This window comes from Enhydra lutris, unplaced genomic scaffold, assembly GCF_002288905.1.
Source record: "Enhydra lutris kenyoni isolate GAN:26980312 unplaced genomic scaffold, ASM228890v2 scaffoldscaffold4, whole genome shotgun sequence".
Taxonomy (NCBI): domain Eukaryota; kingdom Metazoa; phylum Chordata; class Mammalia; order Carnivora; family Mustelidae; genus Enhydra; species Enhydra lutris.
Window position 1 is genome coordinate 48,866,692 of NW_019154088.1, and position 144,179 is coordinate 49,010,870.

At 41.1% G+C, this 144,179-nt stretch overlaps 1 protein-coding gene across 6 annotated transcripts; it reads left to right on the plus strand.

Annotated features, from left to right (window-relative positions):
* The first annotated feature begins 3,420 nt into the window (after nucleotides 1-3,420).
* LOC111159618 (G protein subunit gamma 2) lies at nucleotides 3,421-116,538 on the plus strand. Of its 6 annotated transcripts, XM_022522157.1 has the most exons (5): nucleotides 3,421-3,503; nucleotides 20,441-20,482; nucleotides 76,127-76,216; nucleotides 93,885-94,000; nucleotides 115,570-116,538. In XM_022522157.1, exons 3-5 carry the CDS (start codon nucleotides 76,171-76,173, stop codon nucleotides 115,696-115,698), a joined length of 291 nt encoding a protein of 96 aa, XP_022377865.1. In that variant the 5' UTR covers nucleotides 3,421-3,503; nucleotides 20,441-20,482; nucleotides 76,127-76,170; the 3' UTR covers nucleotides 115,699-116,538. The 6 variants fall into 6 exon arrangements, with proteins under 6 accessions (XP_022377865.1, XP_022377882.1, XP_022377874.1 ...); XM_022522174.1 differs by lacking the exon at nucleotides 76,127-76,216; XM_022522166.1 differs by lacking the exons at nucleotides 3,421-3,503; nucleotides 20,441-20,482 and adding an exon at nucleotides 73,191-73,211.
* Nucleotides 116,539-144,179: the final 27,641 nt, after the last annotated feature.

Consider the following 144,179-nt stretch of genomic DNA (forward strand, 5'->3'; position numbering starts at 1 on the left):
CGTTCTACAAGGTCTTGGGTGCCAGGCAGAGGAATTAAGATGTGTCCTGTAGGCAACAGGAAGGGGAGCTATGACAAAGTACGGTAGTACAGTGACAGTATCAACTGCTCATGTTAGCACTGTACTTCAAGTGGACATAGCTTAGAGACTGGAGGTAGAAGGATAAAGTCCAGAGTCTTGCAGTCATATAGGGGAAAGCGAAGCATTTATGTAATAAGGCCGTGACAAGGAAAGAGAGAGGAGGGATGGGTCAAAAGGATAGTTTGGTGGTGGGAACAAAAGGATAAGGAAACTTGAATTGGACACAGGGTAACCGAGACAAATCGTTCTGATGGTGTTCCTATATTCCTTCTGTGGGCAACTGGTCTGTATGCCTCATTACATGAAATGGAGACTATGGAAGGGGGAATATGCTTTGGTTGGGGCAATATATAAAATTTGGGGAAGGTTAACTTCAAAGGACATTCAGCTAGAGCATGCTGTAATACAGGAGAGATATCAGGCCAAAACGATGGCCTCTTTATGACCATCAACCTCTTCTACGTGGTGGACACAAGAAATACAAGGTATCAATGACTACCAATAGGGCCATTGATGAAAGTTGAACTGTTCTACAGGTTTTGTGTTATGCATTGATAAAATGCATTGAGGATAGGCTCATATTTAGTTACTAACGGCACGAATGGTTAATGGTGAGATGTAATGATATCTCCTAAGAAATGAACACTTTGGAGACTTAGTGTGTACTTACCACGCTTGTGTTAAGAGATCTGAACAGGATTAATCTTCTCTCTTGCCCAAGCTACACCTGCATATTTTTCTTTCTTCTTTAGAAAAAGAGGCAGTTAGGACCAGTTGAAAGCAATGGGTTTAATGACAGAAAGAGAAAGATCTTAAAATCTTGGTTTCAGCTGTGAACGGAGGTTGTTTGGAAGTTCACAGCAATGGCCAGGTGAACCTGCTAAGAGTTTTCTAAGGGCCAGAGGTGGAAGAGCTAGTCAGAAGGCAGCAGGCCAAATTCCTGGTAGATTTCATTGTCTGAAAGTGATTTTCCTATATAGAATACCACTATATAGGAACCACTCTCTACTGGTTGAGAGAGTGTGTGAGAAGGAGAGAAAGAGAGAGAGAGAAAGGATTAAAAAAAGAGACAGAACTGTTTGAATCCAGAGTTACCACCAAAATCCCCTAGTCTAAAATTAACCAGAGATTTGTTTCCATAATCTTTCCAGTCATTAATAATTGCGATTCTCATTTTTTTGTTGTTTAAAGATTTTATTTATTTATTTGACAGGGAGAGAGAAAGAGATTACAAGTAGGTAGAGAGCCAGGCAGAGAGAGAGAGGGGGAAGGCAGGCTCCCTGCTGAGCAGAGGGCCTGCTGAGGGGCTCCATCCCAGGACCCTGAGATCATGACCTGATCTGAAGGCAGGGGCTTAACCGCTGAGTGAACCAGGTGCCCTGATTCTCAATTTTTTTTTAAGCCTTGCATCATATATACTGTATTTAAATTTTTCTTTAAAAGCTCCTGGTAACCTTTGATATGAAGATTTGTGATTTGGAGGAAATTCATGTCTGATTTCCATTGGGTTGCAGGACACAGTGGGAATCTATATGTCCATTCTTTCCCCCTCCTACAATTCTGTTTGCTGGTGATTCAAAAGTAGTTCTTTATTTTTAATCTTTAAACAATCCATTTTGTAATTTTCTGATGTTAGTGAGTTGACATACGGGTCCTTTTTGATCAAAGATTTCCAGAAAGAAAAGCAAACTCTGTTCACGGATCATTCAATCAAAACACAGGGTAAACTAGGACTGTCTGAGACCATATCATAGAAATTAAATTCTGTACCTTCCATGTTAATGTGCTGTGCTCTCAAGGTGGGTTAGGAAGACCTGCTGGAGGATTACGGCAAGACTGGATTAAAAAAGGTGGAGCTGGGGATTAACTCCGTTGGTTAGGGAGGATTAGCTTTTGGTGCACTGAAAACTAGAGAGAGTTTTCTTAACAGCACTGCAGGGATACTGGAAGGATTTTCCCATGCCCCCAGGCCATGTTTAATCTGTAGTTTCCCCCAAAGCAGCTTGTATTAATACTGAGGCTGAATAAATTGTCACCAAGATCATGGGGGTATAGTGGTGAATGTACTAACTTTGGGGAATCCAGAAACCAAGGAAAGGTCCTGATGTGACCGCTGATGGTCAAAATCCCATGCTGTCTCTGAGCTCCCACATCCTCTAAGAATAATAGGAGCTAATACGTACTGAATGCTTTCTAAATCCCAGGAACTATGAGCATTTTGTATACATCTCTTTAATCCTCACAGTCTCCTGTGGGCTGGGACTATAATCCTCTCTATTTTGTAGGTGAGGAAGTGAAAGACCACAGAAGTTAGTTTCCCCAAGTTCATATGGTCAGTATGACCGCTTGGATTCCAATCCTGGTAGACAGACTCCCTTACCCTGAACATTACACCATGTCCTAAAATGAGGGAAAAGGATTAGAGGATGGTCAGGGTCCGTAGAGCCCTACCAGTGTGAGTCTGTGAGTGTGTAGGTAGGGGGCAGAGGCAGAGATCTCTTTCTAGGCTGGGAATACACACCATTCAGATCTAGCCCATTCCCTCACACCACTGAGAATCTTTTGGGAATATGTCTTCACTGCTAGGCTACAGGTAGCAGTGTGGGACTTGGTTTGGCTCCGGTGCCCCACAAGGATGCTTAATCAGGGCCATTCCTTTCTGAGCATGTGGGTTAAGATCTCAGTGGTAGTGGGACCTTGGAGAAATGAAGCTGCCGGAATGTTGGCCACAGAGCAAAATGCTGCAGCACGAAGCTGCAAGCTGCAGGCTCCCAGCCGGCTGCCTTGAGAGGGGACCACGTAAGACAGGAGCAGCCATTGAGGCTGGTGCTGGATTTCAGGGCCAGAAGCTGGCCAGCGGCTGTGGGCCCCCCCAAACCAGCAGCAGCAGCACCATCACAGCTGGCCAGTGCAGGCTAAGCAGCCGGCTGCAGGAGGGGAAGCCGGGGGACGGACAGGCAGTGGCTGGAAGCTGTCGTGGAGGTGAGGGGAATGAGAAGGGGGAAGGAAGGAAGGAACAGAGGCACCAGAGGGACTTGGAACAAAGGGGGAGCGGGGTTTTGGTCACACTAGTGTGAGCAGCGCAGGAGGAGGCGAAAGCGCGAGCTGGAGTGAGAGGGAAAGAAGCAAGGGCGAAAAGCTACCCAGAAGAGGAGGAAGTGGGAGATGCGCCGCTTCCTGTAGAAAGCACGATGACTGAAGACAAAGCTGGGTGGGGACTAGTCCCTGGGCTGCAGGCGCCGCTGCTACACACGCACAGCGCACAGCGGCGGCCGCTCCGTGGCAGCTCCTACTACTGCTGGGCTGGGCGGCGCGGGGCGGGCTGCGCGGGGCGGGCTGGGCGGGCTGCTCCGGGGCTCGCCTGCACACTTCGGCTCCCACACAGGAGACCGGCCGCTCTCCGACCAGCCGCGGGCGCCAAGGTAAAGGGGACGCTTTTCCGCTTGGTCCTTTTTCAGCGAGAAAAGGACCACCGCCTACGGTTTTTCGGGGCAGATTTCTGAGGGAAGATAGGGACTTGGCTTCAGGATTGGGGGAAAAGGATTAGGATGGGTTCTTTTAGAAGGGCTTTTGAGAATGATCAAATTTGTAGCACATTCGCCTTGAAAAAAATCATTGGTGTCTAGCTTTAGTGATTCGTCAGGAAAGCACGCTACATGCAAGGAGCCCTTTGCATAGTTCTCTTGGAAGAAAAGCAGGGATCAGTTGAAAGGAATTGGGGCTCTGAAGCTGTGGGCTCATCATCTGAGCGTGGCAGTCCCCTCATTTTGAGGGCGTAAATGGTGGAAAATGTTGGTTGCATTATCTTTCTTACATATTTCACCGAGGTGTCTTCTGTTTTGCAGTATAATGACTGATTTTAGTCTTTTTCTTTCTGTTCTTTCTTCCTTCTTCTTCTTCTTCTTCTTTTTTTTTTTTTTTGTTTGTTTGTTGTTAAATCCTTTTGTACTCAGGATTTGCCAACAAAGACTGGAATAGCGTATGCGAGGGGCAATATTTACCATTTAAAAAAAAGGTGTCTTCCTCCCTGGGCTCTGTGCAGCTGCTTTAAGGGTAGCCTCAGAAACCGCTCCCATTTGCCAGTAGGTCTCCTCCTAAAGTTGCATCTTTTCTCAAAGGAGCTTGGTGGGTTTAACTTGTCCAGAATCAGATATGTATGGATTTGATGTTTCTATGGATTTTATTCATCTGTAGGTCAAGACACATATTAACTTCAGTGAGGGACAAAATGTGGAAGTGGAGCAGGGTTATTTCTTTACCTCTATACGCTGTAAGCAGAGCCAAGATAGTAAAATCAGAATGCAATTTTGTTCTTTGCTTATCTTGAGCCATGGGTCCTGTTAATGAGAGCCCATAACCATGACTTGTTCAGATTTATGAATGATACGTGAAAGTCCAATAAATAGGTCTAACAGACTGGAAAATGACATTGTGAGATTTCTTTGGCAGGATATGGAGGAGGAAGAGTTTAAGACCCTAGTGAAGCATGATTTAAGAAATTAAGCTTTGTCTCCAATGGAAAGTGTGGGTGAGCAATAAATGGTCATTGATAAAAGGTTTTTTTTTTTTTTCTTGAATTTTTGGAATGAAAGGATTAGAGGATTTTCAAAGGAAAGAAGGAATTGCTTATAGTGGAGTAAAAAATAGTAAAAAGGTCATATTTAGACACTCAGATTCTTAAAATACAGTTTTAAAATCCTACATATGCCATTGAGAGTGAATATGCTTCCTCCTTTATCACCATTCTCAATTATGAAGAGCTGTAAGCCCTCTTTTTTAATGCCATCTTTCTGAAATCGATTTGGTGTCTCAAAATTTGTGGTGTAGCAGCACGTTTTCAGAGATAAGAATTCTTAGTCACTAAAAAAAATGTCACTTTTTTGAGCTTACTTATTAAACTTGTACTGTGCCTAAGGGGCAAAATATCGCTGGTGTGGAAACCATGGAGTTTCCTTGCGGATTCATTGAATTTAATCAAACCTGTAGGCGAGATAAGTCATTCCCTTTCTTTCACAGTTGCACCTCCCATTTCCCTCCTAAAGAATAAAATATGTAAAGATAATCTTCCACGGAGGAGATGGAGGGTAGATCTTGGATCCAGAATGCCCCTAATCAGAGTTCCATGATCAAGCCGCCTGTCATTAAATGAAGTAGAAAGTTGGGAATCTAGGCTGTATGAGGATGGGGCTCCCCCCTTGGTCCTTACTCGTCTACGGGCTGGATATTCAGTAGATCGTGCTAACACCCTGCTTTGTTTGGGGATGTGTACACAGTCTGTGTTATTCTCCTCTGTGTGTTTCACAAGAGTGAGAAAATGAAACCTTGGCCCTTAGGCACAGGGGAGTCAAAAGGACCCCTCATTCTCTTTCACAAAACAGCTGAGAGTTGCCTATTTTCTGCACCACACAAAACATTTCCTTAATTGTTGAATTCCATCTTGAAGCACAACATTAGTGAGTAACAGCTGATCAGTAACTGTGATGGTAGAAGGTTTAGGAAAAAGATAAAAATGCTTCAGTGCTATAAAATGAGACTCCTTCCACTTGTTCTGGCCATATGGAATATTGAAAGACATAATGCTTTTGCTCAGAGTATTCCGGGGTCTTTGGGGGAGTCGACCTACACTGAAATTTTAATCATATGGTTTTTTTTTTCTGCCATATGGCCAATGGCTGAGTGGAAACATGACTCCCATTATTTTGTGGCCAGCCCTGGGCCTCATATGGTAGGCACGGAGTGAATGTATTTGGTTGACGGACTTTTTTAGCTCACTTCAGAAGGCAGGTCTAACTTTTAAGTATAAAAACTCTATCATCAAAGCAGAAAGCCAGTTCAAAAAGACAGCTGTGGGTAAAATAAAAGAACATCGGGGAGTGAAAAGAACATGGGCTTTGAGAGTCAGGCAGATCTGCCTTTGAATCCTACCGCTGGTTTTTACTATTTGACCCAGTACGTTAACGTATAAACTTTAGTTTCTTCGTTGTAAAGACAAGCGAATAGTGCATAATCAAGGTTTGATTTTTGTTTGTGTTGTGGTGTTTTGGTTTTGCTTTTGTGTGTGACTATGTGAGTGCCTGGTACCTAGTAGGTACTCAGATGTCAATTTTCCTTCCCTGATGGCATAAGGAGAAGTTAGCATGTTGTCCGCCTTTGCTACCACCGCCAAGGTTCCAGGAGACATTTTTTTTTTCTTTATTGGGGTAAAATATGTATAACATAAAATTTCCCATTTTAACTATTTTTAAATAAATCTTCTGTGGCATGAAGTATATTGATATTGTTGTATAACCATTACCACTTATCCACCTGTAGATCTTTTTCATTTTCTCAAACTGAAACTATTCCCACTAAACAATAACTCCCCATTTCCTTCTCCCCACAACCCCTAGCAACCGCCATTCTACTCTCTGTCTCTAGGTACCTCATACATGTGGAATCCTGTAGTATCTATCTTCTCCGGCCTGGCTTCATTCACTTAACCGTAATGTCTTCAGAGTTCATACATGTTATAGCAGGTGTCAGAATTTCCTTCTTTTTTGGGGCTGGATAATATTCCATTGTGTGTATATGCAATGTGTTGTTTATTCATTCATCTGTTGGACACCAGGGTTGCTTGCACGTTTTAGCCGTTATAAATAATGCTGCTGTGATCATGGGTGTACAATTATCTGTCTGAGTCCCTGCCTTGACTCTTTTTGGGTACCCAGAATTGAATTGCTGGATCAAATTGTAATTCTACTTAATTTTTTGAGGAATGACCATACTGTTTTCCACAGTAGCCGTACCGTTTTACAATCCTATAGCAGTGCACTGGAGTTCCGGTTTCTCCTCACCCTCACCAACACTTGTTATTTCTTAGGGACTTTTGTTTTTCTTGATAGTAGCCATACTAAGGGGTATGAATTGGTATTTCTTTGTGTTTGACATTTGCATTTCCCTAAGGATTAGATGTTGAACATCTTTTCATAGGCCTAGTGGCCATTTGTAAATTTTCTTTAGAGAAATGTTTACTCAAATCCTTGGCTCATTTTTTAATTGGGTTGTTTTCAAGGAGACATTTTAAAATGGATGCATCTTAACACAGTGTGTCCTAAAGATCCTGATTATAATATTTGAATTTCATCTTCTGCATATACCAGTATTATCCCTGCCCAAATAAAATACTTCTCTCAGAAGTAACTTTTAAAATCAAAAGGAAAAAGTAAGAAAATCTTCATAGCTCCTGATAATTGGTGATATCAAGAACCTGATAGTGAAATCCAGTCCCTTATTGTAGACGGTCACACTAGTGACACTTCTGGTCACATGTGGCATTGTCCTTCCAGCGTCTTTCTAGTTTCTTCTCATCAGCTGGATGAGAAAGAAATACTCAATAGTTGGCAGTGTCAGGAAAAGGGAAGAGCATCTGAAGTGCTAAATTGTTTTCCAGCTCTTTATAATGGAGAGGATTAACCTATGGAGAAGGGGCTATAATCGTTAAATAACAATAGATTTCTGAGAGAGGTTTCTACTAATGTAATGGGATTCTAATCTGAATTTCACTTTTGAAAATGGAGAATCCTTCTGGGTTTCATTTCTCACTACACATTTCACCCCTGATTCTGAAACTGGTGAGGCAGTATATGGCCAGGGCTGAGGGGAGTTGGACAGGAAGATGAAGGGGGACTCTGTTAAGAGAAACAATATCTGGGATTTATGGTGTTGGTTAGAGGTTGACCTTGAATGGTTTGAAGAGCTCCTGAATGATCATATGTGAAATTCTTGTAATGCACTCTTTGTGTGTGTTGGTTGGTTGAATAATGAACCCCATTTTGTTTACTTTGCAAATCTGTTTTTTCTACAATTACTGGGTTTACTAGATCCAGGTGGAGAAGGGAATTACAGAATTATGTTAAGAATTAATCCCTGGCCTGTGACCTCATGGAATGGTACAACTGAAAAAGACCTGGGGATGAGCTTGGCATGTATCAAACTCTCCATGGTGGATAATAGAAGTGGCCCAGAATTTAAGTTACCTTTTTAGAGTTGCACAGATGATTAATACCTTGCGTCCCAATTCAATCTCCATTTCACCTCCCTCCGTGTTAGGTCAAATGGACAGAGAAAGTCTTTACACTTTGTCATTTTTAAAATTTTAAGACAAAATTATTTTCTTTAAAAAGAAGACCATAATGTTTAAATTTAACATTCTATATAAGTATGCAGTTTCTGCATTCAAATTTATTTCAGTGTAAAGATGGCACAGTGGAATTTGAGATTCAGATTTTCAGGTAAGAGCATTAGAGATGTATAATGTTCCCCCAGCCTCTTACGTTAAAGAAAATAAGTTGTATTTAACGGGAGTCATTGTTCAGACAATCCCTAGGGGACTTCATTAAACATTAAAAAGAGGGAGCTCAATCTTAAATTCTGGTGATAACATGTTTCTTAGAAATGGTACCACTGTATGCCAAGGTTTGAGATATGACAGGATCAGCTCTTTTATCTCTTGGCAAATATATGTAAACAGTCAAGCTCTTACTGGAGAGGCTTGGGAAAACCAGTCCCTTGACCCCTTCCTCCCTGTTTCTTTGGCCTTTATTTGTCTCCCTGCAAGCCTGGTTGTCAGGGTCAGACCTTCCCACCAATCCTCTCCTCAAGCACCTGGCATTCAGAGCTAATAAAGAAGCTCTAGAGCTGGGTTCTACTGCAACATCAGCAGGGCCATTGCTATTCTTCAAAACTCCTTTTCTTCTTTTTTTGAATTTCATATTTTACTATCCCCTATGCATTTTCAGTAAATCCATTAAGCCCAAGTCCTACCTTTATTTATTACAGGTGACCTTGCTTTTGTTTGTCTGAGAAGGCATATATTACAAGCTTCCTCAGCCTCATTACTTACCATCTTAAAATTTCTCTGTGTCTCCGTTTATTCTCTTTCCCTGTTGTCCTAGGTCAAATTAACACAGCCTTTTGCTCAAGCCATGAGTAAACTCTACTTGCACTCTCTTTTCCATTTCCTTTTACATTTAGGGGACTATGTTCTGATAGTAATTCTATTCCTTTCCTACGTATTTGGTTCCTTCCCTTTATTGGCCCTTTCCTCTTTGCCTGCAGGTGTGATTAGTTCACACATATAAATTTAAAATTAAACCTGCCGCCAATAAAGCTTCCCCTTGACTTTTATAACCTCTACTAACTTATTCTCTCTCTAACCTTAGGGGAAGAAAAATAGTTTTCCCACTACCCTTCTAAGTTCTCATCTGGGAACCCTGTAACAAAAGGAAGATTAAAAAGAGAAAAGCACACAGGTTTATTAACATGTTATACCTCATGTATAACCAGGGAAAAGTGAGTAACTCTCAGCGGTGGCTTAGAATTCAGGCTGAAATACCATCTTCAGCTAAAGACAGAGGAGGAGAAGTGGAGGAGGCCAGTTATGGGAAGGTGACCAGGTAAAGTATGGTAAATAAGAGTAAGATTTTTTTATGCACTCTTAAATTCATGCCTATCTACTGACTAGAGTCTAGTGATTTAGTCATCCTTTCCTTTCAGGTAGGAGAGAGAGTCACCCTTATAAGTGGAGATTTCCTTTATAAATGTAAATTTCCCTCACACAAGCAGTAACTTCTAGTCTGTTTTCAGAATTTCTCCTGTGTCTGCTGTTTCCCAAAATAACCTGCTCAAAATAATCCTTATGTCAAGGAGGCATATTTTGGGGTGGCACATTCTGTCACCCTTCATAGTTCTCTGGAGGCTCCTAACTTCCCCACTGACTCCCAGGTTCTATTCCCTAAATATGTTTGTTCTCAAGATTTGAATTTTCTGCCCCTTAATTTCTCCCTCTCCCTTTATCAAATCTTTTCTATGATTTCTGTCATTATCACCATGCAGGTCAGTTCTAAATCTGATCCTTCATCATGATCACTCATCTGCTTTCTAAACTTGTACATCAAGCACCCTACAAACATTCAAGCCACTGAAAATGAAACTTAAATGTCCAAATCTGTGCTACCATTGCCTTTCCCCACTCAAAACCAGCTCTTACCTGATTCCCTGACTATTAGTGACACCCCATTCTCTCAGTCCGTCATTTATAAAATCTCAATTTCGGTGTTTCTCAAAACACAGTCCAAGTTATAGCCAATCCCATAGCTTTTTGCACTGTCATTGGGAGCATATCTTGACACTATCTACTCTTTTCCATGTTGATAACTGGTGTCTTAGTTCAGGCCCTCCTAACCTCCAGCTAGGCTGGAGTTTGTGTTCTTGCCTCTCCCTAGAAAAACTTTTCTACTTCCTCTTCCACACTTCACCCCACAGTCTTACTTCTCTGAATAGCCAAATTCCATTTGTTCTGTAGATGCTACTTCTTCCATGAAGCCTTCCTGCATTTCTTCTCTACCCTCCCCAGTAAGAAACAATCTGTACTTCCCCTGAAATCTTTTGTTCTTTCTTCACAGCAGTTAGCACATTCTAGTGTGTATAATGGCAGTCTGCATTTTTTCCCCTTCTGCCAGCTCTTTGAGGACAGTGGCCACACCCAGTTCTATCTTTGTCACAAGTACAGTTTTATGGGGTTTTTTTGTTTGTTTGTTTGTTTTAAAGATTTTATTTATTTATTTGACAGAGATCACAAGTAGGCAGAGAAGCAGGCAGAGAGAGAGAGAGGGGGAAGCAGCCTCCTTGCTAAGCAGGGAGCCCAATGCAGGGCTCGATCCCAGGACCCTGAGATCATGACCTGAACCAAAGGCAAAGGCTTTAACCCACTGAGCCACCCAGGCACCCCTGTTTATTTATTTATTTATTTTTCCAAGATTTTATTTATTTATTTGACAGACAGAGATCACAAGTAGGCAGAGAGGCAGGCAGAGAGAGAAGGGGAAGCAGGCTCCCCGCTGAACAGAGAGCCCGATGTGGGGCTTGATCCCAGGACCCTGAGATCAGGACCTGAGCCGAAGGCAGAGGCTTTAACCCACTGAGCCACTCAGGCTCCCCACCTGTTTATTTGTTTTTAATTTCAGATTTATTGTGGTATAATTGACAAACAAAATGGTAAGATATTTAAAATGTACAATGTGACCATTTGGTACATGTATACATTGTGAAGAGATCCTCACTATTGAGTTAATTAACACACCCCTCACTTCACATATCTGTTATTTTGTGCATGTGTCTGTGTGTGTGTGTGAATATTTAAGTTCACAAATGTAGTTTGTTTATAATTCGTTTATTTAGTGAACTTTCTTTTGTCACTTATTTTTGTCACTAGGATAGATATCTAGGAGCTCTCTAGGAGCTCAGAAACTACAGGGGAAGCAGGCAAATGCTGACATAATTACACTCCAGTTGGTCAGCGTGTCCACAAGTCTTAACTGCATGTCTGCAGTGTGCCACGTGTCCTGCAAGGGGCTGGGGAGACTTGGATGAACAAAACAGGCCAGTTCTTTGTTTTCTTGGAACTCACATTCTAGTGTTGGGAGAGATCCAGTAAACATATAAACAAATGGCTTTTAGATCTGGCTGCATATTCAATATTACTGAGGGGTACTTTGGAAAAAAAAAAAAGTACCCAGGTCCCAACCTCAGCCCAGGCTGATTAGATCATAGCCAGGTGTGGACCCCATCAACAGAAACATGTTCTAATACAAGAAAATATGTGGTAGTGAGAAGTGTGGAGATGGATGAAGATAGAAACAGGTTGAATGATGGAGATTGTGCGTATGATGGTGGTGGTGATGGGAATGTGTAATCCCTGAAGACCTCTCTGAGGAAGCAACATTTGAATTGAGACACGTGGTGAGGAGAACACCATGTGAGGATCTGGGGAGAGAGGGTTCCCAGGCAGGTGCAGGTGCCTTCCTGATGTAAGGATGTGGTGAAGTCCCAGAGGAAATGTTCTTTTCATCTACGTGTATAATAATCTATGAAATAGTTCTTTCCTCTCCAGAAAGCAGCTTTTGCATTAAACTAGGCAGACTCCAAATGCAGCACACTTGGTGGCTCTGTTGAGTACTTGGTCTGGATTAAATTTTATTCAGATCAAATCGATTTACACAGTCAGGAAGACTGCTTTGTTTAATTATATTTTTCTACACTACAGTCGGCACTGCAGGGCTTGTTATCTGAATTAAATGCCAACATTATTGTTTAAAATAACCTTAGGAATTTGGTATTATCTCTTAGATGAACAAAGTAGAGAAAGCAATGATTTCTGCCCTTAATTCTGTTTGGGGGAACCAAGGAAAACCTTGCAGAGCAGTCATTCAAACCACACAGAGTCAAGCGCTTGCTCATGGTTGAACGAGCAAAGCTCAACACCTTTCAGCAATCAAGTTGAGAACTGGCATTTGCCTGGCATGCTGTTTGTGCTGCTGTGTGCTGAGTACTTTATGTACATTACTGTTTGCCATGAGTTTTAAAAATCACCCTATGAGATGGGAAGAGTGTTTTTCTATTAGGGCACTTTTGGCTGCTGGTAAAGGAACACCATACCAAAATGGCATAAACAATGGAATTTCCCTCAAGAGGTCCTGAAGGAAAGGTAACCCCAGAGTTATTTACAACTGGGCACTGTTCTTAGCAACCTGCATTCTTTCCTTCCCCCTGTTCTGACATCTTCAGCAGGTGGGTGCACTCTCTTAGGCTTCTCCCCTCTCCATGCTGAGGTGGCTGCTTTCAGACTAGCGGCTGGATTTCAGTATCTAGAGGCACAGTGAAGGGACTCATTTCTTTTCACGTACCTCTTATTAGTGTGACAGAAAAGCTGTCTCCAGCCGAATTCCCCTCACAGTGCACATGCCTTATCTCGAGAGACTAGGCAGATGGAACCGCTGTGACTAGCTCACGTGAGAGCTTCCTCCTGAGGCGGTGGGGGGGTGGTGAGGTGGGGAGGGCAGCCTTCCTCTCTGGAGAGCACAGCCACCAGATCCCAGAGAAAAGGTCTGGTTCTGTTAGCAAAGAAGAGGGAGTTAATGATTATCAGGTAGGCCATGGTGTCATGGAGTTCGATACCATTATTACTCCCGGTTTATAAGTGAAGATATGAAGGCTCAAAAAGGTTAAATAACATCAAGATCACACAACTTGGACAGTGTTTCCATGCATTTCCCATTGAAAAACACAAAGAACTTTTTTTTTTTCATGGTGGTGATCTAGGTAGATTGGAGAACGAATCCTGAAAGAAAATACAAAATGGCTAATGCGAGACTTAGTAAAGAATGGCCTTCTAAACATATCATTCCAGAAGAAAATACATCAGGTCCTATGAAGCAATAAGAATATCATTTAATGTAGACAACAATTAATTTAGTCTTGCATTATCTCCATTGTGAACACACACACACACACACACACACACACACACACACAAAATTTAGTTTTCCTGACTGGTCAGTGAAATCAATTTGATGTGAATAAAATCCACTCTGGGCCAGGACAGGAGCTAGAGAGGTTAAGGGCTCTGTGTATGGCGCCTATTAGACTTAAATGAAAGCTTGTTTTCTCTCGAGAGGTGTGTATTTTGTTGATTACAGCACCTGTACAAGAAGAATGACTCATCTCTGGAATTCCTGATTATGAGTTATTTCGAAAATTGGTTTTCACTTTCCAACTCTGGAGGCAGCAGTCACTTCCATCACTGTTGTCTCTTCTTCATGATTCCTACTTTCCACGGAGGTGGTGGGTGTATTTGAGAGGCCCCATATATGAGGCAGCCATAGTGGAAAGGGAGAATTTTGAAGTGGAATTGCTGACATTACAGTGTTTTGACTGCCTGTCTTGAGGTGTGCTTTCTTTGCCTCCTCATCAGGGCAAACTAAGGATTAATAGTAGGAGTACCTTTTCTGTAATAAATGATGGAGTGCTTCCTACTCATATTTGCATTTTTAAACAAGAGAGTAAAGTTAATTTCTAGGCTTTGCCAATAGAACTCTGTTTAAGAAGGGTGTTTTTCTGATCTGTACAGAAATGAGAAAAATTGTGAAAAAAATTTAATAGGAAAAATAATCTATAATTTTAGAGTCTCTTTGGAGAATTGAGCTGGTCCTTTGCTTTTATTAAAAAAAATCTCATAGGGGCACCTGGGTGGCTCAGTGGGTTGAGCCTCTGCCTTCAGCTCGGGTCATGGTCTCAGGGTCCTGGGATTGAGTCCCGCATCGGGCTCTCTGCTCGGTGGGGAGCCTGCTTCCTCCTCTCTCTCTCTTTCTCTCTCTCTCTGCCTGCCTCTCTGCCTACTTGTGATCTCTCTGTCAAAAAAATAAATAAAATCTTTAAAAAAAAAATCTAAAAAAAAAACTTATAAAAAATCTCATAAATGATTGTTGTATTTAGGGAACATTGCTGTGGATGGACATTAAAGTGGTTTCACTAAGAAAAAAAAACTTGCTATTGAACAGCCCCTAGATTTTAATTAAAATAATATAAAAGGTAGAGTGAAAATTTCTCGGTAAAAAAAAAATTACTTGTTTTTTACTGTGCCTTAATCCTCAAATATAGGCTTAATACACAGGCAAGCACAGTAGTTAAAGAACACCAGTTTGGAATCAGAACCTCTTGAGCAAGTTACTTTCTATGCCCCTGGTTTCATCACCTATAAAATGGGAAATAATAATGACAATACCTACCTCACAAAATTGTCAGGAGAAAATAATATTAAAATGTTTATGTAGCATAGTGCATGACATATAGTAACTATTTAGAAGTGTAGCTGTTCAATTATTATTGTTACCACAGAGCTGGAGTAGAGCATCTTTAATCTATCAATGGGATTCCTATCAAATTCTAGCAGAAGTGATTGTTGGCCCAACATGAGTCACAGGTACAAAGAACTTGGAGTAAGGAATCACCCGAGGTGGCCTTTTTCTCTGGGGTAGACGGTTGTCGATGTTTTAACTTTGGTGTCTACTCAACCTTGCACTGTTTGTCCAGTAATTTATGCCCTCAGTCATAAATATTTCCCGTTTTCCTTCTGGATTCATGATAGGCTTACTTTACACTTCTCTGTCCACATTAGTTAAGTGTAGCCACATCTCTTGTATTAGCCAGTAAAATGAGGGTAGAAGTGCTCTTTACCACTTCCAGGAAGAAGCTTCTGAGAACCAGGATGCCATTGCTGTCCTGGGCAATTGGCAGTGGTAGAAGCACAGAAATGGGGGCTGCACTCTTAAGCCTGGGTCTTGGGGTAAAGACAATATGGGGGGGGTCCTGTCCACTGACCTGTGATGCGCATGTAGTGAGAGTGAGAAATAAACTTTGGTTCTACACCAAGATTTTGGGGTTGTTTGTTACCATACAGTATAATCTAGCCTATCCTGACAGATTCATTCTGGTTATCCCTTCAACCTCTAGAGGAAAAGTATATTATTGGTAACAGTACATAAAATATGTAGCCATTGGGAAACCGTAATTTCTAACAACTATTGTGTGTGTGTGTGTGTGTGTGTGTGTGTGTGTTATGTGTTGTGTTCTATGTAAGCATCAGGAGATAGAGTTTTAAGTTAAACAGATTTAAAATTTTCCATTTACATTTCTTTTAAAGTAAGGTTTATATCCAATTCATGTGGAGGAAAACTGACCTAACAAAATTACCAACCTATTTTTTTTTTTTTTTTTTTTTTAAGAGCGAGTCAACCATCTTGCCCAAGTCAGGACTCTTGAGTTCTAGGCTCAATGCTGTCATTGGAAAATGGTCCCTTTCATTGAGAGCTTACCTAGAATGATGCCTTATGAAGCAAAGAATCTTTCCAAGATAACAGACTAAGCCACACCCATGGCCTTTGTCTCTGAAAAGAAAATGGTCTAGGATTCCTAAGCCCTGTGGCCCTGTTCCAGTTATAAACAATGACACTTGCTACATAGAAGGTCTTAAATAATTCGTATTGTATAAATGAATGGAAACAGTCCCAAGTTTTTCCAAATGTCTCGACTCTTTCATGTTTGCACTTTTAAAGATTTATTTATTTATTAGAGAGCATGTGTGCATGCCTGTGTGCAGGGTGGAGGGGCAGAGGGAGAGAGAGAATCCCACACGGATTCCACACTGAGGGGCTCCAGTTCACGACCCATGAGATCATGACCTGAGCCAAAACCAAGAGTGGGACCCTTAGCTAACTGTACCACCCAGGCACCCCCATGTTTAATGTTTTTATTTTGGACATTGGTTTAAAAACATCTTGGTACTAAAACTTACCTGTCTTCTTTTGTAACACTTCGCATGTGGCTGACCGTGTGCCCACAGATTTAGGCTATTTTATTTGATATTTTTCACTGCCGCTTTTATTTCACTTGATTATTTCATTTGGGTCTCTAAAACATTATGAAATACCTTAATTATTTAAATTAGGGACAGATTAATTATCTCCAGTGTACAAACTCAAATTAATTTCATTATTAACCCAAGTTTTAAATTGATTAATCTTGGAGCGGTTAAGGAACCAAGTGGGGTTTTTTTGTCATCCTCAAGGAGAAGGGCATATTTGATTTGATGAATCTCTCTCCATCACAGCAGTTATGCTAATAGGAGCAAGAAATTTGCAAGAAAACTTTGAATAGCTTTTATAAACCACCCAGAAATCGGTGTGTCTGGGGCTTCTGGGAGAACAATCTGTGAGTCATTTTAAAAAACAAACACACTCATAATCACAGTGCATGTTGTTACCATGGTAATTAGGCCTGTTGAGTTGGCTTGCTTATGTTCCTGTCAAGAGAAGTGGGGGAGAGGAACTGAGAATTCAGAGCTTGGACTATGAGCTTCTATTTGCCTGTTGCAAGAGAGAGTTTAGGGGGTTCTTGAAAATGTACTGGCATAGTCATCCTAAGAGGGAAGTGAGGAAACTCTGGCATCCTGCCTTTGTTATTGAATATAAGTTAGCCATATTAGTGTCGGGTGTTGTGATTCACAGGAGAGAAAAGGACCATTTGGTGTTCTCTTGGGGAGAAGGCAGGGGAAGTAGGTGCTTTATCTGATGTATAATTATATATAAGTCTCTAAGGTCTACCTAGGGAAGTGTCTTGTGTGTAGGTCCACAGGGCTCTAATGATCTTCTAAAAGGCACCAGATACCACTGGCAAAATGTTATAGTGGATTAAAGGATCTGTTATAAAGTGTGTTATTCTAGGGGCACCTGGGTGGCTCAGTGGGTTAAGCCTCTGCCTTTGGCTCAGCTCATGGTCTCAGGGTCCTGGGATCGAGCCCTGTATCAGGCTCTCTGCTCGGCAGGGAGCCTGCTCCCCCCACCCCCCACCTCTCTGCCTACTTGTGATCTCTCTCTGTCAAATAACTAAATAAATTCTTCAAAAAAAAAAATAAAGTGTGTTATTCTATTATGGGTAGACACTGGTTTCAGAGCTGATCCCCAAGGAGACGAGGTTTCTTTTCTCTAATTTATGGAGTAGATGTGACTTTTTTATCTTGGACAGTCCTCTTATAATACAGGCCCAGATGAGGGAAGTTCTGTGAGCTCTGACAGATCGGTCACCATTCCAGAAGAAAGTAAAATCAAAATACAATGTTTGTTTGAGGGGGTTACCTGGGTGGCTCAGTCGTTAAGTGTCATCATTCGGCTCAGGTCATGATCCCAGAGTCCTGGGATTGAGCCTCGGATCGGGCTCCCTGCTCAGTGGAGAGTCTGCTTCTCCCTCTTCCACTCTCCCTGCTTGTGTTCCCTCCCTCTCTCTGTGTCAAATAAGTAAAATCTAAAAAAAAAAAAAAAAGTTTGTTTGAGGATAATCAACAGAGTTATTGGGCCACTGGACTTAAACAGTAGGAGTGAGTCATTATGATTCTATCTGAGGGACAAACAATAGCCTTAAATTAAAGATATGAGTTAGTGCACATGAAGCTGTTTTTAAATGTTTCTAACTTTACTTTAAGAGGTCTAGGTATCCTCTTCAATGGAAAATTTTAATATGTTGACTAGAGTTTTATTTTTTTGAGAGTAGTCCTCGAGCAGATATTAAAGCAGATTTTATTTAAAGCTAAAGAACTTTTCTGTATTAAAACTATTTTTCAGAAGCCTTGAAATAAAGTGCCATGAAGTGTGATGAAAAGGTCATACAAACTCAGGGAGTTGGTATGTGATTTATGCCCTTGAGAAGATATAATAACTACTTCTTGAAATTGTAGATTTCATTTTTTCTCTCATATATGGACAGAAGGCAGTGTTGCTCGAACTCTATTCTCTGCTATCTTAATTTTCTTAAAATTACTAAACCATGCTTAACTTGAATTTTTTTTTCTGGTAAAGTAATTCATGGTGATTATTGAAAATTTGGAAAATACTTCAATTATAAAGAAATGGTCCCCTCTGTTGATTAGGTTGGTTGAACTGCATGTAACAGAGGCTTGATTTCACCGTGGGATGACAGAAGTTCTTTCTCTTTCACTTAATAACCCAGAGGTGGGTGGGTCCGGGGCTGGAAACATAGCTCTGTTCCCCAGGATCATCCAGGGACCTAGGCTTTTTCTATCATGTTAGTCTATCGTTTGAACCTGTTTCTCTTGCTTTTTGATCTGAAATGGCTTGCCCTAAGGATTCACTTATGACCACCAGGAAGGGAGAACGTTGGAAAGGCGAGGGCATGGCCCAAAAGTTGCACAAATCATTTTTGCAGCGGTCCCACTGAACTTTGTCTCATAGCCACACACTTTGAAGAAATGGAGGCTGGGAAAAGTAGATATCCTTGACACGTAGGATTCGTACCTTAAAAATCTATTATAAACCTAGAAGAGCAGAGCAGATACTGGCCATATCTAGCAATTTCTGCTACTTCCATTATCCCTATAGGATAGAAGGAGCAATATGCTGTTTACATTTTGATGTACCTTCTTCCAATCATTTTCCAGATTGATTATAACATTTTCCAGAAAGATTATAACATTTACTAGAAGATATTATTTGTGATATATTAGAAGAATATTATATGTGAAAATATAAAGTGTATTTGAAAAATATATCTTAGAAAATATACTGAGGTCACACTATATATACTTTTGTATTTTTTCACATTACTTTATATCGTGTGTATTTTTCCTCATCATTTAAAGTTTTGTGTCTATTGTTTCAAAGGTCCATTATGTAGAGTTTTTGTTTTACTTAATAAATTATATTACTTGTATTTAGGCTAGTTCTAACACCTTGGCAAAAATTCTTTGTCTACCTTTTGGATTTTTTTTTTTTAAATAAAGACAAGGAGTGCTATCACTAAGACAATGATTGAGAATGTATTTGAGGATCTTGATGAAAGAGTCAAACTATTTCCCTGGGAGGCTGCTAGCACCAATAATGCTGGGTCCCGAGCCCCCTTGAACAGGCTTCTTTTGCAAGTCCCACTAATCATTGTTATCCCTAGGGTTCATTCTCTGGAAACAGATTGGTTTTGGCCCTTGGCTTTTTTCTTTGCTTTCATTAATCATGAGATAATGCTTTCCTAATAACTTTGGCTCATTTTAAAAATATGATCCCTTCGGGTCATCTGGGAATTTAATTGATTGGGCTGAGACTCCAGCACACCTGGCAGTCTGAAGTCACAGGAGATCTTTATAGACATGGATATTCATTTGGTTCTAGGACCCAAAGTGAATTTCACTCAACATTCTCCAAAATCACGTGGCCAGGGGTGTCCGTGTCTCTGCTTCTAAACAACCTACACAATGTTAGACACTAAAGATGCTTTTATAATTCCCAAGTTGTCCAGATCTACCCTCTAAAAGGGCTGGACACACACAAGTGGAAATCCAGCTCTGTTCATAGCTCCTAGAACAAGAACATGTTCTGCCTCTGCCCCTTTGGTCCTGTTGGGAGCAAATCAGGTTAGTTCAGGGAAGAAAACTTCTTCTTAGTCATCTAACTCAGGCATCTCTGTCACCAAGAACTCTGGTTCCCTTAGGTTCCAAGCCTACTTTATGTTTCATGTTTTCTGACAGGCCAGGGAAGTTCACAAAGAGATTTTTTTTTTCCACATCTGCTTCTTATTTATTTATTTATTTGACAGACAGAGATCACAGTAGGCAGAGAGGCAGGTAGAGAGAGAAACAGAGGAGGAAGCAGGCTCCCTGCTGAGCAAAGAGCCCGATGTGGGGCTCGATCCCAGGACCCTGTGATCATGACCTGAGCCGAAGGCAGAGGCCTTAACCGACTGAGCCACCCAGGCGCCCCACATCTGCTTCTTAAAAGAAAAAGAGTTAACACAGTGTTTGTGTCCTGGCTTAGAAATGTAAGCCTCTGAGACCCTCTGCCCTTAGAGCTATTCAGCTATTACCACCAAACTCTATTTACAGAAACACTCATTTGCTTATTCAGCTCTTATGTATCATGTTATTTTTCCTTTTTATTAAGGAAAAAACAAGAAACATTCATTTTCCTCTCTGCTTTCTCAACAGCCCAGATCTGCCAGTGAGCCTCAGGCTTTGGGAACTGAAGAGGTAAGAATTAAGGAATATTTTCTCCCGGGATCTTCTTGAATCCAACCAGAACTTGAAACAGAAAAAAATATCCTAACTGATCCTGTAGACGAATGCATTTAACGTGTGATGTTTATCAATAAGAAATATGCATAGAGGCTTTCGCAAAATTAGCAGGACTTCAGGATTTAAGAAAAAAGCAGCTACCCTTGATAATAGTTAAAATCAGATGTCTTGCTCAGATTTTCCCATTTTCTTCTAAAAACCTGAGTTGGAGAGCCTTGAGGTCACAGCCTGAAAATGTATTCCTATGGCACCAAACCTGATTGATCTGTTGCGGCTATTGAAGACATACCCTGTGCAAGACAGACATCATAGTAGATTAGATCAGAGAAGGGTAAGCCCTGTTCTTAACAGATTGGTTATAGACATTGTCACGGCTTTTCCAGCAGCAACAAACAATAACAAAAGGTCAATCTGATGCTGTAGGGCTTTCTTCTTAAAGAAGCTGACTTGGCTTTTGAAAAGAGCTAAAGCCATCTGAATCTGGTTGTAGACTTGAAAGGTCCTCACATTGCCCAGACAGGTGATAATGTGTTTGCCCTCCCTGACCTATAGTCAGCGACGTGGATTTTCCTCCTATTTTAAAATTTAACCTCATTAGGAAAAATTTCAAGCTTTTTCCAAAATAGAATAATATCATGGGCTTCCACATCCCCATCACTCAATTTTCACAACTGTCAACTCATGGCCAGTATTTTTCATTTATCCCACACCTATTTCTCTTCTTTCCCCCACTGGACTATACATCAGTTGTTTGAATTTGGTTGTTGGATTTTTAATTGTTTATTTACATAACTATTTAGTGATTACAGAAGAGTGCTAATAAAAAATCCTACCTCCCTATAACCTGATTTAATTACTAGCTAGTCTTTCATCATGTATTTATTCAGCAAGTTTTGAGTATTTGCTAGTATTAGAAATTTAGAATCTCTGGTGTAGATGGGCACCTGGGTGGCCCAGGCAGTTGAGCATCCAACTATTGGTTTCTGCTCAGGTTATGATCTCATGGGTTGTGAGATCGAGACCTGAGTCGGGCTTCACACTTAGCAGGGAGTCTGCTTGAAGCTTCTCTCCCTTTGCCCCTCCCCCCCATTCTCTCTCTCTCTCAAGTAAATAAGTAAATCTTTAGGGGGAAAAAAAAAAGGAACCTCTGGTCTAGAGCTTATTAGAAGAAAGGCCTGTGTGAGTGTGCTTTAAATACCATATATAGCTACCCCATAGTGAGGTTCTTTTGGATTTAAGTACTTAGTATCTTACAAATGAGTAAGGAGCCATCCTTATATTCTACCAAATATAGTAATCCCCCTTTGTTTGTGGGGGATATGTTCCAAGACCCCCCAGTGGATGCCTGAAATTGCACGAGTACTGAACTGTATGTATTCTGTGCTTCCTCATACACACACACACACACACACACACACACACATATATGATAAGTTTAATTATAAATTAGGCACAGTAAGAGATGAACAACAGTAATGAAATAGAACATTTATAGCAATATATTATATTAAAAGTTATGTGACTGTGGTCTTTCAAAATATCTTACTGTATTGTGCTCACCCTTCTTGTGATGACACGTGATGATACAATGCCTACATGGGAGAGGAAATGAAGAGAATGACATAGGCATTGTGGCGAAACATTAGGCTGGGGATCACCTGCTTCCTCGCAGGTGACCAAGGGCCACTGAAACTGCAGAAAGTTAAACCTCGGATGAGTGGGGACTACTATATCACTAATAATGAAGATGGTTTTATATAAGTATTTGATGTTCTCTGTCTGATGTTTGTGTTGATTTCTTTCATGCTAATGAATGGACTTAAATTACCTGGACAGTCCAGGCAGACTTGCTCCGTGGGAGTTGCTGGCAGGTTGAATGGGACAATTCTTCCTTGTACTCTTCGGTATTCCTGTTCTTGGCTCACAAAAGGCCGATGGCATCGTCCAGTCATTGTGATATCCAGAGCATCCTAAGGAGACATTGAGGACTACTGTGTCTTTGCACACAACTTTAGAGGGGTTGTCATTTTCCATTCTCTAGCATTTTTGCTCCATGCAAAATTACAGATTTCACTTGTGCTCAGTGGTTCCTTATACAAGTGGTCATGTGCTAACAAACTAAAGAAAGAAACAAAACGAAGTAGACATGTAAAGAAAAATGGTGTTTTGTGCTACTGGAGGGATTTTGAGCAAATTTGCTCTAGTACCAAATCTGTTTTTTTAAGTCTATATAGAGAATTAAATTAAACACTGGGTAAGAAATGGTCAAATATTGGGGTTTAGAGCAAAATACTACTAAAGCATCATGAAAATTGAAAAGCAGCAGTGATGAAGGATATATTCTTGTTTGCTGACGTAACAAATTATCACAAACTTGGTGGCTCAAAAGCAATAAAAATTACTGTTCTGTAGGTTTGGTTCTGGAGGGATCTCACTGGGCTTAAAGCAAAGTATAATAGAGCTCCCTTTCCTTCTGCAGGCTCTAGGAGAGAATTCTAGAGTTTACCTTCCTCTGTCTTCCAAGCCAATAGCATTGCCTCTCTGTCTTCTACTCTATCTACATCTCTCTCTTTTTTTTTTTAAAGATTTTATTTATTTATTTGACAGAGAGAGATCACAAGTAGGCAGAGAGGCAGGCAGAGAGAAAGGAAGGGAAGCAGGCTTCCTGCTGAGCAGCGAGCCCGATGTGGGACTCGATCCCAGGACCCTGGGATCATGACCTGAGCCGAAGGCAGCGGCTTAACCCACTGAGCCACCCAGGCGCTCCCCTATCTACATCTCTTAACTCTGAACTCTTCTTTGATTTTAAGTCCCCATGTGATAAGATTTGGCCCACCTGCATAATCTGGGATACTCTTCCCTTCTGAAAGTCCTTAATTCAAAGTCCCTTTTCCCTTGTGAATGTTACACATTCACAGGTTCCAGAGATTAGGACATGGACTTATTTGGGGGCTATTCTGTCTGCTACAAAGTGGAAGAGATTAGTTGTTCAGAAAAGCAGAAAGGCCTCAGGTACCAGAGGTAGGAGTGTCTAACATTTCATTGTGAGGGGTGAAACAGGGTTAGGGTTCCCAGATTGCTGAAGCAAGTTCCTGTCTTGACTCTGTAAATCCTGTTTATAGATATAGGCCCTGAAGGCTTTTGCTTTTCTTGGAGTATCTGGCATTGGATCTGGTGGACAGGTTGAAGTCCCACAGCTTCTTTCTTGGCCAGACCTTTCGGTACTATGGGTGTGGCCTCTGGAGAGCATGCTGATTTTGGAGTTCTTCTAACTCTGGGGTGTTTGCCCACAATGCACAGGTTCCAAGGTCTTTGAATAGTACCAAAGAAATGGGAGATTTTTATTTCATGCTGTTATGTCTGCCTGTCATATTATGCTATATTTATTAGGCTCTAAAATGTAGAAATTGGAGGAAAAAATAACATAATATCTTAGAACCTCACTGTAGTGGTATTTATTATAGCTAATTTCAAAGTATGGTTTAATTTCCATCATATATCAGGTAGGTCATCCCCACAAAGTAAGAAACCATTTCTTGCCTCATGAGTGAAATAGACCACTGGGTTATTTTTTGAAAATCATCTCTGGAGTAGAATGTTGCTGGAAATTTTTGCTGGAGATTTTCAGCTATTTTTGTAGCAAATCCCCTCTCTATCCACGTTTAGACATTCCAACAATGCAGATCTGAAGACCAAACCTAGGACTAGCAATAAGCAACAAACCATCCTGATTTGTCCAAGACTGGAGGTTTACAGGGACACAGAACTTTTGGTGCTAAAACTGGGCTAGTCCTGGGCAAATTGGGACCGCTGGTCACTGCACCAGATGTCTAACAAATGGCTCTAGTGGAAAGTAGCTGTCATGTTCATGAACTGTTAAAAGAGAAAAATTTTTTTAAAGATTTTGTTTTGAGGGCCCCTGACTGGCTCAGTCGGAAGAGCAAGAGACTCTTGATCTCAGGGTTGTGAGTTTGAGACCCGTGTTAGGTGTAGAGACCAATTTTTAAAAAAAATTAGATTAAATAAATAACTAAATAAAGATTTTATTTTAAAAGTAATCTCTACACACATTGTGGGGTTCAAACTTAAAATCCTGAGACCAGGAAAGTAACTCACTCCACCGACTAAGCCAAGCGGGTACCCCAAAATAGAAATTTTGATTGACCTAGGTAATGACAACAACCCCCAAGGTTTGGGTTGAAGATAGAAGTGACTCCTACTCTTAGAAAGTCTGTATCCACATATACATGTTTGCCCAAACCAACTTAAAAAAAAAAAAAAAAAAGACAAACCCAAAAAACACTGTCAGATTCAGCACTAAGAAGAACCTGTGACATTTAGGAAGTGTTACATTTCATGCCCTACCCTTTCAGTTCTCCAGTGTTATCAGCACCTTCCTACAAGATGCCTTCCATGAATACATCTTTTAATAACTTTGTCACTGAAGTGACCACAGTATCTCACCACATCTTTTTCTCAGCGTGTCAGCATGTTTGGAAATGATAAAAACTGAAGTTTGCCAAAGCAGTGCAGGTCTCTCTCTCTCTTAGTTTGAATCCAGTCTTTTGTATTATGAAATGGAACTTTCCCACCTAAGAGGCAGCATAGACTGTCCAGAAAGAGGTAAGAATTAGGAAGATGATGTTGAAAGCCTGAGGGGAAGGGATTGGAATGGATCCTGTCTTGGCATGTTACGCAGCTCAAGAACTTGGTGCTTCCTGACCTTCCACATGGAGAGTGTGAGCTGCTTGCCCAGATCTAAGTAGCTGCATCTGGGTAAAGACTTGTTCAGTCCTTCCTCCTTGTTTCCATCATACACTGCCCTGTGTTAGCCACAGCAAGCCAGGCCAAGAAAACGGGAATACTGAAGGTCCTAGGGTCTCACTTTTTACATTTCTGTGACCTTTATTTGGATATTTTTGTTCTTTAAGCCACTGGGACAAAGAGGACTGCAAGAACAATGAATTAGCTTCCCCAGAACAGACTTTTTTGACTTCCAGAAGCTGACACTCTTTTTTCTTTCTTTCTTCTTCTTCTTTTTAAATGTATTTAATTGTTCCCTATCTTCCAAACTGCCCTAGTTGGTAGGTATAAGGAATTCTTCAATAACCAGCACTCCCCCACCCTCCACCACTTTCTTTTTCCACGATAGATTGAGCTCTCTCAAATCATGGAGGTCGGTCTGGGTTTCTGACAAGGAGAGGTCTTAGATAGAACTGTGGTTTATTTGGGTATCTTCCTCAACCCCTTATTTGGGTTCCTTCCTTCTAGGGCAACCAATCCTGATTTCATTTTGTTAGGACTAGCATCATTTCAGCTTTAGACCGCTGCTGTTTTTTGGTGAATCAAACAAGTTCCAGAAGAAATGAAAGTGTACCCAATCAGTAATGCTGTCATTTAAACCCAGATTCTTTTATTCTTTGCCAGCGAGAAATTAGAGAGTAAATAAATAAGAGGTCCGAATGACTACTCTGGGTGCATGGTTCCTTTGGGGGTAATAGAAATGTCTTGGAACTAGAGAGAGGTGATGACTGCACAGCATTTTGGATGTACCAAGTGCTGTTGAACTGTACACTTTAAAATGGTTAATGGTTAATTTTCTGTTATGTGAATTTTACTTAAAAACAAAACAAAACAAAACTGATTGGATTTCAAGCGGGGTGGGGGGGGCGGGGAAGACTGCTTCTCCCTCTCTTTAAATTCTGGAAGAAGTCTGAACCATTTTAATGCACTCGTGTTAAGTTTCTAGACCAAAATTATTGTTCTATCCTGTCTCATTACTCAGAGAAGATATTTAGACATAAAAGTGTCTGCAAGGCAGCACTGATGAAGAAATGCTCCAGGGGGTGAAGGAGGGACATCTCTGAGAGTTAAGACACTAGTTATTCATTAAGATGTATAGTTTTTGTTACTAGATTATAGACTGGCCTATACTTGGCAAAGCTGCTCACAATAAAAATTTGTTTTCTAAGTTGAACCATTTAAAACACTGGACAGTCTTCTGATGTTCATGGGATAGACGTTGTGTCAACTAGGGTGGACAATTTTTTAATATCCTGTCGTTGCAGACTGCAGTTGGATATGATCAAATGGAAAGAGCCCAGATGTGATAACTTTAATGAAATGTGAGCAAGGTAACAAATTTCAGATACAGAAATTCCTTTTATTAAAACATCTCCTATGACATTCCCGGGAGCTGTCACGTGACCCAAGTCTCATGGGGACTTGTTTTAAGGGATGCTTACATAAGGGCTCACACAATCCTTGGTTTAATTATGAAGCTTTAACATTTTTTAATTCCTTCTAGATTCAGAGGCAACCATTTTGATCTTTCTGCAGAGAGGTAACTAGGCAACCAGTAACAGGACCTAGCCAATACACAGCATCTGAACTTCATAGCCATTGCATCATTTAAAAAAATACCATTTAAGTCCGTCTTTTAGCTCTGGCCTATGCTGCCGTGTAACCTTTCATTTCTTAGAAAATATCATGCAAACCCCCAAATGTAAAAGAGAATGGTTTCTAGAAGCCCAGTGGCCTCTGAAGTTCATAGGCAAGTGTGCCTATAAGAACAGCAGTAACAGAATTGTGAGGTAGCTGCATGTGCTGTGCTTTATAGTTGGGAATTAAGAAGGTCGCTTTCATGTTTGGTGTGTGAAGGTGTAAGAGTTTAAAATCCTATCCTCAGCAGGTGGCCATGAATATTCCTCACCGTATGATTAATGGAAAACATGTACAGTCACAGAGATGAAAGCTGGCTTTTATTCTAATGACGTTGATTTTTACTTTGCTAGAAGGGTAGTCACTAGAAATACCTCATTTGATCAATAAATAAGAACTCACTGAAAGCTTTTTCTGTGTCAGACCCTATACTAGGTGTATACTGTCATCCTTTTCTGTGATAACCATGGTTTTAATTTAGTTTTGTGTTATGAAAGGCATAGGATAGAAAGGAATAGATAATATTCAAGCAGTCGAGACAAACACAAATGAAAACTAGAAGTTTCTTTCCAAACACTAATTTCTAGCCCCACCCCCTGGAGGCTACCACTGTTAAGAGTCTCTTGTGCGTCTTCCAGAAATGTTCATTTTTTTGGTTAATCTGTATGGGAAAGGTGAGTTTGATAAGTGCCACTAAAACCATCTGTTAGTAAGCTGCTCTTCTGGACTTAGTCTTTTAATTTGGAGATGCTCCTTTCTGAGTCTTTCTTCTTCTTCTCAGAACTTCTTTCTGAGTCGTGCATTTTGAAAACTGAAAAAATATCAGCACCAAAGCGATGCCAGTAGAGCATAGTGGGAGGGAGGTCTACACTGAAGGATGTTTCTGTGTAATTTTAGCCTCCCTTAAATTTACATTTACAACTTTAGTAATAAGCTTTCAGGTAGTTCTTTATAATTTTCAGAGTCCTCTGGAGTACATTATCTCCCTTGATTATGTTGATGACCCCGTGACCATTCTCAGAGGATAAGTAAGTTGTCCATGAGCACAGCTGACAAGGGAAAGGATCAGGACTTGAACCTGAGTCTATTCTAAGTTATATCCTTGTGCCAGACTACACTGATAACTGTTAGGAACGGAGAGACCCACAACCCCTTGGTGGCTCCTGCATGACTGGGCTATGCTGTAAAGTGGATGGCTGCTGGACTTGCGCTCGATCTGGTTATGGCGTCATTCTGACTCTGCCCCGGGACAATGTATTTAATGCAGTACATACAAATTAGGGTGGCTGGCTCACTGCTCACAGTTTCTTCACTGACTCTGGCTATTCCTGTTTTGTTTGTTTGTTTGGGTAATACTGGCCACAAGGGTGGGGACTTGGCCCAAGCTGGGGAAGCCACAGTATTTCACACCCAGACCACAGAAGGTGGTTCAAAGGGTGGACGTGACCCAGCGGGGGCCCGTAGGTTCTTCCTCTGGAATATTCCAATGCAAGTGGAGGGTGAGGTCTCATCCTTCCTCATCTCAGGCCAGTAAGACTCACATAAGGCCATGTTTGAGTCTGCTGAAAAAAAGAAGTATGATGCCCAGAAAGGAAGCAAATGAGAGGGACAGATAAAGGGAAAGGAGAGCACTCACTAACAGTCGGAGACCATGAATTCGGTTGATGTGAGTCAATACATTTCCATTTCCATTTTTTACTTAAGCTAATTCAAGCTGCTACAAAGAGTTCTGAATGATATCTCCAGGTCTGTTTTCTCACCCGTAAAATGGGAGTTATAATATTTCCCCTAACTATGTTGGAACTGCTGTAAAGATTAGTTGAGATAATGAGTTGGAAAACACTGTAAAGTGTAAAATGCTGTACAAATGCAAAGCCGTATTATTCATTGATACGTTGCATTGACTTAGGGAAAATCAAAAGCATGAATTTACTACTCATTTGGAAAATAAGTAGTGAGAACATTATAAGAGCCATCTGGTGTTATGCAAAATTAAATGGAAGCTGCCAGAGTCCTCCCCAATTCTTTTTTTTTTTTTTTTTAATCTTCTCTCGGATACTCTTTGAGTTCTTATAGGCACTCATAATGAATACAAAGATAGAGCTTACCTTGCTGGCTCAAGTTAGTTCAGTGAGTTTCTCTCCTTCATCTGTGGCTGTAATCTTTAGCAAACATGAACACACACACACACACACACACACACACACACACACACACACTCAAACCAAACAAAAATAAAGTCCCATATTAAATAACAACAACAACAACAATAGTTAGCTCTTTTTTACTTAAAAGATTTGTGCTATGTGACATTTTGCCTTCATTACCGAAAAATCAAAGAAAATCAGCCTTAAAGTAGTTATGTAGTTATTCTAGTTATAGAATTTTCTTCATTTGGGAATAATACAGTCGGGTTAATTCTGGAGACTGGAGATTAGTTGTTTTGGGCTTAGATGGGATCAGATCCATCTTTTTTCCTTAATGGACTTATATCTTTGATATAGGCTTTCAGTAATCAAAATCTGTTTGAGATTATAATTTATGTCTGACATGGAAGCATCACTTCACTTTTATAGCATTTTTACTATATATGATAATACCTCTCAATGAAGGAAAACAGATGGTACCTCTGAAATCTGCTCTCTTTCCTAGATTTGCCATTTAGGCAGTTTTTATTGTAGCAAACATCTCTTTTTCGTATTGATCGTTAGACTTCCCCAGAAGTGGTTTAAAGTCTCAATCTAAGTAATGTATGCAGAGATGTTGAAGGCGCCATGGAAATATGATTTGTAAGCATGAAGAAGGATGATGGAGTAACCTGAAAATGTTTTACGTCTCTCACATTTTAAAATCCAAGAAATGCCTCCGCCGCCTTTCCTGTGCTCGTAAATCTTGTGAATATGTCTTTGTGTTACATGACTGCTGGTGCAATAAGTTTGAATCAGTGCTGTTTGAGCTCTCCATGCCACATCTCACCTAGCTATTGTTTATTTTTGCCTGGGCTTGGTATCAACCCCACGAATGTCAGTGTTTTCATATAAATCGAAGACTTGGAGTTAAGTTCATTTTCTGAATAAGGCATACTCTTAGCCCTCAGAAAATGTCTGTTATACTGGAAACATTTGGCATCCTCAAATTGGTTAATTTTAGGAGAACTTAATAAAGAGAATATTTGCGAGGACATGGGCAGAGTTTAGGGAAAGTGCACTTCTCTTGGGCTCCTTTACTATCATGGGACTGAAAGGATGAGGGTGGGGAGGAGTGGCCTCCTGAGAGAAGCTGCAGCCTCCAGGAAAGGGGTGGAGCCAGATTATAATGACTCTGGAGACAGGGATCCCAGAAAACCTATAAGCTGAAATGATCCTTTCTCCCTCTGAACTGCTTATGGTCCCCATTGGCCAAACCCAACTGGAAGACAAAGAACAAAGAAATCTGCTGAGTTCATCCAGTTTAGTTTCCTGAGTCATAGAGCTTGGCAGAATGGGATGGAGATGGGTCTGAAGGGGCAAATGGAAAATATCTAGCATAGGGAACCTTCATTATGAAAGTCTTGCATGAAAGAAATGGCATTCCTTCCTCCCCCCAGTTTAGCTATCTTACCAAAACAATTGTTTTAACCAACTTGCATTTTTTTTTCCATTAATTTTACTTACTCCAGGGTATAGCCCATGATCAGAGGGGGCCAAGCACAATGGTAGCATTTGGACAAACTTCAGCTGTGAATGTACATGGTAGGGTGATCTGGAGGTTGTACAGAGGTGAGGAAGTGACTCTGGTGCTTGTTCCATACAGAGAGGGGATGGCAACCTCAACCTAGAGCCCAAGTTTAGTGCTAGGGGTGGCCAAAAGCAGATAGACACCTCACAGCCACTTTGACTCATCCACGTTCTTGGACCTCCCATATTCAAAAGTGGAACCTATAGTCCCAGTGAAGTACAATGCTCAGCTAGTGAGTTGAGTGGCTAGCTTTGTTTTGTCCAGCTTGCTTTTAATCTCAGATGAATCATTGTCACTTCTTTGACCCAGGGACCAGGATTACTTCCTTGACCTAATCCAGATTAACTACTCTGATCCACTGAAAATGAATAAATCAACTGACTCGGACAAATCCCCATAATTGGAGAGGTATTTTTGGGAGCATACCATGATAGGCAAGAGGAAACAAATTTGGAACACCACAATAAAGCATGAACCTCTTCTGTGGGCCAGAAAATTCCCTGACTGGGGAAGTGCTGGGACCCAGGGATTCCAGAAAAAAGAGTTGGGTCTATAATAGGAACAGTGACTGGCAGTGTGGTATAGAGAAAAGAAGGTGGGTTTGGGGGTTAAGAGTAAGAGATCTCAGTTTAATACTGATGGCTGCCACCATGGCAAATTATTGAACTCTCAATCTCAAGTTCCTTTGTGCATAAAATGAAAATAATTTGACTTGTTGCAAAATTAATTAAAACCACATATGCAAACAAAGGCAGTTTTTTTTAACACAGTAGTCATTCAGATACTTTTTTGGGAGTATACTCACTTTTTTAAAAAGTTTTTTTACAGCTTTATTGAGATATTACTGACATACAGTAAATGGTACATATTTAAAGTTAATGAGTTTTGAATGAAGACACCCGTGAAACCATTACCACAATCAAGATAATGAGCATTTCCATTCCAGAGTTTCCTCATACCCAATAACTGTCTTTCCTTCCCATGCCCATCTCCAGGCAGTCACTGATCTGCCTTCTGTCACCCTAGAAGAGTTTACATTTTCTAGTATTTTACATAAATGCAATCATTTTATGTATTTTTTCTGGCTTTTGCTCAGCATGATGGCAGGAGACACATCCTGGTTGTAAGGATCAGGAATTTGTTTCTATTAATATGGAGTAGTATTCTGTTGGATTGGTGTGCCACCTTTTGCTCACCCACTGGGGGTCATGTTTTATTTCCTTTTCCCTTCTTCTTTCTTCATTAATACTATAAGAAAAAACTTTCACATATTCCATGTAACCATGGTTGACCTTTTCATTGATATCTTTTGGGAGTAGGGTGGCTACTACAGTTGGGTATAAATGCAGATAGAACAATAATTGTGTTTATTAATCCCTAGTTTAAGTTGATTCTGAACTGAAGCTCAGTTCCTTCTGCTTCCTCGGCTTTCTTTTGCTCTTTCACAGAAATGAGCAACCTGGAGCATACAGCCCAAATGTCCATCAACTGATCCCTGGATGAAATTGCAGTGTATCTATGCAATGGAATATTATGTGCATAAAAAAAGACTGAAGTATAGATTCATGCTTACAGTGTGGATAAACCTTGCAAACATTATGCTAAGTAAATGAAACCAGACACAACAGGCAACGTGTTATATGGTTCCATTTATTGAAATCTCCAGAATAGTCAAATCCATAGAGACAGAAAGTAGATTAGTGGCTAAAGGGCCTGGGGTGGTGGAAGGGGAAATGGGGAGTGACTGCTAATGGGTATGGGTTTTTTTGGGGGGGGATGATGACAAAAATGTTCTCGAATAATAGTGGTGATAGATGCATAACTGTGAATATTCTAAAAGTTACTGTGCTGTATACTTTAAAAGAGTGAATTATACAGTGTGTATTATATTTCAATGAAGCTGTTATTTTAAAAAAAGCAGTCTGTAGAACTTCTCGGAGAAAAAAATTCAACAGCAGCCATTAATTTAATTTTCCCCTTTTTAAATAAATTTGCTAGCGGAAAACTCAAGGCTATTTTCCTTATTGGTCATGCTGCACCTGCATTTCCAGGTCTTGAGCACCACGTGGAACTTTCTAGCATTAGGAAGTAAAAATGTCATGTCTGTACAGAAGTCATATTTTGGAGGTGGCTCAGTATCCTACTGTTTTGGTTTACTTGATATGATAAGGGGCCTAGGGCTACATTGACTTTTTTGTCTTTTCCTTTCCTTTTAAAAATAACATGTATTCAGTTTGTCTAATCACTTTTTCCTTTGGCCTCTGTTAACTAGATGCAGGATATCCTGTCAATAAAGTGTCTTAGCTAAATCAGAGTATTCACCAAGCTCCCAACAGCAGTAGACAGAATAGAGTGAGTAAAGTCGAAGTCCAAATATTCAGAATAATCCTCGGGAGGGAAAAGAAGCCGGTAGCTCAGAGTTTGTAGTGATTCAATCAGAGCTGTAACTTTGATTTCAAGCAGCTCTAGAGGATGGGAATCAAGACAGATTTCCTCCCTTTCTAATTGCTTTCCTTTACCTGGTGAAACACCGCCTTATTTAGAATACCCTTAGCTGCCCCACTGCTGTGAATCAGGACTAACACCATAATGTCTGGAAATAGAGCTCCACGTGGTCTGCTCTCAATAAATCAGTGTTTCCTGGGTACTCGCAATTTGTAGTGGATAAAAGTCATTTTTATCCTGGGGGCGCCTGGGTGGCTCAGTGGGTTAAAGCCTCTGCCTTTGGCTCAGGTCATGATCCCAGTGTCCTGGGATCGAGCCCTGCATAGGGCTCTCTCCTCAGCGGGGAGCCTGCTTCCTCCTCTTTCTCTGCCTGCCTCTCTGCCTACTTGTGATCTGTCAAATAAATTAAAAAAAAAAAAAACTAAAAAAAAAAGTCATTTTTATCCTACTCTTGGCAATCTTTTTTTTTTTTTTTTAAGATTTTATTTATTTGACAGAGAGAGAGAGAGAAGGCACAAGCAGGGGAAACAGCAGAGGGAGAGGGAGAAGCAGGCTCTCTGTGGAGTGGGGAGCCCCATACAGGACTCGACCCCAGGCCCCAGGGATCATGACCTGAGCTGAAGGCAGACACTTAACCAACTGAGCCACCCAAGGGCCCCTACTCTTAGCAATCTTTATAGCCATAGTTTGAGTATTGGTGTCATATGGTTTAAATCATAACATGAATAAAATATGAACCCAGGGTGAAAGTAAAACCCATGGAACTCTACTCAGCAATGTTGCCTTTGTTTTTTGCTATAACTTAGCAAAGGAAGTTTTCCCAAGGTGACATGCTGTTTATCTGGGATTTTCTGTGATATTCTGTCCAACCTCTGGTGCACTACAAAAAAATTGCGTAAGAGAAATTTCTGTTTTACCTTGATCCTGGAAGAGGTGGCTCCCAGGGATGTCCATTTATGGAGTATATCCATCCATTCTAGAAATATATATTGGGTTATATTCTATATATCCTTTCTAGAAGTATATATATATATAGGGATAGATTATATCTCTTCATTCTAGAAATATGTCCATTCATGTATGTATTAAGCATCTATAATGCAAAATATGCCAGGAAGATGTTTAAGTGACTTCTCCAGTAGTAGGACAGGTTTTGTAGGCGTAAGCAGACATTGACCTAGATTCTTTCTCTGTGGGTGTTCACGTGTGCCTGAGTGAAAGATACCATACGTCAGAAGAATGCATTCACATACACACACACTAAACACTATTAATATAACATGCACACATACGTTTCCCCATCTCCCCCCCTCCCTACCAGCTTTATTGCTAAGTATCACTTTTAAAGACTCCCATTTTCCCATCATTGTTCCTTTCCTTTCTCCCCATTCCTAGAAAGCCGTGTTCTGAACTTTTTATCATTCCCCTGCCCCCCCCCCTTTTTTAAATTGTTTAGTGTTGCCTGTTCCTGAAATGGATTCATGCTTTTTCTCTCATTTGGAATTTATTCAAGATTATATTTTAAGATTCATGCGGGTAGATAGCTATAGTTATTTTTTACCACTCTCAAGTATTAATTAGTGTATCGATACCGTTCTTGCACTGTGTGACATATACATACTTGATCCATTCTACCAGGAGTTTTCTAGGACATGTGCATTGGAGGTCAGTTGCTAGGTCATAGAATATGCAGTGTTCAACTGTATTAGGTAATGCCATATTGTTTTAAAGTGGTTATAGCAATTTATTCTTCAGTAGTAGTATAAAAGTGCTTTTGTTGCTCCCTTTGTCGATACTTAATGTTCTCTGAGTTTTCGTTTTTACTAGTCTTGTTGCAAATGTATTCTGAAATTCTTTGTTTTAAATAACAAAGAATTGGTTTGCAAAAAATTGGGTGGGGGTTTTGCTTTGAACTACCTTGGTGAAAGAGACAAGGAAATAAATTGCTTTTTGTTTGCTACATTTGATAAAGTTAAACAGACCATTACTATAGGGGCACCTGGGTGGCTCAGTTGGAGTGTGTCCCTCAGGTTCAGGTCATGATCCCAGGCCCTGGGATCGAGCCCCACATGTAGGATGCCCTGCTCAATGGGGAGTTTGCTTCTTCCTCTCCTTTTACCCCCCCACCTCCCTGCTCATGCTCTCTTGCTCTCTCTCTCTCTCTCAAATGAATAAGTTTAAAAAAAAAAAAAAAAAAGAAAAAGAAAGCCCATTGCTATAGATTTTGCCCCTAGATATAGGTGTTCAAGTAATATCCAGCTTAAGTATCTTATTTCTTTGCTGTTTTTTCTTTAACTTTTTTCTTTATTTGATATTTTTAATTTGCAAGTTTAACAGGTAAAATAGTGCAAAGATGTATCAAGCGTTGTTTATTCACCCTTTGCTTCCTTATCTCCTCCCTTCTCCAGATAACCAGTGTCAATGCCCCGGGCTGTATCCTTTCACATTTTTTTCATGCTCATACATATGTAATAATCATATGTTAGATTGTGACCTATGAAATTGCCATTTTATTAGATCAAAAGCAGTTATATATCAGCGATATTTGTATAGCTCCATCACACACACATATCAGTAATTTTCTACAGTGAAATAATGCACACGTGCATACTGTGTTTTAAGATTTTTCCAATGTGGGGTGCCTGGGTGGCTCAGAGGGTTAAAGCCTCTGCCTTCGGCTCAGGTCATGATCCCAGGGTCCTGGGATCGAGCCCCACATCGGGCTCTCTCCTTGGCGGGGAGCTTGCTTCCTCCTCTCTCTCTCTGCCTACTTGTGATCTCTCTCTGTCGAATAAATAAATAAAACCTTTAAAAAAAAAAAGATTTCTCCAATGTAATTATTACCATCAACTATGTTTTTACATGATAAATGTCACATTCACGCAACTCATTGGTGTGGATCTGACGCACTCATGTTAGTGAGTGTGTAGTGTTCACTGCACCGTCCCCCATGGACAGAAATTAACCTTGTCTCCTTTGGTTGTGGTTCTATTTCCCTGGACGAATATGTCTTTATACATCAGTGCTTCACTCTGGTTGAATCCCAGGGCAGAGGTATGGGGAGGAGTGTTGTTGAGTCAAAGGGGATATAGATCTCAAATTTTAAAATGCGTTACCAGATTTCTTTCCAAAAGAGTTTACAGTTCAGGCTCCTGCTAGCAAGTATGAGACTGCTTGTTTCCTACATTCTGGTGACCACTGGGTATTATTCCTCTACTGAGTGAAGAATGCTATTCTATCTTAATTGATATCCCTTGAATTTTGGTGAGGTTGAGCATATTTTCATATGCTTTTATAGCTCTTTTGCATTTCTTCTGTGAATTTTTATTTCTTATCTTTTGCCCATGTTTCTATAAAGGTATCTGATTCCTCAGTTTGTAGGGGGCTTTTTGTTTATTAGTGATGGTAAGACTTTGCTCTTTATGTTGTAGTTACTTATTTCTTGGTCTCCCATTTGCCTTTGACTTTTTTTTTTTAAGATTTTATTCATTTATTTGACAGAGAGATGCTGCGAGAGAGGAAACACAAGCAGGGGGAGTGGGAGAGAGAGAAGCAGGCTTCCTGCTGAGCAGGGAGCCCGATGCGGGGCTTGATCCCAGGACCCTGGGATCATGACCTGAGGTGAAGGCAGAGGCTTACCGACTGAGCCACCCAGGCGCCCCATCATTTGCCTTTGATTTTGTTTATATCTCTTTTGCCATTCAAAAAGTATTTTTTAGGGGCATCTGGGGGGCTCAGTGGGTTAAAGCCTCTGCCTTCGGCTCAGGTCATGATCTCAGGGTCCTGGGATCGAGCCCCACATCGGGCTCTCTGCTCAGCGGGGAGCCTGCTTCCCTTCCTCTCTCTTTCTGCCTGCCTCTCTGCCTACTTGTGATCTCTGTCAAATAAATAAAATCTTTAAAAAAAAAAGTATTTTTTATATTTAGTCATGTGTATGCATATTTTTCTTTACAGTTTCTTATTTTGCTTAGGGAGGTTTCCTTTATCTAAGATAATATAAATATTCTCCTAACTCTTCTTCTTCTAATACTTTTACTGATTTATTTTTATATGCATATATTAAATCCATCTGGAATATATTTTGTATATGGTGTCAGGTAGGAATATAACTTTATGTTCTTTCAAATGCATATCCAGTCTGATGACACATTTATTCTAAAGATTTTATTTATTTATTTGACAGAGATCACAAGTAAGCAGAGAGGCAGGCAGAGAGAGAGAGGGAAGCAGGCTCCCTGCTGAGCAGAAAGCCCGATGTGGGACTCGATCCCAAGACCCTGAGATCATTACCTGAGCCAAAGGCAAAGGCTTAACCCACTGAGCTACCCAGGTTCCAGCCAACACCATTTATTTTAAAAATGCTGTTTTCTCTACTGAATTTCAATGGCACTGTAGCCCTATATTGTTTCATATATGCTTATATCAATTTCTGTATCTTGCCTTAGAGTTCTTGGGTCAATCTCTTACTCCTGCGTCAATATGATACTATCTTGATTTCAGTAGTTTTGTTTTAGGTTGTAATATATAGAAAAGCAACCAAGTCCCATTTCACTCTTCTTTTTCAATATTTCTTGGTGTTATTTGTTTTTTTTTTTCCATATAAACTTTAAGTTCATTTTGTTACAGTCTAAAAAGGGGCTAAAAACCATTGGAGATTCTGATTAAAACTGCATCATATATTAATCTGGAAAGGATCAACTTTTTTTATATTCTTTTTTTCCCCATGTCTCTCCATTCCAAGTCTTGTTTTATATCTTTCAAAAATATTTTGTAATGGTTTTCAAATAGATACTGAACTTCAAAAAAAAAATGTGTTCCTCGATATATAAGAGTTTTTGTTTCTTTTAGAATTGATAATTTGGTTAAATGGCTAGATGTAAGATAAATATAAAAATACATAGCTTTTTTTCTCTTAGTACTAAAACTTGTTCTTAGACTAAAATACAGAGGAGTTCCTAATTCCAGTCCCCAGGAATAGATGTGATAAGCTGACTTAAAGAATAGTAAAGAAGAGCTTTGTGCTACTTGATATCATTCCAGCGTTGCTACTATGGCACAGCATTATTGTAGATGAAAGCAGCTCTCTAAGCTTTGTGTGGTTAAGCATGTTGTTTCTTCATTTGGCTCTGGATTAGCCAAGACTTTCTTAAAAGTAGGATCTTAACAAAGGAGACTAATTATTTACATTTCAGTTTTCTTTGAAACATAACTTTATCTGTTGAACAGAGGCTCATAAAGACAAAATCTTAAGTATAAGGTAGATGAGGAATATTACTTATTGTAAGAATTTTATCCTCAGTTTAAAAAACACCTACAGTACTCCTGTATTTACTTTTAAAGAATAGAATTAACAAGTAGAGATTTTTTTTGCCCCTTAGAAACCAATGGCTTAAGTAGCAGTATAAACAGCCTTCTTCATAGTAAACTTATTAAAATGCCAATGAAAATGTCTCAAAAATCTTCAATAAAATAACCTCAGTATCCAAAACATTAAAAAAAAAAGTGAAAAAGAATTTTCAAAATAACCTAACTAATTTTTAAAATGTTGGAATGCCAAAGAACAAAATCATGAAAGAATAGAAAAAAATTAACTTTGAAATTGTCTGGTAGAGAACAACCAAAATAGTCTCAGTTGGAATTCAAGAAATGACTTAAATATACTCTATATGATAATAAAGAAGATAGAAAATCATGAGACAAACGCCATGTAGTAAAAATTGGAATAACAGTAAGGACATTTCTAGAAGTAGTAAAGCGTTTACATAGAGAACTTCCAAATAGTTAATTAGGCAAGTATGCTTATTAGCTAGAGATTCAAATCCAACATTAGACGGCTTACGTAAATATGTATAAATAATGGCAGACCACAATGACTCATGGCTAGAATTGAGCACGGTGTTTTAACTTAAAAATAATAGAGTCAGTACTTAAGCTAATAGAAGAAATACATTTTAAAGAATCAACAATTGAAGGTGAGACGTGTTTCCAGAATTGATCCAAGGCTTAGCCTAGACATGGATGTTAACATCTAGAGAAAAATAACAAGACATTACTTCTAACTTTTTCAAACTTCAGTGAGGAAGAAATCTTACAACATCTGGAAGAAAGGCCAGATAATATTCAAAATACTGATTTCAGAAGTAGCTGCAATTGAGACCATAAACTCCCCAGGGAAATGAAACATCTGCAGTTCCTTTTATGGAAAAAAATTATCCAGGCAAGATGTCATTCATTTGGGAAAGCTAAAGAAAGATTTTCACATATCCCACCAACCCTAAATAGTCACTGACCTTGTGCTTTGGGTCCTAAATAGGAATTTCTTCATATTGTGGCTGTCTTATCAACTCTGAGTATGAGAGACAAGAAACCCTAAGTAGAAAGGATCAATAATTCTGACCACAGGCCCACTGCAGAGTAAGACTGTGATAGAAAACTTTTTTTTTTTTTAAGATTTTATTTATTTGACAGACAGAGATCACAAGTAGGCAGAGAGGCAGGCAGAGAGAGAGGGAAGCAGGCTCCCCGCTGAGCAGAGAGCCTGACTCGGGGCTCGATCTCAGGACCCTGGGACCATGACCTGAGCCGAAAGCAGAGGCTTTAACCCACTGAGCCACCCAGGTGCTCCTGTGATAGAAAACTTAAAGGGAACTAATATTTAGAGAGTATCTACTGTGTATCAGTTTCTTTATGTCACGTCATTTTATTTAATCTTCACACCTCTGGTGGGATGATCCCCTTGTTCCAGATGAGAAAACAGTCTTGGATTAAATAACTTGCTTTGTTAAGTAGTAGTCAGAATTTGAATACATGTCTTTCTGACACACAAGAAAAATAGAAGTTTCAGAATAACAGTCCAAAGACAGAACAAAATAAGATGGAGAAGGGCTTTAGCCCATAGCTCAAATGTTCTCAGAAAAAGAAGCCTAGGAATTTTGGGCTTTCCATGACTATAATTAGAAGTTAACAGAAAAATCAATTTGATGATTGTCATGATTGTGTGCATGTGTGTGTGTTAGCGTACAGATCTGGCTTAAGTAGAAATAGTTTTATTCACTGCTTTCTTCCCAACATATTTCAAAAGAGATGGGAGTGTATATACAGTGTTTGGTTAATACCAGTGGCATGTATTAAGCAAAAATTAAAAAATAGCAAAAATAAGGGGAAATAATGACAGGTGATGGTCCAGATATAACAATCCTAACAGATATAACTTATCCCACGTGAAAAAGATGCACTCAGAAGTTCATATATTAAAATATAAGGTTGGACTGTGATACATTAATTAAACAATAAGGAAATTGAGAATAGTGATATCTGAGTACTAGTATCACAACAAAATAGCTAAAGGGGAAAAGTGTTAGAAACAAAAGGAACAAGCAAATAATGTTGACATGCACAAGTAATGGTATTAGGTTGGGGTCTGCTTTGGGTGGCATTCCAAGAGTGAAGGTTAATTTACCATGGAGCATATTCCAAAAGCCCTGAGAGCCAGGGAAGAGCTTTGGCCTCTTGAAATTTAGGAATAAATGTTGTATACCTCCTGGTTTACTAACACGGAGTAGAGTTAGACAGTCAGGCTTTATCTCGACTCAGATATAGTGGAGTCAAACCATTCATTCACTTACAGCTAGGAAATATAGGAGTTTCCTTGGTTTGACTATCTTGGAGACAAAGATGCTTCCTAAGGTCAGCCAACTGTAAAAGAGATTGCTCCAAAGCTAACGGGAATGGAACTGGATTTGGAGGCAGCATTGCTGCAGTGCACAATTCCAGGGAGAATAAGTCTGTGATGCAAAAGGGGTGATGTTAGAATTAAGAGGTTATACAGTTGGAACCAAGTTTCCAGTTGAATCCATACTCTATGGTAACTTCAAGGAGAGATGTATTGGGAAGGTTGATGAAAAAGTTAGTTCCTAGGTGGGGGAATTCGTGATCAACTTTGCTTTCTAGGGACATAAGGCTATCTGTACTGTTTCCTGTCTTTCCCTGAGTAGATTCCCAAATAGTTTGGGATCCCTTCTTACCCGGTTTCGAGACAACAGAGAACTCCTTTGGTGAAAAGCTAGTTGGAAGTGAACTTGGCCACGTAGACAGAGCATGTAATTGACTTCACTATGAGGCCAGAGTCCCATAAGATTATAACAGCTGCATGTCCCACAATGTGTTGAAGGAATAGGGTTTTAAAGGAAGGTCGTGGGAAATATCTGCATAATAGCAACATTCTTTTCAAGTTCCACTTTGAAATGAAGCTATTGGGAGACAAGCCAATATGAAGGGGCTCTATCAGCAGAGAGACCCTCTGACTGTGGATTTAAGACTCTTTATCTCTTCTCTACAAGGTTCTTGCTCTCTGGGTATTGTTTTTCATCTATTGTATTTTCCATCTATGGCTTGGACTTCTCAAGTAAATTGTCTCTGTCCTGTGGTTACATATGTTAGAGACCACAGATTCTAGTTTACAGATCTCATGTTCTGAAAACTTTGGAATGGTATTATTCTAACCATTTCCCTCATGCTGCCTTTGAAGCTAATATTATTGCTTATAAATGATTGTGAAGTATTTAAATTATACAGGAAAGGACAGAGCATTTACTTTTTTTTTCTTAGTGGTTCTTTCGAATGGCTTGCATAGTGAATTTTAAGGGACTGTTGCCCCTGCGTTTAGGTTTTGCTGGGTCTCCCATAGCTGTGCATTAAAGTAGATATATAGAAAGAACACCACAAGCTTGGCCGAGAGAAAAGATTGCCCTCATAGTTCTTTCCTTGCTCCCTTATCCCCACTTAATAAAAGTGAAAAAATGCAGTAAAGTAACATGAAACAAAGCTAAAAAGATCACTCATTAAAACAAGAAAGAGAAAATTGTCAAAATAATAGTGAGCAAAAGCCCCATGGAACAAACAAAATAGCCACAGAGGACAAAGGAAAGTTCTTTGTCTGAATTAAAAATAACTACAAATGGTAGGATATGCATTGAATACAAATGTGGGTTTCACTGCAGAGCCCGCCAGCTCTGTAACTGCACAGCCCCTGAGATGGGGTGCCTTTGCCACGTTAGGGAACAGCTTCCCAGACAAGTGCTACCAAGTCACTGTCTCCTGCCTTCTTGGGTAGTTGACTAGAGTAGTTAGACATCGTCAGCCTTGCCTTCAATTTTCCTGCCTCTGAACCATGAGGATTCGGTGGAAATAATACAGGTAGGGTGGTCCAGGCCAGTATTTAATAAAGACCTAAGTTTCGGTTATATTTCTCCTTCAGCAGGAATGAGAGATGGGAAAGAAATGGAAGGAAGGCTATTTGTAATAAAAAATCTCCATCTCTGATAGTACCTCCTTAACGTTCTGGAAACCCATGTCTATCTGGAATTGACCTTCAAGGACTTGTGTCCCAGCTTGTTTGAGACTCTCGCCTGTCTCTGCAGCATACCTCTGGTTCTGATGCCTTGCTGACAAGTAAGAGTTTGCTTCTGGGCTCTTTGGGGGAACTCAGTGGTTTTCCCTGTCCCAGACCATTTCTGCCCATCTGCTCTTGCAGGGGCCTTGCCTCCGCCAAGATCGAACCATTCTGGGGCAGAGCCCACAGACCCTGAAGGAGTCCCTTCCCTGGGACTCAGGCCATCCCCAGCCCAGGTCTTCGTCGGAACTGACGCAAGAATGGTGCCAACAGTAAGGCAGAATTGTGATTTACATCAAAATTAAGGGTAGAAAAAGGAAAATAAACATCGTGGGTTTTTTGAGGTTTCATCTTTTTTAAATTGTGGTAGAATACACATAACATACAGTTGACCATCTCAGCAATTTTCAAGTGTACAGTTGAGTGGTATTAAGCACATTCTCATTGTGTTGCCATCACCACTAACGATCTCCAAAACTCTTTTCATCTTGTAACACTGAAACTCTGTCCCGATTAAACAATAATGTCCCATTCCTCCTTCTCCCCAGCCCCTGGCAATCACCATTCTACTTTCTGTCTCTATGAATTTGACTACTCTAGGTACTTATGTAATATTTATAGACAGAATTTGTTTTTTTGTGACTGGCTTATTTCACTTAGCTGAATGTCTTCGAGTTTCATTCATGTGTCAGAATTTCCTTTCTTTTGAAGGCTGAAAAATAATATTCCACATTTTGTTTATCTGTTCATCTACAGATGGACCCTTAGTTTGCTTCCAGCTCTTGGCTATTAGGAATAATGCTGCTATGAACATGGAAGTACCACTAGATCTTCAAGACCTGGCTTTCGATTCCTTTGGGTATATACCCAGAAGTGGACTTGCTAGATCATATGGTAGTTAAGTTTTTTATTACCGGGGAGCCACCATACTCTTTTCCACAGCAGCTGAACCATTTTATATTCCCACCAACAGGATAGGAGGGTTCTCTTTTCCCCACCTCCTCGCCAATACTTGTTATCTCTTGTCTTTTTGGTAATAGCCATTCTAACAGATGTGAAATGATATCTCCTGGTTTCGATTTGCATTTTTCTGATTATTGAGCATTGTGTCATATGCTTATTGACCATTTGTCTTCTTTGGAGAAAAGTCTGTTCAAGTTCTTTGCCTATTTTTTTAGTCAGGTTTTTAAGAATTAAGTTTTAGGCATTTTTTTAATATATTCTGGATATTAACCCATTATATGATTTGCAGATATTTTCTCCCATTCAGTGGGTTGCCTTTTCATTCTGTTGATTGTGTTCTTATTTGCACATTTTTATCTTTGATGTAGTCTAACCTGCTTGTTTTTCTTCTTCTGATGCCTGTGGAAAACAATTTTTTTTCCCTCAGACACATAGGAAGTTATAAAATGTATTCTCTACTTGAACACATGGGAAGTTTCAGTAAGAACTAGGAAATCAGAAATCATGCCAGCGGTCACATTTTATGAATATAGTACACCTAACTCCAAAACAGTTCTAAGGGAAGTTCTATATATGAAATAATTAAGTTGTAGATGAGCAGCACCAAGGAAAAAATGTATCACTTTCAGGATTGCTTCATTCTTCATTTCTTTCATCACTCAAGTAAAGAAAAGTGCTAACTGGATAGAGAAGAGAAGGGGTCTGCAGTGTTTTAGGATAGGTAGATGCAAAAGGGCAGAGATATTTTGGAGAAATTGCAAATGGACAGTAATTAGCACATGCTGATTTATTAATTTCTTATATTGGTATCGCCAGTTGAGAGTATAAAGCCCCAAACCACAGTTACTGAGCAGCAGAGCTGGGATGGGAACCAAAAGCTTATTTTTTCCTACCCTATCACCAAGTGAACGAATTGTTAAGTAATTATTAACTAATAGTTAAGAATTTCAGTTGAAATGTTAACAGGACACTTGGTTAGAGTATAACAAAATTATTCCAAAACTAATTGGTAAAAATTAACTTTCAAACCATCAAAGAAAAAGAAATAAGGATGATTCAATATGTATTATAGTGTCTGATAATTCAAAATAGTGTGATATAGAATTAGAAATGGAAATAGATTATTGTGACAGGGTAGAGACCTCAAGAATAAGCCTTCATACACTCAGGTTTTAATATATAATATGCTGAGCTTAAACAGTTGTCAGGAAAAAGCAAATCATCATTTTATTAAGGCTGAGATGAGTATAAATCCACATTTAGAAAAAGTAATAGACCAGGGTCTCCTACTAGCTAGTATTAGTTTTGTTTGTCCAGAGGTGTATATGTGAGTGTGTGTGTGTGTGTGTGTGTGTGTGTGTGTGTGTGTCTGGATTCGGTGCTCCCATGTTGGCACATCTAGGCTACAGTTTGCCAAGGACTCTACCATTCCTTGTAATTCTCATCTTGTCACAGTTACGTTTCTGTGCCTACCTGGCCCCTCAGCCATTTAAGCTATGGCTTCTGATGTGTTCTCACTCTAGTTGAGTGTTTCTCACCTAGAATCATGTAATTGATCAAACATCAGAATCACAGGGAGGTCTTGTTAAAACACAGATTGCTGGGCACACCCCCAGAGTTTCTAATTCAGGAGCCCCGAGATAAGGCCCAAGAATGTGCATTTCTAACAAGTCCCCACATACAGTGTAGTCCCTGGACTTGGGATAAGTGCATAAATTGGAAGTGAGCATTTAGAGACTTTTCGACTTTTAAAAGGAACTTCTGTATTACAGAGTCATTTGGATTCTATTGAATCTAGTAATAAAATATGGGTCTATATTTTCTGTGACCTTTAAAATTTCACTTTTGCGGAAATGTATTTTCACTGAATTTTACAAAAGCCTTGGTCCACAGGTCTTGGAAATGTAAAAACCAACAAATGAACAAACATGTCCACAGCCACAGGTTATCTGAGAAGCACAGTTACCAGAGTTCTGACCAGCTGGCATTTCCCTTGGTGCTGTCACATGGTCTGGGGTAGGCCACAGCCTGGGGGCCAGAAACTTGATCTAGTAGGAGAACCAGAGTTGACTAAAGTCACAGCGCAGACGCACGCTGTCCGTTCCACAAAGTACTGGAATGTAAAACCACATGCCAATGACAGTTTATTAATCTGCAGAAACTGCAGCTAGATGGGTTACTCATATTGGCCTGACCCGTGAATCATTTCCCTGCCTGAGAGACCAACTTATAGTCCAGAGGTTACTCAGTGAGCATGAACATGGCAGAAAAAAAGGGCTAGATAAATGGTCTCTGTGTTAGTGACATCAGGCTTTTTGCCTACTGAAGACACAGAGATACACCTGCCAAGTGGACCTCACATCCCCCCGGTCAGTGCTTCGATAGATGGACGTTTACTCATGAGACTTCTGTTGCTGAGCCACCAACTTTCCCTTCCTAACTGACAGGTGATGAAATTAATTTAGTCAAGTTACTGTCGTCAACCTAGCCAGCCGTGTCTGGAAGTAATTCTGTCTCTTTGATGATGTCTTTGCCCATCTTCACCGCAACCTATTAGGTTATGAGTGTCAGAGTCAATTTTGAAAAAGTTGAGAACATGAATCTCATACACATACATAATGACTACGTATCAAGGATTTAATTAATTCATGAAAGGAAACAATGAACGAAAAACCTGATTTGAAGACTACAAGAAGTGTATATGGTCAATGGAGAAAGGAGTGCCATCACCGAGTTCCATACCAAACTGGCTAATCCTCTATTGAGCAATACAGGCATAAGTCTGGGGGTCAGTTTCCCAATTAAATAATTTGTATTTCTACCAGAAAGAAAAATCATTTGTAATTTATCAGTCTCCTCTCAGTGACTCTCTAGCTTTTGTAGAGTCTGGGTCCTAATCAGCAGTAAATCAAAAAACCATCCTTCTCTGAAGGGTCAGATGAAGCTGGGGAAGCTTGTTAGACCATGCTCTTGTATCATTTTGAAAGGGCACATGAATCTTTCTGCTTTATTTCTGAGTTTTGGAAAAAAGGTTTGTAGCAGATTTAGTAGTTTTACTCTTGGAGAACAATCTGATTGCTTATTCGCAAGTGCTGTGGAAGAGGGTAAGCTGTTCTGAGGGCCGAGCAGAGGGAAGCTTTTCAGTCCCTTAACTATCACCTTTCTGAGCTCTTCCCAGCCAGAGAGACTTGGCCTCAAAGGAATTTGGATCTACTGTTTGTCTAATTGCCAGAAAGAGTAGCTCAGTACTCATAATTGGATAAAAGTGATGGTGTAAATTTGCCCAGAGGCATTTAAATGCTCTCATCAAGTTTGACTGTGGGTTTTGTTTATTTAGATTAGATATTTGCTATGCATGCAAATTTCAAATGTGGAGCATTGAAGGATGATTCGAGTGTGTTCCCCTGTTCCCAGCAGGTTGACTACCTCAGGTGTTTAGGAATGCTTAGGATGTATTATCTAAGCAGATGTCAGATCTATAGGAATTACATTTCTCAATAGTCATTTCATATGAAAGTCTTATCTTGGGTTAGCCAGGCCTAATAATCAGCCGGCACATAGAAGTAGAGCTGCACTGGGTGTTAAAACACTGAAATGTTTTCTTATCGGTTGGTGAAGAGAAATGATCTCTCCATTGAGATTTTGAAGTATCTAATGATGTCTTCCATCAGTGGCCATGGAGGTGGCAGTGGACCTCGGAGGAGCACGGCGCAGGTACTCAGGGCCCCAGCAGCCACTGAGTGGTTTGGGAGGCAAGGATGGAGGGGTGTGCAGCACCCTCCTCCTGGCCTGGGGATGTCCAGAGTTGGTAAGGGTGGCAAAGTGGGCACAGGCCCTCTGGGGAGCACTGGCATCCAGGTATACAGCAGTTGTGAAAAGCCTTCAGCATGTCCAGCTGGAACAAAGATCCTGGAGATCTAATGGCAGTTAATACAATGGTGAAGTCATTGACATGGTTCTTATGTGATTTGAACAGGTGCATTATAAAAATCAACAAGTGGTTTGGAAATTTCTAGAATGTTTTGGTGAATTATTTCCCCCATAATATATCATTTATGAATATTTAAGTATATAGTTAATTTAACAAATAGAGGAATGTTAAATATATTTTGTTAAATATTTTGGCTTATTACATTACATCTTAATATTTTATTTTGCCAGTTGTTAAATATTTATTGAATAGGACTTTTATTTCTGCCTATATAGAAATTAAAGTTATTCAATCAAATCATCAAAACTAAGGAGGGGTGCCTTGGTGGCTCAGTTGGTTGGGTGTCTGCCTTCGGCTCAGTTCATGATCCCAGGGTTCTGGGATTAAGTCCTACATCGGGCTCTCTGCTCATTACCCCTTCTTCCTCTCTCCCTCTCCCCACCATTCCCCACTGCTTGTACTCTCTCTCTCTCTCTCACTCACTGTCAAATAAATAAATAAAATCTTTTTTTAAAAAAACCTTAAAAAATGAAATGGGAAGATTTTGTTAATAGGTGAAAATTTATTGTCTAAATTTAAATAAATAAGGTGCTTATTCAAAACTAAAATGATGACACAAGCCTCCAATAGGCAGACAGTTGAATGTTAGCAGGCAGTTTGTATAAAAGTAAAAATAGGCAGAAGGGAAGTTCCCTAAGCGTAGGGACAGTGTTTGACACAGGCCTGGTCTCCTGGTAGGGATTTGGTAAATGCTAATTGACTAAGTGAGTGACTGAATCAATATATGAAAAAGCTTTTCATCCTCACCAGTAATTAAGTAAATGCAACTAAAACATTCATGAGATATAATTTCACACATACTAATTTAGGAAATTAAAAAAATAAAATCAGTGGTAGAGAACCACTGGGGAAACGGGAAAACTTGTCACCACTTTTCTGAAAGAACCTAATTAATTTATTACTAGCAATCAGGGCTGCTTACTTTCTTTATCCATTGGGGATTTATCCTTAGGAAACAATGTTAAAGGAAATGAAAACTTTCTTTAAAAACATTTATAGTAGCGATGTTTCTAATAGCAAAAATTGGAACCAATCAAAATATCCAGCAGCTCAGTGAAGTAGTGTGCTATCCTTTGAAATGATACACATGAACGATACATAGAGAAGTTTAGAAAAGATGTTAACTAATATGCGTGGTCTGCTTGCAGCCATGTTTGAAAACCACACAACATCTATCTGTGGAAAGAAAATCTCAGGGTCAATGGAGAGAATCTAGATGAAAAGCTGTCGGGGTGTAGTTCGCATTAAGCTGCATTTGCTTATGAATAAACAAGAAATGTTAAAAATTTACCTCCCTTACAGATTGCCAATTGAGGATGTCACTAAAGATCATCGTTAGAACATTAATATTTAAGCCCAAATGTATTTTCTGAAGGTTATTTTCTCCCTGCAATTTACATTGCTCTTCAAAGATTTATGATACCTCAATTCAAATGAGGGTGTGTAGTAACCATGGTCAAAAGCAGTTCCTGGTATCCAGGAAGATTTTTGTGAACAAAGTATAGTCAATCCTCATCATTCCAGATTCCATATTTGTGAATTTGCCCAATCACTGAAATTTATTTGTAACCCCCCAGTCAGTCCTCCTGACACTTTGTGATAATTTGCTGGCATAAACAGAGTGAAAATACTGAGTTGCTCAACACACATTTGCCCAGTTAAAGTCAAACCAAAGCAACGTTCTGCCTTTTTGTTTTAGCTCTCATACTGGAAATAAGTGTTTTTTCCATGGACTGTTTAGTGCGATGTTTTTCATATGATTGCGTCTTTTTTGTTGTTGATGGTGATTTTACTGTTTAAAATAGCCCCCAAGCATTGTGTTCAAGTGCTCTCATTCCCAACTGCAGAAACGCTATGTGTGAGGTGACTTTTGGAGAAAATATGTATGCTAGATAAGCCTTGTTTGGGCATGAGTTATAGTGCTGTTGCTCAGTGTTCAGTGTTAATGCATCAATAATAGAGTGTCTCTCTATTATTATATCTCAAGCCCTCAAGTGCAGGGCTTGAACTCATGACCCTGAGATCAAGACCTGAGCTGAGATCAAGAGTTGGACACTTAACCAACTGAGCTACCCATGTACCCCTTTAAAGTGTCTTTAAAAAATTATAATAAAATATCTTAAATAAGGTATCTTTGAACAGAAATACACATAAAACAAGGTCATATATTAATCATTTGACCAAATATTGTGACCAGAGGCTCCAAGGAACATAGCCCTGCATTTCCCTTGGATGCAATGCTAATTAACATTTGCTAATTCAGTGTTTGTGGTAACTTCATAGAACATAACTACCATGAATAATGAGAATTGACTGTGGTTTTAGTGGGAGCTTAAACTTAGTGTTCACAGCTGGTCCAATATCATCAAACAAATCTTGGGCAAGGCAGAAAATGACATCTGTTTTTAGTTTATGGTAAATTGTTTTACTCTGGTAGTGAACATACATGGTTCTAGACCTCAGTGACTTCCAATCCCTTTTTCCCTCTAAGATCAACAAGAATATTGTTATTTGAGTAGTGTAGACCTGCATAATAAATCCCAAGAAGATGGCAGGAACCTTAGTAGATAGATGTTTCCAGTATTTTTCCTTATGTCTCCACGAGATCAGAAACTGGCTACTACAAATTCTTTGGTTTGGGAAGAACTCAGATGTGTGCCAGGGTGCCTGTGACCTAAATCTTAGCCAGATAACCCATGCTGGACATCAAAAGACTCAAGCCTCAGAGAGCTGTGCTCTGTTCCCCAGCTCTATCCACTGTGGGTACTCTTAATTACAAGCAGTGGTAAATAACTTGGGTGAATTTTACCGTAGAAGGAATTTATCAGCGGGGTACACGATGCTCATCGAATCTCCGGGAGACACGGAGGATCTTTAGTTGTAGAGTATAGAGAGTCAGAAATAATAGCCAAATCATGCCACAGAGCTGGTCCAGAGACGATGTCACCATTGACTTTCTGGGAGCAAACACTGTAGCTCACAGCAGCTGCCATCACACCCACATCCACCATCCCCAATTCTCCACGTTTCAAGTTTCCATTTTGAAGTCAGCAGCAAGTTGGGTGATGTACCTGTACTTTTGCCACAAGAAAGCCGGGGAAGCAAATTTTAGCCTCTGCCTCAAAATTTAGGAAGAAAAGTAGAAAAAAAGGGGAAAAAGAATGATGAAAGTACCTTACCATCCTGCACAGCTTATGTGAGGGTAGTTCATGCTGTTGCTTCTTTCCTCCTCCATAGTTTATTATTTCATATTAAAGTTTTTGGCCTACTGGAAATTATGCTATAGTATATTTTATATGCCATACTTACTATATAAAGAGACTGCTTTTCTTTTTAAAATGTATATTCTGTGGATGTAAATCTATACTTAAAGTATGATTTCTTTTAATCAGTGTATGGAATCTTCACATTCAGGGAGTGGGTAAAACGAAATGAGAATGCAGTTACATCTCAGTGAAGAATGAAAAATTTTTTATCTCCCTGATCCTGTAACAACTCTAGAACAATGATACTCAATGTATCGATTGGAAAAGTCTTTTTTTTTTAAGTAAAATTTTACAAATTTCAGTATATAAGTTGTACTTTTTTAAAAAAAAGATTTAATTTATTTATTTGACAGATCACAAATGGGCAGAGAGGCAGACAGAGAGAGAGGAGGGGAAGCAGGCTCCCTGCTGAGCAGAGAGCCCGATGCGGGCCTAGATCCCAGGACCCTGGGATCATGACCTGAGCCGAAGGCAGAGGCTTAACCCCCTGAGCCACCCAGGCACCCTATAAGTTGTACTTTTGATATCCATTTGTTAAGAAAGCTATTAAGAAGAGTGCTTTTAAATGGATTTGCATTTGGTGGGTCACACTGGCATCTACTTATATTTGTGAAAATAGAAGAACACGCATGTGCAGAATGTTTGAGTTTGAGAACTCCCTGTAGGGACTCCATGACTTTATTACTAAGCCATACTGGAGGCACAGACACACCAACTCTAGATTTACTCAGATTGGTGGCGACTACAAAGTCTCCTTAGACCAAGCTGGCAGTGAATGAGTGGTGCCTTGGGAGAGATTGGCCCTCCTTGGACATGCTGGCTACCTTCCCTGAACTCTCATTGATTTTTGAGGTGGTGGATCATACACACATTTTTTTCAGTTATGCAGAACTGTACAATACATGCACAAGCCATTTTCAAGCAGAAAATAAAAGCCATTTCTAGAATTATTTGAACAGATGCTAATGGCTAGATTAAAAACCAAGGGTCTTGAGTGGAAAATCACCAACAGTAGATCAGAAACATCTTCAATGAAAATGAAAGCTCATTTCCTTCTCTGTGCTTGGCATTAAGCAGAATTAAACCTACCGGTGAGAAGAGTCCGTTTCTTCTTTTATCAGAGACCTCACTTGGCAAGGAAATAATGGGCAGATTTTTGAGCTGTTCAGTCCTTTTCTTTAAATTATGGGTGTTTTCTTGTGACATTTAATGTGAACCATTGCCTAGGTCAATAATGTGATCATTTGATTGGATCAGATCTTTAAAAAAGGCAGAAGTAAAAACACAGAATTTTCATTTGAAGCCTGGAGACCATATCAGTTCCAGCTCCGGTGTCTCTGGTGTCCTCTCTTGGATTCAGTCCCCACCCCTCATCATTAGTGGCACGCTCCTGAGGACAGGACAAAATGTCCTATACTAACTTTAGTTGCTGGTCTTTACCAATTTGAGGTTGGTACAAAGCAGGAACCAATATGCAACTAAGTTTTGAGCACAGAGATGGTAACCTTAAAGGACTGTTTGTGGAGATTAGGAAACAGGCACTAAAACTTGCATAGGTGATCGGGTCCTGTATTAGTGATCTGTGGCTTCATAATAAAGTGCTCCATAATAAAGGTGTCTTCAAATGACAAACACGTATTATCTAATGGTTTCTGGGGGTCAGGAATCCTCAACCGGCTTAGCTGGGAATTCTGGCTCAGTTACTCTCGTGAGGCTGCCACTAAGTTATCAGCCAGGGCTGCAGTCATCTGAGACTTGACCACCGGGTCTGGAGGACTGGTTCCAAGCTCATTCATATGGCTGTTGGCAGCAAGCCTCACTTCATCACCGCAGGGGCCCCTCTGTGCAGCTGCTCATGACATGACCTCCCCCGGAGTGAGTGATCCAGGAGAGAGACAACTCAAAACCGAAGCCCCAGTTTTTTATAACCTAATGGTAGAAGTAACATACCATCAGTTTTGCCACATGCTATTGGTGGCACAGGATGTGAGTACCAGGGGACAGGAATCATTTCTACACATCATCTTGGAGGCTGCCTACACTGGTTCAAGTGACTGGCTTTTCTAGAAATCATGGATTGGAGAGTTGCCTTCTTTGTAAGTCTGAGGACAGCATCTTGATGGAGTGAACAAGGACTTATCCTACTTTGAAAATAATTTTTATCTTTGTTTGAAAGCATAAGCATTATGATTTTTAAGTAACATGCAGTTATAAAGACTATAAAGAATAGATACTAGTGTACAATATAGAAATTTAAAGTTTTCTATGAACCCCTTATAATCACAATTTATAATATGTTTGTATATCACTATAAAATGTACTTATTTAAAAAAATTCTGAATCTGAACAGGATATTGCTTACATCTTTCAAAGTCAAGAGTATACGTTCATTTTGCATAAGTTGCATAGTATTAAATGACAGTAACAAATAGGATAACTGTACCAGAATTTTCTAACCAGTCCCTGCTGTTTGACAGTTGAGTTTTTCTCCCATTTTTTGACAAAATAAGAATCATGTTTGTACATATATCTTTGCATACTGTATGAGAATCCTTCAGAGCATATTTTCGAAGTATATCCTTGGGTGAAAAAGAATGTGCATTAAAAATTTATTAGATACTGCTGAATTGTCTGCTAAAATATTATATTCACAATATTTTATGACAAAATTACCCCAAACACCTGCCTTCTAATGTCAGCATTACCTGGATACTCCTTGCTGTGATTTTGAGGGAGGCAATGGTGGTATACTTGGCAGAGAAATCTCAGAGACAAAGAAGGGTGGCGGGCAGGGGAGTCCTGCAGTGAGCTCTGACAGTTATCAGGGAGAGCGGTCCAGAGTTCACACAGTACCAGAGCCCTGGTGTGGCATCTCTGTCTTGAGTCTGAGCACTGGGCATGTTTGCCCTGCTCCTTTCTTAATGAGATGACTCTGATGAGTGTGCATCAGTGAAGGAAGTAATAGAACAGACCAGAAGATAAGTGGATAGAAAAATCAGCTTAACCCAGATCTTCCCAGTAGTCCCCCACTATTTCTTCCTGAAAATCTCACCATGGCTTTGCCTACACCTTGGACTCAAGATCCTTTAAACAGCACACAGATTGTCTGAGAAAAGTAATGTCAGTATCAGCCACTGATATGCAAGCAAAGTTATTATTTCGCCTTAGTTGAAGAGACTAAGAATGAATGCATGGAGTTCGTTCATTCATGAGTTCGTTCAACAAAGAATAACTATTGAGTACCCACTGCAGGCCAGAAGCTGTCCTAGGCCCTGGGTATGTCATCATGAGCCAAAACAAGGGCCAACATAGAGCTGGCAGTTAGTGGAGAAGCTGGATAATATTCAAATAATCTTGTGATTGTATGATACATATATGATACATTTTTACAAACTATAATCATGTCTAGGAATGAGCAGTAAAATTTCAAGGAGCCAGGAAAGTGGAGATCTAAAGGTTGAGTTTGAGGGTTGCTGCAGGGTATGGGGAGGAGGAAGGGGGTGACTGGGCGATGGGCATTAAGGAGGGCACGTGATGTAATGGGCACTGGGTGTTATATGCAACTGATGTATCACTGACCTCTACCTCTGAAACGAACAATACACTATATGTTAATTAACTGAATTTAAATATAAATAAATAAGGAAGGAAGGGAGGATGGATGGATGGATGGATGGATGGATGAAGGAGTTTGAGGTCAGTAGGAGAGACCCTGGGAGAATCACACTGGGCAGAACACAAAGTAACAGCTAGCGTGCTTGCAAAGGCCTTGAGGTGGGAAGGAGCTGAACTGTTTGAGAAACTGAAAAAACGTCTGTGTGGCCAGAGGGAGTAAGAGCTGGAGAGACTGAAGGGGCCCTGAGCCAGATCGTGCAGGTCCTACGCATTTTGTTAGAAGAAGTGGTTTGAGGGGCGCCTGGGTGGCTCAGTGGGTTAAGCCGCTGCCTTCAGCTCGGGTCATGGTCTCAGGGTCCTGGGATCGAGCCCCGCATCGGGCTCTCTGCTCAGCAGGGAGCCTGCTTCCTCCTCTCTCTCTGCCTGCCTCTCTGCCTGCTTATGATCTCTCTGTCAAATAAATAAATAAAATCTTTAAAAAAAAAAAAAAAAAGAAGTGGTTTGAGAAAGGAGTTCAGAAGAAGGCAGAAAGTGAAGGACATAGGGCTGGAAGGGAGAAGTGGCGGTTGGGGAAAAAGCTCATCTGCTCCACTAGGCACGCGCCTCCTGTACATCAGTGTCTACCGGGTCTTCATGGGCACAGTGCTGTCGGGCTGGGACCCTTCGTGACACATAGCACATACTCAGGGGCAGAGCTGCCTTGCCAGGACCTACCATTCTCCCCTCATAGACTTCAAAGTCTGTGCCCCACTTTGCCTTCCAGCTGCCTGGGAGGATTCCAACGAAAGTCCATGCCCGATTCTATTAATTGAATTACAGAGGAAAGGCCCTAGTGTATTTTCATCAAACCTTAATCCATCTCCACGTTCCCTTACAATGTTCAATGTTTTAAAAAGCCCATGGCAGCGTGCCTCTACAGCGGCACTTAATTGACATAATATGGGTCACCTGTCTACATGGAATTAGCTGGCAGAGCTTCCAGAACAACCTACTTTTCCTCCCTTTTGCCTTTAGTTTTTGAACTTCTGAAAATGCGTCACGGCTGCTCAAATCAGTTTTGAGCCATTATTGACTAAAGAGGGGGTTGAGTGGAGAGCCGTGCCTCTAGCGCCAGCATTTGTCCAGTGGTGCGGTTGGGGGTGGGAAGGGAATGCGGTCAGGGCCTCGGGAACTGGGCCAGGGACCTGTCCTTGCAGCTCACCAAGCTGGTCGGCTTCGGCGTTTGCAGTCTTGTAAAATGAAAAGTATAACATGGCTTGATGTCATGCTTTTAATATCAGGCTTTATAAAAACTGTGCAGGTGTGTATGTTTTGTATGGGGAAAATGAATGAGTTCTGCTTTGGAGCAGGGAAGGAATTCTCATCCAGCTCTGTGGGAATGAGATAGCCCCTGGGCACAGCTTGGTGTTCCTGTGTCCTGATCAAGCCAAGCAGGTGGCCTTGGAGATGTACCATCTGAACTCAAATCCTAGCACCCCCCCACTTACTATCTGGGAAACCTTATTGATTTAATGAACTTAACTGAGTTTCATTTTCTTGGGAATAATGGTAGCCTCCTCACGTGGGGTTTTTGTGAGGATTAAGAGTTGAGGCATGGAAAGGCCTCTGTTTAACATGATTATTTAGTAGATTTAAAATAGAGCTAACAGGGTCGACTAGGTGGTTAAGCAACTGCCTTCAGCTCAGGAGGCTGGAGTCCCGGGATTGAGTCCCATATCAGGCTCCCTGCCCAGCAGGGAGTCTGCTTCTCCCTCTGACCCTGCCCCCTCTCATGCTCTCTCTCTCTCTCTCACTCAAATAAATAAATAAAATCTTAAAATAAAACAAAATACAGTTAACAGTGCCTGGCACTGTTCTAAGTGCCTTGAATATATTAACATATTTAATTCTTCCAAGATCCCAGGAGGTATGCATGACTATTCTCATCATCCCCACTTTCCAGATGCCCAAGATCGACTGGCTGGGAGATGGCAGAACTGAGACCCAAACTTGGACGGTTGGGCTCCAAGTCCTAGCAAGGCTGCCACAGCGCTTCTCAGCCTTATATATGTGTCAGCTGTCGTTATTCTTAGGGAGGGAAGAAAGCATGGGAGAAATACAGTAGAATATTGCCAGAAATGCGAGATGAGAACACTCAGATTCCTTTGGACCTTGGACCTGACTGTAAGCCTCTCCACCCTCCACCTGCCCCCCCCTCCCCGCTACCCCTTCACCTCCCACTCCCACATCCCTTAATTCCAGTGTCTCAGGCTAAATACCAAGTATAGCTTAAATACCATACTGAAACCTCTTGACCCCACTTAGACCAGAGAGAGAGAGAGAGAGAGAGAGACTTACCGCTGTTTCTACAGCTGCCCTGGTTAGTGAAGGCCGGCCAGGGGTCTATCCAGGGGTACCATATGCCACCATGGCCAGGGCAGATCCCCCTCTTGTGGGTTGAGTCCTGTCCACTTTCATTACTGCCTGGCTTCTTCCAACAAACCAGAAGTCCCCAGGTGAAATTCTCAAAACAGAATTGGACGATTGACCAGATCTGACATTCTGGAGGAGACTTACTCCCTGCAGGGTTACCAGCCTTGATTCTTTCTTCTAATATGTCAGTGATTCTAATATGGGGCCAAAGTCCCCACCCTGGGAAACAACATCATGTGGACAGTCCTTTACCAATACCTCACCCCAGACAAGATGTAATCCATGTTTCAAACACTGCAATCCACATTTCCGTTACCTGGCCTGGTTTGTTTTATTTCCTTGAGGTGGGAAATGGCCTAGGAAAAGCTAAAATACGTATTTAGATAAAACTGCTGAAGTTCACTAACTTCTGCTGGGGGTTATCTGAACCTGTAATCCATAGTTCTGCTTTCAGAGGGATGGAGTCTAACCATGTCTGCTACCTCGTTTATAATGGTGGGGAGGGAGACAGGAAGCAGAAGTGATGAGGGCACATCTGTGCCGATGGTGTATGGGCATTCATTGTTTTAACGTTTCTGTGCCTTTGCAATTTAAGAAAATAAATTGGGGAAAAAATAAAAGCATTAAGATAGGTTTTGGGGAAGAAGTAAAAATAATAATAATAATACAATTGCTCCTGATGGGATCTTTGCTCTGTGGGAGGGCATTACAGGATTAGTGTTATTTTCCTCCAGGCCATCATGCATAGTACCAAGGGGAGCAGCAGAGACATGGAGAAGTTGTAGGGGGAGTAACGAATGGAAAAAGGGTGCTCCTGATAAAGATAAAGATAAAGAAATAAGTGTCCTGGCTGTTCATACTGTCATAAAACTCAAAGTTACTGTGGGAGTGAAGCTTTCAACCTTTAAATTGCTTTCATAAGTCTAATAGCTCAAGGTGCTCCATATGTTCCCTTGAAACTAATTCAACGATAACAACACAAATGTTGCACATGTGTCCGGAAAAATTTTTTGATATATGTAATTTCATTCTGTATATATATTATGAATAATGGAAAGAATATCACTAAAAATTAATCTTTAGATAGTAGGATTACAAATGACTTTTATATTTTCTCTATTACCTCTCTGAATTTTATAGACTTTTTTCAAGTGACAGGTTATTTTATAATCCAGAAAAAGTCATTATTATAATAAAAAATAAATGTTATATATGTAGTGTCTCTAAATAACTTGTTTTCTATATTATCCACTATTAACTGTGGCATCAAATGGAAATATACTCCCTTAATCTGGAAAATAAAATTAGAAATTTCCAGAGAGTGTGTCCTGTATCTTAAAAGGAAATAATGAAAAAAACCTTTGATGGCTTTATTCATACTCCTGATTTATGAATTTTGACCACCTTAATAATTTGCCTAATTTTGAAGAGTTTTGCACATTTACTGATTTACCAGTGCTTTAGGCAGTACTTCCACAATTTCGCCTTTGCTTTTTTTTTTTTTTTTTTTTTTTTTTTTTAAAAAAAACTCTTTGAGTACCATCCTGGTCTGGTAATTTATCTAGATGCATGTAGTCAGTCAGTCTGGTCAAGAATGTTGTGTGTATTTACCACTGTTTTTGATTTAATTGCTCAGACATTTCTCTTTCATAAGATTTTCAATGGGAATCTTCCCAGTGGCTTCCTCAGGAAAGATCCAAGCCAATAATTCATTTAGTTTCTTGACAAACATATTTTCATCTCCAGGCCCACATTATGTCCACAAATAACCAAATGATTTTTTTTATTTGTATGAATAAGTTTTATAAAGGATATACAAAATTCTTTCTGGCCTAATTTAAGTTTTTTACTCAGTTTACCATATTAATAGGCCTATTGGATCTGGGTTTGGATAGGAATTTCCACTGGGGTACTTAATATTGGGAGTCACTGGGTCTTTGCTTGCTTGCTTGCTTTTTTATTTACTTTTGCAGGAGATACTTAAACATTTTGTAGTCTTTTTCTTGGCTCTTGTGTAGGTCTGTCACCACTTTTATTCCAGGGACAGGCTGCCATACATGGCAGTGCCATTGCACAGGGCTCATTAGGCAACATAAAATGGACATCAAGACCCAAGGTAAAATGGAAGAAGACCGCCATCTTGGGCAACCTCATTAAGTCCACAGAAATCCTGGTGAAGCAGAGCTGACCACATTAGCTATAGTTCCTGCTTTAATCCTTTCTTCCTGAATCTTTCTGAAGGATTCTCCCTGCTCAGGGTACCCAGGGTAGAGGAGGAGTTAGGAAAAACACGAATGGTTTTGGGGGGAAAGGTTTGATAAATCATCTTGTATGCTAAGCTCCTTTGTAAATTACCCAATTGTAAGGAGATGTCAGCAATCTTTAGCTATTTAAAGCTTTAACTAGACCACATGAGTAATGTGCTTCAGGAGCTTATCACTAATTAATTAATTCATTTGTAAGTGAAATACCTAATTAAGGCAGTCTAAGGGAGCTCCTGTGCAGCCCTGATGTGGTGGGTCCAGTAACAGAGACTTCAGTTGGCAAAACTTGTTGGACAGGTTCCCCTGGGCCAGTTAGCTTGATCAAATTTCGTTTGAAGTGTTTTGTGTGTGTGTGTGTGTGTGTGTGTGTGTGTGTGTTTTAAGTGTAGTATGGGTTTGAACTGGTATTTAATATTGGTCAGAATCACTCACAGATTCTTAGCTTTGGAAGAAACTTGAAGATAATGTGGTTGGGATCTCATGATAAAACAAGGGACATGGACAAAAGATACGCATGACCTGGTGTGATGCCTTATTGCCGTGCGCGCTGCCATCAGGAAGGGCCAAAGAGCCTGTCACTTCCTGACTTCTTCCTTGCCTTTGATTTCAGGGGCATTTCTTTCTACTTAAAACTTTGCTTTGCCTTTACCCTGCCGGAAAACTATGTAACCCAAAGTGGTCGCCATTTTGCCTCAGCTAATAAGAAACTTTAGCCATGTTTAGAGCTCAAGTATATTAATCAGTTTAATTATCTGTTCCCCTATGCTCCCTTTCATCTTTTGTTCTTTTCTTAGAATAAGGACATTGTCCTTAAAGGAAAAGAGCCTTGTAAAAGCCTTGTAAAACTCATGGATAAAAATGCAATTTGGGGTTGAGAAATTTATATTTAGTCGTATTGGGCCTCTGTTCTGTTCTAAGGGAAAAGGACACATTTGAGTGTAATAATTATGACTGACTTATAATGAGATTTGTTCCTTATAAACTGTTATTGCCTCAAATAAAATGAACAGAATAAAGAGCAGGAACGAATGCAGCAAAGATACCTAAGCTGCTCTCAAGATATAGGACGGATTTAGAGAGGCAGCAGGAAAACAGATTAAACTTGGAATAAATGGAAAATGAGAGGGAAAATGGATATATAAATATATCCTATTAGAAGCTACCAGTTCTCTTCTGCAGTCGACTTATCAGTATGGAGTCTCCTCACACTACCTTTCACATAGTGCTCACTGACGCCTTCCCCTCTAATCACAGCTAATGTGACTTTTCTTGAAAAACAAAACAAAGCAAAACCCTTCCTATATACATTTTAGATCCTTAAAAGATTGTCTCTGCAACACAGAATGGATGTTTTTTCTGAAATGTTTTGTAACAAAATGCTCTTTGGAAAAAAAAAAAAAAAGTGGCACTGCCTTAAATTAGTTCTTTGAAAAAAAGCACATACTTAGCATGAAGTAGTCCTTTTTGCCTACCCATGTGAAGTAAGGGTATGTGCTGAGAACTTTGGAAATAGTTGCTACAGTCTTTTCTCAGGAAGAAACACAAGAAAGATACCATATCCAGGCTTTTCTGTTCTCCTGGATGTCTGACAGGAGGTAAAAGTTGCAAAAATATTTGTTGTAAGGTAAACCTATAATTACTGTCATTTTTAGAGAGGGAGGCATTAGAAATACAAAGGATACAGTGGGACTCTAAAAGAATATAAAAGTCTACCTCAAAAATATATTCCTGAAGAATAGGAACCTCTTTCGGTTTATTTCTTTATCCCCTGTTGTACAACATCCTACATAGAAGAGGCATCAGATGTATATAAAGAATGATTGACTTAGTGGCTGAAATTAGGCATCATTCTATCTACATAATCATTTTACTTCTGTAGGAAATTTCCTTGTGTTGAGTGGTAGCTGATAGTGTCTAACCAAGGGCTAATTTTAGATGGAAAGTTATGTTTTAGATCTATTATTATTTTAGCCAGAAGAAAACACAGAAATTGAGTGGGTGCTGGAACATATCCATTATTTGCCCCCTGGAGATACATGGAGTAGTTGAGAATAGTGTACTGCTGGCTGGCAGAACATGGTGGGAAAATTTGCACACTGGCTTCCCACAAGGACCTTGTGGGAAGCCAGTGTGCAAATTCTGGGTTGTTATTTCATATTTCAGTCACTGGGATGCCTATGTTTTAACAATTTAAAGTGTTAACATTTCACCACCAAAATAATTCTGAAAAAAAAAAAAAAAAAAAAAAAAAAGAAACGGAAATTAATCACATTAAGCACACTGTCCTGGGAGATCTGGATTTGTGGCTAGTGCATCTTCGTCCATGGCTAATGAGAGGGGAGCAAGCCAGGAGCAGAAGAGTGGGGCCCGGGAGGCCTAGCTGCTTGCAGTGTGGTGAGGGGCAGTATGGGGCCACTTCGGACCACACCCAGGTTGGTGTAGCTATCCCAGCTGTGCAGTGTGCTGGACAGAGGATGTCAGAGAATAGTGTAAGGTTCCAGGGTTATCTGCCAGCTGCAACCCTGCCTCCCATTTAATAGTGTTTATTAAGATTCAAGGAGGAAGGTCTGGCAGAAGGCCCAGCCAAATGGGCAGAATGTAGGAAACATGACCTGGGTGCCTAGGTGTTCTTCAGTTCTCTGGCTCTGCTGTAGGGCTCAAACCGCACCCACTGCTGAAGATCTGATTGTGTATATAGTGCCAGGCTTGTTCAGGGCTGGCTTGGGCACCATGTCAGCAGAGCCTGCTGAAAACACGGCTGTCTGTTGCTAGAAAGGCGAGGAGGTGGTGGCTAGGAAAGACCTGCCTAATGGACTTGACCTAAACCTTTGGTGGTCCTTTGGCATGGAAGCCCATCTCCATCTCCTCCCCCACCCCCTTCAAAATGATGTCTCCATTTTGAAATTTCTTCCATCAGAGTAGAAGAAGTCCCCAAATGCTCTCAAGTCAAAAATACCCAGTCACACACTTTCCAGTGAGACTCAGCCGCTGCTGGCAAGAGGGATGGAGAAGGAGCAATTTTTCCATAGATGCTGTTGTGCAGCCCCAGGAGGAAAGCAGAGGAAAATTGCAACCCGTTTGTCAGACAGCAATGACATGACTGGTTTCCTTCGTCCTGCAGTCTCCTCTGGAATCTTCCTATAAGATGCAACATGGTCTAGAGACTTAGAACCAGAACATTAGCTCAGTGCCAGGTGTATTAGAACCATGTCTTTTTTACTACTTAACATCCAGAAAATGGTATAAATCCTGCACACACTGACTTTCCTCCGATTCAAGGTATTTAGTATTAATCAAGGGAGATTTTTGTTCCTTGAAAGTAAAAATCAGGCTTTTTATTTATTTTTTTGAACCATACCATTGAGCTATTTTGCCATGGTTCCTTTGACCATAAAAGCAAATCTGTATTTTTTAAATCATTTTCTTACCAAACATCAGAAATACTGTATTATTTTTCAAACTAACACACAAGCAACACCTCCCTCCCCAAAAAAGGGAAAGGGACCAGAGTGACAGAATAAAGAGCCAGAATGACAGGGGAAAAGCAGTGGGATTCAGTGGCATAGAAGTGATCCATAAACCACTTTTTAAAAAAGATTTTATTTATTTATTCGACAGACAGATATCACAAGTAGGCAGAGAGGCAGGCAGAGAGAAAGGGAGGCAGGCTCCCCACTGAGCAGAGAGCCCTGATGTGGGCTTGATCCCAGGAGGCTTTAACCCACAGAGCCATCCAGGCGCCCCTCTAAACCACTTTTATTTAACAGTGTCAAAGACACCTGCCGAGGTTGTGCCCTAATAAGATTTGGCCACATCGCCAAGATGGAATCATGCATGTTGCTAAAGAGTGGGGCTGTCTCTCCCCGCACAGAGCACCTTTCTACTCACGCTGCTTCTTAGTTGTTCTTACATAGATGGAAGTCCCCAAGAAGAGCACTTAAAACAATGAAGTTGACTTCTGCTTCTTAGTTGTTCTTACATAGATGGAAGTCCCCAAGAAGAGCACTTAAAACAATGAAGTTGACTTCTATCTCCTTCATTTCAAGGAAAGAGCAGATCTTGTAGTTTCATCTTTATAAGACGAGGCTAGGGTTGAACTCAAATTTAAAAACTGTCTATTTATCCCAACTCTTTTCTAAAAATAAAAGAGCAGTTTTTCATCTCTGGCATAGTCCCTGGGAAAGTGCTTATTTACCTTGTGTTTTGCAGACTCTTCTCCAAAACGCTAAGTAAACAAGTAAATACACTAACGTATATAGCACAAAAATAAGACAGCTTTTACTTGAAGCTGGCTGTGGAGTAGAATTGGTTACTTAACACAAAATTAACACTGTGACTGGAATCTGTTTTCCTGTGAAAGAATTAAAGTCTAGTGTTGTTGTGTTTTAGAAGATATTCTTGTACATTACCATTGAGGAAATAGAATTTAGAAAACTTTATAATTCAGCTAGCGTAAAAGCTTGGTTAATTTAAATCCTATTAATTCACAGTTGGTTTCTTTTCTGATAGTGACTGGATTGACATTGTACTCAACAAAACTTTTCTTTGTGGATAATAAGGCATGTGATTAAAATGCAGTAATTTATAAACAAGATTGTAACCATAGTGCTTAAACTGTTAAAAGAACGATTTGGTTTTGGACATCTTTGATGTCTTTGGAGATGGCTCTCTACATATAAATAGTGAACATGCCAAACACAGATTGTTTTTTCTAGTCTTTCAAGCAAGTCACTAATGAAATATCGTATAGTATGTTCTGATCACATACTTTGGGATTCACCTCAGAACTTAAAAGTAATACGTTTAGGGGCACCTACGTGGCTCAGTTGGTTGAGTGACTGCCTTTGGCTCAGGTCATGATCCCGGATTTCCAGGATCGAGTCCCACATCGGGCTCCCAGCTCCTTGAGGAGTCTGCTACTCCCTCTGACCTTCTCCTCTCTCATGCTCTCTCTCACTCATTCTCTCTCGAATAAATAAAGTCTTTAAAAAAAAAAAAGTAATATGTTTACCCCAAGATAGTCCATTATTTAGGACATTTTTGATTGGTCTTCCTGTCTATTAGTTTGATGACTGAGGTTTAACAATATAGCCAGCCCCACCGAGGGGGTTCCTGGGCCCTGAATAAAAGGTAGATTTACAAGTCAACTAGTTTGCTGCTGACTGTGACTTTGTCTGTTTGAGCATGTTCTGCCCTAGGAATGGATGTGGTCCAGTGATGGGGGGGGCGGTAATGAGCACTGAGGAATAGACATTTTTAGGCAAAATGTGACACAGCCTAAGATCATCTTTCATTACTGTATTACTGAGTCTAAGGGATAAGCTCATTGAACACATATTAACTGAGGACCTACTAGATACCAGGTTCTGGGTATTTGTAAGCAAATAGAACAGATATGGCCCCTGTCCTCATGGAGCTTATAATCTATGTGAGGAGACAAGAAGTAAACATACACACAACTATGTATGCATATACACATACACACGTACATACACATGCTCTAGAAGTAGAAGGATGGGAGTGAAGTACCATGAAATACAGTAGGGAAGATTTAGTTTGGATACAGTGTATACATGAAAAGGTCCAAGTGAGCATCAGAGATTTGAGCTAGTAGAATAGTATCCTTTGAATGGTTCTTTGCCCCTCCTTCCCATTCATGCTTTGTAAACAATGGAAGATGACAGGAATGCTCCAAACATGAGTTTTAACCATGTTACCACCAATATAGACCTTTCTATGCCAAGGCATCATGAATTTATACAGACCTAACAATTGAAATTGTTGGGACCATGGAAACACAGGAGGCAATGTAGAATAGTAAAAAGCTACTGGGCTACTGGGCTCCTTAGGAAGACCTGAAATCTTCTGGGGATGGAGAGGAGAGAACAGAAGAGAAGAGGACAGAGGTTCTCAACCTCTCTGTGCATCCATTTCCAAAAATGTAAGATGGGGGAGAATATTAGTACCCACCGTATAATGTTGTGAGAATTGAGTGAATCAATTTAAAGTAAAGTACTTAGAACATGTCTGCCTCTGGCAAGTTCTTAAGAAGTGTTACTATTATTACTAGTGTTGCTATTGTTACTAGTATAATGGTGTTACTACTATTACTGAAAGGAGGTTACCTCCTTCAAGGATGCCAGCAGAGGCAGAATGTTTAGGACACTGGAGCAAACTTGTAAACAGAATAGTGTATGGAAACCAAGACTTACATTTCCACAGTTTCTACCACTCCTCCCTTTGTTTCAAGCATGTTCCTAAAGGGCCAATTTTTTATTGCTTGAAGAGGAACCATAAGCCATGTAATGCTTTATTTGATATCTACAGGTTCTGTCTTCTTCCTTAGGACACAGGCAGATAATTTATGCCTCTGGGTATGAGGTGTGTACAGGATATTAAACTAGTGCTAATTTCATAATGCTGTCACACCTGCAGCTGGGACAAGACCACAGAGATAAATGCCATTACCAGAGGTACTTAGATAATGGATTCTCTTAAGGCAATGAGTTGTTCTTTTTAAGCAACATAATGAGACCGTGTAAATTAAACCTGGGAAGGGTTTTCAAAATCATGAAAAAATGTATTAGAAAAATATAAGTATTAACTGTAGCTGACTTCCACATAGATATTCTCTTAACAAAGCTAATACAGAATTGCAATAAATATCATCTTTTTCTCTTCACTTCTAAATGCATACAGATCTCTGAAATCCTGTCATTTTTTTCTTTGTACTGTTTCCTTAGAATTTCCTGTAGAGGTACCACTGGAACTAGATCCAGTTACATTACGATAAATTCTTATTAAGTATTTAATTAACAAATAATAAATGAAGGAGACTTTACTATATATCCCATTTCTTCTGTGTATGTGTGTGCACATGTGTATGATCATGTGACAAACATGCCAAATTATAAAACTCAATCCTTTTCCTACACACGCCTCAGATTTGGGGATGTCTGAAATAGTTTAGGAGATTATGTTTTTTTAGCAAAAGAGAGAGAAATTAGGATAGTATGATGGGAAGGAAATTGCTTTTGAACTTGTGAAATATAAGATGTAGCTTTTTTAGATAAAAAGAAAAGGAGAAGAAAAAGACAAGAAGTGGAGTCTACTCAGAAAACAAAACAAAACATGACAAAACAAAGCAACAACAACAAAAAAACCAACAAAATTCATTCCCTGGCATTTTTCTGGAGGGCAATGCACTGGGATCTCTCCTAAATGTTCTGCGTGTGGGTAGCTCCCTTTCCGGGAGGGAGAAGACCCCAAGTGGCTGGGACCAGCCAGTGCCCCTTAGCCCTGACCCCACTCCCTGTCAGCCAGAGACACTGCAGGTTTTACCTCCGAAGTCTGACACTTGGCCCTACCCCTCCTTTGTCCCTGGCTGAGCTGCATCCCCCATTGAGCCTCCTCCCCATCTTCAGTTTCTCCTCCCTCTCCAAAGACCGCTCAGAAGAAGCTCAGTTTTTCCTAAAGAGTAAGAAACAAAAAAGTCTTTATGTGGGAGTCTGTTTAAGAAATAACCGACTCCTGTTTATAAAGGCCCCTTTCATTCTGCTTGCTGGTATGTGCTTCCTGAGCAGCCGCGGGTGGGACGGCTCAATGGAGCCCAGTCAAAGACTACCACTGCTAATTTCCAAGGCTGCCACGGGGGTGGAGGAGAAGTGCTGTGCCTGTGGCCATGTAGGTACTACCCGCAAGAGTTACTCAGACGGGCCCCAGGAGCTCAGCCTTGAACAGCCTGACACACGTCTTATTAGCAGCGCAGTTCTTTCTGCCAAATAACTTTCTTTATGCGTTTCCAGGTATGGGTTGGTTTTCTTTTTCACAAAATACCCTTATTTAAAAATAACAACCGAGGAGAGAAAATAACAGGCATTAAGTAGGAAACCTTGGGTTTGGGCCACAGCGTGTGTCGCATTTCCGGCGGAAGCCATCAAGATGGCGCCCAGGGCCGGGCAGAGCAGTTCTGCGAGAGTTCCCTGTTGTTCTTGGGACTTAAGTGAGAATTACATAGTGGTTGGGGCGCCAGGGTGGCTCAGTGGTTGGGCTGCTGCCTTTTGCTCAGGTCATGATCCGAGTCTTCCCTCTGACTCCCAGCTCAGTGGGAAGCCTGCTTCTCCCTTTCCCACTCCCCCTGCTTGTGTTCCCTCTCTCCCTGTCTCTCTCTCTCTGTCGAATACATAAATAAAACCTTAAAAAAAAATTACATAGGGGTCACCAAGCCTGGAGAAAATCTGAACTGTAGAAGTAAAGAGACGGGTGGCTTAGTGATGCACAACATTTTTTGAAGCTGTGAAATCAAATGGTTACTTTGAGTTTTCCCCATACATATACAAATACGTATGTAAACACATTTGCATTTTTCTACTCTGTACTAGTAGATGTCTCGGCTTGTGTGTGTGTGTGTGTGTGTGTGTGATTTAGATTTAAGTAAAAAGACACGTGTTTGTGGGACTCCAAATGGAGTTCATAGTGCCTCCTTAAGCTGGGAGAATGCAACCCCCGACCAAGATTAATATGGTAAAAGTTTCACTTAATTTTATTTAAAAATTGTTTTATAGTAAAGCAAACATGGAATAGAATCCAAAGTGGATATGAATTTAAGGCAAAAGTGGAATGTAAGCTCTTGCTTATGACTGGAAAGGCCCACAGATTCCTGAGGGGCATAGGTTTACTCTCTCCTCTCAGCTTTAGCAAATACTCTGAGATCCTTCAGTGTACAGAGGTCCAGCAAGAATGGGCAACAAAAATAAAAAAGATTCTCTGCCCAAAGATACTTAAAGTCCCACTCCCACTTTTATCCTATAATTATAAATTTATTAGCCTTTCAGGTTTCTCTTTTTAAAAGCATATGTCTTTTCACAGGTTTAAGCTATTGGTCATTCACATCTTAGTATGAGTTACCTTATTAGCTTTATCTAAATAATTACCTACTAGCTTTCCATTTCGACGGGCTTTACAGACCAAATCAGAAACTGTGAGTTCCTTATGTAGAGTTAGTTATCTGTGGACTAGAGCAAGCCAGTTCATTCATTTGAGCCTGTTTCCTAATCTGAAAATCCGAATGCTAGCATCTTCTTTGCTATCACAGAACAGCTATGAAGGCAAAATGATATAATTCACATGGCTGACCTCTATAAAGTTACAAAGTACTATTTAAATATCAGTTACCACTCAGTACTTTTAGGTGACATTAGTGGTCATCCTCGTGGTTATTAATACATTTTAGTTGAGATTCGTTAATAGATGAAGAAGAATGGCACAGGGAGAGGTAATTTCGAAATGTAAGACATTTGGGGAGATCAGGCTCACAGCATTACCTCACAGAGGGACTTCGCTATTTGAAAGTATTACAAACCAGAGGAGAGAAGGGAGAGAGGAAAGAGGCAAGAAAATGCCAGAACAGAGTTCTGTTCTGCGTTCACCGTAGGAGCCTTGAGGTAGAAACACCCGATGGCCCCAGCTGCTATCCTAGAAAAAGTCGATAGTTGAGAGTCATCTTTAATTGTTAGGCAACCCCCAAGAAGACACAGGCTTTGGAGTTCTGAGTATCATATTTCTCCAAATAAGGATCTGCCAAAAGTATACATAATTAAGGTAAACACTGGTCCTGTTTATCTTTCAAAATATGTAATGCTCTTATCTACTTCTGATAACCCTGTGCATAATCTCTTCTTTGGTGTGCAATATCTAATAATTGTAGCAACCACATACTATGTCCTATGTATGTACTATATTCATGCACTAAGCATGTCCTATGAATGGGGTACTCTTCTAGCATTAAGATCTAGGTACTATAATACTCCCACTTTACAGGTGACAAAACTGAGGCCAAGTATTTAAGTAACTTGACCAGGTAGTGTATGGTAGCAGATCCAACTAAATAAGACCAGGTAGCATGACTTTAGAACTGGACAGACTCTGTGTCTCCTTCCTCCCAACCAATGGCAGAACCATTGTGAGCAAGAGTAATTAAAATGTGCAGAAGACAAGAAGCGCTCAGAATCTGTTTCTGTGGAAGTCAGAGGACAATCTCTTCTTTGGGATCTAGTGCTCCAATTCTTGTACAGGACTAGGACTTGACTTTGAAGACTTAAATATACTTGGAGAGGTGAGGATGGAGTGGGGCCAAAAAAGAGAAAGCTCCAAGGAAGTAGTCAGTTTTCTTTTTGTTTTGTTTTTTAAGCTAAATAAGAGTTTGAGAAGAACAGATTTGAGGACATTGAGAATGTAAAGTGTCCATTTTTTAAAGAAGTGCCCCCTTTCTTTTTTAAGATGTGAACCCTCAGATCTGCTGTTAGCCATAAGTTACACTGAGTTATTTTGCTGTCTTGCAAGTCTTCTGAAATCATCAGCTTGACATTATGTTTGCTTCTGCCTCCAGGCTTCACTAAGGCACATCTAAATTTATTTAGAGAAAAGTCATGAAGAGCAAAGCAAAAATAGTGGACTTTATGCCTTTGAAAAATAAGCTCTCTTTCCTCCTAAACAAGTCATAGAAATTCAAGGCAAAAGTAGATTCATAGGTAAGGGGCAAGGCAGAAGTTTTATGTCTGATTCAAGAATGAGCTCTGGACTAACTTTTTCAGGCACAGAGGGGTACGGTGGGGAGAAATGTAGGGTCAAGTTTGATGTCTCAGCACCCCACGACAGACCCAAAATCACCACTAACACAGAATAGTGTTTCCAATGCTGTCCTCTGTCACAGACTTCTATTTTTCCTTAATTTGGGTCTTGCTGACACACAATGCCACAGTTTCAGGTGTACAACATAGTGATGGAACAAGTCTATATACTATGCTGTGTTACACCATAAACAGAACTCCCATCTGTCACCACATCATGCTACTATAATATCATTGACTACATTCCCTGTGCTGTACTCGATTATTAGTTTGTGATTCTAGCCAACTTTTTGTTAAGTCAATCAAATATAGACTAACACTTATAGTCGAGGAATTAAAGTCACCAAAAGGTAATCATCTTTTTGAGAAAATACTTAGATATAGGTACCAGATATTTGCATTTCTCTATTTTCAGACTCATTCATGTTAAACAACTTTTTAGTTATGGACTGATCAATAGTAATTGGAATGCATGGAGACCTTTCCTGAGCTCTTCAACAATGAGGAAAAGGCAGTTGTTGGAAGCAGATGGGACTGTCTAAATTGAGGCAAGTTGCCAAACACACTTCAACTGGTTCCTTTCCTTGGGCTATTAATTGGAAAAGGCTTTCTTCATTCCTGGGCTGTGCTGGCCTTCTCATTTTTTATCTCCCCTGACCATTAGCAGTTCCATTTGGTCAGATAATTCCATCTGAGTGCATAGGTAGTCTGGCAACACGGTAAACAACTTTGTCTGGAATCAGATATCTCCTGTTTATCTGGAACTGGTGTCATTTTGAATTACAGTCACTACACTTATTTTCTCCGTCTCCCTTTCCCAGTTTAAGAGTATTAAAATTGTCCAAATTCAGATTTTCTTTTATAATTCAGTGCCTCCAGTTCGATTAAGACCCAGCTGCCATTAAATGAATAACAAAAAATAACACCAGACCTGCAAAGTCAGTCAGGTCTGATTATTTATGTCATTGGCTCAAATTGTGATTCCACAGTGTCCCTCATACAGGAATTGCAAAGCAAGTTCATAGTAGTGCTGATTTTGTTTTCTAGGGGTACTTTTTATGCACCAGATTCTTCTTTTTCCCCTCTAGCTTTATTGAGATATAATCAGCATATGACATTGTGTAAGTGTAGGTTATGCAATATGATGATTTGATTCACGTATATAGTGCAAAATAATTACCACAATAAGGCTAGTTGACACATCCATCACATTACATAATTACCAGTATGTGTGTGTGTGTGTGTGTGTGTGTGGAGAGCATTTAAGATCTCAGCAATTTTCTTTTTTTTTTTTTTTCAGCAATTTTCAAGTACCTAATACAGTATAGGTAGTATAATACTATACTAATACAGTATAGTAACTATAGTTATCATGCTATACATTGTATCCCCAGAACTTATTTATCTTATAACTGAATGTTGCCCATTTTGACCAACATCTCCCCACTTCGCTTACCCCTGGCCCCTGGCCACCATCATTCTACTTATAGAGAAATTCTTATTTAACCTAACTGACCACTATATTTCACATTAGTGCTCTAAACTATTTCTTCCTTTCTTTTTCTGTGGGGAAAAGGGTTCAGGTGCCCCTCCTGGGTTCTTCTGGCACCTGGCCTTTCTCCAGTCTTAGTCTGTAAGACACCATATTGCAATTGCCTACTTATGGATCTGCCTTTACCTTTAGAGCATAAGCTTCTTGAACACTGAGCTCGTGTCAGCTTCCCTGGCTCCCAGCACGGTCTGGCACATGAGTCTCTAGAATACACTGATATTTGATAGAAAAGTAGTGCCAGAGGGCTGGCAAGAGTTCTGTTTAATTGCCCAGTTAGATTAAATAACGCTACCCAGATGTTAAGGAAGAATGATCTGTTATGTAAAGGAAAACTGAAAGTTTTTGAAACCAAGTATTTTGGTGTTCTTTGCAAATGATGTTAAGGGAGATGAACTGATCCCCTTGTGTCATTAGAATCCTAAGGATTTGTCATGACACCAGAATACTTCATGGAAACCAGATCTTCTCTGGAGGCCCTGTTGGGTGTTTGCCTTTTTTCAGACTTTGTACAATCACAGCATCTGGTGTGAACTGAACCCTTGTCTCTTTGTTCTCATCAAGTCACAGCTTTAGTAATTTTAAAAGACTTTTATTAAAGATTCTTTTCTGTCATTTGTGGATATGTGGAGCTCTTAGGAATAGAAGCATCTCACGGACAAGTGGGATTACTGACATTAGGGTTTTTAAGACCAAATCCTAGGAATTACAAATGACTCAGTAATGTCAGAGTATTAATTAGATCTCTGTAAAATGAATTGGGCTCATTTGCTGAATCAGGGATCCCCTGAATGACAGACCCAGCGAATAAGCTAGCTTAGATACAGGATCAGTTGTGTGTTGTTATTTTTCCAGCTATTTTAAATCGTTGCTGTAATGGGGACCACTGACTGTTTCCGTTCTTCGCATTCCTATCTACCCCCAATGGCGGATGCGGTTGCTATCTGCAAGAGCCATCTAACATTTGCTGAAGAGGGGAAAGCTGGGAGGGTGCTTGGAATCCAGTCACTCATGAAGCAGCCTTATAAGACACACAGTGTTTCTGAAAAAGAGTATTCATAAACCGCAGAGTTTTCTAGCAGCTCCAGCAGAATTTGCTTCTCTAAGAGAGGCAAAACATAAAGAATGTGAAGCATTAGTCATGAATATAGGCTTTATGTGCCTAGAGCCAAAAGTAATTGGGTGTGGGTGAGGTTAATGAATATACAAATGCTGAAACAAAAAGTCTGTCCACCTCTCTTTCCTACTCATTATTGGTTTGAGTTTCATGGAAGTATTCTTTAGGATGAGAGAAGACAGAACCCACTGGCCACAGGGACTCCCCTGATCCTTCTGTGCTTGGTAGGGCAGGAAACATAAGGAAGGTGGGGAGCTGGCATTGAGAGAAGAGGCTGGCAGGAGTAATTGATGGAGGTTGCTCTGATACCAGTTTGGCAGGTAAATGGACATTTTAATAGGCAATTTAATGCCTTTGGGAAACTGTTTGCTAGGACAATATTATCTATTCTCATCAGCCAGAAGAAAACCTATCATCCTACTTTTAAACTCACCAGTAATGAAAGCATTTACCTCTAGAAATTCCAGAATATGTTTCTATATACAGATGACTGATCAGCCCGTCCCTGTCTGGGAAGTGTCCCAGTCATCCTAGCCTCAACCTGTAGACTCTGAAGAACCCTCAGCCAAGCAAATAGTGATCCAACCAGGCACAGAAGAGCCAACCAAGGCTCTTCAAATATTCCTTTGGCATATTTGATTAGCACACTGTATAAATATGGTTGGAACGCTCTCATTCCTCTTCAGCAAGATCAGCTTTGTTTTGTTGCAGGATTGCAGAAGTGCTTGGTAAATCCTACCCTGCCAGATCCCTTGGTGATAGGGGACATAGGAGCCATGAGCCTGACTAATCCAACACTACCATAAGCGAAGTGATTCTGGGTGTCAGCTCTGTCCTTACACCTACTTTGTGGAGGAGACTAGTCATTTGTGCAGGAAAGACCTGGTAAGAAATGGGATTCAATCTTCCGGGGTAAGTGGAAGTATTAGTGAGAGATGTAAGAATTGGCTTATTGTCACCATCTGTGACCTTGGTCAGGTCACCTGATCTTGCTATTGTTTCTTCATCTGGAAGTCTATTTCTGGTTTGTCTAAGGGGTGTTTCCCCAAAACAGTAGAAAATACAATAGAAGTTCATGAAGGTAACCTTCCACTATTATACTTATCATTCTGTGTTGACGGCCTAAAATTAAATGGAACAAATAAGCCTCAGGAATATCTCTGACAAGTTAGCATCAAATCCCCTACAGATTATAAAGACAATGTTTAGAGGTTCCAAGAGGAAACTTTTTTTAAAACTAACTTCCTGTAGGCCTTTCTAAGAGTTCCAAAGTGCCCAAGCTCTCAAGGCCTATCTATAAATAATCAATAGAAGCAAATCTCCTTTTGGAAAAGGTCTCTTTTGACAAAGGCATGATAGGTGCCTCATTCATTCTATAAATAGTTACTGAAAGCCTGCCATGAACCAGACACTGATCTAGGCACTAGTGATTGAGCAGTGATTAAAACAGACTAATTTTCTGTGCTTTGGAGCTTATATGTTAGTAGGCTATACTAAGTAAATGCAGACAATACAGGTAATGAAAATAAAAATAAATACAGATACAATATGTCAGTTAGTTCCAAGTACCAAAAAAGAACACAAGGCTGGGTAGAGAGCATGAGAAGTATAAGAAGGGGAGGTACTTTTTTAGACAGGGAAAGGTTCTGATAAGTTGATGTTTGAACAGATACCTGAATAAAGTGAGGGGGTAAAATATAAGAAGAACAGCCCAAACAGAGGGGTCGGGGTGTGCAAAGGCTCTGGGATAGGGGTATGTCTGTCATATTCAAAGAACAGGAAGGAGACACTCTCGCTGTATTCAAGTGGGCAAGAAGAGACTGGTGGAAGGTGAAATGAGAGAGCTACCCATGGACGTTATCATTCAGCTCTTGTAGACTGTGTAAAAGTCTGAGCTTTTACTCTGAGTAAGGTGGGAAGCTGTTGGAGAGTCATAAACAGAGGACTGACATCATTCTGACATACATTTTATTAACATGAACTCTAGCTGCTATATGACAAACACACTGAAAGGGGCAAGAGCAAAATCAGGGAAGACAGGCTGATACTGAAATTTTCAAGCAGGAAATAAAGGTGGCGAGGGTCAGACTGGTAGCTGTGGGAGGAGAAGGAGCTGGGTTCTGGATATATTCTGAAGGAAGTGTTCAGGGATTTGCCGGGAGATTGGAAGTGAGCTGTGAGACAAAGAAGAAAGAATGTCAAAGTTTTTAATCTGAGCATCCAGAAGAATGGAGCTGCCATTGACTGCCATGAGGAAGACTGTAGGAAGAGCAGGTTTGGGGAGAAAAATTAGAAATTTGGTTTAGGACATATCAAGTCTGAGATGCCCATTCCTGTGGAGAGGTTGAGTAGAGAGTTGGTTCTAGATTTCAAAAGCAAGATGGGTAATGGAGATAGAAGCTTGAGGGATGGAAGCCAAGGGCTCATAATTCAGCCATGGGTCTGAATGAGATCACCTGGTTTGAGTGTAAACATAGAAAAGTGTAAACATAGAAGAGTGCGAACACACTGAGACCTGGGGATTAAGGAGATGAATGAAACCAAGAGGAAAGACTGAGAAGGAATTGAGAGGAAAGACAAAAATCTAGAAAATAACAGAAAATAACAAGGGTTGTGAGGAGATGAAGAAATTGAAACCCTTGTACACTTCACTGTTGGCAGGAATGTAAAATGATGCAACTATTATGAAAAACGGTATGGAGTTTCCTCAAAAAATTAAAAAAAGAACTACCCTATGATCTAGGAACCCCACTTCTGGGTGTATATCCTGCAGAATTGAAAGTACAATCTATGTGCTTAGCATCATTATTCCCAATAGCCATGTTCTTCAGTAGATGAAAGGATAAACAAAATGTGATATGTATATAATATATATATATATATATATATATATGTGTGTGTGTATGTATCTGTGTGTGTGTGTGTGTGTGTGTGTGTGTGAGAGAGAGAGAGAGAGAGAGAGATGGGATGCTAGCCTTAAAAAAAGAAGGAAAACCTATCACATGCTACAGTGTGGATAAAATAAGCCAGCTGCAAAAAGACAAGTACTGTGTGATTTCATTTATGTGAAGTGTCTGAAGTAGTTGAACTCATAGAAACTGAAAGTAGAATTGTGGTTGCCAGGGGTTGGGGAGACAGGGAAATGAGTTGTTCAATGGGCATAGAGTTTCAGTTTTGCAAGATGAAAAAGTTCTAGAGATCTGTGCAATGTGAGCATGGTTAAGATGGTAAATTTTATGTGTCTTTTACCACAATTAAGAAAAGTGAATGAATGAATGAATGAATGAATGAATCAGTCAACCAGTGAGTCTAACAGTCAAGAAAAAGCCACATCCCTGGAGTCCGGTGAAGAGGCTATGTAGGAGTTGGAAGCAATGCACTCACTGTGTTAAATCCTGCCAGAAGGTGGTAATAGCTGAATAATGGCCACCAATGATACCAGGTTCTAATCCCTGCAATTGTAAATGTAACTTTATATGGGTAAAGAGTCTTTGCAGATGTGATTAAGTTCTTGACGTGGAATCATTATCCTAGATTACCTTGGAGAGTTCCAAATTCAATGATAAGTATCCTTACAAGACAGAGGCAGAGAGAGATGCCCCACGGAAGAGAAAAGGGCAAGGTGATCACAGAGACAAAGCCTGGAGTGATGGGACCACAAGTCAGGGATCTCCAGCAACCACCAGAAGCTAGAAGAGGCTAGAAATGGAGTCTTTCCTTGAGAGTCTAGGAGAGATCATGGCCCTGCTGCCACCTTGATCTCCCTTCAGTGGAACTGATATTGAATTATTATCTTCCAGAACTGTGAAAGAATAAATTGCCGTTGTTTGAAGCCATCAAGTTTATGGTAGTTGGTTCCAATAACCACAGCAGCCTGAAGAACAGGTCAGGTAAGGAGAGGACTGACCAAGTGATGACTGGATTTGAAAAACTGGAAATCGAACCTGCTGCTGACCTAGACAAATGCCGACAGACAAATTAAGTGAAGGAGAACCCATTTGGAGGGATCTAGGAAAATAATGAAGGAAGGGAAGTGGATACAGTGAGGCTAGACAAATCTTCCAGTCATCTGTAAGGGAAAATAGAAAAATGGGATTCTTGCTGGGAGGGCATGCAAGGTCAAGGGACAGGTTTTGTTGTTTTTCCAAAGATGGGAGATGTTTTGGCATGTTTATATGCTGATGGGTTCTCTCCAGTAAAGAGGAAGGAAAATTGATGATGCAGATGAAAATGAAAGAAAAAGGACAAGGCTCAGGTCCTTTAATAGGTAAGGTGGGAGCCAGTGTTGAAGTGAAGGGGCTCCTCACCAAGATATTAAAAAAAAAAAAAGAAAGAAAGAAAGAAAGAAAGAAACCAACAGCAGCAAAAACCAAGGCATGAGCAGTTCATCATCACAAGAGAAGAGAAGGCAGTTATTTGTGAGCACAGACGTGCATGTGCCCATGAGTGGGTGATGGTGGTCATGGGAGAGCATAGATGTGCTTTTCTGGGTACTGCCGGGTGCTGTTTTTTAGTGAAATGAGAAGTGTGAAGCAAAGTCATCAGCTGCGGATGACAATGGGGACAATGGGGACTGAGGACGTATTAGAGGCTTGAAGAGAGCGGAAAAGGTGTGGAAAACATTACTGGAGGTTGACTAAGGAAGAAAAACTGGGCAGCGCTACTGACCTACTTGAAGTTAATATCTGTGCATTCGTGGTTATGTTTGACTTGGCACTTTTCAGCTGCTCAAGGATAGATTGAGAGTTGGAATCCATCAGGGTTGGGGATTTTTCTAAGCTGGTATGACTGAGGGAGAGAGAGGCCGTGTTGCTGTGAATTTGAAGGGAGTGGACCGCACAACAGACCATGGAGTCTAAGCCTGGTAAGGCGGCACGTGAGGACACGAAGGTTTTGAGGGATGATGAAAAGGAGGCATGCTCAACAGGTGGGTGTCCTGAATTTTTATAATCAGGATCCAGCGGGAATGATCTGGAAAGACAGAAAATAGAAAGCTTGAAATCTTCCTTTCAACCGAGTTCCTCTCGGTCTTGGGGTTTTACTGCATATTTGTCCACTCTCCTTGGACATTTAATTTTGGAATTGGGGCTGACACTTAACTATGTTGAGAAAGTCCTGGAGCTGTGGGATTCAATGGTACACTGACAAGAGTGAAACCATATTAGTATCTCTAAAACAACCAACAAGAATCAATCATTCATGTCAACACTCTCATTTTACAGAAGGGGAAACCGAGGCCCAGAGGGATTACAATGACTCATCTGTGATCACTGGACAAAGCTGATACTCGAATCCAGACCTCCAGCCTTGGAATTCAGCATTCTGTATTACCCCATTGCTGATTCCCACATTTTCTTTGTGAACATCCATCAGTTCAGTACCTTGGGGAGTTGTGGATGTCAGCTCAGAAAACATCTTCACAGCTCTCCCTAATTCCATGCCCCTCTGTTTTCCCTTCATGCTCCCATCCAAAGACACCACACATGTTCCAAAGAGATGGCCTCCAGAAAATTCCTTGGAGAGCTACATAAGTTTCTCTTTCCACACAACATTAAACCCATTTTGTTAAAGTATAGAGATCGGCTTGGCAAATACTCTTTACTCACTAAACAGGGCACCTGGTAGTCAAATTTGCCCGTTATTTACATTCTTTACAAAAATAGCACGCACGCCCCCCCCCCACACACACACACACCACACACACACAAAACTAAGGTGAGAAAATTAAGTCCAGTGCCTCTAGCCTTAATAGATCAGACAGTCTCACTGTTGGGTGGTGATCATCATGACATGGCGGGGGTGGGGGCGATCGGCAGAATGAGTGGGATCATATTTTTTCATTTCACCAACTCCCCACCCCATTCTCCTGATAGAGTTTCTTTAGAGGTGACCACACATGGGGACAGGGTGGGACTTACTTAGTGAGAAATCTGAAGAAATTTGAACCTTAATAATTCTGATACTAGGCAGCCTCAGGAAACAGGGTTAAGTCCTTGGTTCTGACACTAGGTGATGGCTGTGTTTCCAAGGCAATGCATTTCATTGCTCTGCCCCTAATTTTGTTGTTGTTGTTTTTACCTGTGAAGTAAGGTCTTGTTTCAGTGAGTTTCAAATGCCTCGTATTTAGCCTCTCTTTAAGGGTTAGTGGCATACGTTTGCAGAGGAGTCATTTTGGAGCCATTTTTTTTTTTAACTTGCTCATTCCTAGAAAAATCCTCACCTCTCACCCTGCAGAGGCCTTCCTGCCTTGAGCCCCCAGGGGCTGCCAAAACAGAACTAAACTTGTTAAATGAAACAGTGCCAACCGCAGGCTCCAGATGTTCAGAGGCATTTTTGAAACCTATGTCACAAGTGATTTTCATCACTTATACTTTGGCATATTAAATCAGTGATTATAAAAAAAGATTTGTTGTGGGTAGATGGTCCTGCAAGATAACTTCTGGCTCCTGCCAGTCTCTGAGGTTTCATACCTCTGTGAACTCCATGTTAAGGAAGGTCAGTCAAGTGCACAGTCTTTGCTTTCCTGGAACTGCTCTTGGTACCTGGGGACTAATCTCAAAGTTGTGCATTCTGGGAGGCCAGGCTAGGAAAGGAGGAGAGTGAGCAAAGTGGCTAAGTAGCTCCTGAAAATAGTCTGTGCAGCTTTGAGGTGGTTTCAAGATTGCATGTACATAGTTAGATGGTCATCGGCGTGCTGAAAATGGTTGAATTTTAATGTATGTGAGTTATATCCTGATAAACCTGACTTTAAAAAAAGAAGTATCTGTAAGACAATCTCCTGGTCCCCAGGTCATCATTTCAGACAAATCCCTTTACCTTTTGGAGATGGCGAGTAAACATATGTGCTGTGGAGAAGGGTCCCCTTCTTTTTTTTTTTTTTTTTTTTAAAGATTTTATTTATTTATTTGATAGGCAGAGATCACAAGGAGGCAGAGAGGCAGGCAGAGAGAGAGGGGGAAGCAGGCTCCCTGCTAAGCAGAGAGCCCGATGCGGGGCTTGATCCCAGGACCCTGGGATCATGACCTGAGCTGAAGGCAGAAGCTTAACCCCCTGAGCCACCCAGGCGCCCTGAGAAGGGTCCTCTTCTTGATGCCCTTCCCCTCCAGTCCAGGGGACTTGCAGGGTCATCAGCGTGGGTGAGAGTTGTCTGTGTCCTTACTTAGTGATAAAGTAAAAGAAAGGGTTACGTGTCCCTTCATCTTTAATTTCTTAGGCTTTTTTTCCTCTACCCAATCCTTATAATCAAAGATATATCGGCAGGACAATTTATTTTATGCGCTTAGAGTAGTAGTTGTAAAAAAATATTGTTTAGAAGAATAAAAATGGCTCTGTACTACATGTCAGAGATGTGTGATAGCCTTAAAAGAGGATGTAAAATGTGACAGTTGAGTAATGGGAAACATTAAAATAACTTCATTCTCTTATGGATATGGGGTGGATGGATAAATCTTACAGTGTGCTTCATGGGAAAACATCTCAGAAATTCAGCATCGATGCAAGGCCCAGAAAATGATTATGTGTATTAGTTAATATTATCTTCCCAACATGATACTCCACACCCAAAAAGTAAGCATTCCAAGTTGGGGAAAGGTACTTGAAAAATGGCTGGCAAGTTTCCTTTGGCTGTCTCCTGATAGTACAATATAGGGGAGTTTTGCTTTCTGAATCTCTGTTTTCCAGTTTTCTGATAACGGCTATGTATTTCTTTTACGTATTTAAATATTTTTAAAGTAAAAAAAATTAATATTTATTTTTTAATATCTTAAAATATTTCAAAAAAATCAGTTCGAGACCAACGTGCTCCTTGCTGTCCCTGACACTAACCCAAGAAAAGGGAGCCAAGGCCTTCTGTACTGCATTTCAAGGGCTGTGGCCTCACGCTGGGTTTCTGCCTGAGCCCGTGGTCACTGCTACGTGGAGGCTGGGGGAAGGTGAGGCCAAGACTACAAAGGAGCTTTGAGCATCACACGGATGTTTACACTTTCAAACAGTGTGTTTGTGTAACTTTGCAACTGAGAAAAGTTATTGATGATTTATATGTTGCCAAAAACAACCTACAGGGCATGTGGTTCCCTGGGGATCGGTTTCTCTCTTGGCGGTAGCCAGGAAATGAGGAGAGGAAAGAAGGTATAAGTCACAAGCTTATCCTTTGCCCCAGTTATGTGGGGATACTAAAAGATCAGATGAGATCCAGAGCCTGGGAGATGCCCTTTTAGGGAATATGCTCCATTAGCCCATTTGCTACCAAAAAAAAGCCACCATTAGCAACCTGTACTAAGGAGCAGTGTTTGATGGGGCTATCGTGAGGGGCATGGATGATTCCGTGCTCTGGGTACTCATCCTCACAAGCAGCAAACGTGTACTGAAGCGTCTAAGACCCAGAAGGCCGGGTGCGGAGGGTGCTACATGAAGGACTTTCATTCATTTAACAAATATTTATCGAGCACCTACTGTGAACACCACAAGCTATTTGCTCTTAGTTTATATTTAGAGGAGGAGAAAGATGGATGCTATAAAAATTCAGTGACTTCAGATGATTATAATGCATTGAAAAGAAAAAATAAACAGGGAGCTCTGCCAGAAGAAGGATGGGCTAGACAGGACACTTTATTATACAGTGTAATCGGGAGACCTGGCATTTGAATGTCAGCTCAAAAGAGAAAGCAGCAGCCATGGGCACCACCAGCCAGGGCAATGCAGCATGACAGACAGGGAAGGCAGCAAGTGCAAGGGCCCTGTGGTGGAGCCTGACTTGTCCTGTTCAACCGGTAAAGAAGGACAAACAGGGCAACTTTGGAGATAGAAGGATAGGTGTAATAAATATTTATGGGAGAAAACCCAGATGAAATACTAATGATAAGAGCAGTTAGTGCAATATTTATTTTCTTTCTTTTTTTTTGTTAAAGATTTTATTTATTTATTAGAGATCGCAAATAAGCAGAGAGGCAGGCAGAGAGAGAGGAAGGGAAGTAGGCTCCCTGCCGAGCAGAGAGCCCAATGTGGGGCTTGATCCCAGGACCCTGGGATCATGACCTGAGCTGACGGCAGAGGCTTTAACCCACTGAGCCACCCAGGCGCCCCTGTGTGCAATATTTATTAAAAGGCCAGAGAAGTGACTTGGTTTCTACTAGCACAGGCTCCTGGTTTGGTATGAGTTTGAGGGCCTGAGGAGGTCGCTGGGGTAGGTAGTTGCTGAGGAAGGGTTCTCCAAGGAAGGGAGGCTAGGGCCTGGCTGCAAAACATAGGTGCACGTGAGGGAATAAGCCATACAGGGAGCTCATGAACGCCTCGGGCATGGGCTGTGTTGGATGAACAGAGAACAGGCGTTTTTGGCTGAAAGCGAGGGCTGGTGAGGTGGGGTGGCCACAGACACTGTAGATATTGATGGAAAAGCTGCTGTGTATGCAGTGATGCTCTGCCGGTCTTCACACACAGGAAATAGACCCAAGGAGGAAGCAGAAGACAATTAGCCTCAGGTGCTTGTCTTGCAAGTTTATTCTGTGCCCACAGGAAACCCTTACAAACACTGTAGGTGGATGTGAGTATTCCCTCCAGAAGATAGCAGTAAAAGATAGCAGCGCCTTCTTAGAATTATGGAGGGAGCCCATAGGGTTCTCACATCCACTTTGTGGCCCGTTTCCGTAGAAACTTACTATGTTTAACACATGCACATGCTTCTGAGTCACACACTGTAAGCACTTAATAAATCCTTGTTTACTAATTTTTTAAAGATTTTATTTATTTATTTGACAGAGATCACAAGTAGGCAGAAAGGCAGGCAGAGAGAGAGAGAAGGGGGCAAGCAAGCTCCCTGATAAATGGGGATCCTGATGTGGGGTGCGATCCTAGTACCCTGAGATCATGACCCGAGCCAAAGGCAGAGGCTTAACTCCCTGAGCCACCCAAGCGGCCCCCCTTGTTTACTAATTTTAAATTGCAATTGATTTTCAAATGATCGCCATCTCTTTAAGAAGTCATCAGTGCAGGGGCGCCTGGGTGGCTCAGTGGGTTAAAGCCTCTGCCTTCGGCTCAGGTCGTGATCCCAGAGTCCTGGGATCGAGCCCCGCATCGGGCTCTCTGCTCAGCAGGGAGCCTGCTTCCCTTCCTCTCTCTCTGCCTGTCTCTCTGCCTACTTGTGATCTCTGTCATCAGTGCAAATTAGAAATTTCAAAATCAGATGTGAATATTTACCCACCTTCCCCCACCTCACCCAAAGGTCCTGGTTAATAGAGGCACAGTTGTTCATAATCCTAGATATTTTTTCTCACTGCCTTTCTTAGTCCCCGATTCCTTTTCCATGTACCTTGTTGTGAGGGTTGGAGATTATGTATGTAATGTTTCTAGGTTATAGTGCTTAGTAGTTGCTCAATAAATGGTGGTGGTCATTTCCTGTTCGTGCCTGTTCCTTCTGTAGCAGTCCATACTTTATAAGGTGTTATCACAAACATTAGGGACACTTGTACAGCCCTACAATCCAGTTGAGCTCCTGAGGACCAGAAAGATTAAGTGATTTTTCCCACTGAAAAGAAACAAAACAAAACCAACCAACCAACAAACAAAAACAAAAACAACCCAGCCAGGAATGTCAGAATGGACCAGAATTCAGGTCTACTGTCTTCTAGTACCTGTTTCTCTAATCTTGTACCACCCGTCAATTCTATCACAGGAAATATCCCTAGACAACATGGTGGTACCAAACATCAGTGGAGGGGCTCCAGTTCTTACCGGGGAAGCTGCATTGAGGAGCTTGGCCAAAGGACTTCGGGTGTTACCATTTTGAGAGCCTAAGGATCCATCTGAGCAGAGAGGCAAGGAAACAGGCGCGCTAGTCTCCCTGAACTCCCGGGGTTGCCTAAGGCTTAAGATCCACTGAGGATTTAGAATTGAAGCAGTGTTTTTTTTTTTTTTTAAAGAAATTAATTGACCAATAAATAATTTCCTACAAGGAGGCAGAAGGCCTCTGCCTATCAGCTTCCCCTTGCCTGCTGTTGTGGAGCATTAGACATCAGTAGGTTAACAGAGCCATTTCTATGGAAACAAGCTCATTTTTTCTCTTTGGTTGGAACCCTACTGGTTCACGGTCAAGGTTTCCTTTTTTTTTTTTTTTTTTTTAAAGAAAATCCAGCACATATCATACAAAATATGGGTCTTTTTGCCTTCATACAAACAACGCCCATCTAACATCTGAAAATGCCAGCTCCCATTTGTGCATACAGCCATCTGCATTATCCAGGGCTCCGATAAAAACTAAAGCTCGCGTGTCATTTTTAAGTTGCAGCATGCTCTATTCATTACTGTTTTATTTTACAAAATCTGTGAAACCCATGATTTCGAACCACGTTTTCCAAGGGCTATGTTTTTGTCAAGGTTGGTTAGAAGCTAACCAGTGATGCTCTTTCCAAGCAGAAGGCTGCATCTCACAGAGATGTTGTTTCAAAAACAGCAGTTTGCTGGAAAGCAGAGAGCTGTCATTTTCAAATAATGGTTTCTGGCACCCAAGTAAGTCAGGGAAGCTGTGTTGTGTCTTACTCTCTACCTACACAGCATAGATAGCTCCCATGCTGATTTGAGGGAAATCAGATGCAATCTTGTCTTTCTCTCATTTGGTAAGTGGCAACGTCCCAGCAAAACCACATGGTTTCCTGAGTAGAGTTTAAGTTGATAAGTTGCTCCTTTGGTTCATATCCTTCCCCAATGGCCCCGTAACATTTTTGTTTGGTACAACTTCTGCACCAGATCTCATTCCCATTAACTCTCTCTGTAGCTACAAAGACCATAAAAATTGCTGTTACGTTTGTGAAATGGCCAAACAGATACCACAGTCCCCAGATTAGGATCAGTCTGCTGCATCTAAAAATGGAATTGAGAAGGGCTGGAAGAACATTTTTCCCTGGTGGAGGCTTGCTTTAGAAACACCCATCTCTCTAATGTTCCGACTTAACCCAAGCCTTGGTTTCCTCCAGCTAGGGATGCAGTACTTACGTCCCTGGGGTTGTGAGGATGAAACAGGGAATTGGCCCAGGGCCTGGCACATGGCAAACCCTTGGTTTATAAGCGAATACTCATTTTTAGTACGAGTTCCTGGTCCTCTGGTAAAAGAACAAAGCTTTTGGCCTGTAAAACCAAATTTCTAGAAATGAGAAGCATTGAAAGATGGGGAGGGGAGAGAGGAGGCGGGGGAAGGGGTTTGGAAGGTTCCTGTTTTGTTTTATTTACAAATCCATCCTTAGCCAGCATTGTGCAGTCTCGTTCTCTGCATTCTGGGTGCTCAGGAACCCCCTGCTACTCCTCTTCTCCCTTCCCTGGGGCTCACCTCCCCTCTCTGGCTCTCCCCCTCTCTTCTCCCCTATTCAAATACTAACCAGTGCCCCCTGGAGTCCAACATCATTTCTCATGCATACCTTCTATTCCCAAACGCTTCCACGCTGAAGTCTGTGTGGACATCCGTTATCCTACCCTTTCCCTGACAATCCCCTCCCCATTCTCATGTCCTTTTTTTTGCCACCTGTGGCCTCCATACACCTACTCAAAAATGAGCAAAGGCAAGTGAGGAAACCGGGACATTATGACACCCAAAAGATATCTTTATGATGGCTCCAATTGTTGAAACACGTAAGATTGAGCCCGTGAGTTCCAACCCTGACACTCTGGGGCTTGAAAGTGTTGAAGGAGAAGCAACAAGCTTCCCAAATAAATCCTCTATTGATTTAAAATTTCCCCAGTGGTGGGAGAACCAAAAAGAAATTAGTGTTTGCTGATTAGTAGAGATGGAAATGTGCTATTTTGGTATTTTCAGGTCAAAGTGGCCAACTGGTAATACGAGGAGCTATCTCACAAAAAAGTACCGTGAAACTAGGCAGGCTGTTTTTACAATTATTATTCTACTCACGCTGCAGCCACAACTCAGAAATTCACTTGTGTTCTGACTGCGAAAGCCCTTCCTTGGACCCTTCGTATATATACTCTCATCAATTTGGTGATGGTGGTTCTTACTTGCTACAGAATGAATTAGGGTAGGGATCCAAAAAACAAAATCAACAAGAAGTGAGTTTGGCAAAATGACCAAACTGAACTTGTGCTGAGGTATAAGCCATTAACAAAAACATTTACCCAGGTGACTAACTGTAGAGGCTCTGAAGAATTGCAAATTGAAATTGTTAGGAAATGGTCCTCTAATTCAAACCCAGCTAATAACCGATCCCCGACGATATGGCTAACTAACAATTGAGGATAATGAAGATATCATCAAATAACTGGGAGACTGTAAACCTCTGATTTGACTGTAAACCTAGAATTGTTTGTTTTATTGCCAGTGTCATCTTAACCTGTAAATATATAAAACAAGTAAATCAAGCCCCCTTACCACCAACTGCAGATATCAAAACACAGTTCTAAGGAACACACAGTTGTAATTAAAATGAAAGGCCAGAACGAAGACTGGATGCCGTGCTTAAAAAACACCATTAGAACCTGAAAAGAATGGCATCCTCCCCAATTAACCTATACTGTCTAAGGCAAAGGTCTCATTATCAAAACATTTATTTATCTTGGTGTCACAGAAATAAGGAGTTGTGTGTTAACTCCCAAGCCTAAATGACAAGAAAATGTATGGTTTCTTAACAGAAGAGTTCCTCCTGAAAGAAACAAGAATGCTGGATGTATTTTTAGAAGAAGAAAACTCATCTAATGGTTATTATTCTATAACAAGCCCTACCTCTCATGTTCAGGGGGTTGGGGGGAGGAGGGTGCTTATCTCATCAGTGAAAAGAGTAAAATGCCTTCTGTATGATTCTCAGGCTTGGAATTCAGGTGGGATAATTAGGACATTCTTCCGGAGTCCTACCAATCTCTCTCACACAAGCTCTGTAATTGTTCTAGGAGCTTCGGTTGTTTGTATTCTTTTTGCTTACTGGCAGATATGACCCAGCATAATCTCACTCCACCAGCACATTGCAAGAGATTGTGCTCTCTTTTAAATAAGCAGGGACTAAATATCCATAAAGCACAATAATGCTAATGAGAATTATGAGCACTTAACACTTATTCATCCCTGGGAAGGTAATAGGGATCCCAAGACATAATATAAAAGCCAGTTTCCTTGAACCTTTCCTGGTGGAGTACTTTCTCTGAGCAGATTTTTCATGCATGGATCTATGACTGTGGTTTTTTTTTTTTTTTTTTTTTTTTTTTCCAGTGTCCTTTCTGATGGAGGGGCTGGGAGCAGTACAATTCACTGTTGCCTGGCACTCCAGGGCATTAGAGTTTCTGCCTCCGCTCTCTAAGTGCCATTAGCACCCCTGATGACTGTCATAACCCAGGCCACCCCCACACATTTCCAAATGCTTCCTAAGGGGTTGCACTTCCCTTGGTTGAGAACCATTGCCAGTGGGTTTAGTGTGGGGCTTGGAAAATAGGTTGAATCCCATTTGGAATTTCCAGAGGGTAGATTGTTCGAATTTTGAGAAGAGATCTTGGCTGTGGAATCTGAAAGAATTAATCTGCGGAATTCTAGCTCTCCGATTCAAATCCAGAGATGTGCAGTCACCCATTTCAGTACTTGGGAGGGGCTACCAACTGCTAGACGGAAGAGGGTCACAGCAGCACTACCAACCATTGATCATCACCCCAGCTGATTGCCAGAGGTGTTTTGAGGTTCCAGAAGTGAGCTCAGGACTTCAGAGTCTCCCCAAGAGAGGCAGACACTGGCTCTATTTCCCTCTGTCCCACTGATTTCTAGAAGAGTTAGAATCCACAGATGGGTGCATCTTTGAGGTGGGCCTCTGATGGTTCTGGGGCCAGGCTGGACCCCTACAAAAGTAAACTATGGTGTATCGTAAGGCAATCCAAAGACTAGCTGATGGGGGTGAGCAGGGAGCGATCTATAGGAATTAATCATTCTCTCTTTTTAATGAAAAGTTTTTTGTTGTTTGTTTTTTAAAAGGGGTGTACACACACCTGTGTTTTCAAGCTTTGTTCACATGATCATTTCAGCAGAATTTTACTTTTTCTTTTAGCGATTTCAGTGGTTGCTAAATTCAAACCATTTCCTTCCCTCTTAAAATAATGTCTGCCCGATTTCAGCCAGATGTAGAATGAAACAGGAACCTTAGTAAAGGGTATCCGATATGCATCTGTGCTTCTGCCTAAGCACCTAACAGGACTCTGTCAACAACTTCTCTTGGCCCGATGTGCTCACAAGATGCAACACCCTTTTCTCAACAACACTTCTCACCACATGCAATCGCTGTCAGCTTAGGTAGGGACAGAAGACAAAAGTTTTTGTCTCCCCCATTAGGAATCTGCGATGTAGCACTTCACTTGTCTACATGAACAAGGAACAATCTGGAAAGGATATTAAGGAAACAATTCCATTTGACAGTAGTGTCAAAAATAATAAAATATTTAGGGACTTAGAATAGAATTAACTTGGGATTAGAGAGCCCAGAAATAAATCCTCACATATACAGCTAAATGATTTTCAAGAAGGGTGACAAGACCATTCAACTTGTAAAAGACAATCTTTTCAACAAATGGTGCTGGGAAAACTAGTATCCACATGTAAAAGAATGAAGTTGAACCCTTACCCAACACCATATACAAAAATTAACTGCAGGTGCATCAAAGACCTAAAGGTAAGAGCTAAACCTCTATAACTCTCAGAAGTAGAACATAGAGCAGAAACTTCACAACATTGGATTTCCTGGATATGACACCAGAGGCACAGGCAACAAAAGAAATTTGGACTTTATGAAAATTAAAAACTTTTGTGCCTCAGAGCACAATATTAACAGAGTGAAAAGGCAATCTATGGAATGAAGGAAAATGTATCTAAACCCCATATATCTGAGAAGAAGTTAATATCCAGAATATATAGAGAGCTAAAACTCAACAACCAAAAAAACCTGATTCAAAAATAGGCAAAGGTGGGGGGGCGCCTGGCTGGCCTGGTTGGTGGAGTGTGCTGCTCTTGATCTCAGGGTTGTGAGTTTTAGCCCTACCTTGGGTGTGGAGATCATGTAAAAATAATAAAATATTTTTTTAAAATAGGCAAAGGATTTGAACAGGTATTTCTCCAAAGGACATAAGCAAGTGGTCAATAGTACTTGAAAAGATGCTTAACATCACTGATCATTAGGGAATGCAAATGAGAACCACAATGAGATACCACCTCACACCCGTTAAGATGACCACTATCAAAAAAACAAAAATGGAAAATAGTGTTGGGAAGATGAGAAATTGGATCCCATGTGCACTTTTTGTGGGAATGTAAAATGGCATAGCTGCTACAAAAATCAGGATGGCTATTCCTCAAAAAGTTAAAAATAGATTTACCATATGCCCCAGCAATTCCACTTCTAGGTATACACCCAAAAGAATTGAAAGTAGGGTCTTGAAGAAATATTTGTACTCCCTTGTCCATGGGAGTATTATTCATAGTAGCTAAAATGTGGAAGCAATGGAAGTGTTTTCAACAGATGAATGGATAAGCAAAATGTGGTATAGACATGTAGTGAACTATTACTCAGCCTTAAAAAGGAAGGACATTCGGACACATGCTACGACAGATGTAAACCTTGAAGACATTATGCTCTGTGAAATAAGCCAGTCATGAAAAGATAAATACTGTATGATTCCACTTCTACGAGATACCTAGAGTAGCCAAAATCATAGAAACAGAAAACAGAAGGTGGTTTCTGGGGCTGAGGGAAGGAAAGAATGGGACTTCTGTTTATTGGGTACAGAGTTTCTGTTTTATAAGATGAAAAGCATTCTGAGCGTGTCCGTGTGTGTGATGCATTGTCCAAGTACCTCAGGCTTAGAAGACAGACTAACTTTTCTTATTTACCATAGCCACTTTTTAGGAAAATGCATATTTCTTTGGAACACTGGTCTAGGAACCTATAGCGCTTTCAGTCTTCAGGAGAAGGATTTTACAGGAACACAGCTGGAGGTGAAAAAGAAGAAAATGCACAAAGTGATTCTAACAGCTTGAGGCACCTGGGTGGCACAGCTGGTTAGGTGTTCCACTCTTGATTTTGGCTCAGATCATGATCTCAGGGTCCTGGGACTGAGCCTCGAGTCAGGCTCTGTGCTCAGCATGGAGTCTGCTTGAGCTTCTCCTCTCCCTCTGCCCCTCCTGCTCACGCTTGCTTTCTCTCTCTCTCTCTCTCTCTCTCTCTCCCTCTTTCTCAAATAAATAAATATTTTAAAAAATAAATAAATGTGACACTTGACTTTTTAAAATTTAAATTCAATTAATTAACATACAATGTATTATTAGTTTCAGAGGTAGAGGTCAGCAATTCATCAGTCTTAAATAGTACCTAGTGCTCATTATATCACATGCCCTTCTTAATGTCCATCACCCAGTTACCCCATATCTCCAGCCCCTTACTTCCAGCAACCCTCAGTTTGTTTCCTATGATTTAGAGTCTCTTATGGTTTTTCTCCCTCTCTGGTTTCATCTTGTTTTATTTTTCCCTCTATCCCCCTATTTTTCCTCTTCCCCTATGCTCTGTTTTGTTTCCTAAATTCCACATATTGAGATAATATAATTGTCCTTTCTGATTGACTTATTTCACTTAGCATATAACCCTCTAGTTCCATTTACATCATTGCAAATGGCAAGATTTCATTTTTTTGATGGCTGAGTCGTATTCCTGTGTGTGTGTGTGTATACCACATCTTCTTTATCCATTCATCTGTCAATAGACATGTGGGCTCCTTCCATAGTTTAGCTAATGTGGACATTGCTACTATAAACATTGGGGTGCACGTGCCCCTTCAGATCACCACATTTGCATCTTTGGGGTAAATCCCTAGTAGGAAACACTAGATTCTTTTGGGTCATATAGTAAAACTAGAACATTGAGGATGTATCTTCCTAAAACTAAAACCAAAGCCTGTGTTTACTTTTTCTGCTAAGTCCATTTAGTTTTCAGAGGTTTTCTCTCCCCAACATTTCTAGACTTGCATCCTACCCCTTCTCTCTTCTTTTTCTATCTCAGTCCCCATATCCCCACTTCTCTCTTCTGCCATGCAGAGGTCTTCTTCCATAGTAGAATAAAGTCCCCCAAAAGTGTCCATGTTTCCATTCCTGGAATGTATGACTATGCTATGTTAATGGCAAAGGGCAATTAAAGATGCAGATGGAATTAAGGTTGCTAGTCAAGCTGGCCTAAAGATAGGGAGGTTGTCCTGGGTTATCTGGGGTAGGGGGCAGTAGAGTTGCCAGGTTCTTAAAAGTGGAGGAAGGAAGAGAGCAGAGTCAGAAGGGGATGTGACTGTAGAAGAGGTCAGAGTGATATGATGTAAGAATAACTCAACTCACCTTTGCTGGCTTTGAAAATGAGGAATAGGACCAAGAGCCAAAGAATGCCAGTAGCTCCTAGAAGCTAGGGAGAGGCAAGGAAATAGATTTTCCCTTACAGACTCCAAAAGGAATACCGCTCTGCTGATACCTTGATTTTAGCCCAGTGAGACCTATTTCAAACTTCTGACCTCCAGAACTGCAAGGTAAGAAATTCCTATTGTTTAAGCTCCTACATTTGTAGTAATATGATATGGTAGCAATAGAAAACTCATACACTTTCTATCTTATTCTCCTAAGACAGAAAGCCATAACTTTCCCAGGAAACATGAACAGGCATTAGAACATAGAATTTCCTAGATACTCAAATGAAAATTCTGGGTCATTTACTCAGGTGATGGTAAATCTATTGTCCAATGGCAGAAATACTCTTAATAATGGTGGTGTAAACAAAGTGGGTACTTATTTCTCTTCACATAGATGATAGCCAGTTCGCAGCTGGTATGGTGGCCCTACAGTGCCAGTATGTGTCCAGATCCTTCCTGCTTACCCCAGAGTATAAACCTAAAGGTTCAAGGTGAAGCTCTGTAGTCAACAAGACCGTCTTCCAGGCCAGTATCAGGAGGAGGGGGAGGCAAAGAGCACACCCTTCTCCTTTCGAGGTCACTTCTACTTATTCCTCATTGGCCAAAACTTGGTCATCTAAGTATACTGACCAGCAAAGGAGGCTGAAGAATGTATATTTCAGTAAAGTATGCCCAGCTAAAATTCAGGTTTCTCGTGGGCTCTGTGAAAAAGAAAAGCAAATTGTTATTACCAATAAAGAAGAGGAGAAGTGGTATTTGGAGGCAAGCTATGGTTTCTGACACAGGTTACTGTGTAATCTGATTTAGATTCAAGGGCAGATGAAGAGCTGGCCAGACTCCCACATCTCCCTCAGGCCCAATGAGGATTTGGCAATTCTGTGATAATCTGTATTCTAGTGTGATAAATTCTAGTTTGGAAGGAATGTTAGCTTCACAAAACAGTGTCCAGGGTCTTGTAGATCATGACTACTTCCAAGTTTGGATGAATGAAAAGAGTTAGGCTATGCTTCTGGGTAAATCAAGATTCCATCTTGGTCCTGTGACGTTTTGCACGGGTGTTAGATTTTTGTTCGATCTGGGGACATATAATTTCCTTGTGGGGCTGAGATGATTGGGTTCCTAATTATGCTGATGAAGTCATAGTTGTTAAAGCCTCTTCTTGGTTTTTTTTTTGTTTTGTTTTGTTTTTACATAAAGATCCCTCTGCTGATCTTCAAGCACATGGAAGTAGAGCTCAGAGATCTTTGTGGATTCAAAATCCCTTCAGTCTTCCTTTCCATTTTATTGTCTCTGATGCCTTTGAAAATAAGTGGAGGGAACAGTTAATTATCTTTCAATTATACTGTAAATGCTATGCTGTTGGGGTGGCTGATTTTGCAGTTTTCTTTATAAAATAACACTATGAAGGGACCTCTTTGTTTACAAAGACTTATACATAATTTCTTCTTTTGCCTTGAAGAACAAGATACAAAGATATAAGAACCAAAGAAGATAATTTACATATTTATGCTCTTTTGGTAATTAAAAATTGTTTTTTGATTTTACTGAATACGTAACAGTCTTGTATTGAATTTACCAGGGATTATATTTCGTTTCCCAGGTTTTCTATGTGTCCTCTTTCCTTCTTGAGATGGTTGCCTGATTTTACTTTACCTCTGGATAAAAATATTCCCCAAAGCTAGCAGAAGTCACACTCTTTAATATGTCTCCAGAACAGGATTCAACTGTTGACTGAAGCAAGGCTTGAATGCCTCTCATTTCTTGGGTCATGCACTCCAACTAAATTGCTGCTCTCAGACATTGCTTCACTGTGGGGTGTCAGTGACCTCAAAGAGCACATTTACACAGACCCAAAATAACATATGGCACCTTGACATGGAGCGAGACCTGATCAGAATGTGGAGGAAATGGGCCCCCAAAATAAAATAGGGTACTTTCCGTGATGAACAACAACAAAAAAAATTGAGATGGTGGGTCAAGAAAGAATTAGAAGAGAAATGAAATTGGGAGGGGACATGAAGCGGGTAGGGCAAAGGATGGGGAGGAGATCTAGTAATCCCAGAGGCAAAGAAACCATCTCATAATTTACATAAGTACAGAATTCCACTCTCTAAACATTTGTGTCCCATTTCCATATTTATAAAAGTAATAAGTCCATTATACTGAATACAGAATTCTGCTGGTGAACTCATTGATGTCATTAACAAGTTAGACATGGCAATTCTTCCCCCTTGACATTGCAGATGAAGAACTGTGAGTGAAGTAAATAGTTGTGTCTAGCCATATTTCAAATAGAGAGAAAAGGCTATTTTTTTTTTAAATGCTGGATAAACAACACTGAAGAACCACACATTCTATGCAGCGTATCTGCAGTGTGATAGACTGAGGTGGCTACAGTTAACTAGAAAGTTAGTGTTGGGACCCACCAGCAGAACATTATAAACTTGGTGTCTTTAATCCTAAGGGATTACTTTACCATTCCTCTCTGCTTGCCTTTCATTCTTCATCCTCTGAGGGCACTTAAACAGAGTATCTGACCATAGTAGTACCTGAAAAATAACAACACTTATAACGCCTGCTGTCACCCTTACCATTTTGAGCTCAGTTCATACATTAAGATAATTTTAATGACTTCTTTCTTAATCAGTAGCGCATCTTATTCTTTTTTTTTTTTAAGATTTTATTTATTTGACAGACAGAGATCACAAGTAGACAGAGAGGCAGGCAGAGAGAGAGAGGGAAGCAGGCTCCCTGCTGAGTAGAGAGCCCGATGCGGGACTCGATCCCAGGACCCTGAGATCATGACCTGAGCCGAAGGCAGCGGCTTAACCCACTGAGCCACCCAGGCGCCCCAGCACATCTTATTCTAACTGATTTGGTAAACAATCTTCATTGGTTTTCCCTGAAGAAGGGGTAGAAGTGCAGAGGGGTATGTGTGTATGTGTGTTGGGGTGGGGTGGGGGGGTCTGGAAAACCACAAGCACACAGTCATCTCCTGGTCTGCCTGCAGTCAGACTTGGCACTGGACTGGGGATGGAGAGGGCTGGGAGAGCCAGGCCTCGCCACAGCCACTCTTTCGAAGTTCCCCCATGATGATGAACCTGTACGTTTGGCAGCTCCTGAATGCCCTGATGCATTCTTCCTTCCTGTGTTCTTTCCTAGTGTATCTGAAAAACCCACCCAGCATTCCAATGGCTAGCAACAATACCGCCAGCATAGCACAAGCCAGGAAGCTGGTAGAACAGCTGAAGATGGAAGCCAACATCGACAGGATAAAGGTAAGGACCACATCACCCACACAGACCCTCCAGCCTTCATTATAAGGAGCATGGTTTGCAGGCCTCTGTCCCTTGACTCCCCTTCTATGGAGAGTTATGAAAGCAGTGAGGGCAAGAGAGAAACTTAATAATTGGGCAAAAAGTTCATTTTTCTAATGTGCTTTATCTTCTCCAAATTTCTCCAGAATAAAATGACAGCATAAATTAAAACTGGTTCTCCACGTAGAATTCAAAACAGAATAATAACGGCAGAAGAGACAAACAAAAAACAAACTCATGGTTGAATTCTAGCCAAGGAAATTGGAAAAAACACAAAACTTACCAGGTCACCAGCTGACCTCCCTGATTCTGTAGAGACTGTCTTTTCATTTGGGTTTTAGCTTTTCTGTCTTGGTTTAGGTTCTAAGTTTAATTGTCTATCTGTCATGATTAATCTTTCTTTTCACCACTGTAGGTTGTATTTAATAACTTAATTGGATTTTTTTTTCCTTCAAAACACAAAAATCACACATGGTCTCCCTAAGAAGTCAAACAACATAGTGGGTTAATGAAAGTATTTTATCAAATGGAACTCAGAAACATATCTCATTTTTTAAAAATAAAGCTAGAACATTCATCCAAATGCCAAAATTCCTTTTTAAAACTAGAATATTTTTCCTGTTTCCTCCATACCAGAGTTAGCAACCTGAACAACCCTCCCAACCTTGGAAGTATGCTTCTAGAGCAAGGGTCAAAAAATTAAGGCTCATGAGCCAGATCAAGGTTTTATTAGAACATACCCATTCATATACACATTTTCTATGGCTACTTTCTCACCACAGTAGCAGAGAAGAGTAGTTGCAAGAGAGACAATGTGGTCCACAAAACAAAATATTTACTGTCTGGCCTTTTACAGAAAAGTTTGCTGATCCCCCATCTAGAACAGTGGTTCTCAGCTCACCTGTACATTCACATTACCCAGGGAGCTCTGGAAAGATCAATTCTAAGACCATACTCTAGAACAATTAAATTAGAGTCTCTTGGGGTATGAATCAGGCATCAGGTTTGGTTTTTTGCCCTTTTTTTTTTTTTTTTTTTTAAGTTGTCAGTTAGTTTCAATGTATAGCCATGGTAAAGAACCTAGGGGAGGGGCACCTGGTTGGGTCAGTGAGTTAACTGTCACCTTTGGCTCGGGTCATAATCCCAGGACCCTGGAATCAACCCCCAAGTGGGGCTCCCTGCTCATTGGTTAGTCTGCTTCTCCTTCTCTCTCTCCCTCCTGCTCATGTTCTCTCTCTCTCTCTCTTTCTCAACTAAATAAATAAAGCCTTAAAAAAAAAAAAAGAAGAACCTAGGAAAAAGATTTGCTCCTCCTCCTCCATTTTTTTTTTTTTTGAGTAAACTCCACACCTGATGTGGGTCTTGAACTCATGACCCTGAGATCAAGAGTCTCATACATGCTTTACTAACTGAGCCAGTCAGACACCTGGGGTTTGCTCCTTCTAACTCCCATCAGATATGGACTGGAGAGTCTTTCTTCATAAATAAGCTGAGCAAATATCCATGGGCATCTGTCTGTCCTAATCTTTTTTGAGTTCTGATAATGGGGCCATGTAGGCCCATCTTCTCTTCTTTCCACAGCTTTAACTCTTCTTATTCATGAATGAGATAAATACAGGGAACTCACCATTTGCCTTGCTCCTTTACAACACCTTCCTCTTTTCCTCTTTTCCCTTTGCCTCTTCTTTTTCACTCCCTTGCTGAAAAAGTACAGTGTGGAAGGTGGGCACAGAATCTGCTGCAAGAAGTGAGGGAGTTCAAAGACAATGGCATCAAAAAGAGTCATTTGGTGCTTCTTTGGGAGGGATGGGGAGAGAGGAAGCTTCTGCCCATGGGCCTTCTGGAAAATGTCACTTTGCCTTTCAGGGTGGCCCAACTAAGATAAAAGTATTTGTGAAGCTCTATTGTGGTTGGCATTTTCTCTTACACCTCAGGATCCTCAGATCTGGCTCCTGAAGGAGGTTGTGATGGTGTTAGAGATGATGAAAAGCCAGCAGTGGGAGGAAGAGGACTGAAATAGGCCTTTTCAACCGTAAATCAGACCTCCATCCTCCCTCACCTGAATTACTGACTGCAGGGGGCTCCTAGTTGATCCCTGAAATCCATCTCAACCTTGTCTCCATCCCTGCCATCAATTATCCTCCACATTGCTACCAAAGAAAATTTTCTCTAAGAAAATCTCATTATGTTCCTCTCACACAGAAAGTCTTTTCATGATTCCCATCACCTTTAAAATAAAATTCAAACTCTTTAACAGAGTATGCAAGGTCCTTCTGGCCTCTGCCCCTCTTTTTGGCTTCATCTCCTTTTTTTTTGCCTAGAACATTCACTCTCCTCCTTTCAATTCTTCTGCTTTAAACTGTGGAGACTCCGTGAAGACTCAGATCAATCATTACATCCTTTGAGAAGCTTTCCCAGACCCTCATCATAAGGTTGAATTTGGGCCAATTTTCAGTTGTTCATTTATTCTTTTATCTAATAAGTACTTTGTTGACAGCTTTTTAAATGGCCAGACCATGCTAGGTCCTAGAGATGCAGAGGTGGAGAGAGAGAGGAAGACATGGCTCTTACCCTCAGGGATCTCCTAGTTTAGGAGTGGTTTACAAAAAAATATGAACAAGACCTATCACATAAATAAGATATGCGGGAAGCATAATCACCAGATATTATCAGAAAGAAGGCAGCACCACACCCTGACTCCCTTCCTATACTACTTCTCAAGACACCAGAGGCATGGCCACTGTAAGAAAGAGAAAGCGTTTATCTAACAAACTGAGTGCTAGGTGGTGGTCTTCCTAGGTGATCTTCGCATCCACATCTCTGGACCCTTGCTCTGTCATTAGACCTCACGTTGTTGGAAATACAGCGGCAGCTTGTCACTCAGCCTTTGTCCTGCACATCAGAGCCAGGCAGGCATGCTGTGGCAAAGTGTCAGATTATTTTTAGTTCAAGCTGTTGGCTAAACTGCGACTGTGTTGACAGTGTTGTCAGCTAGCTGGTTTAGGGCTTGGCTATTTGCCTTCAGGACTCCCTTCAAAGGCTTCTGAGCACTGGGGCTTCTCCACCTACTTTCCCTGCATGATCCTGTCGGCAAGAAAGGGCTTTTCTCTGAAGATCCCATGTATGTGATTCTGCAGGCAGAGAAGTGACCGCTTTGAGTTCTGTATGGCGGCAGTGGCGTTATGTACATCTGGCAGAGCCCACTGTGACTGAGGCCGTGAGAAGCAGGGGGCAGGGGACACAGCTGGCACTGGTGCTTCGAGAGTCCCATCAGCAGGGGCAGCCTCATCCCTCCTGCGGCCTCCAGGATAACTCGGGCTGCAGAGAGAAGCTGTACTATAACAGGATCTGAATAGCATATTCATTTTTAAACCTTGTGTCCTATCCCTCTGCATCACAGATCCCGGGAGAATTGAGCTAATGAACCCATTATCTGTTCATAAGCCTCAGGCATATATAAATTATACTCCCAGCCTTTCTGTGTTTCTTTGTTAGCATTTCATTCAAGGACAGAAAGTAAAGAGAAATCAAAAGAAGCTGGGAAGGGATCTAGGGACAGGGACAGAGAGGGGCGTAGAGACTGTGACACTCAGATGTATGAGACAGCAATATAGTCACAGAGATGCTGAGCAAAGACGGATGAAAGGAAGCTCGTCCTTAGAGCACAAATTGAGAGAGCACATCCAAAAGTAAAGGACAGCAGGTTTCGGTGAAGTCTATTTATTCACCACTCTGTTAGGGCTCGTTGGGTTTCTAATAATAGAAGCCTAGGCCAAGTTCACTTAAGCAGGAAGAGGGGATTGATTATAAAAGATATAGTGTGTCTCAGATTCCAAGAGCAGAAATGTAGCCGGGTAAGCCGTAGAAATAAGAGCTGAAGACCATCAGAAACCAGGAGAGCTCTGTTACATGCCCTTGCCTCACTCTGTGCATCTGTCTCTTTCTTTTCCCGGGAAGAATAGATTTCTCAGCTTCCTGTTCCATGTGGCAGACATGATGGCTGCCCACAGCTCCCAGGATCCCATGTTACTTCCAGCTCCATGAAGAAAGAGATCGGTTGATTCAATTACCTTCAGTCTCAAGTGCATATTGCTAGAATGGCATCTCTGTTCTAGTAGAATGAGTGAACCATCTGCAGTTCAATCAACGGACATTAGAATCAAACCACAACACTGCTCTAGGAATTAACCCACACTCCATAGTTAAGGAGGAGTGAGAATCATTGTAAGCTAGAAAGATGCTCTTTGACAGAGGGCATCATTAGCATCATGAAAAATAATGTAAATGTAAGAACAAAAGAAAGCCAGGGCCAGAAGCATGGGTGAAATGATTGCTTCTAAACTAATTGGATGCTCCATAAGTTGACCCCACATAAAAATGTCAAATTTCTTTCTCATTTCTCCCAAGTATTCCTAATAGACCTTTCCAACTTGTTCCCCTTATTATCCCAAGAGTATGCTATGTAAATTCCTACTTCTCTGGTTATTCTGGGTTCCTCAGTGAGAATGCCCTTCCCCTCATTCTTTTCCTGTCTACTACAGACTGAATGTTTGTCTCTCCCCACCCTCCCAAGATTTTTGTTGAAATCCTAACCGCCAATATAATGATATTTGGAGGTGGGGCATTTGGAAGATGATTAGATTGGGAGGGTGAGCCCTCATGAATAGGATTAGTGTCCCTATAAGAGACCCCAGGGAGATCCCTCATCGCTGCCACCATGCGAGGTAATAGTGAGAAGACATCTGTAAACCAGGAAGTGACGTCCACCAGACATTGAATCTGCTTGATCTTAGACTTTGCAGTCTCCAGAACTGTGAGAAATAAATTTCTGCTGTTTGTAATCTACCCAGTCTAAAATATTTTGTTACAAAAGCCCAACCAACTAAGATCCTCCCCAAATCTTACTCCCCAATTAGGGGTCAGCTCCAGTCCCCACTTGTCCATGAATATCTTGCCATTCTGACTATGTTTACTAATTGGTTTCATTTTCATCAAATAAATTTTTCCATAAGACTACACAGTCCTCAGGGTGCCTGGGTGGCTCAGTGGGTTAAAGCCTCTGCCTTCAGCTCAGGGCATGATCCCAGGGTCCTGGGATCAAGCCCCACATCGGGCTCTCTGCTCAGCAGTGAGCCTGCTCCCCCCCCCTCCCCCCCCCACCCTCCGCCTGCCTCTCTGCCTACTTGTGATCTCTGTCAAATAAATAAATAAAATCTTAAAAAAAAAAAAAAAAAGACTACACAGTCCTCAAAGTCAAAGACCATGTAATTTACTTCTCTGTATCCTTCAGGGTGCTGGGGTACAGGCATTTAAGAAACCTTTTTTTTTTTTTTTTAGTGGATAGCTTCAAGTTCATGTACTTAGAATGTCATATAACAGAACATCAGAAGCTATATTTCACATGACATTTCCAATGACATTTATGGTTTAGGAAATTGCAAGCATGGTCACATTGGCCAAATAAAACTGTGGTCATAGGGGCACTGGGTGGCTCAGTCGGTTAAGTGTCCAGCTCTTGATTTTGGCTTAGGTCATGATCTCAGGGTTCTGGGACCAAGTGCTGCATTGGGCTCTGCACTCAGCAGAAAGTCTGCTTGAGGATTCTGTCTGTCTCTCTCTCTCTCTCCCTGGAAAAATAAATAAATCTTTAAAAAAGAACTGTGATCATAGGAGAAAATTCATTGAAATACAAAAATGAAGAGAGTACAGTAAATACTTTCATGTGTTGTGTTTGATTATAAGAAGCCAGCATTTATTGTATACTTTCTTTTTGTAGTAATTCAACATAAAAACAGATTGATTTTCATAACTGACAAATATGTATAAATTATCAAACAAATGCAAATGTTTCTAATGATTAAATCATCTTTCTGATGACTGACTCATAAAAGGTTGGAATTGAACGTCACAGAAAATGGTACTGAGAAATGGACCAGTTAGATATCATCCTTGGTAGTAGAGAAAGGACATATATCCTAGGTTTGGGACTTTTGAAGTATTTTTTCAGAATTTGAAATGAAATTTTTAACATCTCTTCTCTAAAATGCTTGCATTTGAGGGGCGCCTGGGTGGCTCAGTCGATTGAGTGTCTGACTCTTGGTTTCAGCTCAGGTCATGATCTCATGGGTGGTGAGATTGAGGCCTTCATCCAGCTCCATCCTTGGTGGGAAGTCTGCTTAAAGATTCCCTCCCTCTGCTTCTCTTGCCACTCACACACACACACTCTCTCTCTCTGAAATAAATAAATATTTTTGAAAAGATGCTTGCATTTGACTGGGGAGAATGAGATACTATCCTCCTTATTGACCAGTTATTTTAGGGATAATAAAATCAGTGTAGTATGTCAAAGGACATAAAGAGGAAGGGGTCATATTCACAGTTGGCCAGTCGTCATTCATTCAGTTTGCTGAAAATGAAGCAAAAAACATAAAATTGAACTCACACATACATTAGTAACTAAGCTTGACACTTCATTTTTATGAGAGTTGATATAACTTTTAAAAATTCCGTATTTATTAAGCACCGTGTACATGCTTAACTTTATGCATTGTGTCTAGGAGCTATAGCAGTAGTACTGTTAAACCTTGATATTTGAAATCCCTAGGAAAAGAATTTTTCTGAATAGCCCAGTTTTCAGGCCAGATGAAGTCTCCCTTCTTAAAAAATGTAACTACTTTGGATGACACTTTGAATGTCTTTCTTTTTTTATTAAATAGAGTAAATTAAATATAATGTGCTTTTTTGATGATTCATTTGAAGTTATTAATTTCAAGAATATTTCCTATTTCACTTTTTAGAAAAATGCTATTGATGTACCATTCATTTAATACCACCTTGGAGGAGAGGGGAGGGGAAGACCACTTAGATGAGTCACTCATTATTTTATAAATAAAAAATAGTCAATATTTATTTATATAATTTTACTTCCTCTAGTATCATAATCAAAGTTTGATCTTGGGCAGTCTTCACACCCAGGAAATATCCTTTAGACTTAATTTTGGCCACCAGCTGTGATGCGGGTGCCATGATGGTGTGAGACATCATGGCAACTTGCTGCCTTTCATTCCCAACATTAGTAGTCTTGCTGTCCATAACACCTCTCATATTTTCAGTATGGTTCCAAGGCATTTCAAAGAATCCTAATGTTTTTTTCTGCAGTCACTTGTGTTTAAGCTGGATGTTTTCATTTTTTCTGACTTGAATTACATTTTAATGATTCAAAGAAATATGAAGACTTAAAAATAGCCAGTTGCTTTTGACCTGAGCTAAAGACCTTTCTAGATAAATGTCAGACCAGTCTCTCCTACTTTGGAAATTCTATCTCATCCCAGAGGTTTCGTAGTTTCTTTTGTCTTCAGGTACATTGCCGAGCCAATGGCAGATGATGAACATCCCATTTCAAGCCTGCATCCCAGCACAGTTCTTGAGGTCTTTTTAAGCAACAAATTCAAGTTAAGTCAACCCTTACTGGTGCCTTTAATGCGGGCAACTCAACTGAAGGACTTGACTGAATGACTGATGCCCTTACCACACATGTGACTTCCCACACATAGAGGCAGTGACCCTCTGTCAGTGCTCATATCTTTGCCTGATGGCTTGCAAGCATTTTGTGACATCAATTTTAAAATGTGTCTTCATTTCAGAATGTAATAAAGACAGAACTATATCCTTACAGACTGTTTAAATTCTTGGGTCTGATTTGTATCCTGACAACTGCTTCTCAGAGCTGTCAGAATGTCTGCCTAGAGTTGGTTCCTATTTTTTCAGAGCCTAAAATCAAACTTTATTGGTAAACTTTATTGGGACTCTCTAGGGTCACCTTTTCTTTACTTCCAATTTCTCAGCCCCAGTCTAGCTGGAGAGGTTGCTGGATAGTTGGGTTTCAACAATGGTCAATCTGAGAAGATCCATGCTCTTATTAAATGTAATTCCTTCACATGTGCATCAGTTCTCATCTCCCTAATCCAAGGTCACACTCCATCACCTGTCCATCCTGAATCATCAATTTTGATTCTCTATGTCATCATTGCCATCAGTGTACAAACGTAGTATTATTTCTCCATCTTAAATAAAATTTTATTTTTTTCCTCTGAATTGCCCACTTCCTCTTCCAGCAACTGCCTCATTTGTTTGCTCTGCTTTGCAGAACTTCTTGGAGAAGTTGTCTATACTCACTATCTCTAATGTCTCTTTTCCCTTTCTTTTGAAAAGTTATTTTTACTCTGGAAATAATCTCAAAGATACAGCAGGACTGCACTGCAAATGCCATACGAAGTATTTTGTTTTCTCCTGAACCATTTGAAAATAAGTTGTCAAAAGTTACCCCATCAACAACAAATACTTTAGTATGTGTTTCCTGTAAGTAAAAACATTCTTCTACATAATCATAATGCAGTCATCAGAATTAGGAGACTAACACTGATACATTACTACTTTCTAGTCCTCAGACCCCATTTAAGTATTGCAAATTGCCCTATTCTCAAAGTCCTTTGAGAAAAGGACCCAGTTCAGAATCATGTGTTGCATTTAGTTGTCCTGTCCATAGCGTTCCTTGAATTTCATGGCCTTGACACTTTTGAAGGTTACGGGACATTCACTTTGTAGAACACCACTCAAGTTGGGTTTGTCAGATATTTCCTTATGATTGAATTCAGGTAACAAAACGGGAACATTAATACAGAATTGATGGGGATTTTTATCTCATTACATTTTATCAGTGGCATATGACTTCAAATTGTCACTTACTGGTAATGTTAACTTCATTACTTAATTAAGGTGTTATCTTCTAGTTTTTTCATGTAAAGTTCTTCTTTTGTCTTTTGTAGTTAATAAATACTTGGATCTTGGGAGACAGACCTTGAGGCTATATTCACTACCCTACTCGTCACCAAAAATTTGTTTTTAAAATTGTATTTAATTATATTGATATTAGACTCATGGCTTCCTTTTTTATTCAGTGGTTTATAATCTGCTACGATCATCATTTATTTCGATGTCTTAATTGGCACAGACTGAAAAACTAGCTACCACGTCCTTCTGACGTGATTCCATCTTTCTTTGACTGCTTCCTTAGTGCTTGGCACAAAAAGATGTTATAGGGTCCTTTTATTATTTCCCTGCCCTGACCTTAGAATCACCCTTTTCTCTAAGAGCTAACTAGTTCCTTTGAGAATGGTATTTAGAAATGAAACTCTGGATGCTACTTGTTCTCATTGCTGAAGTGTTTGAAGTGTTGCTGCTCCAAGTTCCTCTCAGTGGATAGCGTTAGAGAACACTATACATGTCTATTTATTTCTTTATCTTTGTATCTGTATATATGTAGTCATGAGTTCACACCAACACCACCAGGTCCTGTCCTATACCACAGAGTATATTCTAGCTTTCTGCTTCCCATATTTGTAACTCCCTTCACTGACAATGAGGATCCTTGCTCCCCTGGTCTGTATTTGGCCAACTGTCCTGTAGGGAACCAAGGTCCCATTCCATGACCTCTCCTCCTGACATGGATGCATTCACATCCCACTTGAGCTCCTACACACCTCACCAGGCTATCCTATACAGATGCTCTCCTCACCCTGCTCAAGCTCTGACCTCCCACTATGGATCCCTGATTGAGTGTGGAGCCCACTTTGCTTAGTCTCACCCAATCCCTTTAAGACTGAATTGTTCATGAAGGAGAAGGAGGCCCCAATTGCTTGTAACCCCATTCCAGTGAGGCTTTCACTCCCACTGTTCTCGTGAGCCTGCTCTCACCAAGGTTGCTGATGACTACAAATGGCAAAATCTAATAGTCAATTCTCCATTTCATCATACTTGACCTACAGGCAACATTTGTCATGGCTGATGATTCCTTATGCCTTGAAGCATTTTCTTCAGCATTTGGTTCTCAACAGTCCCCACTCTCACAGAGGACTATGTCTAAATTTCCTGTTCTGGCTCCTCCTGGGCTCCCCAGTTTCTTACATTGAAGTGTTCTGGAGTTCAGTACTTGTCCCTCTCTTTTCTATCTAAATATACTCTCTACTTTGACTCTTGACTCCCACAAAGCAGTCACTGCTTTCCCCACAGCATTCAGAGTACTCCTTTACAATGCAAGTCAGTGCTTCCCCTCCATTCTGTAAGTTTTCACCCAAAGATTAATTGCCTTCTCCATTAAGCCTAGCTGCTGCTTCTCCAGTAGTTCCCCAACCCCCTACACACACTCATATTCTTAATCCCTTTTACCCTGCTCTACTTTTCATTTCCTTATAAAACTTACTACCCTCTGGGGCACCTGGGTGGCTCAGTTGGTTAAGTGTCTCGATTTCAGCTAAGGTCATGATCTCAAGGTTGTGAGATTGAGCCCCGTGTTCGGTTCCGCAGTGGGTATGGAGCCTGCTTGAGATTCTGTCCCTCTCCCTCTACCCCACCCACCCCCCTCTCTCCCTCTCTAAATAAATAAATAAGTTAGTTAATTAATGAAAACTTATACCTTCTACCATTCTCTATAACTATTGTACTTTCTTTTCTGTTCTCTCCATTCTCCCATTCAAATACTGTATCAGCAATTTGATGATGCTGTTCATTGGTGTAGTTGAGTCCTGTTTCTTCATTTGGGTTTTGTTGAGTTACTTGAACCTGTGGGTTTGTTGTTTTCATCAACCATTATGCATTTTTCAGCCGCTATGTCTTCAGATATTGTTTCTTCCTTCTTCTGCACCCACAATCTTTCTCCTTTCTTTCAGAGACCCCAATTATGTATGTATTCAGGTCCTTAAGTTATTGTCTACCCAGGTGTTCTATTCATATTTTTTCAGTCTACTTTCTCTGTGTACTTCATTTTGGAGAGGTCCTGTTGTTATCTTCAAGTTCAATCATCTCTTCTTCTGCAGCATCTAAATCTGCTGGTAATTCCATCCAGTGTATTATTTATCTCCAGAGATTTGATTTGGATCTTTTAAATATCTTCCATATCTCTTCTTTTCATGTTTTGCTTTCCTTTACCTTCTTGATTTTATGGACAGTATTTACAATAGCTATCTTAACAAGATCCTTATCTATTACTTTAATCATCTGTGTCAATTCTGGGTCTTCTTTGTAGTAATCCTTCTTCTTATATGGGAGAGATTTTTTTTCTCCACTTAATTATATGCCTGAATTCTTTTTTTTATTGGATTCTAGATATTGTGGCATACTGGAATTTTTTTGTATTCCTTTTAATATTTGGGGGTTTTGTTCTATGGTGCAATTAAGTTACTTGGAAACATTTTGGTCTATTCAAGACATACTACTGAACATTGGCATGTGGGTCTGTAACAGCCTTTAACCTAGGCCAATTTGGCACCACTCCTGAAGCAATACTCCTTATAGGACTCTATTCAACCCTCCAGTGTTACGAGATCTTTCTACTCTGCCTGTGGAGGCACAAACTACTCCAGCCCTGTCTGATCATCAGGGATTATTCCATTTGACTCTTTCTGAATATTTTTTGCACAGCAGTTTTCTCCCACATATGTGCTGATCAATATTCAACTAAAGACAAAAGGAATCCTCTGGAGGCCTCCAGAGCTCACACTTTCTCTCACCCTCTTTCTGTGTCTGTGAAGCTCTTTTTTCTCTGTTACTCTCTCCTCAACTCAAGGAGATTCCTTAACTCTGTTTTGGTGGCCCCTCCCTGTACCATGGCCTAAAAACCCTTTTTACACAGTCAGCTGGGTCAGTCATGGGGCTTATGTTGTCTCCCTTCTCTCACTGATTACTATCCTCTGCTGCCTGTTGCCTAACATTTATAAACTGCTTGTTCCTATATTTTTCCAGTTTAATTAGTGTGTGTTTTTTTCATCATAATCTGAATTAGAAATCTGGAAAAATACGTAAGTTCTACAAGGACAGGAATCTTTGTGTATTTTCTTCCTTTCTTATTCCAAGTATCCAGACCTATGCCTGGTTTATTAGGTACTCAGTAAATATTAGTTGAATAGAATATTTGTTGAATAAGATTATGTTTGAGAACTCCTTCAGGAATTATTTGAGTGTCTACCGTGTGTCTGGCACTGATCATACAGTGGTAGATAAAGCAGATATAGTTTCTGTCTTCCTAGAGTATAGTGTCTAAAGTGAAAGACAAATATTAAACACAAATAAACAATGGTTGTCGTTATAAATTGTAAGAAGTGTTTTCCTATAAAGGAAAAGAATGGGATGAAAGTACATAATGAGGAAAGTCATTATTGGATGAAATGGTCATTGAAGACTCTGCAAAGAGGCAATATTTCAGTTGACACCTAAAGGAACAGAAGGAGTCAGGCTGTTGAGAAAATGAGGAAAAGAATATTCCGGGGATTGTATATGTGAAGCTCTGAGGCAGAAAAGAACTTGGAGCTTCCATAACATTAGCAGAGGTGTGTGTGAGGAGGGAGGAATGCCACACATGAAATTGGAAAGATGGGCAGGCCCAAGCATGCAGGCTGTTTTAAGATGTTTTGGTTCTCTACAAAGTACAATGGGAAACTATTAGCAGTTTTGAGTAAGAGTGGTATGAGCCAATTTATATTTTTAAATTAACTTTCTAGCTGCAGTATGGAAAATACTACTCTTGGCACAGTAGTAAAAGCTGGGAATTCATTTACAACTGAAATTCTTAAACTTTTTTCTGCCCTAGACCTGTTTGGCAGCCTACTGAAGCATATGGCCTCCTTCTCAGAGTAATGTTTTCAAATTACAAAGGAAACTAATCATACTGAAATACAGTTTATCAGAATAGTTTTTAGAAAACTATTTGTGATAGAGTTATATAGGTACTCCTTTATTGGCTGATATAGAAGACCTAATATTGAGTCTATAATTATACAGTGGATAAACATAAATGAAATGTTGCGATGTTTATAACAGTACTTATAATGTGATGGGAACTATCTGACTTCTATGGCTAAACAAGTCAGAGGGACTGCTAATGCTACTGTTTATGTTGTCTACATCTGGGAATGTAATGGACAGAAATGCTAAATCTCCATTTGAGGTTAGTGAAAATAAAGATGTAACTTTTATCATCAACATTCACAGACCAGATCACCCCCTGAATTCTATCTGTTGACCCTGTGTTAGTCCATTTGAGCTGCTGTAACAGAATACCATATTGGGTGGCTTAGAAAAACAGACATTTTTCTCACAGTTCTGGGGCCTGGGGAAGTCCAACATCAAGGCACTGGCAGATTCCATGTGTAGTGAGAGCCCGCTCCCTGGTTAATAGATGGTTGACTTCGCACTATGTTCTCATATGGCAGAAGGGGCACAGGAGCTCTGTGATCTCTCTTACAGCACGAATCCCATTCATGAGAACTCCAAATTCCATCACATTGGGAGTTAAGTTTCAACATATAACTTTTGGAGGCTATGAACATTCAGTTTATAGCATACCCCTTGGAAAACCCAATTAATCGCTTTTTAGTTAAGAAATTATTTCCGTAAACAGGGAGAAAGAAGATGGGAACCTAAACTTGGGTAGTCACCACAGCAATGACAATAAGGAGACAAATGTGAGGTATTTTTGGAGGAATAAGCAGTAGGACAGGAAAGAGAGAGATTGAGTAGGGTTACTGGAGAAATCTTAATGGAAGAGGTGATATATAGTGTAAAGGACACAGTGTGCAGAACGTTAGCAGGGATAGTCAGAAAGAGACTTGCCCATTGCTGTGACTCATTGAAGGCAGGGGACAAGGATGACACTATGGGTTAGAAAAGAAAGATTAAGTCAAGAACGCTAAGACTCACTACTCACGCACTCATGATCTGTGAGACCTACAGCAAACACCTTCCTAATGAAGCCTCAAATTCACATATTCAAGATGAGGACAGTAATAGCTTATGACCCATAACATTGTTGTAAGCATTAAATAAGATACTATATGTAAAGGGGTTAGCACAGTTCTGACATATAGCAAAGGCAGAGAAATATTAGTAATTATTCTCATTACGGCTAGGATTCTGAAAATGTGTTGGACTATCATCCACAGGGAAGTGCAATCTAGTTAAGGAAAACAAGATAAATCTCAGAAAATATTTTGAGAAAGAACGTATTTGGAATCAAGTGTTCAAATATAAGATGTAAACAACTCCTAAGCTCTTCATTTTGCCCAATATAGCACTTTCTGTGTCATAAAAGGATTTTGAAAATTTCTGCCACGCACAGGCCGACCTTGTTTTATTGCGCTTTGCTCTACTGCCCTTCTGATACTGCAGTTTCTACACATTGAAGGGTTTTTGGCAGCCTTGCATTGAGCAAGTCTATCTGTGTCATTTTTCCAACAGCATTTGCTCCCTTCATGTCTCTGTATCCCATACTGGTAATTCTTGCAATATTTTAAACTTTTTCATGATGTGTTTTGGTGATCTGTGATGAGTGATTATGACTTGCTGAAAGCTCAGGTGATGGTTAGCAATTTTTAACAATGACGTATTTTTGAATTAAGGTATGTACATTGTTTTCTTAGGCATAATGCTGTTGCACACTTAACAGACTGCAGGATAGTGTAAACATAACTTATATGTGCCCTGGGGAACTGAAAAATTCATTTGACTCATTTTATTGTGGTTTTCACCTTATTGCGGTAGTCTGGAACTGAACCTGCAATATTACTGAGGTACGCCTGTGTTTGTGTGTGCTGGTGGTGCAAGTGAGTTTTACATATTACTCTTGCCTAGTCTTCGCTGCTTACAGCTGAGCTCCTGTTTGGAGTAATAATGACTGTGGCTCAAACAAGTAAAAGGCACACACACAAAAAAAGTCATTGAGATTCAGTCTGAAAGTCTGTCCTTTGCTTTCATTTAGAGGAGCTAAGACAAGAACAGGCTGTTTCCTTTCATTCCGTCATGGTAGCATTTCATAAAGATGCACAAGGAATTTCAATTTCAGCATTTGGAACTAGCCCTGCATTTGAGTAGCTCATATGTAGATAGCTGTGGCTTAATGGCAAAGCATCAGGGTTCAGTTCTTTTTCTGCCAAGAGCTTTGCTATATGACATTGAACAACTCAAGCCATCTGCTGAGCCTTAATTTGTCACCTATGAAAGGAATTTAACACTTCTTACCTCGGGATTATTGTGTAGAGCAAAAGAGAAAACCCAATGTCTGAAACATAATGGGAGCATAATAATATTTTTATAAGAGATGTAGTGTCGATTAAAGAGCAATGCTTTAAGCCAAAAACTGTAACAAGAGACAGAGGTCCTTACATAATGATAAAGGGGTCAATTTATCAAGAGGATATAACCATCATAAATATATATACACCCAACACAAGAACAACTAAACATATTAAGCAAATATTACCAGACCTGGGACGCCTGGGTGGCTCAGTTGGTTAAGCATCTGCCTTTGGCTCAGGTCAGGTTCCAGGGTCCTGGGATCAAGTCCCACATTAGGCTCCTTGCTCAGCAGGGAGCCTGCTTTTTCCTCTGCCTGCTGCTCCCCCTGCTTATGCTCTCTCTCTCTGACAAATAAATAAATAAAATCTTTTTTTTAAAAAAGGAAATATTACCAGACCTGATGAGAGAAATAGACAATAATAAAATAATAGTAGGAAATTTAACAGTGGATAGATCACCCAGACAGAAAATTCATAAGGAAACACTGGACTTGAACTATACTTTAGACCATGGATCTAAAAGACATGTACACAACTTTCCATCCAACAGCAGTAGCATACATGTTCTTCTCAAGTGTACATGCTACATTCCTCAGGATAGGATGAATAATAGGCCCCAAGATAAGTATTAGCTAATTTAAGAAGACTGAAATTGTACCAAGAATCTTTTCCAACCACAGTGATATGAAACAGCAAACCAATAGATCAAAGAAGAAATAAGAAGGTAAATCAAAAAATACCTGAAAACAAAAAAGTGGAAACACAACATCCCTAAATTTATGAGATGCAGCAAAAACAGTTCAAAGAGGGAAATTTCCTTTCACCTACATTAAAAAGGAAGGTTGGTCTGTCCTAAGTAACCTAACTTTAGACCTCAGGAACTAAAAAGATCAAATTAGGGCTGAAGTTAGCAGAAGGAAGGAAATAAAGATAAGAGCAGAAATAAATGAAATAGAGACCAGAAAAATAATAGAAAAGATCAATGAAACCTAGCGCTGGTTTTCGAAAAGATGAACAAAACTGACAAATCCTTAGCAAGGCTAAGAAGAAAAAGAGGGAAGACTCAAATAAAACCAGAAATGAAAGAAGACATTGAAGTTGATACCACAGAAAAACAAAGAGTCATAAGAGACTAGTATGAAAAAATTATATGCCAATAAATTGGATAACCTAGAAGAAATGGATGAGTTCCTAGAAGCATATCCCCTTCCAAGACTAAGTCATGAAGAAATAGAACATCTGAACAGACCAAAAAAGAGTAAAGAGATCGAATCAGTAATTAAAAAGCTCCCAACAAGGAAAAGCCCAAGACCAGATGGTTTCCCTGGTGAATTCTACCCAATATTTAAAAAAGAATTTATGCTAATCCTTTTCAAATTCTTCCAAAATCAGAGAAGGGAATACTCCCAAACTCATTATAAAAGGGCAGAATTACCCTGCTACCAAAACCAGATATGGATACTACAAGTTAAAACTACAGGCCAATATCCCTGGTGAATATATGCAAAAATTCTTTACAAAACATTAGCAAACCAAATTCAACAGCACATGGAAAGGATCATACGCCAAAGTTAAGTGGGATTTATCCCTGGGATGCAAAGATGGTGCAACAAATCCATAAATGTGACCCATCACATCAGTAAAATGAAAGGTAAAATATAATGATCTCAATAGAGGCAGAAAAAGCATTTAACAAAATATAAACATCCTTTCATGATAAAAATTCAATAAATTGGGTATAGAAGGAATGTACCTCAACGTGATAAAGGCCATATATGACAAGCCCACAGCTAGCATCATCCTCAGTGATGAAAGATGGAAAGCTTCATCCTCAATGATGAAAGATGGAAAGCTTTCTTCTAAAATCGGGAACAAGACAAGGGTTCCCACTTTCACCTCTCCTATTCAACATAGTACTAGGAGCCCTAGCCAGAGAAGTCAGGCAAGAAATAGAAATAAAAGGCATCCAAATTAGAAAGTAAGAAGTGAAATTGTCTCTGTTGGAAGATGATATGGTCATATATAGAAAATTCTAAAGATCCCACACAAGAAAACTTAGAACTAATCAATAAGGTAAACTAAGCAGTAAAGTAGCAGGATAAAAATCAGCATCAGACATCCATTGTGTTTTTATACAAAAAAAAAAAAAAAGAAATAGAAAAAGATATAAAATCTCATTCATAATAGCATCAAAAACAGTAAAATACTTTGAAATAAATTTACCCAAGAATGTGAAAGGAATGTGCTATGCATGTTTAAAGAACCGGTCCCCTTGATGAGAATGAAAGCCAAACTAGGGTCTCAATGAAAGAAATTTAAGACACAAATAAATGGAAAGCTTATCTGTGTTCCTAGATCAGAAGAATTAATATTGTTAAAATTTCCATACTACCCAAAACCATCTACAGATTCCTGTAGTCCATATCAAAATTCCAATGGCATTTTTCACAGAAATAGAAAAAAAAATCATAAAATTCGTATGAAACCACAAAAGACCCTGAATAGCCAAAGCAATCCTGAGAAGCACAAAACTGGAGACATCACACTTCCTGATCTCAAACTGTATTACAAAGCTGTAGTAATGAAAACAGTATGGCATAAAAAATAGACACACAGACCAATGGAGTCAAATAAAGAGCCAAGAAATAAACCCCAGTATATCCCATCAACTAATATTTTATAAGGGAGCCAAAATACTCGGTAGGGAAAAGATTATCTCTTCAATAAGTGGTGTTGGGAAAATTGAATAATCATATGCGAAAGAATGAAACTAGATCCACATCTTACACCACTGAGGAAAACTAACTCAAAATGGATCAAAGGCTTAAATATAAGACCTGAAGCTGTAAAACTCCTAGAAGAAGACATAGGAGATGAGCTTCTTGACACTGGTCTTGGCAATGATTTCTTGAATATGACAGCAAACATACATGCAACAAAGGCAAAAGCAAATCAGAGGTCTACACAAGACTAAAAGGTTCTGCAGAGCAAAAGAACAATCAACAAAATGAAAAGGCAACCTTTGGAAAAAGAGAAAATATTTGCAAACCATGTATATGGTAAGGGGTTAATATCCAAAATATATAAAGAACTCATGCAAGTAAAAAAATCTGATTAAAAATGGGCAGAGTAACTGAGTCGACATTTTTCCAAAGAAGACATATAAATGGCCAATCAGGATGTGAAAAGATGTTCAATGACACTAATTAGGAGAATGCAAATCAAAAGCATAGTAAATATCACTTCACACCTGTTAGGATGACTATTATCAAACAGACAAGTGATAACAAGTATTGGTGAAGATGCAGAGAAAAGAGAACCCTATATGCTGTTGGTGGCATGTATAATGGTGCAGCCACTATTGAAAACACTGTGGAGGGTCCTCAGAAAGTTAAAAGTAGAACTACTGTATGATCCAACCATCCCAGTTCTGGATAAATAGCCAAGGGAAATCAGAATTTCAAAGAGTTATCAGCACCCCCCTTTTCATTGCAGCATTATTCACAGTAGTCAAGATATGGAAACAACCTAAGAGTTCATCTGTGCATGAATGAATAAAGAAGATGTTTTATATACACACAATGGAATGTTATTCAGCCATGAAAAAGGAAATCTGGCCTTTTGTGACAATATGATGGACCTTGAGGGCACTATGCTAAGTAAGATAAGTCAGACAGAGAAAGACAAATACTGTATGCTATCCTGTGAAACCTAAAAAATCCAACTCACAGAAACTGTAGAATGGTGGTTGCCAGGGCCTGGATGGTGAGGATATAGGGAGATACTGGTCAAAGGCTATAAACTTTGAGTTATAAGATGAATAAATTCTGGAGACTGAAAGTATAGCACAATGACTATCATTAACAATACTGTATTATACACTTGCAAGTTGCTAAAAGAGTAGATCGGAAATGTTCTCACCACACACATACAGAAAAAGGTAATTATGTGAGGTGTTAACTTGTAGTCACAGTTTCATGATACAGTAATATATCAAATCATTGCAATATACACCTTAAAGTCACACACTGTTATTCAATTATATCTCAATAAAGCTAGAAAAAAGGTTAATAAAAAATTTTAAATGAAAAAAAAAAAAGGTGAGACTGACTTTTATGCAACCATTCGAACAGCATACCCTAAACCTACCTGGAACCTTAGAATGTGATCTTATTTGGAAGTAGGATACTCATAGATGTTGAGATGAGCTCATACTGGATTAAGGTGGGCCCTAATCCAATGATTGGTAGGTAGGAAATTTGGGCACAAAGAAGAGAATGCTGTGTGAGGACAGAGACACACAAGACAGAAGGCCATGTGAAGATACAGGCCGAGATTGGAGTGGCACATTTATAAGAAAAGGGACACCAAGGATTGTTGCAAACTACCAGGCGCTAGCTAAGAAGCATGGAACAGATTCCCCTTGGGCCCCAAGGGGGAACCAAATCCTACTGAAACCTTGATTTTGAACTTCCAGTCTTTAGCACTGTCAGAGAATAAATTTCTGTTGTTTTAAGTCACCCAGTTTGTGACAATTCGTTAAGGCAAACCGAAGAGACTAGCAGATATGCTAATACCTATACCTCTTTATATCAGTCAGAGTCGACTAGGGTTTGTTGCAGTAACAAAAGGTCCTCTCCTCCCCTTCTTAAGGGCTTACAACAACAAAGATCTACTTCTTACTCCCACCACATGCCCTTTATGGATTATCTGCCACTCCACACCATGTCACTCTGAGCAGGGACCCTGGCAAAGGCAGTAGCCTCTGTCCAGAATATTGCCTCTGTCTGGCCTATGATGAAAGGAACAGAGAGTCCGAAAATTCAAAAAGACTTACAGGGTTGGAAGATGAAAGAAGTAAACCATAAAATTGAAAGGCCCTTAAGTGACACAGCTCGAATCAACTCAGCCATAAGGCAAGGACCAAATCAAGGGTGTGGCCACTGTGACTTTTGTTAAAACCTCCGAATCCATTAAAGTGGTTCTCAGTATATTATTCAGTTGGACAACTTGGCAGAGAGAAAGAGCTTGGCAAACGATGCATTGGGTCTTGATGCTTCCGCCCCAAAGTGACCCACATCACTTCTCTCACATCTTATTAGCAGAGCAAGTCTGATGTCATTGTGTGGGTATGTGTAATCCACCTGTAGGGTGGGGCAGTGAATTTTTTTTTTTTTTTTTTTAAGCAATGGTATCATCCATTCCACTCTTATAGAGGAATATCCTTTCGGTAGTCACTTTGAAAGGCTATCATAGGACTACAGTGATGTTAAAAGCTCTTGGAATAATCTCCAGAGCAAGTATGTCATGTGAGAAAGTGACTGTTAACTTTATGGGTTTTGAACCCAAATTGACATTCCTCAGGTGGATCATTCACTTAGCCCCCAGATGTAGTTAAAATTGACCTCTGGTTTATTTTCCCAAATCAAGTCTATCCTCAAGTAGTGAAAATTTGCCATTCTGAAGGCTGGTTGAAGGAAGGTATTCCAGACCATTCCCAAGACGAAGCTACAGAAAAGTGAGAAATGGCTGCATCACTGAAATCACTGACCAGCCTTGCAGTGGGACTCCTCCCTACAGGATACAGTGCCAGACTGAAGTAATATATATTTCAGATGTATAATAAATTATATGCAATGATGCAATATATGAAAACTGAGCTTGGGAGGCTCAGTCAGTTAAGCATCTGCCTTCCACTCAAGTCATGATCCTGGGGTCCTGGAATGGAGCCCCACAAGGGGCTCCCTGCTCAGTGGGGAGTCCGCTTCTTCCTCTCTCTCTCTGCCCTTGCCCGCCCTGCCCCCAGCTCTGCTCCTGTGCACTCACTCTGTCAAATAAATACAATTTTAAAATACATACATACATAAAAATGCATAAATAAAAGTAAAAAGGAAATTAACATGGCTTCACCCTTTCCATGTGTGGAAACTAAGCAATTTGCATGGATTATCTCCTTTAATCCTTGCAGTCAGGGCTGGGACTAGGATGAAGTGGGTAAGGAGGCACAAAATGTATGGAGACCTGCATTGTCTGGACTGTGCAAATGCAGGGTTGAGCCTCACGTGACCCTAACAGCGAGCATCCCATTCCGTTTGTGCCCTAAGAGCCTCACTCACCTCACCCTAGTCCCTTACCTGCCAGAGACAGCCGCGTGAATCAAGATCACCAACCCCCTTCTTTGCAGAGAAGGAAACCGAGGCCCTAAGGAGTTTGAGCGCCTCTTCCCCACCCCCACCCCCCACCGCCTCACTGTGACCTGCGCAGTCCACAGAGCTGAGCCCAAGTCCTTGGGGGATGGAGGGGTGGGACAACTAGACTCAGAAGTCGGCCCTGGCTGCCTGCGCATGCCTGGATTGCTTCCGCAAATGCTTCTTCTCAAGGTAGGGTTGTTTTTGTCCTCCTCTTCAGGTATCCAAGGCCGCCGCAGACTTGATGGCCTACTGCGAGGCTCATGCCAAGGAAGACCCCCTGCTGACCCCCGTCCCGGCTTCAGAAAACCCATTTAGGGAGAAGAAGTTTTTCTGCGCCATCCTTTAAGTCTTCGCGAGGAGCCTGTAGAGCCACAGGGCTCCTGGGACACTGATGTTGAGTTTTTAGCAAAGTGGGCGCCTTTCTAGTCCACAGCATTTAAAGAGAGGGAGGAGAACCATCCTGAAAACTCCAGGCTATGCATGTTTAAAGAACCGGTCCCCTTGATGAGAATGAAAGCCAAACCACATCCTGAGTTAAGAGATCTGATATCTGCAGAACTGCCTGGAGGAGGGGAATATGTAAAGATAAAATCCGCCTCATTTCTTTTCTGCTATCCCTTCCCAAACCTTATGTTTCTGCTTCATATTTAAAAAAATAAAAATAAAAACAGACAGCTATACTGAGCTAAGATATGTATGACCTTCTTGGAATGAATATTGCCTTTAGAATACCCTTTGATAAGCTGAATTGTCCAGTGTAGCTGCGGTTTGGTTTAATGGCATTGATGTTTAGTCTTTGTGCCTTTTTCTTTTTTCCTTCTCTCCTGCCTCTCCTTCCCACCCCTTCCGGTTAGAGTAGTGCAGAGCAAAGACTGGATTATCTGCGAGACTGAACTCTAAGGATGAGCACCCAAGTGTTTAGGGAGCTGTTCCCCGTGGTTTGTCCTCATGGTGATAACAACAAAAAATGCCCAGTTGTCTGTGTTCTCTTATCACCATTCCTAACATTTGTACATGATAGCTTTGATTCTGCAAGTAAAAGTAAATCATGTGTTGTGACTGGTGCTTTCATGTATTTGTGACGATTTTTGAGTAATACTGCATGAAAATGTCCCTATGTTACATCCATTCAGAAGGTTTGTTGTTTAACTCAAGTTTGGAACAGGAATAAGAAGGAAAAGAAGCTGGAGAAGAACAAACTCAGTGTCTTGAAAACTGAGATGACTTCAGAGCCTTAGCCATGCCTAAAATACCTCTGAGTTCACGGTGGCTTAAACGCCTCTTCAACGTATTTTCCAGAATCCAAAGCATTTTGGTTGTATCCAGGATCCAGGGCAGCACAGGAACCAACGGGCAGGAGAGGGAAGGAAGGATTCACCATCAGTGGGGAAGCCTTTTTGTCATAGAATAAGAGCCAATTTCATCTTCCCCTGCATCGTGGAAATTTTAGATTGAAAGAACACTTTCTGTTCATTCAAGTATCAGGAGAAATAAACCAATGGCTCCAGAGAAGACCCATTCTCAGAATCCCGGCTGTTCACCTGCCAGGGAGAAGGAGGCAGGTAAAGGCCCGCCAGCACCACCAGAAAGGGTTCTGGCTCTCTTTTGCCACTGGGATAGTCTTTGCTTTTCACTCAACCAAATTTCTCAAAAGAGCCTTTTCTGGTTTTGTTCTCCATCTTGTTTGTTAGAGTCTCTCAGTCTTTCTTTACAACTTCCTTGCAGCTAGAGCTCTCTCTTCCTGAGAGATGATATTGAAACTGATTTTTCATTTCAGCTCTAGCCTTCATCAGTAAGGGAAGGTTCTGGAAACCTGCATCACTTTTTTCTGTGCCATTCCCACACAAAAGAGGACCGGTCTTACAGCTCACTGTTTACTTTGAAATTGCAAAAGACCATTTCCAAATTAATTCTATTCTCTTTCCCTTCTCTTCCTTCTGTTAAAAAAAAAAAAAAAAAGTGAGGAAGGAAAAGAGAAGATATAAAAACTTAATAGGCCAAGGACAGATTTCAAAAGAGTTAGTAAATATTTTCCTTAGCTCCTTTTTAAGGGCATGATGGTAAAAGAATAAATATATCCAACTGGGGCAGGGGCAAAGGAATGCTGAGATACTTGCAAAATGTATGGCTCTACTTCTACAACCGGGTACTTCTGTTCAAACCTTGCGATGTTGTTACAGTCAGAGAGACACTAATGAAGATTTAGTGGGAAGACCCTGGCCGAGTATTCATTAAACTATATACAGTGTTGTACCATTAGCTTCATAATACTGTGGAATCAGCTAAAACCATATCACATTTTAAAAATTATCCAAAAGAGGAATTGAGTATGTGGTCATCTAAAAACTAGTGTGAATAAAGCACCTTTTGATGGTGATTAAAGCGTCATTGTAAGACCCCAAGGATTTTCATAATCCACACCATTTATTTTTCTTAGAGGGATGCTTATGTTTTTAGGTAAATCTTGATCTTTGGAGCAATTAAAATGGAATTAAAACTTGAAGGAAGCACTGTAATATGGCTCTGGTAATTAAAAGTTAAGGAAGTTCCAAACTTGTGACCTTGTTTACAAAAGAGGAAAAGCAGAAAATACACAGCCCATCTGAAATTAAGTTTAAGGAAAATGTTTTGGCTTTTTCATAACTTCGTGTCCTGTAGTATGGCACTATAAAATCAGAGTCTTTATATGAGTTTTTGCTTATTGGTATTTTTGCTTGTTAAGGGGGAAAGAAATCTTTTGATGACTTATACCTCTAAAGAGCTTTAATTCTGTTAGAGATTCAACAATCATGTCCACCAGCATAATTTTATCTTAAGGAATAACTAATAGGAAATATTAACTTAATTTTTCAAGGCCCTAATTTCTGTATATAACGTATTGGATAGTAATAGAAATCTGTCATGCAGTTAGCTTAAACTGTAACAATAACCCTCACATTAAGAAAAAAAAATTCTTGCATTGTCTTCAATATTAACTCTGATTTATTTATTCTTCCTTCCTTTCTTTCTCTCCCTCCCTGCCTCCCTCCCTCCCTTCCTCCCTCCCTTTCTTTTTTTTTCTTTCTTTTTCTTTTCTTCTTTCCAATTTTAAACCAAGAACCATTTAATTTAAATTAGAGGTTCCAAAACAGTACTTTGATCCAAGGTTAATTTTTATAATAATATTTGAAAGAGATTGCTTACCAAGGAAAAATTAAAAACGATTTCTCTATATACTCCTATTCACAAATGGGATTTGGGGAAATCAAGCATGCTGTCTTACATTTTTGTAGCTTTCTTGTTTTTGCTTTTTGTTTTTGTTTTCAAATGTTTGCTTCAAGCTGCTCCTGGCAATGGTGAATTGTTACATATCATTAATGTTTTCCCAACCCAAGGATTGTTCACCTTTTTTCCTATATAAGATCTGTGGAGTGTGTCTTTCAAAGAGAGGGAAATGCAGGAATGTTAAAGCAGGAAAACCTGAATGTGATGTGCACATTTTCATCCCACATGGACAATGTATTTGTTTTAATAAATGGAATTTTCAAATTCATTTCATATGCAGTCAAGTTCATTATGAGGGCCTGGGGGCCCGCTTGCCCATCGATTCCATGGTTAATTTGAGAAGGATGATGACACATAACAGGAGGGGTGGGGAGATAGGAATCCTTTGATTTTTTTTAGGATTTTGTTAATAGAAGTGTTCTAAGGAAGGGCTCACATGAGACTCTTTAAAAGCCTGTCTCCCTGGGTCTTTACGTCTTAAAGGCCCATGCCTGGGGACAGAGAAAGGTGATGCGGAAGAGCCCAGGGCTCTGGCAGGTTGGACCGTGAGGACACGAGCTACACTCTAGTGTGATGCACTGGGGGTTTTTCCTTCACCAAAACAAAACAACAACAAAAAAACCCACAATGCTGTCCTCCATAAATTGTTCATGATTTAAAAGGAGTTCTGGAGAAGACAAAATGCTTACAATTCTAGATTCAGCAGCTCGTCAGAGATAGTCTCAGTCAACAAAACCTTCTGTAGGCTCATCAAATGATGCCGTGAGTAATAGACCCTGTTAGGAGAGAAGGAAGGGCGGGCTCTCCCAGGAGTTGTGTCAGGGACAGCCACATCTTTAAAACTGATAAAAGGAGCCACTTGGAGTTAGGGCACTTGTCCACTTACATCATTGTTTTGCTGGCAGGGGTCCCTGGACCACCTGCTTCAGAATCGCAAGTGGAGAGGCAGATGATGGGCCCCAACTCAGAATCTCTGGCAGGGGCACTTAAAGATATGGGCCCCACTGCATGCTGGAGCCTGAGGACCACCGACTTAAGTATTTACGACAGACAGCTTTTCACAATGCCTAAGGGGAGGCACAGACCAGTCGTACGTGTGCTCACTTATTCCCACAGCCACAGGAAGTGCCTGACCAGGAGTAGACATAGAACCTGTGGGTGAAAAGGTAGACAGATCCTCCGCGTCTCCATGAGACACGGAGCCGAGGCAGCTGGTGGTTTTTGCCTCTGCTCCTGTTTTGTTGAGCCCATGTGAAAGGATGGCCTCCAGCTCTGGTTCTTTAATAAGCTGGTCACATTTTAGACAGCACTCACAATGACGTGGGAATTGGAGCTGGGTCAGCTCCAATCCACAAATTGCAAATAATTTGCCAAGGGAAATCCCTTTCCCTTCGGTTCTGCCCCAAATCTACATTTTCTTCTATTTAGAACCAGGAGACTCAGGCAGAATTTATTTTTAATGAAAAGGGTCATGGGCTCCCGGGCCTTTCCTCGGTAAGGACTCCTACTGTTTCTCCATGTCCTGGGGATGGGGGTGCACCTCCATCCTGAGGTGACAGAGAGACAGTGCCTGTGACTTCATACTGTACCCATGTAGGAGTCCATCTAGAATGAGCTAGAGCATCAGAGCTAGGCCCCAGTGTTCCCCCATGACCTTGGGCAAGCCTCTGACTTCTCCACACTATAAGATGGGGACAAGAATACCTGCCTCATTGCTTCACCAAGTTGTCAAAACTGAATGAAAGAGAGAAGGTATGAAGGCATCATGAAGGAAGAGGTGATAAAGAATCATTAGACACTGCTTGCACAACTTTCCAAGAGAGGAAAATTCTCAATAGTTCCTTCTCACCGCTTGACTCACCTCCTTTCCTCTCGGCCCTCACACTCCCCGGTTCAGACCCTTGGTACCTCACATTTGAATTTCTATCACATCTACTGGTGTGGCTTATCTCCTCATCACCTTCCACTCTGAGCCATCCCACTGACCCCAGGTATTTGTTAGTCAGGACTCCTTTAGTTGCAAGTGGCAGGAACCTAACTGAAACTGGCTAATAATGGAAGAGCTCTGAAAGAGGTCCCCCTTCAAGTTCAGCTGGATCCAGGTGCCAAGATGATGTCATCAGATGTCTTCATTTATACTTTGGTCCTGCTTCCCCCTGCACTGGTTTAAGTCTCAGACGGACTCTCCCCTGCAGCCTCAATATAGTATCAGCGATTCCAGGCTTGCTCTCACCAGCTGAGCAATCACAGAAGAAAGATAATAACAGCTCCAGCACAAGTCCCTGGCTGTGTCCTTGCAACACTACCTAAGACTCTCATTGGCTGGATCTGATTTGTGAACCCAGGCATGGAGGTGGGGTCACTGTATCACAGGGGCAGAACAGCAGATCTAAGGAGATTGAAGCATGACCACTAGGGGGAGAGAGATGGAAGGTCAAAGGCAGGAAAAACCTGATGCCAACCACATCTTGCCAGACTCCTGGAGGCACCCTTCAGTTCCAGCATGCTCAGACACCAGGGTGCACTGCCTCGTGGTGCTCTTCCCAACCCAGCAGATCCACACTCCAGCCCTGGGGAGGCAAGTCCCACCCTACTAATTCTACCTTCTTTTCTAAACTTCCTTGCGGTTCATCCAGTCTCCCATAAATATAATATTTTTAATCCTACCTCCATGTTTTGGTTTATGACATTACTCCCCTGGAATGCCATTACTCAACCCCTCAAGTAAATAAATCTTGCTCATTTTTCAAATCTTGTCTAAACTCTGTATTGTCAGTGAATGACTTCAGGAAATACTTCTCTCTTTCCTCTCAACTCCTATTGCCCTTGTCATCAGCCTCAAATAATTTGGGCATTTGACTGTGCTTGAGGCATGTGCTGGAGTAGACACCGCATGCGTGCCTTCACGGGCTTTGTGGTTTAGTGGAGGAAGGAAACCAGGAAATAGTCAATTACCAATTGGAATGACCAGTTGTAGAACACAGGAAGCTGAGGGGAGGAGTGGGGAGGTGGCGAGGTTGGAATCTGTGCTTACTATATGAAAATCTTGTCTTTATGGGTAAATCTTAATTTCCTTGAGAGTAGAAAACCCCAGGTGAACAACCCTCAGGGCCTCACACCACACTGGGGGACGTTAATGTCATTGCCAAGTACTGTGTGTCCAGCACAGCACACGTGCCTGCAGAGAGAAATCGGCCAAGGCAGAGGTGGAACCAGTAAATGCTGGTCTTGAGAGGCTGCCAAAGGCAGCTAATAAGGCGACTCCCTGCTGCACGATGCTCAGCAGCTGGCTCTGTGCACAGAGCGATGATCCAAACTGCACTGAGCTCGTGGTCTCGCTTCCCCCGAGACAGTGCTGGCTAGTGTTGTCGGGACTCCATTCTCTTCCACCAGCAGCCCCTTGGCCCCAGAGATACCACCACCATCCTCCAAACCAGAAGTGAGATCTAGTGGGTACCTGCAGGCCCAGGGGCCAGGTGAATTACACCCCTGGCCACGTGGCCTTCATCTTAGCCCCAGGGGCAGGGTCTTGTCCAAGATGTGCTGGGAACACTCTCCTTAAGTGGCCTCTACTGGGTCTCTATGTGGCTATTTAAACTGAGACAGAAATTAACTAGAACGGACTAAAAGCAAAGATTCAGTGCTTCAGCCACACTAGCCACATCTCAAGTGTCCAAGAGGCTACCATTTAGGATAGCAGAGATCTAGAACATCTCCATCATTACAGGAAGTGCGATTAGACAGTGGTGCTCCGGGGCCATGCTAGCAGCCTTTTTACCACCCCACACAACTGAGAGAATGTACCTTATCTTCGTCCCAGATTTGGGCAAAACACACACATGCACAAACAAAAAAGGAGAAAATCAGAGTACCGTGATAATCACAATTGGCCGTAGGTCATGGTAAATCCTAGAAGCTGTAGTATGGAAGACATAGGCTATGGACTATAGATCATTCCTGGAGCCCCCTAAGCCATCAAGTTACCCCCGTGTCTCTCATTCAAGAAAGTGCATGAGAATGGTCACAAGGATGACCACCATAATAGCAGCGGCAACGATCATGCCAACACTGATCGGGCACTTAACTGTGTGCCAGGCACAATGCTCAACATTTTAAGATACTGTTGCATTTCATGCTTATGGTGGCTCTATGACATGGATGTCATCTATCTCCGAGAGCAGATATCTTATGTGCCTCATGTCACAGCCTGTGACCCACTTTGATTTCAGCCACAGTTTGTGGTGAAGATTCATTTTTCCCAGGGAAAATTCATTCCTCCCACCCCCCAGGGCAGTCCTCAATCAATGAGGGAGGAGATTAATGTCTCCAGCACCCACCCTTCAGAGGATAATTCTGGGGGTACATTTCATATTGTTTCTCAGAGGGTCTCTGGCAGGATTGAGCCTCAATTGTCCAGAATAGTAACCAGCCCAGGAATACACCCTATTGATTTTTTCCTTCTTATCTGTCTCCTTTTTTTTTTTTTTCTTCCTACTTTCCTGCTTTCTGAGGTCACCCTTGCCACCATTCAACTATGTTCCCCCAAGGTCTAGATCCAGGCTCAGTTTCAGGAGACACTCGAACTAATTTGCCTCCATTTTACAGCTGAGGACTTTGAGATCTGGAAAGACTGACATTTCCCCCAAGTTCCCGTTGCTATCAAGTGGAGATCAAGGATAAGAACCTACATCTGTCTTGATCCCAAAAGTTTAACCGTTCACTACTATCTCATCATAGATATTGGAAGGCAAGTACTTGAGAAGCAGGCTATTAGAAAGTTCTGAATCTGTTCTCATTCGTAGAATAAGTAGATTTTTTGTAAACATCAAACCTCTGGACTGTTTTTCTGGAAAGACGAAATCAGGGAACTCTTTCTTGTCAATCCTTGCCTTAGCTTCACTGTGGTCACGTGGTCACTTGCACAAGAAATAACTTCCTGCTTGGAGGAGCCTATGCAGGGAAAACCACGAAGGAAGAGTGACGGGGAAGGTCTGAAGTGTTTATTTTTTTCAGGACTTTCAGGAAGGGAAAATCCCTTCCCTTTCCAACTGCTGTTCTAACAACTGCTTGCCTGTAATCTCAGAGCCCAGTGACCTTCCTAGGGTCAGAAGCAGGGTGTGGGAGGCAGTGGAGCCTTCCAGGGGCTTCATTCCAAAAGCCCTGATTTGAGAAGGGATCAGGAAGAATCTCAGGACAGAGGCCCTTGCAAATGCAGTTTCAAGAATTCACTCAGAGCTTCTTGGAAAGAGATAAGAAAGGTGCTCATTCCCTTTCCCCTCCTCACCCCCACCTCATTTCCTGTCCCTACTCCAGGAATATGCAACATCCCACCACAGCCTGTCACACAGGATCCCAGCACAGAGCAACATATGCTCTTGCATTTGCCTAAGTACACACATGAGCAAAAGCTTACTGTTCCAGACTGTTCGCAAAAGCAAACTGTCGCTTTAAGAAAGGGGTCTGCATGATGCACTGATACATCCCATCATCAAAAAATCACTGCTTCCACCTGTGGGACATCTTGTTGTCTTTACAAAAGCTGGTCTCAAAGAATATTCCAGAACTCCTGAGGGTCCTGAAATCCTTTCTGTGGGTTTGATCGCTCAAAATTATAATGCTATGGTATGATTTGCCTTTTCTATTCTCATTCTCTCACGAGTGTACAATAGAGCTTCTAGAGCCTACATAATATTGATGTCACAGTAGATTGAATGCAAATGCACATATGAGTATCCAGCACTTGTATTAAGCCAAGCAAGAAAAGGATTTGCAAAAATGTAAATGCCGTCTGTCTCACTGTACTTTTTGTTTTAGAACATAGTTAATTTCATAAAAATGTTATTTTATTAACATGTGATGGGTTTGTTATTGTTACTTCAATGAATTAGTAAATGCATATTTTTTAAAAAAATTCTGTTTTAATTTCCAATGTGATGAATGGCAATAGATGTAACCCACATAAGCCAAGCCTTAATCATTCAAGGGTTCTCAATAATTTTAAAAGTGAGAAGGGTTCCTTCAACTGTAAAGTTTGAAAACTGCCACTTTATGATGTTTCTCCTCCAACCTCTTGCTTTGCAGTTGGGGAAACGTGTCATTCAAAGTCTTATAACTATTTAGTGTCAGAGTCCTGAGTAGAATATAAGAGAATATAAGTGGAATATAAGAATATAAGAGGAGATGATTCAAAAGGGCAAGAAATGTGTTAAATTATCCCGTAGGGTGCTGTTCAAATGTTTTCCAAAAAGACATTCCTGAATTCAGATTCACGATTAAATGCTGTGTGAGGAGATAATTTTCCACAGAATAGTTTAAAATCATGACTCACACAGGTGTAAAATACAGACATGTGGAAGATTTTATTTAACTCATTATTGATAAGGAAATCAGGTAGACGTTCCAAACTGTTTCAAAGTAGAAGGCAAAAAGCAGAGATATTTGCAGATCAGAAATACTGAAATGAATTTGCAAATGGTACAAAACTGTCTACTTTCACAAAGGGAGAGGGAAGTCAGTTGAACCTCCCCAAGACAGAATTGAGTTGCGTGTGTAAAGTAAGAAGCATTTCACATGGCTCTAAAATAGCTCAAAGGCAGGAAAAGGTGTAGAACCCCATGGGATCAGAATCAGGTAAGTGGGAAGCATGTGCTCAGAGTGATGCACGGCTTTCCATCAAGGTACAGGTGTTTCTCCCTTAGGTGCCAGGCAGTGATTAAGCGAGTCAGAAGAAGAGGAACTTTGTGTGTTCCTTGCTCTCCAGGATCTTACCATCCATTCATATTACCGTATCTACACACGGAATGTTTGTGGCCCCCGAAACTCATCTGTTGAAATCTTAACTCCCAATGGGATGGTATTTGGCCTTTAAAAGGTGATCAGGTCATGAATGGCGTTAGTGCCCTTAGCAAAGAGACTCCAGAACGGTCCTTCATTCCTTCCACCGTGTGAGGACACAGAGAAAAGACAGCCGCCTGTGAGCCAGGAAGCAGGTCCTCACGAGACACCGGATCTCCCAGCCTCTTGATCTTGAACTTCCCAGCCTGCAGAACTGTGAGCAATACATTTCTGTTTATAATCTACCCCGGCTCTGGTGTCCAGCCCCCATGGACTACGATATTCCATGATAGTAGCCGCCCAGATGGACTACAGCACTGCATAACCCAGTGCTAACATTGGAGCATATGCTGGTTCCTGTACACCAATGAAGTATTTCTGAGGGGTCATTTCTATCTTCTGGGTAATGAAAACTACCGTCCAGTTAGCGCCTGCTACATTTCAGGTTCTTGGCGTCCTCCTTAATGTCGCTTAGGATAGAGAGTATTATCCTCTCATTTTACAGAGAAGGAAAGAGACACTGACGAAGTTCAGTCACACGCACGTCCAAGACCACGGTGGATGTGGCTTTGCTTACACTCTCTCTGCTCGCTCAGAGCTGATGCAGAAGAGCCTCCCCAGCAAAACATGCATTTTGCAGCAAATAGTCAACACCAGAAAAAGCAGTGAGTTGTGTAGACTCTTGAAAATCACTTGTTTTTAATGAACCTCTGTACCCAGGGTGGAATTTTCCACAGCTTTCGGCTCAGTCGTAGTAGGACCTCAAAGAGCTGTTTTGTTTCCTTCATCGTTCTTGGAGGATATTCCTGGATAGTCTTGGGGAGAAAAATTTACAGAGACATTCTGTCAGAGAAGAGGTGTTGCAATTACAAAGGGAGTTAAAAGTTTGGGCCAACGGATGGCTTAGAGCGGGAGTTGGGCAAACCACAGGCTATGGGCCAAATGTGGTCTTTGTGATGGCCCACAAATTAAAAACGGTTTTTACATTTTTAAATGGGTGGGGGAAAAAAAGTCAAAAGAAGAGTGACATTTGTGACTTGTGAAAATTAGACAGAATTTTAAATTTCAGGATCCGTAAGTGAAGTTTTGTCAGGAAACAGCCACACCCATACGTTGTGTAATTTTTGTGCCTGCTTTTGAGCTACAATGACAGATTTGGGAAGTTATGGCAGAAACTGCATAGCCTGTGAAAGTGAAAATACCCATTATTACCAGAAGAAATTTTGCCAGCTCCTGGCTTAGGGGGACTTTCTGTATGAATGTCAAGAATAATTTCTCAGGAGCCCCAGAGTAAGTAGTTTTGACTTTGATGCGGCATGACTTAAATGTGGCAGGTTTCAGAATTACTTGGGGGAAAATTCTATTATTGCAGGAGTCTGGGTAAGGAGGCAACCCCCATTAGAGGCTTTAAATCCTCATCTGAGCACCACTTTGGGAAGGCTCTCCGCTGGGTTTCCTGCCGTTGGCACCTCTATCACTCTGTCCCTGTTCTGGTTTATGTCCTGTGGAAGCTCCACTTGCATATACCATTAATTACAATAATTAAAATTAAGTGGTGCCTCCTGTGTGGGAATTTTCCAGTTCCTGAAAAGCAGTTTCCAAGTAATTCTTTTTTCAAGAGCTCCCTCTGCTGGTAAATTCTCAGAAGGCACCGCGTCATCGTATTTCCAGCCGCAGGTGGGTTTGGCCGCGGGGAAGGAGCCAAAGGCTGATTTGGATCTAGAGACTGGAAGCAGGAAGCATCCTCTCAGTGCCGAGGCCAGGTTTCTCAAAGCACACCGGCATTACCTCTAAAGATAAAGAATTTCACTGTCGAACTTGGTGAGAGAACCAAACTCCCTTTGAATACAAACTAACAGTCTCCTCGTTAGGTAGGAGAAGCCTGGAGAAGACAAATCCTTGTTGACTGCCGGCTTCCCAAACAACCTGTTAATAAGGCGAAGGTGAGTTTATTGCTGACCACCAGACGGAAGTCTGATAGTGTCTCGATAGGGAAAGGGGAAGGTCTGATTAAGACTCTGAGGTCTGGTTTAAGGTAGGGTGTTTTTTGTTTTGTTTTGTTTTAAGATTGTCTTATGCTTAAGTCATCTCTACACCCAGTCTGGGGCTTGAACTTAGAACCGCCAAGATCAAGAGACGCATTCTCTACTGACTGAGCAGCCACACGCCCCTAAGGTAGGTCTTCTAGTGTGGGGAGAAGGAGGTTTGGTTAGGACTGGGTAAGGATTGGGTTAGGAGGGACGCCTGGGTGGCTGCCTTCGGATCAGGTTATGATCCCAGCGTCTTGGGATCGAGTCCCGCATCGGGCTCCTTGCTCCGCAGGGAGCCTGCTTCTCCCTCTGACACTCTGTCTGCCTGTGCTCTCTCTCTCTCTCTCTCTCTGACAAATAAATAAATAAAATCTTTAAAAAAAGAAAAAGGGTTAGGATTTGGGTAAGGATTATTCTAGTCTATGACTGGGGGACGCAACAAGGTAAGGGGAATCTAGGAATGTGATGATCCGCTGATGATTTGACAAGACTTTCCAGAATTTCTATAATGAAACAAAGTTTTACTCCTTTGCTTTTCCAAGGTCAGAGTCTCTGGACTCGTAAAGTTACGCTAATGAAGGTGACAGAAGAGTGAGGACCCTTCGTGCAGACAGTAAGCTGTGGGGTTTGGGGATAGAGGGTTTGTGTTCTCAGCTTCTTAAGAGGGTAAATGTTGTTTAAGAAACCCAGTGTGGGTGGGATGGCAGCGCAGCCGGTGCCCTGTGGACTTGGGCAAAATGCTGGGCCTGCTCTGGGCTTCTGGATTTGTTAGGTTTGGAGCTGGATTTACAACTCTTCATTTTTAGACATGGGAGTCTGTGGCTAGGAGGTAGCCCATGAAGGAAACCAGGATAGGTCACCCCCAAAAATATACCTCTTTGACATAAAAGTTATTTTGAGGGTGCCTGAGTGATTTTGGCTCGGGGTTGAGATATTGAGGCCTGCGCTGGCTCTGCTTGAGATTCTTTCTCCCTCTCCCCCCTCCACCATGTGCAAGTGCTGTCTCTAAAATAAATCAATAAACCTTGGGCTCCTGGGTGGCTCATTTAAATGTCTGCCTTTGGCTCAGGTCATGATCCCAGGGTTCTGGGATGGAGTCCCACATCAGGCTCTTTGCTCAGGGAAGAGCCTGCTCCTCCCTCCCCCCTCCTCTTTCCCCTGTTTCTCCTCCCCCCTCCCTCTTCCCCTGCTCCTGTGCACAAGCACAGCTCTCTCTCTCTCCCTCCCACTTATTCTCTCTCTCTCTCTCTCAAATAAATAAAATCTTAAGAATAAATAAAAATAAAATAAATCAGTAAACCTTAAAAAAAATTGAGCTGAAGGCAGTTAGCAACAAACCCAGAGGGAAAAACTCCCCCTTTTCTGAATAGCAGCAGGAAATAAATTCTTCTTTTACTGGAGTCAGACTCCACAGAGATGGAATCAGAGCAATCTACAAACAAATCTTGTTAAACTAACCCTTATCTTCCAAGGACTACCTAGCCCTAGTTGGATTACCCTGAGGCCCAAATCCCTTTGTTTTGTTAATTCCTCACAAATTCACTGTTCCTTTGTCTAAATGACATAAAAGCTTCCTGCTCCCGTTACCTTTCTCTCTTGTGAAGACTTATCTTGTACACCTAAACATTTAAAAAATGTGTAGGTTTTTCTCCTGTTCATCTGTCCTTGTCAGCTTAATTTTCAGACTTAGGTAACCTGAGAGGGTAGAGTAAAATGTTCTCCTCCCCAGTGCCTGGAAAGGGGTTGATCTCCACAGGCTGCCGCAGTACTGGTTGGTGTCTGCATTGGGCCCCAGGGGGGCCGAGGCAAATGAGAGACCACCATATCCCCCTCTAGTAGAAGGGGCCCTCGTTTAAGAGCTACTGAAGGTGCACAGGGGACAAGCACCAGACTTGGCTGGATGCAGGGAGAAGTCAGGAAAATCTACAGAGTTGACAGTAGAGCTGGGATTCACGGGCAGGTGGGAAATCACCAAACTGGGAAAGGAGGGCCCACGGGAAGGTCTCCCAGGCCCAGAGGCAGGAAGGCTCCTGTGTTCTGGGAATGACAAATGGTTCTGTGTGGTTGGACTCCAACATGCTTTGGGAACAATGCAGGAAAGAGGTTTGGGTCAGGTGCTCAAGGGTCTAGTTTGCGAGAGTGTTGATCTTCATCCAGGAGGTGGTAGCAGAAAAAGTTTTCACAGGGAAATGCCATGATATTGATTTGTTGTTAAAAATCTCCTTCATGGGGCGCCTGGGTGGCTCAGTGGGTTAAAGCCTCTGCCTTCGGCTCAGGTCATGATCCCGGGGTCCTGGGATCGAGCCCCGCATGGGGCTCTCTGCTCGGCAGGGAGCCTGCTTCCTCCTCTCTCTGCCTGTCTCTCTGCCTACTTGTGATCTCTGTCAAATAAATAAATAAAATCTTAAAAAAAAAAAAAAATCTCCTTCAGCTGCCGAATTGTGGTCAGGTGCAGAAAGGACTGACCAGCCTAGAAGCTGTTGTCTCAGTAGACTGAAGACCTTCACTAAGAACGTGGCTTTCAGGGCACAAGGAGGAAAGATTCAGAATGAAAGCATAGAGTCCCTAGGCCTTGCTGACCCACTGAATGTGCATGAGGAAGAGGCAAGTTTTTCTGGCTTGGATGAGGCAGCAGACTTTGGTTCAATTAACTGAGATGGGAAAGGCAAGAAAACAAGTGCGCTATTGTGGAAGGTGAAGAGTGAGAATTTGCCATCCCCAAATAGGCCCCATTGGCATAAAGATTATTTTGAGTTGATTATTTTAAGAAACAGTAGACAGAGGAGAAGCTCTGAAAACAGAGTAGAAGTTACCCTTTTGTAAGGGAAAATTAACGTTTATAAAAGAAACCTGCATATGTGAGGTTTTTTTCCCTTCTATACCTGGAAGAGATGGATGAGTGAATCTTAAAAAGGTCTTATCATTGGGGAAGCCACCAACTTAAATCTGCATAATAAAACTCTGATGGACCAAACTTTCCCTGGTTATCCCCATACACCGGCCTTCCCATACCCTTTTGTGTTTCAAGCTGAAGATGGTATTTCAGCCTGAATTCTAAGCCACAACCTCTTGGAGAGTTTCTTATTTCCCGCCCCCCCCCCACACCCTGGGTATATCCCACATATATATGAGACATACATGCTAATAAACTTGTTTGTTTTTCTTTTGTTAACCTGTGTTTTGGAATAGGGGCCCCAGCCAAGAATTCAGAAAGGTAGAGGGAAAAATTTTTCCCCCTCCCCTCAAAGGTGGTTATGTTCAGCTTTGGACCTGTTGGCTGGAAGTTTCAGAGGATGGGGATAACCCAGGGAATGCCCCAGTAGAGCTTCTCTGAGAGGTGGGTGTGGAACAGACAAGATGATTAGGCTTCCTTGGCAGGTAGGAAGCTGAAGCATGAACTAGCTGAAATCAGCATGACTGACGAGGGAGATGGAGAGGAGGTGAAGAAGCCCCTGCAGGAAACAGTAATACCGAGACAGAGAAACTGAAGGGACCCCAGGATGGGAAAAGCTGGATTTTTTTACCCTTTGCTTCTTTTCTGGCTTCTATTCTTGCCAGGACCTCCACCCCCACCTCACTCTACACATGCCTTGTAAAGCAAATAGTAGATGTCCTCCTTGTAAGAGACAAGGAGTTAATGATTTCTCTAGAATAGATAACATCTAAGGGAGGACCAGCTGAGAAAGACCAGAGGAAGGAAGTTATCCTGCGTATTGCAGACCACTGGTGCTAGACATCTCAACGAGACCCCTGGCTTCAGGGAATAAGTGACTTACGATGTCCACTTGGATCTTGTCCTCATTCTGACATGTTTCTGGATGTCTGAGAGGACAAGTGCACCAGGCAATCAGTAAAAACCCCAGAGCCCAAGCAAAGACGAGACTTCCTCTTTCCCTTTCCGAGTGTCCCAGATGCTCTGTCTGTATCTTTCACTGTACGTATTTTCAGCAAACTCTGCTTTTGCTTCCTGTTGGCTCACATTTGATTTCCATTCTGCACAAAGCCAAGGACCCTCCAAAGACCCCACTCTGGGTCTTTGGACTTGTCCTGCCATCATCAATATATATGCTGCTGTATCAAAGGCTGAGCAAAGCAAGATGGCTTATAAGGTCCTATGACTCTCCCTTCAGAGATAGTGGTTCTTCTCAGAGATCAGAGACACCTCTTTAGGCACCTGCACACATCTGAGGTCCTCCTGCCACCCTGCCCTATAGAAAGGGCCTTGACAACGTAGAAGACCATGCTGAGAAAAGGGAAGGAAAAAGATTACCCCACCTCATAGGACAAAATGAAGAGGACAGAGAAGGTAATTCGTTTTTATGGAACAGAGGATTTGACCTATTTCTTCCTCTGAATTTAATCAACTCAATGCCTAAAAGATTGTGAAACAATAAAGCAGGAAGGAAATTGTTCCAGTGAAGGCTGTGCCAGCTGTAGGAAAAGCAGGTGCGTCTGTGCTGTTGTTCATGTCTCAGTGGCTGAACCAGGATGATGAATGGTCCCCAAGGGAGTCAGGGTTGAGTCAAAGCTGGGGAAAGGGTCTGAGTTAGAGACTCTTGGGTAGAGGAGGTCAGCTCACAGGAGTGCCCCAAGTTCTCTGACAGCCTATCTCAATCTTGAGTGCTTCACCTGGTGGGGCGGGAGGGGTGGGGATAAGGAAGGGAAGGTACTTGTTAAAACACAGATTGCTGGCCCTACCCTCGATCTCGATCTCGGAGTCAATAACTCTGGGGTGGGGCTGGAGAATTGTATTCTTAACAAGTTCCCAGGTGACCAGGGACCTCCCCCTTTGAGAGCCACCAGTGCCTGAGATTCCCCAAAGGGTAATGAGCATGCCATCACCCAAGATCATTTTAGAAAGCAGGCAGATGAATATTCTACATTGTTACAGTTATATTTTTATTTTTAAGTGTATTCAAAAGTGCCGTTTGCATATCAAATTCATGACTTTAAGAATATTTTTGCTTCAAACAAGGCTAAAGGCATAAATAAAAAGTGATGAATTTAAATAAAAATGTTGAGCCAAAAAATGAGTGTAGGTAAAATTTGAATATAGGAAAAATGAGAAAGTGGTTTACAAATGACTAATATTTACGAAATACGAGACGAAAAGGAAAGCAACTTGACATTTATACCTAGCGTGTAGCAAGGGGTGAGGGTGGCTGTTTGAAACTAACAACCAGAAAGGCATGGCACTGCTGGGTCAGAAGGGACCCAGCCCAAAGTAGTCCATTCTGCTGCAAAAGTTGATCCAGCTAAATGTCATCCCCAGTAGAGTAGTTAATTGGGGATGAGGAAGTTGAAGTTAAGCAAAGTTGTTTTCCAAGATCACAGTCAAATTAGGGGCAGAGATAAGAACAGCAAAATGTACGCAGGGCCCTCACCAGCAAAGCTGGCCATATTTCTGCTATCCCTGCCCCCTTCCTCCACTACCTGGGAAATAGAGGGTTTCTCCCACTGTACCTACACTGTGTCCTCCTTCCTATCCTGTCAATGGCCCAGGCTCTCCACAGGGGTCATTGGTCCACACTTACGCATTTGTCTATGAGCCCTGCCTATAGATTTTTTAGATTGCACTTGCTCAACAAATATTTTGTGAGCCCTGTTCTGTGCCTAGGACTGTGCTAGAAGATGAGTGCACCAAAGCAGTAAGACATAAATGCTACTATCAAGGAGTTCACAGTCTAGTGCTGGGGACAGATAAATAATTACATGAAAAAAAAAAAAATCATGGAGTGGTGATATGCCAAAGGGAGTTGCACATGTGGAAAGGACACCTAACTGGAGAGAAGGTGATTTAAGGCCACCCAAAGGTGGTGACTTGATCTGAGTCTGGGAGACAGCCAAATGGAGGGACAAAAGGAGGCTATTCTAGGCTGAGAGAGGAGTAAGTGTAAAGGAGCAGAGAAGAGAGGAAACCACTATTGATTCAGGTGGTTCAAGCATTGAACATGAGAAGAAAATAATATAATGTGTACTATGTTGCAAGCAGTTTATATACATATAAGGACATTCCTTGTATATTCATGTATATATGTATCTGTACACATGAATTAACATACACACAAACCTATATGCATGTATATATGTACATAAAACATGCATATGATAGGCATGTCACTGCATACAAATTTGTGTGTGCCGTGCGTATGCATATATGTACACGTATGCATGTATAATATATCTACAACAGACATTCATGCATATATTAATTAAATTTTAAACTTCACAAGCCTATCAGGCAAGTGCCATTATCATTCTCATTTAACAGATCCAGAAACCGAGGCATGGAAAGTTTAATAATTTCCCCAGGCTTGAGGGTGTATGTTTGAGAATAAGCAAATGTATGGCAAATAAAACCATTGGAATGAATAAGAATGTTGGGGAACATTTGACTATACACAACAAAATGGCTGCAAATGGTTCCCAAGACAGACTAGGAAGCAAATATTCAAAATTTGTGGGGGGCGGAAAGAAGGGAACATCAGCCACAAATAACCTGAACCACCATATCTTGGCTGAATCCCAAACAGTTTCACATACAAACTTATAATTTCCACGTCAGGCTACATATGTGTGTGTGTGTGTGTGAGAGAGTGAGAGAGACAGAGAGACAGAGAAGTAGTGATTTAGTATATATTAAACATTTAATATATACCACAAGTTTTACAAGGCTTTGAATTCCTTCATTTTCAAAATCAACCTAAAACCTCAACACCTAGAAATGGTCTGACCTCCCTCAACTTCAGGGAGGCCCTGAATGGGAAGTTTGGATTTTAAATGTGTCCTCAGTATCCCTCCTGAACTGGCTGGTTCCTTCCCTGCAGCAGCCCTGAGAGCTGTTCTTTTCCCAGAACAATCTCTTGAAGCTGGATGATCTCCCTCTCACACCCACCTGAGTAACATGGCTTTTGGATCTCTTGATTCTCTTGAGTTCCTCTCCCCACCTCCTTTTTTAAGCCAGGAAAAGAATCAGGAATTCCCATTCTTGGGTGAACAGGTACCAAGGTCAAAGAACACGCGGATTCTACTTCTGGGGCTTTTATATGTCCTTCTTCAAGATGTCTGAACATTCATTATAATTCAGGTAGGATACTCAGACTGCCAAATTTCACTTGGCAACAATAAATAGAGCTGTGGTTTTCTTTGTTCATCAGATTTTTCTGTGATTCTCTATAATAGCTCAAGGTTTTTTTATTTTTGCTTCTAAAATTCAGATATGCCATAAAACATCATGTAAGTTTAAGGTGTGTCACTGAACCAAACGAGAGTTTGGCTCCCCAATGCACAGCAAGTCAATAAAAATGGACACCAAGCTTTTGCAGAGAAGAAAGAGAGCTTGTTTGTTAATGTGGCCTCACCCAGGAGAAAAAGGAACTAATGCTCAGAAGTCCTGAACTCTCTGACGGCTTGCAAGTGGAGGGGTTTTAAGGGCAAAATTTGGGCAGGGATCTTTTGAGAAGCTGGATACTGTTGATGGGATGCCCATGATATCGTCCTAACAGGTTCTCTGGTACTGCTTTGTCTGGTCCTTTGAGGACTTTGGCTCTCAAGAGACTTGGAATCTGAGAAGATTTCTTTATATTAGAGAATTCATTAGGACACTTGGTGACTATATCTCTAAGGTCGTGCTGGTTAACTACTGGTAAGTTAGTGGGGTTGCAATTCCTCTAGGTTCCTTGGTCGTTTGGGCTGAGCTTGGGGGTGATAGGACAACTAGCGTTAATTCTTCCACCTGAAGGGACAAGATGGGATGCCGGTTTCAGGTGTATACGACATGTTGGTTTGGTGTGTTTATAATGCAGTAGGATTAGCTAACACCTCTATCACATCACATAATTATCACTTTTTTTGTGGTGAGAACAATTAAGATCTAGTCTCTTAGCAACTTTGACGTTTATGATACAGTATTATTGGCTGTGTTCACTGTTCTGTGTGTTAGCTCTCCAGAACTAATTTATTGGCTAATTGCTAGTGTGTACCCTTAACAATATCTCCCCAATTTCCCCACCCCAAGCCCATGGTGACCGCCATTCTAATTTCCACATACATGAGTTTGGCTTTTTTAGGTTCCATGTGTAAGTGATGTCATACAGTATTTGTTTTTCTCTGTCTGTCTTACCTCACATTTAGGGCTCAATTTGTGAGAATTTGTGGTAATTAAACTAAGAGCCTAAAGCACTGAGTTCTGTTTCCACTTGGCCAGTAACACTCCGTGACCCATCCAATGGCTTCCTCGCCTTTTTTCTTTTCGCTGAAGTACTTCAACCCAGCAACTGTGTGTTGAAAGCTTAATGTACACAAGTCTCTGTCATGTGATAGATTAGAAGTTTAAAAATTGGTCCTTCACCACAGAGTTTGAGAAACATGGGGTTTAGAGAATTTTGGGTCTTTAGCATCATATAGCATTACCTGTGAAGCAGAACTGGAAAAGAAAGCTTGAACTGATTGATTGAGTCATGTTGTGGACGATGATTTTTTTTTTTTTTTGCAATTTTTTTTAAGGTGATATAAGCCTATTTGGGGGCTCCGAGAAGGCCAAGAGAGAGAAAAGGATGGGAGAAGGATCGGAAATGTATGAAATCTTCTGAATTTTATGATGGCTCTAATTTTTATGTTTTTTTCATCCATCAGTATGTCAGACAAAACACATCAGACAAAACGGATCTGAGGTCTTCATGTGGGCCACCAGGTGCCAACTTCGGTGTAAGCAGGTAGGGCTGATTTACTGTGTTTCATTGGCTGTGGCAGAGAATCAAAGCTGTGGTCCCAGGGGTCCCAAGCATCCATGGGAATGGGGTTCCTGTCACTTAGATGGGGCAGGAGCACTGAGATGTTCCCAAACAATGGAGGGCAACAAGACACAGAGTAGCCAGAGACCCGGTAGTGGGCATAAGGCAGGCAGAGCAGTGATTGTGTGCCAACAAAGAGTGGCCAGAGATGAGAACATCCCAGTGGAGGTCAAGGAGAACGTTGAACTGATCTGCCAACTGCCCCTCACTCCTTAGCATTTTAGAAGCCCCGCCCCCCCATATTTAGGTGCACCCCTTAGAGAGATCCTACATGTGACTTAGCTTCTACTTTGTGTAGAAAGGAGGTTCAAAGCAGAAAACGGGTTCACATTGTGCACTGCTTTTATTTCCCTTTCTCCAGCGATGCTTGGAGCAGACAGGCTGGGATGTACTTTATTTCCCAGGGGCCCTATCAAAGAGACCCACATCAAAAAACCCAAATCCTAAATATTTCCTGACTCTGATGCAAGGGTGTGAAAATGACAGCAGCTGCCAGAAAGTTGGGCTCATTGGGAAAAAAACTCGAACCCTCATTAACATTCTCAATTATTTATTCCTATGTAGTCATTAGTGGGACTGATGAAGTCAGGTCTCAGGTTCCAGCAGTGCTGCCAGCAGACTGCCTGATTTTAACTGGAGAGGAAAGGAGAGGAGAGATGGCCTGTCCCCTGCATTTGCTAACACCCATGCCCAGCATGGAATATTAGGTACCAAGCACTAACTTCCCAGGAGGCTGCTTGCTGTTCTCATTTGCCAAAACTAAAATGAGAAATGACCCAGCAAACGTGAAAAATAGAGACAGTGTTCAAGTGTTAGAGGAAAAAATTTGCCCTTAGTATTCAGTGTTGCAGTGCCTTGGCAGTATTTTCCAGGAGCTCTGTAAAAGGAAAAGCATATAGGAAAATTACCATGCTTTTCCTGAGCCCAGGAGAGGAATGGGGACCAACATCTCACTGGGAAATAGGAAAATCTGTTTGAATTAAGAGGCACAGTGGGAGAGCTGAGAAATAGTGTGTCCTGACTGATCCCAGCTGTTCTAATGTTCTCTTGCTCTCAGCCTTAGAATTTATTTTTCTACATTTGAAAAATTAACCAAATAGAAATCCAGCTCTTCCAGCAATGCTGAATAATACATGGGTGAGGTAGGGAGGCAAATAGTTCATGGGAATGACTCTTACTCACCCACAGTGATGGCTGAAAGAGCGTAAAAGGTTACTGGCAACAGCTAATCCCCTCTTGATAGATTATGATGTCCTAGAGATTGGGCGTGACTTGCATGGTCACCCACCCAGTGCCTTACTGGTCTCTGACTGTCATTCTTTCCTGGCTACAGTCTGTTCAGAAGCAGTAGCCAGAGGGATCTTAGAACCCATGTCACAGCTTGCCTTCCCCATTTAACCCCTTCATGGACTTTCTGTTACACTGAGAATGAAACCCAGACTTCTGGCCATGTCCTCCAAGGTCCTGCTGGCCTGAGTCAAAGAAAAGCAAAGCTGGACACTAATTAGAGTGGTTGGGACAGATTTTAATCAATAATGACTACCACAATAAGAAAAATGGGTCCATCCTGAACTGAACTCAACCTGGGTTTGTAGAGGTGAATGGGCCAATGAAGGGCAGGGAGAGGGGACCAACCGGGTCTTAGTACAGTCACGAAAGTGACAGATTACAAAGAGATAGTAGAAATGTGGTTAGGCCAGCTGTGTCTGCTGGCTGGCAACTCCATGTTCGGATTGTATCTTTCTGTGGAATGGAGGGGCAGGGGCCCCGTCCTTGAGTGATGGCTCAGGAATAAACAGTAAAGTTTTTTGACAACCTTGGGTTTTCTTAAGCAGGTGCATTAAGGTGGGGAGGCGGGAGGCTGGAGTCATTCTAGGGATGAGGCCATGAGCTGGTAGAAGCTGGTCTTCTTCCACCAAGCTTGAGGGCTAGTCGAGAAGAGGGCTCAGAGGATCCTGGCTAGAGTTTGGCCACAGTGAGGGTCTTTGTCACTTGCCCTTCCCTTGTCATCATGCCCTCCTCCCTGAACACAACTCCCAACTCCCCCCTTGCTCACTGCCTTCCTGCCACGCTGGTGTGCCTTCACTTCCACAGTGAAGTGTCCAGCCCTTCCTACCAAATGGCCTTTGTGCTCACACTGGTTTGTGTTTTTCCCCTTCATTTTTACATCTTATAACAGCTCATATCCAATGACTTAGCCTAAATGACACTTCCTCCAAGAGGTCCCCTCTTACCACCCTATCTAAAGTAGTCCCATCATGTTCATCTCCATCTCTGCTGCCTGTTGCTGTTGTTTCCAGTCCCCCTGTTGGGTTGTAAACACCATGAAAGTGAGCATCAGGTCTGTCTTCATCATTATAATCTTAAGGGTCTAGCATGGTACATAACAGGGGCTCAGTAAATATCTGCCGAAAGAATGAATGAATGCTCTTGACCCTCACCCAAGTCTGACTTCCTCCGAAACTGCACTAATTTGACAAAATCCAACCTAACCTGGCTCAGGCACCCAAAGGAATTATTGGCTTATGTATCTGAATGTCACTTGAGTACAGAATAATTCTGTGAAGTTTTGAAGCCAAAGGGAGAGAATCTTGTGTTCCTGCATCCAAATAGAATTTTCCCTTAAATGTCCTCCTGTGTGAGAGCCTGTGTGAGGTCCGGGCCAATCTAGAGGAGTTCACCACCCACTGCCTTCTTTGCTGCTTGCTGGCTGAGTTCCAGGGCTGTGGTTCACAGGAAGGTACCTGGGAAGTCTGGTCCCAGAGTGAATTTGGAGCCTACCCAATAGGACAGTGCCTTTTACCAGATGATCATCGTCCTTTGAGAACCCTGACCTTCCAGCTTGACAGGATCCCTGCAGTAGTAGCCCTAGGCCAACTCCCAGCATCCTGGAGAAAGACCTGTTCTCAGAAATTTGAAAACAAGGGAAATGGCCAAGCCTTTGTGGCTGCCTCTGAGAGTTAGCTAATCTGCCTGAGTGCTCACTGGGGTGATGAGGGGAGGGATGGAGTGGCAGTGGGAGCCTGTAAAGCAGACTACCTAAGTTTGACCGTATGTTAGTTACTATATGAGATTGTAATCTCTCCCTTCTTACCTGCTTTCAAGCCCTCAAAGGTGGCTTTTTAATAGCTTTAAGAAGCCTCCACAGAATTCTGTCCCCCAGATGTTGACTCCATTGCCCTGCCCTGCCTCTCCAAACTCTCTCCTCTCTGCCTTTTGGGACATGATGGATTCCTCGTACCATTTATCCTTCCAACCACTTTCTCATGGAAACTTTTCCATGACTCTCTCCTACCCACTCAAATGGGAATACTGGGTTTTCCTGCAGTCATCACCCCTCATGGCTTCTCAGGGAGCTCATGCTAGTGGTTTCAACTACAATTTGACATGGATGGCTCTCCCGTGGACCTCTCTAGTCTGGACCATGCTCTCAAGCTCAGTCCTGGGTCTCAGGAGTGTGTATGGGTGTACAAGAGAAGACCTGGTTTTCCCTCTACCCTCCGAGGTCTTGGTTGAGATCCCAGGAACAAAAAGATGAACAGGAGAAAAGTTCACAGGAATACCTTGTTTTATTGTGCTTCTTTATTACCCTTCACAGACACTGCAGGGTTTTTTTGTTTGTTTTGTTTTTTGTTTTTCTTAAATTGAAAATTTGTGGCAACCCAGCCTCAAGCAAGTCTCTCAGCACCGTTTTTCCAACTGCTTCTGCTCACTTCATGTCTCTGTGTCACGGTTTGGTTATTCTCACAATATTTCAAACTTTTTTGTTTGTTTGTTATGGTGACCTGTGGTCTGTGATCACTGATGTTGCTGACTGTTTCAGGGCACCTCAAATCGTGCCACAGAAGATGGCAAACTTAATTGACAATGTTGTTTACGTTCTGACTGCTCTCTACTGACCTGCTGTGTTCCTGTCTCTCTCCTGCTCCTCAGGCTTCCCTATTCCCTGAGAAACAACAATTGTGAAATTAGGCCAATAGTCAGCACACGATGGTCTCTAAGTGTCCAAGTGAAAGCAAGAGTTGCATGTCTCTCCCTTTAAATCAAAAGCTAGAAATGGTTAAGCTTTGTGAGGAAGCCGTGTTGGAAGCAGAGGTGGGCTGAAAGCTAGGCCTCCTACACCAGTTAGCCAAGTTGCAAATGCAAAGGAATAGTTCTTGAAGGAAATTTAAAGTGCTTCTCCAGTGGGCACATGAATGACAAGAGAGCGAAACAGCTTCGCTGCTGATGAGAAACTTTCGGTGGTCTGAATAGAAGATCAAACCAGCCATAGCATTTCCCTAAGCCAAAGCCTAATCCAGAGTCAGACCCTCACTCTCTTCAGTCCTGGGGAGGCCGAGTGCAGTGCGGAGGCTGCAGAAGAAATGTTTGAAGCTAACAGAGCGTGGTTGTGATCTACTCCTGGGGAAGAAGTTGTGAAGGAGTTGAAATGATAACCCAGGATTTAGAATATGACACAGACTTAGTTGGTAAAGCAGCAGCAGGGTTTGAGAGGACCGAGTCCAATTTTGGAAGAAGTTCTAATGGAGATAAAATGCTATCAAACAACAAGCATGCTACGGAAAAAAATTATTCATGAAAGAGGATTCAGTCAATGTGGTAAACTTCATTGCTGTCTTAGGTTAAGAAGTTGCCATAGCCACCCCGACCTTCAGCAACCACTGCCCTGATCAGTCAGTAGCCATCCATGCTGAGGCAAGACCCTCTATCAGCAAAAAAAAGTGACCTGATGGTCACATTTAGTTGGTGGTTAGCATTTCTTAACTAAGGTATTTTTAAATTAAGATGATACATTTTTAGGGGCGCCTGGGTGGCTCAGTTGGTTAAGCATCTGCCTTCGGCTCATGTCATGATCGGGTTTCTGGGCTGGAGCCCGGCATGGAGCTCCCTGCTCAGCAGAGAGTCTGCTTCTTCCTCTTCCCCTCCCCCCAGCTCATGCATGCACACTCCCTTCCTCTCTCTCAAAATCTTAAAAAAAAAAAAAAAAAAGATTATACTTTTTTTTTTAGACAAAATGCTATAGCATACTCAATGGGCTACGGTATAAACATAACTTTTGCATGCACTGGGAAATAAAAATAGTCATTCGCCTCACTTTATCATGATATTTGCTTTATTGCAGTGGTCTGGAATCAAACCTGCTATATCTTCGAGGTATGCCTGTATTAGTACATGTAGCACACATCACGCAACAGAAAGCCAAATCAAAAGTAAACAAAATGGAAGCTTCGAATTCCAGCTCATGTAGCATCCTCAACAAGGTACAGTATGTTTGTAAAGAAGTGACAGGACAAAGCAGTTGTAGTCTCCAAGGGCAGCAAACCATGGGAAGGTAAATCTATGAGCAGAAACAAATGGAGTAAGGTTTGTTGGCAGATTCCTCTGTTGCATCTCTGGGCTGCTAGGAGTCTGTCTCTGTAAAAAGAGAATTTATGCCCTGTCTTTAGGTACAAAAGGGGGAGATTTTGATAGGTTTGCTCCTTCTAATTGCTTTCAGCTCAAAATAATGTTTGTGTTATAACAGCATATATAGAGATTTCCTACATAGGCTCCCATCACCTCAAATTCAACTTGAACTTGATTCCCGAGCCTCCCCAGCTGGTTCACTTCTACCAGTGCTCCTGTTCCTATGCCTGCACCCACTGTTCTTCAAACCTGTGATGCCTGACATTTCCAAGGTCATCTTTAAGCCATCTTATCTCCTTCTCATTCCTCATTGAGTCCCACCAATTCTGTAGGTCATCTCTTTTAGCTCTTCCTGGAGTCTGTCCTCATGTTAGGACTGCTTCAGTTTTGTTTTAAGATTTTATTATTAAGTAATCTTTATAACCAACATGGGGCTCAAACTCATAACCCTGAGATCAAGAGTCACGTGCTCTACTGACTGAGCCAGTCAGGTGTCCCAGGACTATTTCAGCTCTAGGTGACAAAACCCAACCCAAACCGGTGCAAGCACTAAAATCGGGTTCACATATCTGAAAAGCTGGGTGTAGGTCCTCACAAGACATTTTCAGAAATTGCCTTTCTCTCTTGGTCTGTTTTCTCTTTGTTTTCATTATCAGGCAAGCCTTTCCCCTGCCCTGTCAAATATGGAAGATGAATGCTTCATGATCCTTGTATGACTAAGGAAATTACTATTCATTCCTGTTCTGTTTCTACTATTCAAATTGAGCTCTACTGGCTTGCTTTTTGCTTTTCATGCTAAATCATGCAATTCCAGTGCCTGATCTAAATTAAGAAGAAAAAGAAAAAGCAAGTCCTTGTAATTAACAAAAAGAGTCTCAGAAAGAGATGGAGATGTTTGCTCGTTGGTAGGCCTGGAGGAGGAAAGACCTCTTTACATTTACAACTTGTTAAAAAAGATCTGATTTAATGGGGCGTTAAACTGATAACATTCATTAGAACATCAAACTTGTTTTTCTGTATAATATAGAGACTTCTGTGTGTATTCCTAAGTGTTACCAACTTGTTCTGTTCACTGTCTTTGGAAGAATAATTCAAACAATGGGGTCTAGTAAAACAGCTAAGACTTAAAGAAATGTTGCAAAAATAACCTTCAAAGAATAACCTGTGTCTCTGATTTGTTATCTTACTTGATAATGTGTTGGCCTGGTAATAATGGTGAAATTGCCAGTCCAGCATTTATGAAACCATGTGAACTCTTACAAATATTTTAGGGTGTTTGTGTTATACAGTTTATGCTACAACTACTCCACTCACTCGGCCCTTGTGGCACCAAAGCAGCCAATAAGCAAATGGGTGTGGCTAAGGTCCGTTACCACTTTATTTAAGGATGCTGAAGTTTGAATTTTATACAACTTCCCTGGGCCATGAACTACTATTCTTCTTGTGATTTTTCAACTATTTAAAAATCTATAAACCTTTCTTAGGTCACATTTGCCCCAAGTGCTTGATCTCAAACAGTCTTCCTCCATTCATTCATGTAGCTAACTCCCTTATCTCCTTCAAGTCTCTGCACTGTCCTTTCTTAATGAGGCCTAACCTGACCATCCTGTTTAAAACTGCAACCTGCCTCATTTCCCACTGCCCCCCATGGTCCCGACCTCTACCCCACACTCCTCTTACTTCATTATGATTTTCCCATAGGACTTACATGTTCTAAAATACTAAATAATGTACTTATTTATAATAATATTGTCTTCCCTTGCCAGATGGCAAGCTGTCTGGGGGCAGGGGTTTCCGTGTATAGGTTCACAGGTGCATCCAAAGTATCTGGAAGACTGTCTGGCACACAGATGAGACTTAGCAGCTTTGCTGAATAATTAAACAGATAGATTCATGACCCATCAAACCCCAGATCAACCTCTAGGTTGAAGTTCAGGTTAGTTGATGGTAAAAGTTGGTTTCTCCTTCCTGAAGCATAGAGGGGTTAGTCTTCAGAAATGAAATTGTCTATGTTTCAGTTCCCGTTGGACATTTCATTCAAGATAGGCCAAAGGACTCCTTCCAATGCAGGAAAAAAAGACAAAAGACTTTTTGTAAAAAAGAGATTGAATACTTAGAACCCATTATACTTCTTTTCCAAAATTAGCTTTATCCCCTACTCAAGTCTGGTGGGTCCCTTCAGCACTCTGTCTGAATCCTCTTCCAACTGCTCTACAGTTGGGGGTGGTTGGGGCTGATGACCAGAGACAGTTCCAAATGGCTGGAAACTTAGGGCCCTGAAATAAAGTCAGGTACAAACAACTTAACTTTTTGTTGTTTTGCATTAAAGGGTCAATTCCAGGAAACAGATCTTAACAACTGTTTTTTCTCCACATGTTCAAGAAATCCATTATTTGCAACTGCATGTAAACTTTACTTTATTATTTTCCCTTCTTTGTCTGGTTCACTTTTTTCTTCTTTTTTTTTTCCCCCACTAGTATTTCATTAATTATATAACCAGC

What these genes read in the sequence shown, in the direction of transcription:
- LOC111159618 (XM_022522157.1), top strand. Translation starts at nt 76,171, where the DNA reads ATGGTAGTTGGTTCCAATAACCACAGCAGCCTGAAGAACAGGTCAG. An exon ending in CAGCCTGAAGAACAGGTCAG is followed by an intron (nt 76,217 to 93,884) that starts GTAAGGAGAGGA and finishes GTTCTTTCCTAG; the next exon opens with TGTATCTGAAAAACCCACCC. An exon ending in CCAACATCGACAGGATAAAG is followed by an intron (nt 94,001 to 115,569) that starts GTAAGGACCACA and finishes CCTCCTCTTCAG; the next exon opens with GTATCCAAGGCCGCCGCAGA.